This window comes from Symphalangus syndactylus, chromosome 12, assembly GCF_028878055.3.
Source record: "Symphalangus syndactylus isolate Jambi chromosome 12, NHGRI_mSymSyn1-v2.1_pri, whole genome shotgun sequence".
Taxonomy (NCBI): Eukaryota; Metazoa; Chordata; class Mammalia; order Primates; family Hylobatidae; genus Symphalangus; species Symphalangus syndactylus.
Window position 1 is genome coordinate 101,965,816 of NC_072441.2, and position 144,179 is coordinate 102,109,994.

At 40.2% G+C, this 144,179-nt stretch overlaps 1 protein-coding gene across 5 annotated transcripts; it reads right to left on the bottom strand.

Moving 5' to 3' along the window:
• Positions 1-4,855: 4,855 nt before the first annotated feature.
• Positions 4,856-98,260, bottom strand: RC3H1 (ring finger and CCCH-type domains 1). 5 transcript variants are annotated; one of them, XM_063627321.1, is made up of 21 exons: positions 97,961-98,241; positions 65,957-66,336; positions 58,010-58,130; positions 56,933-57,172; positions 56,239-56,414; positions 54,333-54,533; positions 52,042-52,174; positions 46,399-46,517; positions 44,408-44,520; positions 38,737-39,018; positions 37,877-38,091; positions 35,631-36,001; positions 34,984-35,151; positions 25,280-25,432; positions 20,680-20,893; positions 20,059-20,149; positions 19,789-19,921; positions 16,737-16,910; positions 14,871-14,986; positions 13,032-13,034; positions 4,856-12,489 (listed from the first exon to the last, which is right to left on the bottom strand). In XM_063627321.1, exons 2-21 carry the CDS (start codon positions 66,185-66,187, stop codon positions 12,339-12,341), a joined length of 3,405 nt encoding a protein of 1,134 aa, XP_063483391.1. In that variant the 5' UTR covers positions 66,188-66,336; positions 97,961-98,241; the 3' UTR covers positions 4,856-12,338. The 5 variants fall into 5 exon arrangements, with proteins under 5 accessions (XP_063483391.1, XP_063483389.1, XP_063483390.1 ...); XM_063627319.1 differs by lacking the exon at positions 13,032-13,034 and having other exon boundaries at positions 97,961-98,260; XM_063627320.1 differs by lacking the exon at positions 13,032-13,034 and having other exon boundaries at positions 16,737-16,883.
• Positions 98,261-144,179: the final 45,919 nt, after the last annotated feature.

A 144,179-nucleotide genomic window follows, 5' to 3' on the forward strand; every position in this document is an offset into this window, starting at 1 on the left:
AGGTGTGAGCCACCGCGCCCGGCCAGCCATAGCTACTTCTTAAGTCCAGGATTTTGAGGCTGCAGTGAGCTATGATCACATTACTGCATGCCAGCCTGGGCAATAGAGCAAGGCCCTGTCTCTAAAAAAGAAAGAAAAATAATTTTTCTTTAAATTAATATTTTCATGGAAATTTCTAATATTTCTAGAACTGGAAATATTAGAAAGAGATAGACATCTTAAGAACTTTTATCACAAAAAAATAGTTTTTGAAAAGGACTCCCTACTTCTGTGTGGCACTGTTTTTCTCAATTCTGAGTGAAAAGATTGGAAGGCTTGTGCTTTGCTGTGTTAGGAGTAGGTTTGAGGAACCATGAAGAGGAGAGAACATAGCATTTGATTACCCTCTCTTTTTTTAGTACTTCCTTCAAGATCAGTGATACAATTCCTCTTTCCCTAGCCCTGCTTCCAGTTCAGTAGTAACTTCTATGAGCAGGTAATTCAGCAGGTCCATGTCCATTGCCTCATATCCTGGGCTGTTCTGTTCTTTCCTCTGGACTCAAGAGTAAGACCTTGGCAGGGAAGAGATAGCACCCAGCTTCTTCTGTGGTTACTGAATAACTCAAAGCTTAACCCTTCCATGGAAATTTGGCAAAACATTTAGCACAAAAAGCAGTCTCCAACTCCCTTGGGTTCCCAGTTTACTAGGTGAACATGACATTTTAATTAAGGTGAAATTAAACGTACCAAAATAAATCCTACACTATCATTTGGCAGCATTTAGCTGAGGCTCTCAAGGCATCTCGTTGGAATTTGCCCAAATCCTCCTGTTAGAAAGTTGAGTTTTGGCTTCAGGGAAACCAAATCAAAACAGCAAATATTTATTGAACATGTCCTGTTCAATGTACCAGGTACTTGATAAACATTCATGTTTGAAAAAATCCAGGTCCAGAGTAGTTCTGCTAACTTAATAACAAGAAATACAGCACTTTAAATTCCTCCCAAATAGAAAGTTTAGATTATCAAGTAAAGTAAAAAATGCTTACTCATCCAGAAGAATTGACACCTTATATGAACAGAAACATTGGACAAGGGTATTCTTTGGAGGCTGAGCAAGAGAGAGTTGTGTGGGGTCAAAGCTTGTTGCTTTTATATTAGTTTGGGAAGCTGTAGGTGGTGAAAGAGAAACAGCAAAGGGAGGCTGGGTGCGGTGGCTCACGCCTGTAATCCCAGCGCTTTGGGAGGCCGAGGCAGTCGGATCACTTGAGCTCAGGAGTTCGAGACCAGCCTGGCCAACATGGCCAAACCCCGTCACTATGAACAAAAAAGTAGCCAGGCGTGGTGGCACATGCCTGTAGTCCCAGCTACTTCAGGAGGCTGAGGTAGGAAGATTACTTGAGCCTGGGAGGTTGAGGCTGCAGGAAATTAAGTATGGTTTAAGGAGATGCGTCGTTGGTGCCAGGCTGACAATAGGTAGACTTGTGGACTTAATTTAGGTATCACCTTGACTGGATAAAGGGATACCTAGAAACTTGATAAAGCATTATTTTGGGTGTGTCTGGGAGGGTGTTTCCCAAGGACATTTGTGTGTGAGTCTGAGTGGACTAGGTGGAGAAGTCTCTGAGAGCCGTGACAGACTTTTCTTCTGCTGCCTTGGACATTAGAACTTCAAGCTCGGCGGGCGCAGTGGCTCACGCCTGTAATCCCAGCACTTTGGGAGACCAAGGGGGGCGGATCACAATATCAAGAGATTGAGACTATCCTGGCCAACATGCTGAAACCCTATCTCTGCTAAAAAAGAAAAAAAAAAAAAAATATATATATATATATATATATATATACACACAAAAATTAGCTGGGCGTGGTGGTGTGCGCCTCTAGTCCCAGCTACTCAGAAGGCTGAAGCAGGAGAATTGCTTGAATCCAGGAGGCTGAGGTTGCAGTGAGCCGAGATCGCACTACTGCAGTCCAGCCTGGCAACAGAGTGAGACTCCGTCTCAAAAAATAAAAAAATAAAATAAATAAATAAATAAAGAACTTCAAGTTCACAGGCCTTTGGACTCCAGGACTTAAACCAGAGACTTGCCGGGTCTTGAGGCTGTCACTTCCTTGGTTCTCAATGTAAAAATGTTGAAACTTCTTCAATAAATGAAGAGGTTTTTTTGTATGTCTGTTTTTATGCAAGGTAAAATTTCTCGAGATCTCAGGTTTTGGGACGACTGTATATGCAGTGGTGACCCATTGTGTGTGTGTGTTTGAAGCAGGGTCTCACTCTGTCACCCAGACTGGAGTGCAGTGGCACAATCACGGCTCACTGTAGCCTCAACCTCCTGGGCTTAAGCAATCCTCCTGTGTCAGCCTCCCCAGTAGCTGGGACTATAGGCACAAATCATCATGACCAGCTAATTTTTCTATTTTTTATAGAGACGAGGTCTCCTTATGTTGCCCACACTGGTCTCTAACTCCTGGGCTCAAGTGATCCAGCTGCCTCAGCTTCCCAAAGTGCTGGAATTACTGATGTGAGCTACTGCACCCAGCTCATTGTAGTTTTTGATTGATTTCGTCAACTCTTGGAGTTGTCTGCCACTCTATTTCATATGACTGTGATTATAATGCTGGGTACAATAACCAACCACAGTGATATGCATTTATACATTTTGCTTTTTCACCTACTTATAAATATGGTTTGTCTGCTCTTAACCGTTACATCCATGTGACTGTTGTTATTATACCCATGTTTGTTAAATACAAATATATCATTGCCTATTTTATTATGTAAATTGGCCTATGAAGTATTGTCTTTTTTTTTCTTTTTGAGACAGGGTCTCAGTCTGTCGCCCAGGCTGGTGTGCAGTGGTGTGACGATGTGATCATAGCTCACTGCAGTTTCCATTTCCTGGGCTCAAGTGATCCTCTCGCCTCAGCCACCTGAGTGGCTGGGACTACAGGGATGCACCCCGCTATGTTTTAGTGAAGACAGGTCTTACTGTTGCCCAGGATATCGTGTTTTCCTGTTTCTCAAATAAATCTTTTTTTTTTGAGACGGAGTCTCGCTCTGTCGCCCAGTCTGGAGTGCAGTGGCGCGATCTCGGCTCACTGAAAGCTCCGCCTCGGGTTCACGCCATTCTCCTGCCTCAGCCTCCGGAGTAGCTGGGACTACAGGCGCCCACGACCGCGCCCGGCTAACTTTTTGCATTTTTAGTAGAGACGGGGTTTCACCGTGGTCTTGATCTCCTGACCTCGTGATCCACCCGCCTCGGCCTCCCAAAGTGCTGGGATTACAGGCGTGAGCCACCGCGCCCGGCCGTAAATCTTTTATTATTATTATTATTTTTTTGAGAGGGAGTCTCGCTCTGTCGCCCAGGCTGGAGTGCAATGGGAAGATCTCGGCTCACTGTGACCTCTGCCTCCCGAGTCAAGTGATTCTCCTGCCTCAGCCTCCTGAGTAGCCAGGACTACAGGAATATGCCACTATGCCCAGGTAATTTTGTATTTTTAGTAGAGATGGGGTTTCACCAAGTTGGCCAGGCTGGTCTCAAACTCCTGACCTCAGGTGATCCGCCTGCCTCAGCCTCCCAAAGTGCTGGGATTACAAGGCGTGAGCCACCGTGCGTGGCTGCATTATTTACTTTTTAAAAATATTTAGTTCCTACTTTAAATTGCAGTTTATCCATCTTTATTTTAAAAATTGATGCTTTCTTACATAATCATGTTTCACAATGAACAAAAATGTCATTCCTTGGTATCATCTAATGCCCAATACTTAATCAAATTTTCCTGTATACAAAAGTCTTTGTATATTTGGTTTGCTAAAATCACCTATGCTGCATTTGATTTTTGTATTTCTTACATTTCTTTTAATCTAGAATAATAGAGTCTTATTCCATTGCCTAGGCTGGTGTAGTGGTGCAATCAAGCATCACAGCTCATTGTAGCTTTGATCTCCTGGCTTCAAGCAATCCTCCAGCCTCAGCCTCCTGAGTAGCTGGGACTACACACACGAGCCACCACACCCAACCTCCTCCTTTTTCTTCTTCATGCCATTGAGGTGTTGACTAACGTATGGTCTCTATTAGACAATCTTACTTATATCCACTAACTGTGAGGAATGACTAATGGGTGGGGATTTCAGGACAATCAGAAGTCAGTAAGAATGAGAAGACAAGGCTGGGCATAGTGGCTCATACCTGTAATCCCAGCACTTTGGGAGGCCGAGGCGGGCAGATCACTTGACATCAGGAGTTTGAGACCAGCCTGGCCAACATGGTGAAACCCCATCTCTACTAAAAATATAAAAATTAGCTGGGCGTGGTGGCACAGGCCTATATTCTCAGCTACTTGGGAAGCTGAGGCAAGAGAATTGCTTGAACCCGGGAGGCAGAGGCTGCAGTGAGCTGAGATTGTGCCCCTGCACTCCAGCCTGGACAACAGAGCAAGACTCCATCTCAAAAAAAAAAAAAAAAAAAAAAGAATGGAAAGACAAAAAACATTTTGCATCAGGAAGTTACTATGACAAGTCCATTTCACTTAAGCATAAAGATGGTCCTAATTTTCAGAGAAGCCATAAAAACCAAGACATTGGATGTTAGCCATGGAATCTCACTGAATTGATGCTAGTATCTCAGAACCACTACCCTCACTCCTAATGTGCAATCACTGTCTGACAAATGAAGGAATCTGACTGTAGCTTAAGATTGGACTAATTCCTGTGATGTCCACACAAAATTGGCTACTCCAAGTATGTGTCTGCTCATGCGGATTAGCCATTTCTTTATTTTTCACCTAAAAAAGCCCCCTCCATTAAAAAGGTGTAAGAAAGTAATCTCAAGATTAGAATAAGATGGCACACACTCATTTACAAAAAAGAAAACACACGTTCCTCATTAATTTATCATTTAATATAAATGCTGACAGAAAGCAGATAAAGACCTTGTAGACACTTTCATATATTTACAATCCAAAAGGTGAACCACCTCCTTCTATTTGTTAAAATAAATCGTTTTATCTGCAACTCATGGGAGCCTTAAACACTAATTAGGAGCAACATGAGGCTGAGTCAGTTTCCAAGGTAATAAAGGAAATAGCATTTTAACAAAATGGGCATCTTTGATATAAACATGCACACAAATAATACAAAAATGAGAAAGATGGCCCTAGTACTCTCAAAAATCAGCAACAAGTGGGAACATGTACTTATTTAGACCCAGAGTTCTGCTGCCCTAAACATCTTCCTACTACTATTTCTTTTTTTCCACCACACTTGTTTTGAAAGCTGTTTAAAAATCAGAAATATTAAATAGATTAAAAACAAGAGAAAAACGGTCTATTTCAAATAGGGTTCTTTTTCCTACTCCAAAAGAACTCTCAGAAGATAAGGTCTTCAAATAAGACTTCACAGTTTGCCAGATGCTAAGGAATTATTCACAGCCCGTGAAATTCCAATCCATTTGTCTTCACCATTCCAACCTATTTGTCTTCACTTCTCTTTTTAAAGTTGGAAACACTTGGAGAAAGTAAAATTTCACAAAATTCAGCAATTAAAAAATCAGCTGTCACTTTAAGGCTCAATTTTTTTTTTCCTCAACAGGTGGGTGGCGGCAGGCAAGAAAGAATAGGGAGCTGTGGCAATAAAAAAAAACAAAAAATGCAAGAAAACTTTAAAAAATGGTATGTCTACCACTGATTTATAAGAACAGGAGATATAAATTCTATCCAAAAGTGTAAGTTGATTTCATAGTCACTTATAACCTGACTCAAATCTCATGGGCTCCTTTATTAACCAAGATTATTTTTGTCTTGTTAAATATACCTCTGCAGGGCACAATCACTTACAATCAATACGATTGGTAAATTACACAAGCTCTATCCCAAGCAAATATGCACCAATGTTAAAAAGTTATTTTTTTTAAAAAACAAAATAAAACAAAATAAAATACACCCAAAAAGGTGATAATGACTGCAGAATGTCTCGGGGAGACTGGTATGAGCCTAAAGACCAAATTAAAATAGTCAGAGAAAAAGGGCAGAAGGGGTAACAAGGGGAAGAGACCACACACACGAAGAGGAATCTCAAAACTGGAAAATGTTTAAGTGGGTGAAAGGTTTTGTTCATTACCTTAATTCACTTTTTCCATTGTTCTTGTACCAAAAAGTCATAGATTAATCATAAAGAAAGATAATGAGGCCTGTGGACTAATTAATTTAAAAAAAAAAAGTTCCTTTTATTCCCAGGAAGCAGGGAAGAGGAAAAAGGATGAACAGGGGAGAAGTGTGAAAATTTAGGCCAACGATCCATCTGGAAAAAATAATTCTCAGGACAGTGTCTTTGTTGAACAGAGGATGTAAAAACGATACGCAAAAGCTAAATGCCTTTAAATCAGAGAACTATTTTATGGGGTAGTTCAGATATTATAAGAATGACAGCCAATCAATGGAGAAAGATTACACAAATAAATGGTGATAAAAAAAACCAGGCTAATAATAATAATAATAGAGCAACCAATTATTCACCCAATAGTTTGTTTCCAATCTTTTTCCTGACCCTTCCATACACTCACTGGGGTGGGGAACCACCTGACAGTTTCCAGTTATAAGATGACTCTGAGTGTACAACCTAAAATGGATGCCAAAGACTTGTGAGCTCTGTCTGATTAGAATTAGAACAGAAACAAAAACAAATCTGAAACAGTAAGACCTCAATACAAGAAAACAAGTCACCTTATCTAGTATAAAATAAACATTAGGATAACAAACTCCACAGGATTTTATTTTTCTAAATACACATTTTTGGACACAATATTATCTTGAGGTTTAAGTTCTTCCCCCTTATTGTGCCTTATTTTCTTGTGAAAATAAAGTTTGTTCTCTAGGGATGTTTCAGGGATAAAGTTTAGGAGAAATTCAGTGTTTGGCTGAAAATCCAGAGGCTCGGAAAACAAGGATTCCAGTGGTGAGGTAAGTCCCTTTATTACAATAGGATTTCAAAGGGCTCTTTACCCACTTTGTTCAGTGCAGTATTGAAAACATACCTATTAGGAATAGATTTATTATTAAAAGGTGTTACTTATTCCTGGTGGTGATAGTCTTGTTCTTTATTAACACTATAGCTAGTATTACTTATCAATTATAATCTATTACTTCTGAAAAGATCTTTAGTGAACACAGAAATAAAATCTTAAAAATTCAAATCTTAAGATTTACTTGCTACAATTAATAGTACCTTTCGACAAAAACAGCTTTCTTTTTGAAGTGGCTCAGAAAAGCTAAATTGAGAAAATGTTTAATAGTAACTATAATCAACCTACAACTCCCAATAAGTCATTTCAGCAGGAAAATTTCATAAACCTGAGCTGAAGCAACAAATAAATACAAAAATCATAGCTGTCCAAGGTATAAAGGTATGAATGTGGATCAGCAAAATGGGCACTCAGGTAAAATGATGATAGTAGCAGACTGCTTGCTTGTTCAGGTGCTAATGATGAAAGTAAAATTTGCTTTAGTTTAGTAGGTCTAATTTTTCTTAAAAGGATAGGCAGATTTTTCAGGAGAAGAGATCACCTTGCAACACTGCAATCATATCATCAGTTAAAATTTTAACACACTTAGACTCTTACTAGGGGGAAAAAATCTAAGTAAACACTGTAGTTAATTTCCAGGTAGGTTATTAATCTCTCCTAAAAAGTAACTGGGCCGTTCCTTTCAATGACATATAAATCATTACAGGTGCTTTTTACAGATAGATTTTACAAATAAAACCTTTACTCAATTATTTAAAACGAGCAAAAAGAGAGTAGAAAAATGGTGAGACTGCTACCCACCACCATTTGTATATAAGTGACAGCAACTGAATACTTCTTTACTGAGACGAATCCTTTTTTTTAGTGAAAATATTTTGTCTTGAATTTTAACAATCTGTACATGTACTGACTATAGTTAGTTATTTCTCACCAGTCACATACTCAAGAATTCTTTTACTCAGACCCATGACTTGACCACAGTGATAGCAGAAGCTGGGGTGGGCACAAATGCTTATACACAATATTATAAAAGATGACATTCACTGGCTTAGAGAAACTGATCAATTTTCATTACTTTTACATTTTATAAGGCTAGCTAACTTTAACAGTTAACTTTAGATAAATCTACTTACACAGTACAATCAACTCACAAATACTAAAAGGTTTCATGATCAAAATGGCTACTACTTCCCCCAAAACCAAAACAGAGTAAAGCACAAGTCTTTGGCTCTCCTTTAAAGAAAACAGCAGGTTACCATTCTTAACCAGACCTTTGTTTGCCTACCAGTAGGGCAAATACCACATTTGTGCATCACTGAGTAATAACACCATTAGAAAAGGCAACTTCACAGAAGTTATTGGCTAAGCGAATTCATTTGAATGCTCTGTTTTGAGGCAGCAAACTGTCACTGTTGCAGATTGGGGAGGGCAGTGGGTAAGTCAAGGGGAAATTACAGGGTGGAAAAAGGTCAAGAAAAAAAAGACATTTATGGAAAAATGTAAACTTTGAGCTCCATCCCTGAAGAACTCTGGAAAGTCTGATGGAGTTATATACTCAAAGTAGCAAATGAGAATCATACCAATATTCTTTTAGGCAAAAGAAATACATGGTAAAGAATAGAAGGGAAGGGAAATAAGATGGGAGAAAGGAATCACCACATTAATGCTGTACCAAACAATTTTTTAAATACATTCTGAGTAGTTGAATATTTGTAGTTGGCATTAGGAATAATGTCTTATCAATATCTAGAATACTACTACTAGAAATCTAGCTAACTCTTCTTTTAATTAGAAAAGTAATAAGGAATGGATCTTTGGTCACTTCAGCCTCTGTAAGTTATCTAAGACAGGACAGTTACTGGACTTATCTTATGACAAAATTATATATAAGTTAGGCAAAAGAGCTACATATAAACCAGAAATGGAATCTAGATGTCTTATTCTCTGTTCTTCTACCCTTCCCTAGAGACTCCTTGAAAAAAGAGTAAGTCAAAATACTTTTATATTTCTCGCTATAAATAAAATTCCCTCACCTATATATGAGTGAACACAATGCTTATTACTCCTACCTTAACCCATTCAAAATTGTTCATCTCAGATATCCAATTTTTGCTTTTGAATTTAGTGAAATACAAATAAAGTAATATTTAGAAGAAACTAATATTTTAATAAGTAGAAAACATAGAAACTGTATTTCCTATCTGGTTTCATCTTTGTCTCTAAAAAAACAAAATTAAAAAGCCAGAAGAAATTAATATCTTTTAGATTTTGATTTTAAAAAAGTAGTTACAGAGTCAAGCAGTTATGCTCAAATATGCCATTTGTCCTTACAGGCTCATGATATCACACAGAAAAGGAAGGAAAAAAAACAAAAAACAAAAAACAAATTTTGGGGGTGTTAGTGAATTCCTACAACTGCTGATGAGCACTAGGAAAGTGCAAGAATTTCCATTAGGTAAGGTGGAATGACCAATTTAAAATACATTATAGGCACAATGGGACAATATACCATCCTTCTGCCTTTCTGCCCAACCAGATTAGTTCTAGAGTGTAGGACCATGGAGGGGTACAGCTTGAATTCAGGTTACAATTAAAGAGATTTTCTTCCCCCAAATGAAAACACATGAAAAGAGAACGATACTATTTTAAGTCATTTATACAGTGACTTTTCTGGTTTTGTTCAGAACAGGAATACTGTATAAATTAATCCCTGCTCCTGCCTACTTCACAGAATAAAAATGGTGAAAGCCAAGAACAAGTGTATTTAAAGGAAATAAGAACAAGAATAACAGAAATTGAGTTACTAAGGGGTTTCAACTGATATCCAAAATAAATCTTTACTTTCATTCTAAACTTAAACAAAAATTAATACCCACAAATTATCTTCTAATACAAGAATCATTCTGAATTCCAAAGTGAATCAACTGCTTGTAAAATTTGGGATGATCTGACATATCTAAAGGAGAAGATTGGTCCAAATCTGCCTATAAGAAGGTTGTAGTACAAAAATTAGCTGGACGTGGTGGTGCGTGCCTGTAGTCCCAGCTACTCAGGAGGCTGAGGCAGGAGAATTGTTTGAACCCGGGAGGTGGAGGTTGCAGTGAGCCGAGATCAACCCACTGCACTCCAGCCTGGGTGACAGAAGGAGACTCCTTCTCAAAAAAAAAAAAAAAAAAAGAAAAAGAAGGTTGGAGGCCAATAATGTTGCCTTTTACTGTTATGCAGAGAAATGAAAAACCTTGGGACTCTGTCAGACATACAAAAGTTTTTTTCCTTCTCCCAATAAACAATAGGCATTTAAAGTGGAAATGTAAAAGTGTTTTAAGTAAAAGTCAAAAAGCAAACAAAAGCAAAAAAAAAAAAAAAAAAAACAAAAGCATATATATATATATATATATATTTTTTTTTTTTTTTTAAAAGAAGAAAAATGTGTAAGAAAACTGGAAAAAAAAAAAAAAGCCTCACCTTCATTTAGTGCTTCTACCACCTCCCAATCGGTCAATTTATCGCAACAGCTGCGCTCATGCGAAAAAATCCTTAAAACATACCCAATATATATACAGATATAGCTATGTATATATGTATATATATAATATATATATAAATTTTTATTTAAATAAAAAAGAAAGCTCGAATCCCAAGCCAATATGTGTATATCAAATCCTTGACCAGCCAGGTCTGTAGGGCATAATCAAATTCAATGTGAAATAGTATATAAACACGGTGCCTTGACTGGGCAAATTAAATAATTGCTACTCAAAAGAGTGTTCTGTTTGGACTCTCCTACTGGTAGGCAATGGCAGGACTGTATTACCCTTCCCACCCCCACCACCCATTTGTTTAAGTTAACAGTATGATGGACACAGAGCTTAGACTGAGGTTGTTATGACCTCAGCAGGAGTTAAGGGTTAAGAAAATAAGAAACAAGAAAAATATAAACTCTTGTTTTTACCCAACCAAAGCAATGTAGTAACTTATTACATAACCAGTGCTTTCTAATTTAGTAGTAAAATCCAGAAAGGGAAACTGAAAAAATCAGGCAAACAGAGGAATGGAGAGGGCAACTATATCAAACAGTCCCCACTAAACACATTTTACAGGGTCTTAGTTAAGCACAGACACATGGCATCAGAATATGTGCAGCAGAATAATAAAAAAAAAAAGTCCTTACTCTTCTCAACATTTTCATGAAGAAACATTTTCAACATTGGACAGCTAAGTCTATGAAAAATGACTTCAAACTATTTCCTACCTACTTATACTAATGATTCTGAACAAGTGATCAATTCATAAACTATCCTTAAGACTCAATCAGTTTACAAGTAAAACAAAAACATCCATTAAAATAATGTGGCTCTATTCATTTTCAGTTCAAATCAAATGTTGCAGTTTTAAAACAGTTGATTGTCCTTGTTTTTGAGCATCCTATGATTTCAGCAAAAGTTTAATTTGAAAAGCACTGCTTCAAATTTCCAACCATGAGCTGAACACAGGCGAAACACCAAACATGTATTTTCAGTGCTAATAAGTTACAGTTAATTCTTGATCAACATTTAAATCTAATTAAACACTGAATCAGCTTTCTGATTATATTAAGAGAATGCAAATGATCCTTAATATGAAAATGAGGACCTCAAAATTTGGTGATTCTCTTTGAAAAATTGAAAATAAAAACAAGAAATAAAACCCTCCCAAACAAACAAAAAGCTTCAATGTCAAGAAAAACATATGTATCCAATGAAGCTAGTGATCTAGAAACGGATAAAGAATTCCAAATACCAGCTCTGGGAAAAGTTGGTTTGCTGCACATTTTCTAATAACTCAGTCTAGTACTGTCTGTTTCTCAAGCACCACAGAATTCTCCGAAAGCTGACGTTTTTGGTCTGTTTTAAGTTTATGGAGTGGTGAGAATTGATAAGGATTGGGGGTAAGGAATTATACAAATTATACACTGGGTATGTAATACCAAAATACAAGAAAACCTACTTCATTAAGATCATACAATTAATCAAACAGAGTGTATATATAATATCTTTTTTTTTTTAAAGCCCTGGATCCAAGGCGTCCAAAGTTATTAAAATAAAGTTCATTCACAGAACAAAAACAAATTTAATCTGAATTGCTTGCAGATACTGCTAATTTTCTTTCTCTTTAAATTAAAAAAATGCATTAATGTGAACTATGTGCAGGGTTTGTTTTTAGTAGTGGTGTTTGTGCACATTGCCTCTGGTGAATTTCCTGGATTTCTCTGACCGCTCTTAAGAGAAAAAGTTATGCATTCTCCTACCCCTATGCCCGACAAACTGATTAGGAGCAGAAGATAAAAGTAGGACTCCTCATATTTTAAGGAGCAGAACTGGGAGTAACTGCTGATCTCTGGGAGTCATTATTATCCCCTCCTCCCTCAGGGTCCTCTGATAGGTTCAGAGAGCTGGTCTTGTTTGATAGGAGGCTGATATTCTCTTGTGTCAAGGCTGATCCATTTGGTACATCACTGGTGACATTTTAAAATTTTGAAAAAGGAGAGACAGAAAAATGATTAGTACAATAAAATCAACAGGGAATATAATTTAGCATGATAAAAAATATATAAATGGCTTCCACATTTTAGTCTACAGCCCCTTATCCATGTTTTAGCACACAGTTGGCAAACTAAAGCTAGCCAGGTGCGTATTTTTCTTTTCAGGTGCGTATTTTTGTAACTAAAGTTTTATTGGAATATAGCCTGGTCATTTGTTTAACGTATTATCCACTGCTTTCAAACTACAGAGCAGAGTTGAGACTTGTGACAAAAACTGTAAGGCCCATATCTTAAAATACTACCTGGCCTTTAAGAAAAGTACTTATCCCTGATTTAGCAGGTTTGCTACTATAAGAAATAATTTTGAGCTCATGCCTATAATCCTAGCACTTTCAGAGGCCGAGGCAGGTGGATCACTTGAGCTCAGGAGTTGGAGACCAGCCTAGCCAACATGGTGAAATGCTGTCTCTACTAAAAATACAAAAATTAGCCTGGTGGTGCGTGCCTGTAAAAACCTGCTAGGGAGGCAGAGGCACAAGAATTGCTTGAACCTGAGAGGCAGAGGTTTCATTGAGCCAAGATCGCACCACTACACTCCAGCCTGGGTGATAGAATGAGATTTTATAAAAAAAAAAAAAAAAAAAAAAAAAAAAAAGCCAGGCATGGTGGCTCATGCCTGTAACCCCAGCACTTTGGGAGGCCGAGGCGGGTGGATCATGAGGTCAGGAGTTTGAGACCAGCCTGGCTAAGATACTGAAACCCATCTCTATTAAAAATGCAAAAACTAGCCAGGTGTGGTGGCACGCACCTGTAGTCCCAGCTACTCGGGAGGCTGAGGCAGGAGAATCACTTAAATCCAGGAGGCAGAAGCTGCAGTGAGCCGAGACCATGCCATTGCACTCCAGCCTGGGTGACAGAGTGAGACTCCGTCTCAAAAAAAAAAAAAAAAAAAGAATCCAAGATACTGCATGAATTTAAAATAGTCAAAATCCAAGCCTGAAAGCATTAGAAATTTTTGTTATATATCATCGGGGGGCAACTTAGGACTATGCATTCAAAAGCCTCAAAACAGCCTTAGAAAATAATTTAAGATATGCAAACAAAGCATTAATACTGTTTATTGTAGGGTTGTTCATGGTAGTTGATATGTATCTTTCCATATCTGCAGAATAATATTGGATGATACAGGATAGACTGAATTAAAAACCAGGGAGATGGAGTGCTGGGTTTGTAAAACTAGCAAGAGGCTAAATGCCTACACACTTAAAAAGACTGGAAAGAGCCAGGTGCGGTGGCTCATACCTGTAATCCCAGTGCTTTGGGAGGCTGAGGCAGATGGATCACCTGAGGTCGGGAGTTTGAGACCAGCCTGACCAACATGGAGAAACCCTATCTCTACTAAAAATACAAAATTAGCCAGGCATGGTGGTGCATGCCTGTAATCCCAGAGGCTGAGGCAGGAAAATTGCTTGAACCCGGGAGGCGGAGGTTGCGGTGAGCCGAGATCATGCCATTGCACTCCAGCCTGGGCAACAAGAGTAAAGCTCCGCCTCACAAAAAAAAAAAAAAAATACTGGAAAGATAATATAATACACCAAAATGTTAACAAGAGGTATCTCTGAATATTGGAACTACAGGCAATTTTAAAATTTGCCCTTTTCTAAAATTTTCCATTCCCTAAAGCTAGTTTTTTATAACATATTTAAGATGGGGGAGTGAGTTTTTGTTTTTTCTTTTTTTTTTATATTGAGCATATAGTACTTTTATAATGCAAAAATATAAGGCTGTATTCGAAATAAATTTAAAAACAAGGGGAAGATGGAAACATAACCAGAAATGTTCCTTTGTTAGGTATTAACAGATAATTCAACGTTGGATCGAAGTTTTGTAACTCCAGATTTATGCAAAAATATTCTTTTTTTTTTTTTTGAGACCGAGTCTCACTCTGTCGCCAGGCTGGAGTACAGTGGCACAATCTTGGCTCACTGCAACCTCCCCCTGCCAGGTTAAAGCAATCCTCCTGCCTCAGCCTCCCGAGTAGCTGGGACTACAGGCACGTGCCACCACGCCAAACTAATCTTTGTATTTTTAGTAGAGACGGGGTTTCACCATGCTGGCCAGGATGGTCTCAATCTCTTGACCTCGTGATCTGCCCGCCTCGGCTTCCCAAACTGCTGGGATTACAGGCGTGAGCCACTGCACCCGGCCACAAAAATATTCCTTATGTACACAAAATAGTGATATTTTAAGAATCAAATTATATTTATGAGGGTATTTCTGACATGACTGGATAATATAATAGTTTCTCTTTTGTGTGTAATTTAATATGGCTACGAAAATCTCCTTTTCTTTACCTGAATGTCAATGTAAGGTCCTCAGCCGGAACCTTGTTTTGTGGTTCTGGTTGTCCATTTTCTGCTTGCTTACTTGTATTCAGTTTGCTTTTCATGTCCAGAGAACACTGGTTTTCCTTTGAAAGAGAAGGAAATAAAATCAGTTATCGTCTATTTAATGGTGTTAATGGGAGAGACCAAATTACAGATAGTACAACGTGATGATCCAGAAATCATATTTGATTTTGTAAAATAACCAAAGAAACTGGCAGACTAAAAGAGTGACATACATAAAAACATAACAATACAACCCACTTGCTCACTAACCAAGCTGGACAATAAGAGAGACAATGCCTCAAGCTAACATGAAAAAAAATTTCTCAGAAAAAAACAATGACCTAGAAAGGCGGCCAGGCACAGTGGCTCACGCCTGTAATACCAGCAGTTTGGGAGGCTGAGGCAGGTGGACCGCCTGAGGTCAGTTTGAGACCAGCCTGGCCAACATGGCGAAACCCCATCTCTACTAAAAATACAAAAATCAGCTGGGCGTGGTGGCACACGCCTGTAATCCCAGCTACTCAGGAGGCTAAGGGGGAGAATCACTTGAACCCAGAAGACGGAGGTTGCAGTGAGCTGAGATTGCACCACTGCACTCCCAACCTGGGTGACAGAGTGAGACTCCCTCTCAAAAAAAGGAAGAAAAAAAAAAAAAAGGCTAGGTATGGTGGCTCACACCAGTAATCCCAGCACTTTGGGAGGCTGAGGTGGGCATATCACCTGAGGTCAGGAGTTTGAGATCAGCCTGGCCAACAAGGCGAAATCCCATCTCTACTAAAAATAAAAAAAAAATTAGCTGGGCGTGGTGGCAGGCGCCTGTAATCCTAGCTACTTGGGAGGCTGAGGCAGAAGAATCACTTGAACCCAGGAGGCAGAGGTTGCAGTGAGCTGAGATCGTGCCACTGCACACCAGCCTGGGCAACAGGGCGAGACTCCGTCTCAAAAAAAATAAATAAATAAAAAATAAAAATAAAAAACAAAAACTACCCTAGTGTGGTGGCAGGCACCTGTAATCCCAGCTACTCGGGAGACTGAGGCAGGAGAATCACTGGAACATGGGAGGTGGAGGTTCCAGTGAGCTGAGACTGCGCCACTGCCCTCCAGCCTGGGTGACAGAGACTCAGTCTCAAAAAAAAAAAAAAAAAGCAAACCAAAGTACAATAAATATCTTTAACATACTTGCTGAAAGCAAAAAAACCCTGCATACTCAACTTATTTGCTTAGAAAGATTATGAAAACTATGCAACAAAAAAAATCATATCATGCAACCTGAGGAATCCCCTAAGATTCAAAATTTACTAAAATGAATGTCCGTGCACTATGAAGCAAATCCTAAGCATATTAATGGATATAGTTATTCTTAAGCATATATAATGGATACAGGAAAGAATGTGCAGATTGCATATCACTCATAGCAAAAATAGGTCATCATTATAAAGGCTATGAAACTAGAATGTTATTTGGTGAATATATCTTTATATAACATGTTGTCATTGCAAAATAGTAAACACCATCCTATTTGCTTCCCTAATCAGTATGCTAAACAGAAATTTAAGAACTTCCATTAAGTTCTTAAATTAAAGGAACATTAAAACCTTGTTTTCCCTAAAAGTTAACGAAGAATTCCAAGACAAAGAACACACCCAAACCAAAAGAGAATGAGGAAGGGAATGATAAAATCGGAAGGTAGCCCACCGTATGAGAATTATTTTAAATATTAACCACTCATCAGAGTGCCTTGAAGTGATGATTCTGTACCTCTAGATAATTCTAGAGCCACATGAAAGATTTCATTTCACCTTCCCTCTCTTTCCCCACCATAACACTCACCATACTCAGTTCCCGTGTTCTCTTCCCGATTTCCCTTTCCACCTGGTGCAGTTCCAAGCTCAACTGCTCACTTGAGATCATCCCAGGCCATTTTGGAGGTGGCGGTGGTGGGGGCTGTGACTGGCCTGCCAGGGTGTTTGCCTCCCTCTGCAACACCAGCCTGTTACTAACAGCCTAGTGCATAAAGCCAAGCACACAGAGAACTCAACACACTTCACACCATGCACAGAATAACCAGGCTCAATTCCAGACCACAGCCTTGAGTAGCTTATCACCCAGCTATTTGCAACAAAAATAATGCAACTGTAAGGCACTGTTCTCTTTGAGTACCATTTGAACAAAAAAATTATAAAATAGGGACATTTAAATTTAGTAAACAGTAATTTCATCTTAAGTATAAATTGCTCCTTGTATTTTCTGATTCGAAAGAGAAGTTGGCTACGCATGGTGGCTCATGCCTTTAATTCTAGCACTTTGGGAGGCTGAGGTGGGAGGATCACTTGAGGCCAGGAATTTGAGATCCACCTGGACAATATATCAAGACCTCGCCTCTACAAAAAATAAAAAATAAAAAAACCAAAAAATCAGCCTGGGATGGTGGTGTGGGCCCGTAGTCCTAGCTACTAGGGAGGATCACTTCAGCCCAGGAGTTTAAGATTACAGCGAGCTGCTACGATCATGACACTGCACTCCATGCACTCCAGCCTGGGCAATAGAGTGGGACCTCGTCTCTCAAAAAAAAAAAAAAAAAAAAAAAAAAAGGAAATGGAAGAAAAACAAGTCAACTACAGATGTTCATCTTTCCCCCTCTGTTTTTAATGGTAATTTTCTCTGAAGTAAATCCTATAACTTATTTCAATGAAACCTCAGTAATGGCAAGGACTTTTAAATGTACTGAGTTAAATATGTGGCAAGTTTCTAAATAATACTGATAGTTTTTTTGGACAGAAAATGCTCCTGGAAACTTTAAAACAAAAAACCATGCATTTGGTGGGGGGAGAGGGGAGGGATAGCATTAGGAAATATACCTAATGTAAATGACGAGTTAATGGGTGCAGCACACCAACATGGCACATGTATACCATACGTAACAAACCTGCACGTTGTGCACATGTACCCTGGAACTTAAAATATATATATATATATATAACAAACAAACGAAAAACCATGCATTTGAAGATATGGAGTAATGCCTTATTGGGTTGAACGTCTGAATCTTTAAAAAGTTAATGAACGAAAGATTTCCATAAGCAAACATGGCATTCTGTTTCTATGACAGGAATCAGCAAGACGTTCTGAATCAATGTAAATAAGCAATGGCAAAAGCAGACAAAATCTAAATATTACATAGATTTTTTAAATTGCTAAATCTAATTGCATACATAGGGGCACAAGCCAGCTATATGTTCCAAAAACAATCTCCTACTGGTCTTCCTAAAAAGAAGGTCTACTAAGAAAGTCTGTCTTATAACTTTTCCCCCCCAAAGTGATGGCTTACTTATTATTAAAGATTATGGTAGAATGACAGACTAATGTTCTAACAGTACCATTTTTTCCTCCAGAAAGGACAATGTGTTTATCATTAGAATGTCTTCAGTTTTCCATATTCAAAGAATATGTTCCAATGTAAAGGATGATGTATAAACAAAACCTAGTCTTCCTTATGTGGCACTTAACAGATTTCTTAAATTCCTGTGGTTTTTTTTTTTGTTGTTGTGGTTGTTTTTTTTTTGAAGACAGGGTCTCACTCTGTCACTCAGGCTGGAGTGCAGTGACACCATCAGGGCTCACTGCAGCCTCGACCTCCCTGGGCTGAGGTGATCCTCCTGCCTTCAGCCTCCTGAGTAGCTGAGACTACCGGCGTGTACTACCATGCCTGGCAATTTTTGCACTTTTTGTAGTGAAGGGATTTTGCCATGTTGCCCAGGTCTGGCCTCAAACTCCTGAGCTCAAGCAATCCGTCTGCTTTGGCCTCCCAAAGTGCTTGGATTACAAGCATGAACCACCACGTCCAGCCAGATTTTAAAAATTCTTTAGTTTTGTTTTTCTAAGTGTCAGGCAGCATGATGGAAAGAACACTAAATCTGGAGTATGAAGACTTGGGTTCATGTTTCAACTTCTGAGAAACTCATATACTTCAATCAAAAAAGGAGGACAATACCACCTGCCTAACCTATCAGGGATATTGTAAGGGTCAAATAAGATAAGTGGTAGTGATTTTTAAATGGTACAGAATTACATAAATGAAAAGTGTTATTTTTCTTATTACACTGGAACTATGTTTTATTTTTTAAGTCAAAGTTCTCTTTTTTTTTGAGATGGAGTCTCACACTGCAGCCTGGGCTGGAGTGCAATGGCGTGATCTTGGCTCACTGCAACCTCTGCTTCCTGGGTTCACACGATTCTCCTGCCTCAGCCTCCCGAGTAGCTGGGATTACAGGCGCACACCACCATGCCCGGCTAATTTTTTGTATTTTTAGTAGACACGGGGTTTCACTATGTTGGCCAGACTGTTCTCAAACTCCTGACCTGGTGATCCGCTTGCCTCGGCCTCCCAAAGTGCTGGGATTACAGAGGTGAAACCCTATCTCTACCAAAAATACAAAAATTCGCTGAGTATGGTGGTGTACAACTATAATCCCAACTACTCAGGAAGCTGAGGCAGAAGAATTGCATGAACCCAGAAGGTGGAGGGTGCAGTGAGTCGAGATCACGCCACCTCACTCCAGCCTGGGCAACAGAGCAATACTGTCTCAAAAAAAGAAAACCAAAACAAACAAACAAACAAACCTTAAATGTGCCATCAGAGAATATAAGATCCTGTTGGGAAATTTTAGGTAATCTGTTTTCTATTCTTAGGTAGTAGAAATTTTACGTTTTCTCTTGTCCCAGAGCTAAATCCAGTATTGAATTCTTTGAAGAATGGAAACCTACACTAACTCCTAAGAAATAGACCTTAAAGTTTTTTGTTCACAGTGCCTCAAAAGTTCCTATTTAAAATCTCTGAGAACCCTTCAAAAATTGGAATAAAAATAGCTCTCTAGGCTGGTACCTCTAGTCCACGTAGCTGGGTCTGCTGGCTAATCTGATGGTTCAATTGCTGCAATTCTAGTCGTAGCTGTTCTCTCTCAGCAGATGGAAGGGGTTTTCCATGACTGGCCACTTCTGACATAGATATTCTCTCCCTTTGGTTAGAAAGAAAGTGTGAAGTAAATTTTAACGTTTCATTTTGTTAACATATTACTGACCAGAAAAACAAAAAGAAGTTGCCTAATTTTAAAGGTTTCTACATGTTTGTTCAAGTAAAAAGAATGACTCATACCTCTCACCGAAGTGTCCCTGAGAAGGTATGTTTTGATGAGGTGAATATGGAGAACCTCCCCAGCCACCATGGGTTCCATATGGACTATAATCTGTAAGAGAATGATTTATTATGGTATAATTCACAGATTTGATTCTTCTTTTAAGGTACTCATAATCTGAAAGACATCAGCATATTGCATACACAGATATCTGGTATCTACCCTAAATGGCCAGATTTTTAAAATTTTTTACTTTGTTTTTCTAAATGTCAGGCAGCATGATGCTGGGTGCTGGTATGTTTGTTTCTCCCCCAATGAACTTTCAGTCTTTGTAGTTTTTCTTCCAAATTACTGTATAATGAGAACGTTATTCCCCCAAATAACAATTAAGCTATTTTGGGTCAGGGGTGGAGTGGGGAAGAAACATTAGGAAAGCTTCACATATAGACATTTAATTTCAGTTTATATACCTAAAATTCTCTGGGTTATATTACCTTTCTTACAGGGATGATTCCATGGAAAGTTTGAAAATTACTGCCTTGCAAGATTACTAAAAACACTGATAATAAATGGGGAGCAGGGGTAATGCTGAAAGTCAAGATTATGAACCCTTTAGGTCAGCTTACCTGTGAGATTCTTACCTGAAATGTTAATAGATTTTGTAGGAGCTCCCTGAGGTGCCATAGCCTGCAATGGACCAGCACCCTGATATATAGTTTTGGAAGTTCGTGAGATGGCACCAAACCGAGACACTGTTGGTCGGTCTCCAAATGGGATGAGGTCATCATCACTGGTTTCTGCTGCTCTTCTCTGAAGATCTAATCGCTGGTCTCTCATTCCTTTACTCTCCACATTCTGATAAAAAAGCAAAATGAGAAATTACCCCACACTCAGATGGCTCTGTAACCTAATTTTTTCTAGATCTGTAATAAGGTTAAAGAAGAGTACAACACTCTTACTGGTAAGACTAAAATCATTAGTTACCTTTGGTTGTTTTTATGTAACACTGGTTTTTAAACTTCTGAGGTGAGGGGCAACAGGGTCTCACACTGTGGCCCAGGCTGGAATGTAGGGGCACTCTCATGGCTCACTGCATCCTCAACCTCCTGGGCTCCAGCGATCCTTCCACCACCTCAGCCTCCTAGGTAGCCAGGACTACAGGCATGTACCACCACACCCAGCTAATTTTTTTGATTATTTATAGAGATGAGGTCTCCCTATGTTGACCAGGCTGGTCTCAAACTCCTGCGCTCAAGCAATCTTCCTGCCTCAAGCTCAGCCTCCCAAAGTGCTAGGATTACAGGCATAAGCCGCTGCACCTGGCCTAAGAAATATATTTTTAAAATTTATGGGAGGCCACTGTTTTGGACTAAGCTCCCGCACTAAGCCCCATGACACCAGATCAAAGCAGAATGTAATCACTTGTGCTAGATGCCACAAAATCAAACTGAACTTGAAAATGGGCCAGTTTTCCAAAAAACAGGAGATTCACAGCAATCAATCATAAGAGGACCACTCAATTTGAACTGGTAAGTTCCTTCTGCTTTAGTCCTATAAGGAAAATAACTTTGAAACAACTAATCTGAGTTTTGTTACTTTTCCCTGTTTAGCTCATTAGAGCATCTCTCTATTTCACAGATGAAATGCTTCCTGATTAATCAATCACTAATAAAAGCCAATTCAATCTTTAAGAAATATATATAATGCTCTAGTATATATATGCATACAAATATATATTTATCCCTATATAATGTTACACATATATATAGACACACAAATATATAATTTGTATGCACATTAACATTTGAGAAATACTAGGTTAGACTTCTTTCACCTATTTGGGAGGTTTTCAATTACCTCTAGATTGGATTGCAACTTTTTGTTTGTTTTTGAGACAGGGTCTTGCTCTGTCACAAGGTTGGACTGCAGTGGTGTGTGAGCCTCAACCTCCTGGACTCAAGCGATCCTCCTGCCTCAGCTTCTCAAGTAGCTGGGACTGGCGTGCACCACCACACCTGGCTAATTAAAAAAATTTTTGAAGAGATGAGGTCTTGCCATGTTGCCCAGGCTAGTCTTGAACTCCTGGGCTCAAACAATCCTCCCACCTTGGCCTTCCAAAGTGCTGGGGTTACAGGTTTGAGTCACCATGCCTGGCCCAAACTTTTTAATTCTTTACTGATTTAAGAAAATGAGTTTTATTTTGCTAATACTCATGTTACTTTAATATGATAACCCTTTCTTTCTGAAAGCCAAGTTCAAGGCAAAGATTCTTGCCTAATTTCCACTTATTTCGTTCCAATAAGAGCCTTACTACAGCCTAAAAACAATGCTTCTGTAATCCAACTGCAAAAAAAAAAAAAAAAAAAGATTTATTTTGCTTTTTCTTCCTCTAAAACTCTCTATTTTTGGGGGTGGGGGTGGGGCTGGCATATAATCGTATTTATGCTATTAGATATCACTTCACTCATTTACAGTGGTTATCAGCATCCAAATCTTTTTTTATTGCAAATACTGGTCTTTTCTTAACCACCTGGAAAAGTATTTATCTATGAAAATCTATATAATAACCTAGGAAACTTCTGTTAGAGTTAATAAGGACAAATGGGTTAAGAATAATAGTCAAGGCATACCTTTCAGCAATACCATTTCTTTTTCTTTTTTTTTTCCTGAGATGGAGTCTTACTCTGTTGTCTAGGCTGGAGTGCAGTGGCGCAATCTCGGTTCACTGCAACCTCTGACTCCCAGGTTCAAGCAATTCTCCTGCCTCAACCTCCCAAGTACCTGGGATTACAGGCTCCTGCTACCATGCCCAGCTAATTTTTGTGTAGTTAGTAGAGACGAGGTTTCACCATGTTGCCCAGGCTGGTCTCAAACTCCTGACCTCAAGTGATCCACCTGCCTTGGCCTCCGAAAGTGCTGGGATTACAGGCATGAGCCACAGTGCCCAGCCAGCAATACCATTTCTAAGTGTAACTTTCACATACCTGAAGACATACATAAGAATGTTTGTTGGAGTACCATACATAATAGTGAAAGATCAGAAATAGCCTAAATGTCCACCAATACAAAAAGTAATCATTGTATGGTATCAGTTATACAGAATATCTCGTAAAAGCAGCTAAAATCAATAATCCTGAGCTACAGATATAAATACGGACTGGGCGTGGTGGCTCACACCTGTAATCCCAGCACTTTGGGAGGCCGAGGAGGGCAGAGCACCTGAGGTCAGGAGTTCGAGACAAGCCTGACCAATACGGTGAAACTCCGTCTCTACTAAAAATACAAAAAAATTAGCCGGGCATGGTGGTATGCGCCTGTAGTCCCAGCTCCTTGGGAGGCTGAGGCAGGAGAATCACTTGAATCCAGAAGGCAGAGGTTGTAGTGAGCTGAGATCACGCCACTGCACTCCAGCCTGGGTACAGAGTGGAACTCCGTCTCAAAAAAAAAAAAAAGTACACATCTTAAAAGCAATGCTAAGTGAAAACATGAACATGCAAGCTGAAGTGTATAATTTACATAAGGTCTATAAACATATAAAACAACATTGTTTAGGAACAGTGTAAAATTATCTATGGCCAGGCATACTGGCACACACCTGTAACTACAGCACTTTCAGAAGCAGTAGAATTGCTTGAGCCCAGGAGTTCAGGACCAGCCCGTCCTGCCCAGGCAACATAGCAAGACCTCATCTCTACTAAAAAAAAAAAAAAAAATTAGCTGAGCATAGTATCACACATCTGTGTCCCAGCTACTTGGGAGGGTGAGGTGGGAGGATCACTTGAGTCCAGGAGTGTGAGGCTGCAGTGAGCTGTGATTGTGACACTATACTCCAGCATGAGGGAGATCCTGTCTTAGGGGAAATAAAATTATCCATGAAAATGATAAATACTAAACTCAGGATAGAGATTACTTGGAGGGAATGAAAGAGGGGGAAAAATGAGACTTGGGAAATTTATACAGGGGGATATAACTACTTCTTGAAAATTTTATTTCTTTAAAAAATAAAAAGGGAATTAAGATACTATCCAGGTAGGGTAGCTCATGCCTGTAATCCCAGCACTTTGGGAGGGAGAGGCAGGAGGATCACTTGAGGCCAGGAGTTTAAGATCAGTCCGGGAAACATAGCAAGACCCCATCTCTACAAAATTTCTTTTAAAAAATTAGCTGGGTGTGGTGGCAAGCACCTGTAGTCCTAGGTACTCAGGAGGATCACCTGAGTTCAGGAGTTTGAGGTTACAGTGAACCATAATCATGTCACTGCACTACACCCTAGGTGACGAAGATCGATCCTATCTCTATAAAAAGAGAGAAGATGAAGCCAGGCACGGTGGATCACGCCTGTAATCTCAGCACTTTGGGAGGCCGAGGCGGGTGGATCACTTGAGGTCGGGAGAACTGACCAACATGGAGAAACCCCGTCTCTACTAAAAAATATAAAATTAGCTGGGCATGGTGGCGTATGCCTCTAACCCCAGCTATTCGGGAGGCTGAGGCAGGAGTATCACTTGAATCTGGGAGGCGGAAGTTGCAGTGAGCCGAGATCGTGCCATTGCACTCCAGCCTGGGCAACAAGAGTGAAACTCCGTCTCAAAAAAAAAAAAAAGATAAGATTTTGATAATATTTTAAACTTGGTTATTAGAAACACTGGTGTTACATGACTTTTCACTAAAGAATAAAATAACCCAAATATTAAATTTCAGCATCTCAGAGTTCACTTGAAGCTGAGCAGCTATAATTCTGACTCAAATACTACTCTTGTTCACTAGATTCAACTTTGTTATTTAAACTTCAGAGCTGTGAAAAATAATTTTTTTTTTTTTTGAGACTGAGTCTCACTTTGTCACCCAGGCTGGAGTGCAGTGGCACAATCTTGGCTCACTGCACGCTCTGCCTCCCGGGTTCATGCCATTCTCTGTGAAAAAGAATTTTAACTTATTTGGTGAAGTCCAAGATCTTAATTAATTATGTAAAATAATTTGATCTGGATTCTAAACAATTGTTGATAAATTGCTATTTGCACAGAAATATAATAAATGGTCTGTCTCCGTATTAAAATATTTTTATTTACATCTAAATGAATCAAAAACCTATACTGTTTAAAGATAACTCAACTGCAGAGTATAGAATACGGTCTGAAACTCTTAAGCAAAGCTGAATTATTTGTGCCTAAATGGTAATGGGTAAAAATTTATTTGGTTTATCTTAATTTGTATTAATTATTGCTTAGCTATTACACATACCATCATTTCCACACTCCCTGCTGCCACAACATCTTTGGGTTTTGCATCTTTGGTTCCAATGTAGGAGCCGATGGTGTCACATGACCAGGGAGAGTATTGGCTATAATCATTTCCTTTGTATTTCCCAGCTATCTTCAAGTCTTCATCCAAAAACTACAGATGGAGAAAGAAAAAAAAAAAAGAAAGAAACAAAGCAGGAAATGGGTCTATGAGTAACAAGACAGAGAAAGCAGGGAATTTCTTAGAACATCCTGCTGAAGCAACATGATGATTATTTGATTTTTAAGTGCCACAATAGAAGATTTTTGTAAACTATGAAAAATATAAAATAAGTGAAGAGTGATTTTTAGTTTTCAGGTTTTTTGTTGTTGTTGTTGTTTTACCTTAGCAGAAGGTAAAAAAAAAAAAAAAAAAAAAATGTATCTCAATATCCTTCCAGGAATCAAGCTAGGATTTTATGGGTTTGCTCATCCTTTTCTTCATTAGATCAGTAAACATTTAAGCATATATGTGCCAAGCCATAGTTTTGCTAGACCCGCCTCAATGTTTCTTTTAATAAAATCAAGGTAAACAAGAACATTAAAAATTTTGATTTTTATAGTACACGATGATGTAGTAACTTTTTACTGAAATCTCTTTAATAGCAATAATTCATATCTTGAATAAATTCTGTTCCTTAGGTTGATTCAATGAGATGAAAAGGATGTCTAATTTTTACCTTCTCAAGATAGTTCTCCAGTCTAATAACAGAATAGCTATTCTAAGGCTAATGTATTTTCACTAAAATTGCAACATTCACATTTATAAAATGTTTTACATTTTCAAAGTGTTTTCATGTATACTACCTAATAAGCTCCTAAATCCATGATAGACAACACAGGTGATATGACCAAGGCTATACCAGTATAGGGCAGTGCTAGGACTATAACTTTAACGTTTCTTGCATTTTATCACAAGACATATATACACTGATATATCTAGGGGTATCAGTGTTCATTTGTATTGGTTCATTTAAGTGGACCTATGCCTCCCGCTATACTAAAAACATCTCTTTTCTGAGTCATCATTATTGGCCTTCTGCATTGACATAGGATCTGCTGCTCACTAATATCACTCACAGTCAACCACTCTTCTGTTTCTATTATTCATAACCTCTTCCCTTTTCTTTGTCCTATTACTATTTAAAAAATTTTTATCCTTTTTTATTTTTCTTCTACTTACTAACTTTAGATAGAACAGTTAACTTTTAAAACACATGACCTACCAATTACAGTGCTCCTTTTTTGTGAGACGGTGTCTCTCTCTGTCACCCAGGCTGAAGTGCAGTGGCATGATCTCCGCTCACTGCAACCTCTGCCTCCCAGGTTCAAGCCATTCTCCTGACTCAGCCTCCCAAGTAGCTGGGATTACAGGTGCATACCTCTACACCCAGCTAGTTTTGTATTTTTAGTAGAGAAGGGGTTTCACCATGTTGGCCAGGCTGGTCTGGAACACCTGACCTCAGGTGATCCACCCACCTCAGCCTCCCAAAGTGCTGGGATTACTGGCGTGAGCTACCACGCCTGGCCAAGAGTGCTCCTTTTTAAAATCTCTGACTGTAGTGTATTATATGCAGCTATTTAAATGAATGAGATAAATTTATATACTGACATACAAAGACGGCCAGGAAAATGGATTAGGTAAAAACAAAAAGGCAAAACAGACATAAAACCAAAATGTATTTATTAAATGATCCTATTAAAAAAATAATAATAAGGCTGGGCAAGGTGGCTCACGCCTGTAATCCCAGCACTTTGGGAGGTCGAGGCGGGCGGACCACCTGAGGTCGGGAGCTCAAGATCAGCCTGGCCAAGGTGGTGAAACCCTATCTCTACTAAAAATACAAAAATTAGCTGGGCGTGGTGGTACATGCTTGTAGTCCCAACTACTTGAGAGGTTGAGGCAGGAAAATTGCTTGAACCTGGGAGGCGGAGGTTGCAGGGAGCCAAGTTTGTGCCACTGCACTCCAGCCTGGGCAACAGAGTGAGACTCCGTCTCAAAAAAAATAATAATAATAAAAATAATAAAGAGATCCAACAATCCCACTACTGGGCATTCATCCAAAGGAAAAGAAATCAGTATATGAAGGGGTATCTGCACCCTCATGTTTTATTCCCAATAGCCAAGATATGGAATCAACCTAGGTATCCAGCAACAGATGAACTGATAAAGAAAATGTGGTATGTATACAATGAAATACTATTCAGACATAAAAAAATAAATCCTGTCATTTGCAGCAACATAGATGAGCCTGGAGGACATCACATTAAGTGAAATTGGTCAGGCACAGAAAGATAAATATTTCATGTTCTCACTCATATGTGGGAGCTAAAAAGTTGAGTCACAGAAGTAGAGAGTGGAACTGTGGTTATGAGAGACTAGAAAGGGAATGGAGGGAGGGAAGGAGAGAGAGAGCTTGGTTAACAGATACAAAATTATAGCTACACAGGAGGAATTACTTTCTAGCATTCTATAGCACTGCAGGGTGAGTACAGTTAATAATTTACTATATATTTTCTAAAAGCTAGAAGAGAGGATTGTTTTTCCTGATTTGAAAAAATTATGTTTTTTTTGAAGAAAACTTTTAACATCATAAACTGATCTTTATATACAATTTTATTCATTATTTCTACAGACCAATTCAATCCAGGTGTATTTACTTATTTACAAATGACATAAAAAATTTGGACGGGGCATGGTGGGTGGATTGCTTGAGCCCACGAGTTTGAGACCACCAGCCTGGGCAACACAGCAAGACCCTGTCTCTTTTTTAAGAAAATAGAAACATTAAAAAAAAATTTTCTACTTAGGATCTTGAAAGTCAAAATAATGGAAAGTATCTAGGATAGATTGACAAAAGAAAGGAATATCAACAAAATGATTTTTGATTTGATGAAGAAAGAAACCACAATCTTAGGCTGGGCGTGGTGGCTCACACCTATAATCCCAGCACTTTGGGAGGCCGAGGCGGGCAGATTACGAGGTCAGGAGTTCGAGACCAGCCTGGCCAATATAGTGAAACGCCGTTCCTACTAAAAATACAAAAAATTAGCCAAGCATGGTGGCGGGCACCTGTAATCCCAGCTACTCAGGAGGCTGAGGTGGGAGAATCGCTTGAACCCAGGAGGCAGAGGTTGCAGTGAGCCAAGATCATGCCATTGCACTCTAGTCCAGGCGACAGTGTGACACTCTGTCTCCAAAAAAAAAAAAAAAAAAAAAAAAAAAAAAAAAAAAGAAACCACAATCTTCATACTACAACAACAACAACATCAGGTCTGCAGTAAGAGATGTTGGCTTTTTTTTTTTTTTTTTTTTTTTTTTTTTTTTTTTTTTGAGAAGGAGTCTCGCTCTGTCGCCCAGGTTGGAGTGCAGTGGCGCGATCTTGGCGCACTGTAAGCTCCGCCTCCCAGGTTCACGCCATTCTCCCATCTCAGCCTCCCAAGCAGCTGGGACCACAGGTGCCCACCACCACAGGTGCCCAGCTAGTTTTGTTTTTGTATTTTTCGTAGAGATGGGGTTTCACTGTGTTCGCCAGGATGGTCTTGATCTCCTGACCTCGTGATCTGCCCACTGTGGCCTCCCAAAGTGCTGGGATTACAGGTGTGAGCCACTGCGCCTGGCCAATTCATAAAGGAATCTTGAGATAAACACTATGTCAACAATCTTGTAGATACAAAAAGCAAGGACAACAGTAGATCTGCCCAGCATTTTTCCTTGAAATAAAATCTGAAAACCATAAGGAGATATTTATTTAGCCCACAGGAAGAATGTTATTTCTACAATGTTATATAATACAAAAATTTACAATTAAAATATAACACTGCTCTCTTCTTCAAAGAAAAGTTGGATGACTGGCCAGGCACAGTGGCTCATGCCTGTAATCACAGCACTTTGGGAGGCTGGGGTGGCTAGATCATTTGAGGTTAGGAGTTCGAGACCAGCCTGGCCAACATGGTGAAACCCCGCCCCTACTAAAAATACAAAAATTAGCCTGGCATGGTGGTGCATGCCTGTAATCCCAGCTACTCAGGAGGCTGAAGCAGGAGAATCGCTTGAACCCGGGAGGTGGAGGTTGCAATGAGCCGAGATCGTGCCACTGTACTCTAGCCTGGGCATCAGAGCAAGAGTCTGTCTCAAAAAAAAAAAAAAAGAAAGGAAAGGTTGGATGACTGTTCTGAATGACTTAAATGCTACCTGCCTACCAGTCAAAGGGTGATCTGAAACTCTCTGGAAGCATCCTGCATTTCTGTAACCTTGACCTTCCAGCAGCGAGTATCACATACACAATTGTCCAAGGAAGAGAGGATTTTGAATGTTCCAATATAAATAAAAGATAAATGTTTGAGATGATATGCTAATTACCCTGCTTTGATCATTGCATATTGTATATATGTATTGAAATATCACTTTGGGAGGCCAAGGTGGGTGGATCACCTGAGGTCAGGAGTTCGAGACCAGCCTGACCAACATGGAGAAACCCCGTCTCTACTAAAAATACAAAATTAGCTGGGCGTGGTGGTGCATGCCTATAATCCCAACTCCTCGGGTGGCTGAGGCAGAAGAATCGCTTGAACCCAAGAGGCGGAGGTTGCGGTGAGCCGAGTTTGCGCCATTGCACTCCAGCCTGGGCAACAAGAGCGAAACTCCACCTCAAAAAATTAAAAAAAAAAAAAAAGAAAAAAAAGAAAGAAATACCACTCTGTATCCCATAAACTTGTACAATTATAATGTGTCTACTAAAAAGATGTTAGTTCATGCACAGAAAGAAGGTGAAATATATATAAGAAGTTTAAATACATAATAAACAGTGGTTATAGAAAATGAGATTTTGGAGAAACTTCTCTTTCTATATCATGTATTTCTATAACGTATGAATTTAGTACAACTATACACAGGTTGTTTTATTTATTTATTTTTAAATTTTTGTTGAGAAGGAGTCTCGCTCTGTCGTCCAGGCTGGAGTGCACTGGTGCGATTTTGGCTCACTGCAACCTCTGCCTCCTGGGTTCAAGCAATTCTCCTGTCTCAGTCTCCTGAATAGCTGGGATTACAGGCGCCCACCATCATGCCCGGCTAATTTTTGTATTCAGGTTGTTTATAATCAGAACTGAGGTTTAAATATATATCTTTGCATCTCAGTAACTACAATGATTCTAGATAATGTTCCTTAATAGCCAGACATTATTATAATTTTTATGAGTAAAAATAACAATAATAAATATGAATTATTTACTGAATGCCTGCTACATACCAGATGCCTTATGTTTCATCTTCACCATACCACTATCAGGTAGGCTTTATTATGTTTGATTTATAAATGAAGAAACGTGCACCTCAGGGTTCAGGGAGGCTAAGTAATTTTAAAAAGATCACACAGTGAAGGACACAACTGAACCTCAAAGTTTAGAAAGTTTGATACCAAAAACTGCTCACTTTTTACAATGTCATATTGTTTTCCATATTTCTTATAAAACAGTATGGCATAACAAAGTTCCAGGGTGTACTCTGATAAAGCATTTTTGAAAAAATATCACACCTGTTTTTTTTTCCCCTAATTTTTCTGAGACAGGGTCTTTGTTACCCAGGCTGGAGTGCAGTAGCACAATCATAGCTCACTATAGCACGGACCTCCCAGGTTCAAGCGATCCTCCCGATCCTCCCACCTCAGCCTCCCAAGTAGCTGGGACCGTAGGCGTGTCCCGCCACACCTAGCTAATTTTTATTTTTAAATTTGTAGGGATGGGGTCTCACTATGTTGCTCAGACTGGTCTTGAACTCCTGGGCTCAAGCAATCTTCCCACCTCAGCCTCCCAAAGTGTGGGATTACGGGTGTGAGCTACTGCACACCTGGCTGTTTTTACTTTACAAATAAAACTACATTAATATGGCCGGGCGCAGTGGCTCACGCTTGTAATCCCAGCATTTAGGGAGGCCGAGGCGGGCGGATCACGAGGTCAGGAGATCGAGACCACGTTGAAACCCTGTCTCTACTAAAAATACAAAAAATTAGCCGGGTGTGGTGGTGGGCGCCTGTAGTCCCAGCTACTTGGAGAGGCTGAGGCAGGAGAATGGCGTGAACCCAGGAGGCAGAGCTTGCAGTGAGCCGAGATCGCGCCACTGCACTCCAGCCTGGGCGACAGAGCGAGACTCTGTCTCAAAAAAAAAAACAACAAAAAACTACATTTGTAGAAGATGTTGTGACTTTACTAATAACCTACATTTTTGTGGAAAACTCATCCAAAGTGTTTAGGTGGGAAAACTAGATATTGTGAACAACTTCTATTTAGTAGACTTCCTTCATACACCCAACAAGATACTATTTACTATGTGTGATGTACTTCTCAATTTTCATTTATTATTCATGATTTGTCAGTTAGCAATGTTTAGAATCATAATTCTATACATAAAGGATGCAAGACAAGTTCCTTACATAGTATCAACTGTAATCCTGAGAAACCTTACTTGATTATTTAAAAAAAAAATACAAACTATAAGCTAAAGCAGTATGTACAATCAACAAAACAAATAGGATCACTTTAAAGTTGGATTTTTTGGGCTGGGCACAGTAGCTCACGCCTGTAATCCCAGCACTTTGGAAGGCCAAGGCGGGCAGATCATTTGAGGTCAGGAGTTCGAGACCAGCCTGGCCAACATGGTGAAACCCCATCTTTACAAAAAATACAAAAAAATTAGCTAGGTGTGGTGGCACATGCCTGTAACCCCAGTTACTGGGGGAGGCTGAGGCAGGAGAATCGCTTGAACCCAGGAGGCAGAGGTTGCAGTGAGCCGAGATCACACCACTGCACTCCAGCCTGGGTGACAGAGCAAGACTCTGTCTCACAAAATAATAAAAAAAAAAAGTTGGCTTTTTGAAAAGATGAATAAAATTGATAAATCCCTAGCAGGACTGACAAAAAAAAAATTACCAATATAGAAATAGAAAAACAAACATCACTGTAGACCATATAGACATTAAGATAATAAGACAACACTTATTCACTATAACTACTAGCATTGTCATACAGAAATACAAAGAAGTTGACTCCCCAAATTATGGTTATTGCCCTGTGATACATTAACCAGTTTTTTTTTAAAGCAATCTTATTTGACTGTTTTTTTTTTTTTTTTGAGACGGAGTCTCGCTCTTTCGCCCAGGCTGGACTGCAGTGGCACTATCTCGGCTCACTGCAAGCTCCGCCTCCTGGGTTCACGCCATTCTCCTGCCTCAGCCTCCCGAGTAGCTTGGAGTACAGGCGCCCGCCACTGCGCCCAGCTAATTTTTTGTATTTTTAGTAGAGACGAGGTTTCACCGTGTTAGCCAGGATGGTCTCGATCTCCTGACCTCGTAATCCACCCGCCTCGGCCTCCCAAAGTGCTGGGATTACAGGCGTGAGCCACCGCGCCCAGCCTGTTTTTTTTTTTTTTTCTGATTTTCACTATCTATATTTACCTGCTCTTTCCTATTCATTAAACCAACTCTTCTGGCTGGTTTCCTCATTACTGAGTTAAATAAATCTTTGATATTCTTTCTTATTTAAAATAATTCTGAAACTAGGATTAGAGAAAAGCTTCATAAATATGACAAAGATTTTCTAACAAAAAGCCTACAGCAAACATCGTAATGGCAAATTATTATTAAAAGCTCCATTTACTCAAAGATTAGAAAGGAGTCAAGAATATGTGTTATCATCACTTCTATTCAGTATTATGCTGGAGTCCAAAATAATAAGACAAAGACAAAACAAAAGGATAAAAAAGGGGAAAAAAGATTATTCAGAAGACATAATAGTGTGCACAGAAAATTCAAAAGAATCTACTAATAGTATTATAATTAATAAAGAAATTTAGCAAGCCTGCTGAATAGAAGGGTCAATACATAAAAATCTGTTTAATTTCTCTATATTAATAATAGAAAATAAAAATTTCCAAACAATTCTATTTAAAATAGTTTCAAAAAACATTGGTTATCTAGGAATAAATTCAATGTAAGATGCGCAAGACACTGAAGTATGAAGTATAAAGAAAATCCAAATAAATGAAGGGGTATATCATGTTCATAGAGACTTGATATTAGAAAGATGTCACTTCTCAGCCGGGCGTGGTGGCTCATGCCTGTAATCCCAGCACTTCAGGAGGCCAAGGCGGGCAGATCACCTGAGGTCAAGAGATCAAGACCAACTTGGCCAACACTGTGAAACCCCGTCTCTACTAAAACACAAAAAATTAGCCGGGCATGGTGGCTTATGCCTGTAGTCCCAGCTACTTGGGAGGCTGAGACAGGAGAATGGCTTGAACCCGGGAGGTGGTGGTTGCAGTGAGCTGAGATCGCACCACTGCACTCCAGCCTGGCGAAAGAGCAAGACTCTGTATCAAAAAAAAGAAAGACGTCACTTCTCATCATATTGATCTAAGACAACACTGTCTAGGCCTGGCGTGGTGTCTCACGCCTGTAATCCCAGCACTTTGGGAAGCTGAGGTGGGAGGATCACCTGAGGTTAGCAGTTCGAGACCAGCCTGGCCAATATGGTGAAACCCTGTCTCTACAAAAATACAAAAATTATAGTTGGGCGTGGTGGTGCGTGCCTGTAATCTCAGTTACTTGGGAGGCTGGGGCAGGAGAATCACTTGAACCCAGGAGGTGGAGGTTGCAGTGAGCTGAGATTACACCACTGTACTCTGGCCTGGGTGACACAGTGAGACTCCGACTCAAAAAAAAAAAAAAAGATACAAAAATTAGCTAGGAGTGGTGGTGTGCACCTGCAGTCCCAGCTACTTGGGAGGCTGAGGCATGAGAATTGCTTGAACCTGGGAGACAGAGGCTGCAGTGAACCCAAAACTGCACCATTGCACTCCAGCCTGGGTGACAGAGTGAGACTCTGTTTCAAAAAAAAAAAAAATAAAGCCACACTGTCTAATAGAAATATAATGGGATCCACATATAAAATTAAAACATTTTAATGGCCACATTAAAAACAAAAACAGGTGAAATTAATTTTAATAATTTTATTTAATCCAATATATCAAAAATATTAATGAATTTTACATTTTTGGTATGAAATCCTTGAATTCAGTGTGTATTTGATGACTATACTACACCTGAACTTAAACTGGCCACATATTACATGTTCAACAGCCACATGTGCCTAGTGGCTACCATATTGGACAGCACAGATTTAGAGATCTGATGTAACCCTAATCAGAACTGGAGCAGATGTTTTTGTGGAAATCAACATGCTGATTCTTGAAAAATAACAATACTAGAAAATATAACCACCACATATTGAGACTTATAAAACTACATGAAGAGAATGTGGCATCGGTTCAAGGATAGAAATAGACTGATGGAAAAGAATAGGGTCAGGAAACACGTGTGTGGTCACCTGATTATGATGAAACAGGACACCAGGGAAAGCATGCCGATTTCATTAAATTGTGCTGAGTCAATGCCTTACAGGAACAACAAAAAAAGGGATCTTGACTCCTAATACATTACATTACATACATACAAAAATCAGTTCTAGATGGATTGTAGAGCTAAATGATAATAAACCTTTTAGAAGAAAACAGGAAAAAAATCTTCATACCACTGGGAATAGGCAAAGATGACTTAAACCGGACACACACACAAAAACACTGATAAATGAGACTAAAAATGATTTGCTTACTTCTTCCGGATGAAAGGTAGGAGGCAAGGTTGGTGAAGGTGCAAAAGGAGGTGGAGAGATAACCTTTCTTTCCTCTAGCTGGGCCATTATTTCCTTTCGTCGGCGATGTAGTTCATCTAGACTAGGATGAGGCTGGGGAGGAGGAGGAAGCCGGCTATAAGGAGGTTCCTAAAAATAGAAAGATTAGTTAAAATTGAAAGAAAATTTCAGGACAGATTAATTCATTTAATATACTCAGTGTATATTTTAAGTTATGAAACAGCTTGTATACCCTTCTTAGCATTTGGGAACACCAACACTTAATAAAACAAAGTAAAACAAAACCCCCCAAATTCTCAAGATCTTCCAAATAGCTAAATTTAGGTTTCTTTTATTTGGTCATAATTTCCAAGTAGATCTAGAATTGTTAATTAAACCATCTAAAGTTCAGAAACTAAGAAAGGTTAATTGAGGGGGAGGAGGCAGATTTTTTTCTCATTATATAGTTTAAAAAAAAAACCTACCCAAATTCTGAAAAGATTTAAAAAAAAAAAACCTCTCTTATAAAAAAGAAGTCATCAAAGGGTTATTGTCATTGCATAAAAAGTAAGGAATCACAGCAAGCAATAGTTAAATTAAGTCTATGTAATAAAAAAAATACAGCATACTCTGAGGTACGAAGGTCTGATCTGAGTTGGATGAGGAGCCACTGGATAGTAACTCTCAATCTGTTGGTATCTTTCTCTGGATTCTGGTACATACGATGGTACTGCTGCAGGTGGAATCTCAATGGGTATAGGGCTTTCTCGGAATATCTCTTCTCTTGTGTAAGACTGAGCAGGGTACACTCGACGGCCATCATAGTGAGATGGGTATATAGGTGGGTACTGCTGTGGCTGTGTGCCATACTGAGAGTTTACAACACGTTCTTGGAGGTAGGGTGGATAATGATCCAAGTAGGGAGGAGCAGGTTCAGGAGCAGATGGTGGAGGTCGGACAAAGCGGGACACACATTGTGGTGGTGGAGTATAATACATACCTGTATAATACAAAAGAGGACCCAAAGGCAATAATGAGCCAATTTAGTTTTCTATGTAAGATTTTACCTTTTAAAATACTGAAACACTAAAGTATTGGTAATCTACTTATTTCTTTAGAAGTTTTCCATCTGCTTATATAATCAGGTAAGCTTTTTAAAAAATAAGCAAAAATTATCTGTAAAAGTCACTGAAAAAACTACCCTACTTATAATCTGTAATAGTAGATTGGCTCTCATTGTTTGACCCTCTTTCTGGTGTGTCTTAATGCAATGAAGACATGGGAAAACAAAAAAAAACTACATTTCCCAGATATCCTTGAAGTCAGGTTCCACAAATCAATCACTTGCATGAGTTCTGAATTTGAAACTGAAATGACTGGGAGGACATGGAACACAAAAGGCCAGTTTTGCTGGTGCAGATTAGTAGCTACTGCTTGGCTCTACAGTTCTTGAGACAACAGTTGTGGCAATAGTTTCTCAATTTTCAGACTTTTGCCTCAAATGACATGATCTTGGAATTAAGTAGTTAGGACAGAAGTTTCTACTTCTACTGCTTCCTCATTGTAACAAGTTCTCTTGGCAGCTAGCTCTGGAGCATTGTTTGCTTCTTTAGTACCTCCACCAATATGGCAGGCACCTAACTCCTGCACTAAATCTCTTTCTGCTTAACATAGGTAAAATAATTTACCTAAAATTGAAACCAGGCTACAAAAAAATAGTTGCATTTTTCCTATAATGGATGGCCAAAAGGAAGATACAAATCACGTTTTATCATATTTTGCATGAATTAGTAATGCCATATCAATTAAAAAACATTCTCATGATTGAATGTAGAGAAGACAACATGATTCAAAATTAAATGACAGACTCGGAAAAAGAAGAGGGCACTTTTAATCTATTCCCGTTTTAAAAATTATAGTACTATACTGCTTCTGACAGAGAGATCCAACAGTTAAAATCATTCAGTGTTTATTTTACATATAAATTGTATATGTAAAACGTTAGTTTATTTTCTTTCCTTCATTCTCCATACCTGGTATTATCATTAAAGCTGGCTAATTTTCAAATTTGTCTATTTTTGAAATCCCTTCTCCTTTCCCATCACACTAATTCCTCAATACTCACAACAGGATTAACAGTCTCCTAACTCAACTTTCATTTTTCCAATCCATTCATAATTTTTTTTTCTACTCCAAATACCTCTATTTAGGGCATTTCTTCCATTAAGTCTTTTTGATTCCTCAAGTTCTCAATGATCTCCCTTGAGTCTTTCAGTCAATCTCTATCAAGCTAATATTAACCACAACAGATCACTTAATTTTTAACACATACATAAACACCACACACACGCATCTACTACTCACGCATATAAACAGTTTTCTGTTCTTTACCATTATTTATTCTATTCTGTAAACTCTCTAAAGGTGTGTTTGCTGCATTTTTTCATATATATTATAGGGCCCAGAAAAATAATAATTAAAAGGAAGAAAAATGTACTGTGGGTGTTTAATTTACACACACTATAATATTAATTCTTTTTTCATGCTTGAAGAAAATTTTGGTCAGGAGAATATATGCTGCCTTACTCAGCAAATTTCCATTGCCTATTTGTGTGACTTGTTATTTCCATAAATATTATATATGAACACATGTATTATGCAACTGCTTTTAGTAGATATGGTGGTTTTTTATTACTTTGTTTCATTTATTTCATAGTATTTAGCTAATCATAAAATCTCAATTTTTCCGAAGTATTAAAAAATGCATTTATACATTTACTTATCTTAAAGAGGCTACTGTGTAAATGATCACTCTGACCTGAACAGTTCTGATAATTCCTAAGAAAAGTGAGCAATGTAAATGAAAAATCGTTACCCTGCTGATAAGGTGCTGGTTCAAATGGTGGAGCTGTTCCTCGAGGATCCTGATAATAAACATCTGTCTGTTGTGCTGGATATAACTGAGAACCTCGAGGTACCATCTGAAGTGGTTTGGTAACAGGCATTGGAGGCAGATCTGCTGGCCCCCTTGGAGGTATAGGATGTGGATTCACAGGTAAGGCAGAAATACTCTTAGGAACAGATTCTAGCCTAAGGGAATAATATTATGGAAGTTGTTTAAAAAATACTTCTCATGTGCATAAATTGTTACAAGTAAAAAAGATTGCTACAATTTGGGAAACTCACTTATTCTAATAGTCCTCCCTTCTACAAAATTTCAATTTTTTAATCTTATTTCCCCTATGTTAATTGTTTCTTATTTTTTGAGACAGAGTCTCACTCTGTGGCTCTGTTGCCCAGGCTGGAGTGCAGTGATGCAATCTCGCCTCACTGCAACCTCCGCCTCCTAGGTTCAAGCGATTCTCATGCCTCAGCCTCCCAAGTAGCTGGGATTACAGGCATGTGCCACCATGCCTGGCTAATTTTTGTATTTTTAGTAGAAATGGGTTTCATCATGTTGGCCAGGCTGGCCTCGAACTCCTGGCCTCAAGTGACCCGTCCACCTCAGCCTCCCAAAGTGCTGGGATTATAGGCACGAGCCACCATGCCTGGCTATGCTAATTGTTTCTTAAAAAACACTAGCATGGGAAATAAAAAAGCAACAAAATAAAGGCCAAAAAAAAAAAAAAAATCATGTTTTTTTTTTTTTTTTTAATCCCAAACATTAATTATTCTATCTTCCTTCAACTTTATGAAGAAGAAATTTTGAAATAAGAGTTAGGAAAAATGACGTACAGGTCAGGAGGGGATCCAGGAGCACTACTGCTCAGATGATCTATTTTTCCTGGTTTCAGACTAGAATCATAGCTGGGGTCTGTTCCTCGTGGAATAAGCTGTGTTACTGTATTCCCTGTTGATACAATTCCATTTGGCAGAGCAGGAGGTTTTCTGCTAGGGAGATCCACTGCACCTTCATCTGGAAGGATAGCTGCTGAAGGCAGGCCCACCTCATTAAGTTGACCCAAAGAGGCACTCAAGGGTCTTCTCGGAACCAGGCGCTTGTTCATTTTACGAAATCTATATAAAAAGCATAGGCACATATCAAAAAGCAAATATAAAAGCAAAACCAAGAACTAAAATGTACTTAACATTATTTTTTAGAAATATTCTCTCTTGAAACATTAACTCTATCAGTGTGTATATTTTGCATAAAATCTCTAGCAGCAAGACATATTAAGTATAAAATTCCTCATAAAAATGTGTAACATAGGCCGGGTGCTGTGGCTCACGCCTGTAATCCCAGCACTTTGGGAGGCCGAGGCGGGCGGATCACAAGGTTAAGATTGAGACCGGTTTGGCCAACATGGTGAAGCCCCGTCTCTACTAAAAATACAAAAATTAGCTGGGTGTGGTGGCATGTGCCTGTGGTCCCAACTACTCGGGTGACTAAGGCAGGAGAATCGCTTGAGCCTGGGAAGCAGTGGTTGCAGTGAGCCGAGATCACACCACTGAACTCCAGCCTGGCGATAGAGCGAGATTCTGTCTCAAAAAAAAGAGTAACATTTGTCATATTATAAATTATGCTATTAATATTTTTGCTATAATATATTTCTGTGGACATTTGTATTTCTAAAACTTATTGGAGAAGCTAGTAGAAAAATCTTTAGAAGATAGCTTCTGAAATATTTTACTTCAGCTCTCCCTCAAATGCCTTGGGATACAATGAGCCAATGTTAAAAATTAGGAATAAAAGAAAAACAAAGCCAGTATGCACTGTGAAACATTTATCATTTATTCTGTTAAAAAATTTAAGCAGCCAGGCACTGTGGCTCACATCAGTAATCCCAGCACTCTGGGAGGCTGAAGTGGGCGAATCACTTGAGCTCAGGAGTTTGAGACCAGCCTGAGCAACATGGTGAAACCTTGTCTTTACCAAAAATATAAAAACTTAACCAGGTGTGGTGGTGCATGCCTGTGGTCCCAGCTACTCGGGAGGCTGAGGTGGGAGGATCACTTGAGCCTGAGGCAGAGGTTGCAGTGAGCCAAGTTTGCACCACTGTACTCCAGCCTGGGCAACACAGTGAGACCCTGTTTCAAAAAAAAATTTTAAGCAATTAAGGATAGTGACTTTTATTAGAACTGCTTCAGAGATGCTGATGTTATGTATGCCAATACAAAATTAAAGTTATTTTAAAAGTAGGTTAATGGAACCAATACAGAATAATTGCCTAAGTTTAAACAGATGCTGTGGTACAACAAGCACATTGATTCTGAAATCTAACCAAAGGAAAAAATATAAGCCATCAGACTCCAGGATCTTTGTTCCTCAACAATGAAAGCAAGTCCATTTACAACTGCTAATGCATTTTTATTTTCAAAAATAAAACCTCAGCTTGGCACGGTGGCTCACACCTGTAATCCCAGCACTTTGGGAGGATGAGGCGGGCAGACCACCTGAGGTCAGGAGTCGAGACCAGCCTGACCAATATGGTGAAACCCCATCTCTACTAAAAATACAAAAATTAGCCAGGTGTGGTGGCAGGCACTTGTAGTCCCAGCTACTCAGGAGGCTGAGACAGGAGAATTGCTTGAGCCCGGGAGGCGGAGGTTGCAGTGAGTGAGCAGAGATTGTGCCACTGCACTCCAGCCTGGGCGACAGAGCGAGACCCTGTCTCAAAAAACAAAAAAAAGTAAATAAAAAAATAAATAAAACCCCATCAGAGTAATAATGCTATTTTTCCACATTTCCCACAACTGACAAATTTCTGAGGTTGGGGAGAAAACTATCCCTCGGGGATAATTATTGTTGAAAGTCTGGTATATCATTATATGGAATTGTTCCTTTATACATTAGCTTTATATTCATATAAGATTATTATTTGCAGCAGTTGAGTCATATATTACTGCTAATTTTTCCCTCCACTTACTAATCTTAGATATCCCTTTATGTCAGTTCATTTTAGGCTGGTTGGGTTTTTTTTGGCTATTAAAATAATGTGCTGGGCACAGTGGCTCACGCCTGTAATCTCAGCACTTTGGGAGGCTGAGGTGGGTGGATCACTTGAGCTTAGGAGTTCAAGAATAGCCTGGGAAACATGAGAAAACTGTCTCTACCAAAAATACAAAAATTAGCTGGGCATGGTGGCATGCACCTGTGGTCCCAGCTTCTCAGGAGGCTGAGGTGAGAGGATCATTGGAGCCTGGAAGTCGAGACTGCAGTGGGCCATGATCGCATCACTGCACTCCAGCCTGGGAGACAGAGTGAGACCCTGTCTAAAAAAAAAAAAAAAAAAAAGTAACAGATATTTATGAACATGTACTTGCACCTTGTGTGAATAACCAAATAAGCAAAGGCAGAATGAGGTCAAAGAGCACACAAATTAGAAATTTTTGTCATACTGCTCTCTAAAACTATTTTAAGTCCTACTGATCATGAAGGAAAATGTCTTTCAAAACCTCATCAAATACTGGGTAGTATTGGTCTTGTTAATTTGGTAGTCCAAAAATACTAAGTTGCTTTAATTTGCATTTCTTTAACAACTAGTGAGACTGAACATAGTTTCACAGGATAATTGGCCATTAGTATTTCTTCTGTAAACTATGTTTATGATCCATAAATCTATTGGTTCCTCTCCTGCTTAGATTTGTAAGAGCTCATTTTATGTTAGGGTATCGGCCCTCTGTATGTCATTTCCTCATCAAGTTTTTCATAAAAAACTGTATTTGTACCATATCTTAGTTTTATAGTTTTTATGTAATCAAATGTATCAATCTTTTCCTTTATGGATGCTGGGTTGCAGTTCTTAAAAAAAACCTTTCCTTCTTTCCTTATTTAATAACTAAAAACAAACAAAAACCCTCTTACTACTCTGTAGTTTCTTGCCTTCCTAAATATTTAAATCTCTTATACATCTAGAGTTCATTTTAGTATAAAGATCGTGGTAAGAATCCAGTTCTATTTTTCAAATAGGTGAGTTATTTTCCATCATTCATTTGGTCACTGATGTGAAATGCCACCTTTTAGCACATATGCTAAGCTCCTATATGCATCTCAAACTCCTCCTAGATTCTCTATTGCATTTCATTAATCTATCTATTCCTACGCAAAAGGCTATAGTCTTTTATTCACTGTAGTCCATAATACAGGTTAATAGTTATTAGTCTAGTTCCAGTCGAAAACTTCTTTTTCAGAATTTTCCGAATTTTCCTGGCTATTTGTACCTATTTATTCTTTACAAGTGAATTTTTGATAGGATCTTAACATTATCATGGTGAGATTTAAATTAGGATTTCTTGGAATTTGTTGTTTATGGGAAAATGAAACTTTTATAGCGTCAAACCTTATCCAAGAACACAATATGTTTACTCAATATTTCTCTTATGTTCCTAGGTAATTTATTGGTTCAATTTATATATACCCTGGAAGAGATCCTTAATTTTAGCTTATTTTTAAATTGGTTATGTTTCTCTTTTTAGTTTACATGAGGGCAATTCATTTTTGTGATTTTTAAAATTTGCCATCTTACTAAATTCTCATTTCTTTTGTTTCTAGTACTAAAATTTTTCCCAATAATTTTATGGCTATTTTATTCTTTCTTACATACATTAGCTACTACTTCCACAATGTTAAATAACAGTGGTAGAAAATTTTACTACTAATTACTAGCAGAAAATTTTGCTTTATCCTTGACTTTAAAGAGAGTGAATTGAATATTTTACTAATTAAGCATCATACTATTATGTTGGCTTCTGATTTACAATATAATTTGTTACCATGCTGAGAAAGTATGATATTTCTGTTGTATTAAGGAATTTTGATTTTTTTTTTTTTTTTTGGAGACAGAGTCTCGCACTGTCATTCAGGCTGGAGTGCAATGGCGCAATCTCGGCTCACTGCAACCTCCACCTCGAGGGTTCAAGCGATTCTCCTGCCTCAGCCTCCCGAGTAGCTGGGTCTACAGGCGCATGCCACCACACCCAGCTAATTTTTGTATTTTTGTAGAGACGGGGTTTCACAGTGTTGGCCAGGATGGTCTCAATCTCTTGACCTTGTGATTCGCCCGCCTCAGCCTCCCAAAGTGCTGGGGTTACGGGTGTGAGCCACCGGCGCCTGGCTGGAATTTGATTTTTAATTGACATTCAATTTTATTCAAAAGTCTTTGGCATTTTTTGGATATTATCATGTTATTTTCTAAGTTGTGAGAAGTATATTGTACTACTTTTGCAGACTCATGGCATCTATTTTCTTTTCTTTAAAAAAAATTATATTATTTATATTAAAAAAAAAAAAAAACTACAGCACCCAATATTCCCAGGTAGTCTCCCATCCAAGTACTACTAACTGGGCCTGACCATGCTTAGCTTCCGAGATCAGTGAGCTCAGGTGGATTCAGGGTGTTATGCCCATAGACATGGCATCTATTGTAATGTATTACTGAATTATATTTAAATTTTAGAGATTTTTAATATTAACACGTGCAATAGATTTGCAGTTTTAATTGTGTTATCTTTGTCAAATTTAATGAAAGTGTTACATTGGATTTACAAATAAATTAAGAGGTGGTGGGTGTGGTGGCTCCTGCCTGTAATCTTAGCACTTTGGGAGGCCAAGGCAGGAGGCTCCCTTAAGCGCAGGAGTTTGAGACCAGCCTGGGCAACATAGGGAGACTCTGTCTCTATTTTTAAAAAATAAAAAAAAATAAAATATAAAAATAAAAAAATTAAGAGGCTTTTCCTTTCTTTCTTCAATGAGCTGAAAAATTTAACATCCCTGAAATTATCTTGTCCTTGAAGTTTAAAAGAATCTGTTAAACTGAGCCAAGGGCAAAATTTTCCACTGGAAATACATTATGCAATTAAATTAAAATTGATTAAAATTATTAGAATTTTAATTTTTTGTAGTGAAAATGACCCACTTTTAGATTTAGCTAATCATAAAATAGTTTCCTATCTATAGGCATGATGCAATAAAAACTGAAGAAACTGCTTTTCATTTTTAAAAATTATGTACGGGTTGAATATCTCTTACCTGAAATGCTTGAGACCAGAAGTGTTTCAAGTTTTGGATTTGTCTTGGATTTTGGAATATTTGCATATACATAAGGAGATGTCTTGGGAATAAGACCCAAATATATAACACAAAATTCATTTATATTTCATATACATCTTTTACACATAGTCTGAAAGTAATTTTATACATTTTAAATAATTTTGTGCATGAAGTTTTGACTGCTATCCATCACAAGGTCAGGTGTGGAATTTTCAACTTGTGGTGTCAAGTTGGCTTTCAAGCATTTTTGGATTTTGAAGCATTTCTGATTTTCAGAATAGGAATGTTCAAGCTGTGTTACATTCTAAAAATGTCCTATTTGTTTAAGATAAAGCAACTACTCTTTCTGTATTTCTGTATGTCAGCAAATTATTCCACTTATACCTTATTCCAAAGTCTCCTGACTTTCACACTTACTTTTCCAGTTCCTCCTGTGAGTGTGCAAATGTACAGCTGGCCCCACGAGGGCATCCTCCTCTCTGCTTCATATCTCGACACATGTATGTTTTGTATTTGCTATGCTGTGGAGGCTAAAACCAAAATCAAAACATTAGATGTGTAATAACCCCCACAAAAAAAAAACATAAATTTTGTGTTGTCATTTTAGGATCTTGATAATCTAGATAAGTAATTCACATATTTATTTAGATTACCAAGAGCAAAAGTGCCCTTCTGTCTGAAGTTTCAAAGTCCAAATATAAATAAAGCAAAAACAAAGAAGGTAGTCCTAATTTTTCTGATATGTTGATATTAATTCTCAAACAAGTAGCATCATATAAATTCTTTAATCTCATAGGCATTCTTATACTTGTTTTATACGGAAAAAGAAAGCTCATGGGGGCACTATGATCTCATTTCCACTTTTTTTTTTTTTTTTTTTTTTTTTGAGAAGGAGTCTTACTCTGTTGCCCAGGCTGGAGGGCAGTGGTGCAATCTTGGCTCATTGCAACTTCTGCCTCCCTGGCTCAAGCGATTCTCCTGCCTCAGCCTCCCAAATAGCTGGGATTACAGGTGTCCACCACTGCACCTGGCTAATTTTTGTATCTTTAGTGGAGACAGGGTTTCACCATGTTAGCCAGGCTGGTCTCAAACTCCTGACCCCAGATGATCCGCCTGCCTCAGCCTCCCAAAGTGCTTGGGATTACAGGTGTGAGCCACTGTGCCCAGCCCATTTCCACATTTTATAATGAAAAAACAAACCACTGTAGTTTAAGACTTTCAAATATATAATTATCTTCTAATATTTGTTTTGTACAATGTTCAATATAGCTATATGTATGTTTCTATACAACATACCACAAAAACTACAAAAGGCCCTATAATCAAAGAATATTCTGTAACTACTTCTTGACATGCAGAATAATATACGAAGAACTTAAAATAGTTCCGAAAGTACAAATGACACTTATTATTTACAACTCAAGGATAAGGCAGGAGGATGGATTGGAAAGTTAATGAAATATGAGACACAACACTAAATTGGACAAAATTTAGTGTATTTTATCACTATATGGCAGACTTTAAAGGTTAGTCTCATTACGTTTGTTATTTTCTTCAAGATGTCTAATGAAACAGAGAGTTAAAAACTGTAGGTTCTCCTTTATTTTATGCCTATTCATAAATAAAGCTTTGACCTGTGTTAGGTTAGGAAAATCATATCCAGATTATTTTACTTAGCAGGATAATTTTTATATTTCTTGCCTCTTAAGCAAAAAGGAATACTGAGTAATCTATTGATATTTACCTGAACCAGGTAAATTAAGAGTTTTACGTTCACAGGCTTACTACTGCAAAATAAAAGATCTAATGAACCTAATATAAATCCTGAGAGCAAAATAAAATTACTGGGAATAAAATTTAAAACTCTAGCTATAAGAAGTTATTATATTCTACAGTCATATTTCATCTAAAAACTTTGAGGGAAATTTGGCCCAATGGCATAACAGACATTATGAATGAAAAAAATCTTAAAATATTAATAAGAAAATATATAGAAATTTGAACAGCATTGGAAAGACACAGTATTAGCACTAAAAAGTGATACTTATTGTCAAACCAAAATGTTAAACAAACTAAAGAGAATAATAATCTTATATAAATGGAATAAACTTCAGCACTGAATCCATTTTCTCCATCAAATGCTGCCATATCCAATGTGAAGACTGACCCCAGCATGACACCAGATCAATAAGGATTACTTAATGTCAATATTGTCAGATAAAATTACCAGCCTAATGCAGTAAACTGTTAACCATGCCAAGGTAATTTATAGTTTCTATAGTCAGAGTCTCAAAATATTCATGTCATCTTTTTGGCTTTGTATCTGTAGGTATACCCACAGTGGTTTACCTATAGTTTTAAGGCATATCCACAGTGGGGTAACTCTAAGTTTTAAACAGCTTCCTTACCTGCTGCTGATCTGCTCCTTTTTTGCTGTGGTTCTGGATATAATCAACCAGCCCATGTACCACTGTACGCACAGCAACCAGCCCATTTTCCAGCTGTTCCCAAGTAGGAGGAGGAGCATCTATACAACCAATGATAATGTTTTAAACTCTAATGTTACTCAATATTTTCCCTAATATCAAATTAATAAAAGAGTTAGTTGACAACATTTCAGTGAAATCAAGCTTCACACCTTAGCTTTTTAGATAATAGGTTATTCACCTAACCATCATTTTAAAGGAATGGACATATTCTTTCAAAGCTGGGGTTGCAAACTGAAATAACCATAGGAACAAGAAAGGTAACATGAAAGAGGTAAATAGGCCACACAATAGTGGTAACTGTCATTAGACTCTTAGTGTTGAGGAGACAACAAGCGACAGGGACTGCTGAACTGGAGAGCATGTCCCTCATCTAAGAGTATGGTTATAACTCAGCTTTAGATGATTGTTGTTATGTGATGATACAAGGCTGGCACTGCCAGATACATTCACTGTTTCCCAGGGAAACCTGAAACTTGAGATTTTTAAATAAAAATTTCCCAGTTTTAAAATGTTGGCATCTAAGAAATTTAGACCATTGCTCAGACCAACACTGTGTGGACTAAACAAAACTGAGGACTGCCTATAGTTAGTCAATTTGCATGTTTATTTTTAACTTTTATATAAATCAAGTTTTGGTAAACAAAAAGCTTAAAAAGTTTAATAAGCTGGGCACAGTGGCTCAGGCCTGTAATCTCAGCACTTTTGGAGGCCGAGGTGGGCGGATCACAAGATCAAGAGATGGAGACCATCCTGGCCAGCATTGTGAAACCCCGTCTCTACTAAAAATACAAAAATTACCCAGGCACGGTGGCATGCGCCTATAGTCCCAGCTACTTGGGAGGCTGAGGCAGGAGAATCGCCTGAACCCGGGAGGCAGAGGTTGCAGTGAGCCGAGATCGCACCACTGCACTCCATTCTGGTGACAGAGTGAAAACTCCGTCTCAAAAAAAAAAAAAAAAAAAGTTTAATAGAAGAGCTATTATATAAAGCAACTCTGCTACATGTCTTCATTTAGTAGGTATTTGCCCAGTGCCAGCACTATGATTTATAAAAGAAAAATTAACTATAAGGCTAAATATATCCTTTAAAAGAAATAGATAAAATGAAACAAGAAGAGAGACGTAGAGATAACTTCTTGCTCAGACACCCTGAAAGAATTCTAGGGGATGGCATTTGAACCGGGATTTGAAGGACACATGGAATCTGAAAAGGAAAAAAGGTGAAGAAAACAAGGATTCAAAAAAGTAGTTTTTGGAACACTTGCTAAATGAGTTATTGTTCTAGTTGTTGGGTAAGCAATAGTGATTAAAACAAAAATCCCCATTATATTCAAGGAGAAGAGCCAGATAATAACCAAGACAAATAAGCAAAATATAGAGTAGTATTTAGATAATGTTGAATTGAAAAAACAGAGCTAAGAAGAGAAGTGGGGCCAATGTGTAAAATTTTAGACAGAGGCAATCTACCCGTCTTGGCCTTCCGAAGTGCTGGGATTACAGGCATGAGCCACTGCGCTCTACTACAAATACAAAAAAATTAGCTGGGCACGGTGGCACACACCTGTAGTCCCAGCTACTCGGGAAGCTGAGGTAGGAGAATCACTTCAACCTGGGAGGCGGAGGTTGCAGTGAGCTGAGATCGCACCACTGCACTCCAGCCTGGTCAACAGAGGGAGACTCTGTCTCAAAAAAAAAAAAAAATTTAGACAGAGGCCAGAAAAGTCCTCCTTGAGAAGGTTACATTTCATTAAAGACCTGAAAGAAGGGTTTAAGTGTGCCTACTGGAGACTTTCAAATATATAAATTATCTTCTAATATTTGTTTTGTACAATGTTCAATACAGCTATATGTATGTTTCCATACAACACACCACAAAAACTACAAAAGGCCCTATAATCAAAGAATATTCTGTAACTAATTCTTCTTGACATGCAGAATAATATACCAAGGGAAAAACATCCAAGTTAGAGGGAAGAGTAAGTGCAAAGTCCTTGATGTAAGAAGTGTGCCTGGCATGTTGCATGGAGGTGGAATCAGAGAGGAGGGAATTAAGTGAAAAAAAGGGTAGGAAATGAGGTTTGAGAGAGGTAATGAAAGACCAGATCACGAGGCCCTATAGATCATGGGAAAGATTTTGGCTTTTACTCTGAGTGATAGAAAGCCACAGGAGAATTTATGAGCAGAGGGTGACGGGGTCGCTCCAGCTCTTTTGTTAAAATCAGACAGACAACAGGAGGCTATTCCATAATCCCCTGAGAAATGGGGATGGCAGCAGTGAAGGTAGATGGATTCTGGATGGATTTTAAAGGTAGGGCCTACAGAATTTGCTAATGGGTCAGATATACATTATGAGAGAAAGAAGAGTTGAGGTTTTTGGACTAAGCAACTGGAATGATAGAGTTGTCACAAACAGGATGGCAGGGGAGAGCTCATTTTTAGACAGATTCAGTTTGAAATGCTTATCAGATATAAGATGATAGATGCTGAGAAAGCAGTTTTTTTTTTTTTTTTTTTTTTTTTTATGGAGTCTCGCTCTGTCATCAGGCTGGAGTGCAGTGGCATGATCTCTGCTCACTGCAGCCTCCACCTTCTGGGTTCAAGCGATTCTCCTGTCTCAGCCTCCCAAGTAGCTGGGACTAAAGGCGCCTGCCACCACGCCCAGCTAGTTTTTGTATTTTTAGTAGAGACAGGGTTTCACCATGTTGGCCAGGATGATCTCGATCTCTTGACCTTGTGATCCGCCCACCTTGGCCTCCCAAAGTGTTGGGATTACAGGCATGAGCCACTGCACCCGGCTGAGAAAACAGTTTTATATACAAGTTCAGGAAAAAGGCATGGGCTGGATATATATTTCAAACTCTAAAAGACTATCAATTGTAATACATATTACTTTATGTGCCAACAAAGAAAAAAAAGGTTGTTAATTATGTCTTCAAACAAATGCATTCCAATTTCAGAAATGCTAAGATCTGAAATAATTATGAACCTCAGAACTGATAAAAATACAGTAAATTTGTGAGTTACATAAATTATATTCGAAGCTATGGGATAGATAAGATTATCTAGGAAACAGGTATAGGATTAAACTCTAAGAACACTCCAAAGAGTACAGGATATGGAGATGAGAAAGCAGAGGACGCTGAGGAGAGTCCAATAAAGTAAGAAGAGAATTAGTAACCTAGAAGCCAAGAAAAAAGCATTTCAAGGAAGAGAGAGTACAGAACAATGGCCATGCATGGTGGCTCATGCCTGTAATCCTAGCACTTTGGAAGGTTGAGGCAGGCGGGTCACCTGAGTTCAGGAGTTTGAGAACAGCCTGGCCAACATGGTGAAACCCTGTTTCTACTAAAGATACTAAAAATAAATAATAATAATAAATTAGCTGGATGTGGTGGTGCATGCCTGTAATCCTAGCTACTCAGGACAAGAATTGCTTGAACCTGGGAGGCAGAGGTTGCAGTGAACCGAGATCTTGCCATTGCACTCCAGCCTGGGGGACAGAGTGAAAAAACTGTGTCTCCAAAAAAAAAAAAAAAAAAAAAAAAAAAGGTTAAATGCTGCTAAATCAAGTACAATAAGAACTGAGAACTGACTTTTGGAATTAGCTACATGGAAGTAATTTATGATCTTGACAAAGTAAGTTTGGATAGAGCAGTGGAGATAAATGCCTGACTGGAGTTGAGTTCAACAGAGTGCCAAAAAAAGAAATGAAGTGGTAGGTAGATAAGAAACGGGGTCAAAAATGGTTTAGGAACTTGTGGAAGTTCTCTTTTGACTGCTCAGGATGATCAAAGCACAGCAGTCAGGGAAAAAAATCACTATATATTCTGGTAACATTGATCTGGTTTACTAATCAATTTTGGGAGCAAATCTATAAAAGCAGGCTGATAAAAAACTAAGAGGGTTCTGAATGCCATAGTCAAGAGTGTCAAACCTTATTCCGTAAGCAATTCTACAAACAATGAAAGTTTATGAGTGTGGAAGCAAGATCAGGGATGTGATTTCTTTTTTTTTTTGAGACAGAGTCTCGCTCTGTCGCCCAGGCTGGAGTGCAGTGGCGCAGTGTTGGCTCACTGCAAGCTCTGCTGCCCGGGTTCACACCACTCTCCTGCCTCAGCCTCCCAAGTAGCTGGGACTACAGGCGCCCGCCACCATGCCCGGCTAATTTTTTTTGTATTTTTAGTAGAGACGGGGTTTCACCGCGTTAGCCAGGATGGTCTCAATCTCCTGACCTCGTGATCCACCCGCCTAGGCCTCCCAAAGTGCTGGGATTACAGGCGTAAGCCACTGTGCCCGGCCAGGGATGTGATTTCTTTTACAGCAGTAAGTAGACTGGATTGGAGGAACTCAGAGTAGAGGAACTTGGAAGACATTCAGTCTCAGGGAAAAGGAGGCTCTCAAAGGAAGTAATTATAAGCAGGGGATACAGGGATATTGTGAAAGAAGAACAGATAAATCGTATTGTATGAAACAGTATGTAGAACAAGTGAAAGGAAAAGATGAGGCAAGACAAAACATTAAGGTTTTAAACTTACATACCTCAGAGAATGAGGTCATTATCAGAAAGAGGAAACATTAAAGGAAGAGCAAGTATCAAGTAATGATGAGCTTGCTTTGAAGCACTCAGAGGAGATGATGGGGAATCTCAGCAAGCACTGGGAGATGTATCTGGAGTGATGCAGAGATAATAGTGATAGAGATATTTGGGAGTCTGTATTCTACACGAAGGTAATACCTGATGCTAAGAATGAATAACCACCATCAGAGCATGTAGAGGAAACAAAATTCCAAGAGCATAACCTGCCTACTCTTTAGTGGGCAGGAGGGGAAAGCATGGTACAAATAAGACAGAAGTAGCACTCAGGTCAGAAGAGAACTATGAGATCACAGAAAGATATCAAAAAAGTGCTCAACAACATTATCCAAATGCTGAAAACAAATGGGAGTGATTTAAAAACTAAGACAAAGCTTCTGGAATCAGAGACTGGGAATCTACTAGCGAATATTAAGAGAGCTTCAGATCAGCAGTAGGAATAAACACGGAGAAGCTAAAATAACTTAGATGTAAGTATAAGTTGAAAAATGAAGGTTGGGTATATTTTCAGGTTAAGGAGAAGGAGCAGAAAAAGCCTAAGTAAAGATATACAAGAGAGGATATTTGAAGGAACAAGATATCACAGAGACGGCAAAAACAGGATCAAGGAAATGCAACTAAGGATACATAATACAGAAAAAAATGAGAAAAACAAGATTTGGAAGAGGTAAGAATGGTGAAATACAACACAATTTTGTGACGGGAGAAAGAAGAAACATAAAGAAGCCCAGAGAAATCTATTTTCCTGATGAAATGAGCAACAGTGTAAAAAGTATTAAATAAATATTAAAGTGAACTAACCTGAGATAAAGAGTGAAAAGATTTAAAATGGAAACTTAAAATACTGTAAAAAAGATCTGGAGTAACTACTTTGGGAAACCCTAGAGGAATAACAAAAGATAATTAAAGAATCATTGAGTAGCACGAAAGGCACATATAAGATAGTCCATTAATTTCCCGTGGGTTTACCTGGACTAGGGTCAATGTTTGCTAACAGCTCCAAATGGGGTCTTAGTCGGTTCAAGTTTGCTGGGTCTCCAGTCCGCTGGAGAGCAATTGTTAGTTCCTGAACACTCTGTGCAAAAGAGGCTGGGGTCTGCAACTTAAAAAAGATAAATGTTAACTTTCCCAAAGGTCAGATAATCCTTTAATTATAAAGATTATTTATATCACAATCATTTTTGCGATTTATTAAATTTAATTTTTATCTTCCCATATACCCTACACTTCGGCCAGAGTAGATTACTTGCTACCCAAATAAATTCTGTACTTCTCTGCATCCAGAGCTTGGCACATTGTGTACTGTATTGCCTCTGCTGTCACATTCTTCAAATGTGAGACCTCTCTCAATTCAGCCTACCGTCAATTAGATATATTGATGAGTCATCTTTGTGAATTGTTAATTCCTGTTTCTCTCCCCATTAATTTACTAGAATTAGTGCTTTTCTCATCACTTTTAATAAATTCGCTTTTGTATTATCCAATATGGTAACCTTGGCAATATGTGGCTATTTAAATTTGTTAATTAAATGAAATAAAAATTTCAGTTCATCGGTTGCAAAAGTCACATTTCAAGTGCTTAATGGCCATGTGTGACTAGTGATCACCATATTGGACAGTGCATACACAGAACATTTTCATGATTACAGAAAGTTCTATTGCTCTATAAAATATCACACACACTGCAAAGTTTACCAGCTTGTTGTACAAAGGTCTCTGGATATTAAATTTAAAGCACTGCATGTGATGTGAGAAAATTATTGCAGGATATACACCTAGTTACACAGTTCAGTTCAGACAGGAAGATTAACCACCTTGTAGAATCTTTATAAAAAACAAGCCAGGCCAGGCATGGTGGCTCATGCCTGTAATCCTAGCACTTTGAGAGGCTGTGGTGGGCAGATCACGATGTTAGAAGTTCGAAACCAGCCTGGCCAACATGGTGAAACCCCGTCTCTACTAAAGATACAAAAAATTCGCTGGGCGTGGTAGCACGTGCCTGTAATCCCAGCTACTTGGGAGGCTGAGGCAGGAGAATCGCTTGAACCTGGGAGACAGAGATTGCAGTGAACTGAGATAATGCCATTGCACTCCAGCCTGGGTGACAGGGTGAGACTATCTCAAAAAAAAAAAAAGAAAGCCAAGTTTCTCTTCAGAGGTAGAAAGGTACTCCTCTAATAGATCATTACTAAGCATTAAGCGTTTCTGTAAATTATAAATCAGTTGCAAAACTTCCGATACAAGCTCCTGTCCAAACCTAAGAGTTGCAGGTAAAGTCTGGTTAAAGGTATCCAGGGAAGACTTACAGGGCAGAGCAAACAACCTACATTGTAACTGAAAATTATGTACCGCCTTTTTTCCCCCCTAAAGAGACAGGGTCTCACTCTGTTGCCGAGGTGCTAACATAGTTCACTGCACCCTCAAACTCCTGAGCTCAAGGGATTCTCCCACCATAGCCTCCCAGGTAGCTGAGACTATAGGCGCCTACCACCACATCTGGCTATTTTTTTTTTTTTTTTTTGGTAGAGATGAGTGTCCCAATGTTTCCCAGGCTGTGCCTGAACTCTTGGCCTCAAGCAATCCCCCCACCTTGCCCTGTCAAAGTGCTGAGATTACAGGCATGAGCCACTGTGCCCACCCTACACCAAGCATTTAAAAAACATATTTCCCAATTCTCACTGTATTACCCATTCAAGGAACTCTATCTTCAGAAATCGAAAAAAAAAAAAAAAGGTGGGGAGGAATAGTTTAGTAAAAGGTTAGTGTACTCTACAGTGAGAATGGCCAAGTTCAAATCCACTTCTGTCATTTATTATCTATGTGATGCTGGAAAACATATTAACTTCCCTTTGTCTTTGTCTAAAATGGATAATACGGGGCTGTTGAGAGGATTAAATGAATTATTTAAAACCACTAGATACATATTAAGATTTTAGTAAATTTTTTTTTTTTTAGGTTACTCTTACTATTTGACTCTTTCTCTAAATTAAATGTAGAGTGGTCTCTAGAGCTGGCCTTCATCTCTGTGATTCTAGTAAAAATAAAATAAAATAAAATATATAATACATAAAATAAAAAATACAAACTAATCAAATCTTTAAATGAACAAAGTGGTATTATAATGTGATTGGTTATGACATGACACTGGCTATAAATACAATTTACAAAAGCTATACAGTATTCACTTTAATATACATTTGTTAAATGAATTACCAAAATGCCAAGATTAGTCTAAGAATAAGGAACAAAAAAGGTCCTACCTTGTCAATAATGGACTGCATATGAGATTTGTGAGATTGGTCTCCATAAAGCAAAGAGGACCATTGGTCTGGTGCAATTCGTAAGCCTGCTTCCATAGCAATCTGCACTATCTGGGAGTCGTGCTCTCGCCGCAGGGCTTCATAGGTTCTAAATTCTTCTTTCAGCTGCATCAAAGAAGAGTCTTCATCACGTTTGGTGACCTAATAAGACACAAATAATCTCATAATGAAGTCAAAAAAATGAGTTTATGCTTTATACGAACATATAATTTTTAATGTAACAAATTTAGCAGCAACAGCAAGATTAAATGAATATACCATTTGCCTGCAAAATACTTTCTCCTCAACTTGCTGAGGTAGGTATATTGTTATCATCCCATTCTGAGTCAAGTTGGATGCAGGCCAACATTTTCTGGATAGGTCTTTCAGAAAGAATAAATACAGGCTGAGAATCTCTTAGTCAAAATGCTTGGGCCAGAAGTGTTATCAGATTTCAGATTTTTTCAAATTTTAGAATATCTGCATTAAACCACTTGAGCATCCTTACTCTGAAAATCTGAGATCCTCCAATGAGTGTGTGAGCATCATGTTGATGTTCAAAAAGTTTTGGATTTTGGATTTTTGTATAGTCAATCTGTATGTGCTGGAATGAAATCCAAAGATTTGACAGACTTTAACATATACATTCAGTTTAAGGTGTATGTGTGTGTATATGTATTTTTGAAAAGAAAAAAATACTAATACAATTCTATATTCTGAAAAACAATGTTTCTTCTCCATAAATGTGGATTATGACTCTTGAGATTGCCTGACAATGAGCTAGGTGGGACTGATGACTGTAGAGCTTCAGATGCTGTGTAATTCTAAAAATGATTTAATTTGTACCTGGCTTAATTCTCCATGGAGTTTTGTGGGATGGGCTACTACCAGAAAGTGTAAAGTGTGAGATGCTAGACTAGAATAATCATGATTATGATTAGAAGGCTGGAGGCAGGAGAATTGCTTGACCCAGAAGGCAGAGGATGCAGTGAGCCAAGACCATACCACTGCACTCCAGCCTGGGCGACAGAGCAAGACTGCATATCAAAAAAAAGTCAGAAAAATAATACTGGATGAACAATAAATGATACATAGTGAGAAGCAATGTTTGAGGCGGTGCTTATTCAATTTGGGGTAAGAGACTATGTCCAGCATTATCATATAAACTGAAATGGCAAATAGAACTTCATTACTGTATATGTGGAATTACACTAGGAGAAAATCTCTGAATAAAATTTATTTGGCTGGACGCGGTGGCTCACGCTTGTAATCCCAGCACTTTGGGAGGCTGAGGCGGGCAGATCACCTGAGGTCAGGAGTTCGAGACCAGCCTGGCCAACATGGCGAAACCCCGTCTCTACTAAAAATACAAAAAGTTGCCAGGCGCAGTGGCCCTGCCTATAACCCCAGCTACTCGGGAGGCTGAGACAGGAGAATCGCTTGAACCCAGGAGGTGGAAGTTGCAGTGAGCCGAGATCATGCACTGCACTCCAGCCTGGGCGACAGCAAGACTTTGTCTCAAAAAAATAAAAATAAATAAAATTTATTTGTGCTTCAATAACTCTCTCTTCAGACCAATTCTGCACAGTCTTGGTAAGAAATTGATATAGTTTCTTAGTCTCTTGAAATACAAAAATTGATAAACCTTGACTTGATCTATGTTATTCAATATCAAACATACAAAAATTCAATATAATAGGATGTAACTATAATAAGACACCATCTACATTCTTTAAAAGAATAAAGAAAAATTGCTGAAATTTTCTGAAGAGATACAGGCAACTTTATTAAACTCAAAGTTTTACTACTTAACTTTGGGGAAAGAACAATGTTTCCTTTCAAGCTAAGCTTTAATGTAGGTTCATACCTTGAAACAGGAGGCTCTATAAAGGAGCTGAACAACATGCCCAATGCTAGTTTTAGAGGCTTGAGGAAACCGTGGCTCCAATCTTTGCACCACAAACAGAACCAATACTTTTCTTGACAAAGCAGAACCATCTTCTAAGGCCAGCAGAACCAACTTTAAAGCTTCCTCCTGCATTGCTAGGGAAAGTTGGGCAAAACCAAAATTTATCAAGTACATAGATAAGATAAATCCATTTATTAGAAGGGGAATATTTAACCATTTCTGCAGCTATTCACTCAATTAACTGGCAATACAGTTAAGATTAACCAGCAACACGCTTTTACACCATTTTTGTGAGCAATTTTGTATTACATTCTATATATTTTATAAAGAAAACAGATAAGTGATTAACACATTTAAGAAAAACTTTTATCAAAATGAATGAACTTCCTGCTACAGGTGTGAAAAAAAGGAAAAATAAAAAAATTTAAAAAAGAAACAACTTTTGGCATTAAGAGAAAAGTTCTAAGTTCACTAAGTTCACCTAGTAAGTCCACTAAGTTACGTGGAATTGCCCAAGCCATGAACATCAAACAAGACATTACTCGGTAACAATAAAATACTGCAAAGAACTAGGCTTTGTACATCACTTATAATTCCTACATCACACTTTTAGAATTACCAGCAGAATAAATACCAAAAGTTAATTATGTACCTGGTCCAAGGAACTGGCATCCCCTAGCCCTTACTGCTGCCCAAAGATTGGAAGAGAGTTGCTGAGGATTCTGGTGCTGGAGAATGAGCTCTGTAACTGTTCGTTCACCTAAAGATCGAGCTGCCCTCATGGCACGAATCCTGCCTTCTTCTTCTACTAGTTGACAGTGGACTAGAGTCACAAGCTTCCTCTGCATTGGGCGACTCAGAACACTCTGAGTAGTGCTGTTCAGACCCACTCCTTTAAAAGAGTAAAGAAGTTATTCCTAGGTTCACAATGCAATTTTAAAGTCCAGGAGCAATTCTTCTGTTGGGTTAACTTGTGGGTATGTGACTAGTTCTGGGTCTTACTAGAGTATTTAAAATAAGCAACAAATAAAACCACACATGTAAAGCTTACTTAAGTATACATTTTTAAAGTATACAAATCTATACATGAGTTATCTCATGTGCACTTAGCATTCATTATGACATTAAATATACCATTACTCATTTTAATCACAGAGGAAGAAAGAAAAAAGGACTAGACAATGTTGATAATTAGTTTATAATGTAAATCTTGAGGTCCTAAGAGTTCTGGTATATTATTTCATAGTGGTTAACCTTATTTTCCTAATTAAATAGCAAGCCCTTTCTGTGCAGTAATGGCAACTTCCATATTTATTATACTGCCTATAGCATAGCATATAAAACTGGATAGAAGGCAAACCATTCAGAATAGTCAAATGATGGAAAGCACTTCTGAAGTAAGTAGCTATATTTGCTTTTATTATCATCAAATAATGTTTCCATCATCACGTAAACTCAAAATTCACGATTTGATGTGGTTGGTGTAATGATATTTAGCACAAAATGAGTTTAGTTTACAATAGGTAAATTTCATTAACATTTGCTTAATAGCTCACAATTTTTATGGTAACAAGTTTCTTTAGTAGACATTTACTTAGTATGGATAATTGCATCAAATTTACCTCTAGTTAGATTTTTTGGGAATTCCTCAGGACTTATAATATATAGGATTATGTACTGAGTATTTAAAAAAGCAATTTTACTCTTTAAATAAGAAACAAAAACTTACCTCTAGCACTGCTGAGCGGTTTTAAGTACAATGCTAATTCTTCTACACATTTCTTGGCTTCCTCATAATGCTTTGTGTCTTCAACCCCACTACACAAAGTAATAGGCTGCTGCTCAGGGACCTGGGGGCCAAAAGAAAAGATCTGTATGAGTGCTCAATTCATTAATTAAATGTTTTATTTAGTATAGTTTATGCACTCATAATGCTAACACTGGTAACATCAAAACGCCCACTAAATTTACTGAATTCTTTCAAAAGATCTTTCCTATTAACATGTATCTTTGCATTCCTTTGTTTTGTTTATCTAACAGCCTAATTAAGATATAATCCACATACCATACAACTGACTGGTTTAAAGTATATACAATTCCATGGTTTTCAGTATATTCACAGTTGTGCAAACATAACCACAATCAACTTTAGAACCTTTTCATCACCCCAAAAAGAAACACAGTACCCTTTTAACAATTACCCCTTATTTCTTCCCAACCATCCACCAACCTTTGGAAAGATGAATCTATTTTCTATGGATTTGCCTATTCTGGACATTTTATATAAGCAAAATCAATACTATAAATAGTCTTTTCTGACTTGCTTCTTTCACTTAACAATGTTTTCAAGGGTCTTCCAGGTTGTATCAGTACTTCATTTTCATCACTGAATAAAATTCCATTGTATAAATATATCACACTTTTGTTTATACAATCATCAGTTGACAGACATATGGGTTGTTTCTATTTTTGACGATTATGAATAATGCTGCTATGAACATCTGGGTACAAGTTTTTGTGTAGACAAAAGTTTTTGTTTCTCTTTGGTATATACCTAGGAGTCTGTATTTAACCTTTTGAAAAACTGCCAAACTATTTCCCAAAAGCAGAGTAGAATTTTATATATCTACCAGGAGTGTATAAGGGTTCCAATTCTTCTACATTTTATGTAGGAAGATAATTCTTCTACTTATTATCTATTTTATTATAGCTATCCTGTTGGGTGGAAAGTAGTAATTCATTGTGGTTTTTCTAAATTTTATTTAAATTAATAATAATTGCATATATTTATGGGGTACAATGTGACGATGTGAGATAACTAAATCAGGTTAATTAACAAATCCATCACCTCACTTTTTTTTTGTAGATTTTAAATAAAATCTACTCTTTTAGCAGTTTTGAAACATACAATGTATTACTATTTATAGTCACTATTCTGTGCAATAGATCACTAAAGGCATTCCTCCAGTCTAACTGAAGCTTTGTATTCTTTGATAATTATCTCTTCTTTCCATCTACCTTCCTCCCACTTCATTGTGGTTTTGATTTGTATTTCCTTGATAGCTAATGATGTTGACCATCCTTTCATATGCTAATTATCCATTTGTGTATCTTCTCTGGAAGAATATCTATTCAAATCCTTTGCTCATTTTGCCTGGTAAACTTTATTTCGTAGAACAGTTTTAGATTTACAGAAAAACGGCAAAGATAGTACACAGAATTCTCATTATCCTGTATTCGGTTTCCCTTATTATTATTATTATTTTTGAGATGGTGTCTCCCTCTGTCACCCAGGCTGGAGTGCAGTGGCACCATCTCGGCTCACTGCAACCTCTGCCTCCTGGGTTCAAGCAATTCTTCTGCCTCAGCCTCCCAAGTAGCTGGGACTACAGGAGCGAGCCACCACACCCGGCTAAGTTTCCCCTATTATTAACATCTTACACTGGTATGGTACCTTTGTTAAAATTAATGAGCCAATATCAACATATTCATAATTAACAACTAAAATCCATATGTTAATCAGATATCCTTAGTTTTCACCTAATGTTCTTTCTCAGTTTCAGGATCCCATCCAGGATACCATATTACACTTAGTCTTCAGAGACAGAGTCTCGCTCTGCCACTCAGGCTGGAGTGCAGTGGCAGCAGCTGGGCTCACTGCAACCTCTCTGCCTCCCAGGTTCAAGTGATCCTCCACCTCAGACTCCTGAGTAGCTAGGACTATAGGCACACGCCACCACACCCAGCTAATTTTGTATTTTCTTGTAGAGATGGAGGTCCCACTACATTGCCCAGACTGGCCTGGAATTCCTGGGCTCAAGCCATCCACCCACCTTGGCCTCCCTCTCTCCCTGCATGTCTCTCCCTTTTTTTTTTTTTTTTTTCAAAGTTGAGACAAAGTCTCACTCTGTCACCCAGGTTGGAGTACAGTGGCACAATCTTGGCTCACTGCAACTTCCACCTCCCAGGTTCAAGAGATTCTCATGCCTCAGCCTCCTGAGTAGCTGGGATTACAGGCATGCGCCACCACACCCGGCTGATTTTGTGTATTTTTAGTAGAGACGGGATTTCACTGTTGGCCAGGCTGGTCTCCAACTCCTGGCCTCAAGTGATCTGCCCACCTTGGCCTCTCAAAGCGCTGGGATTACAGGTGTGAGCCACTGTGCTGGCCCTGCAATATCTCTTTAAGCTCCTCTTGGCTTGGACACTTTCTCAGACTTTTCTTGTTTTAATGACCTTGACGGTTTTGAGGAGTACTGGTCTGGTATGTTGTAGAATGCCCCTAAACTGGGATCTGGGATCTGTCATTTTTCTCATGAGTATACTGGGGTTATGGATTTTTGGAAGATCATAGGGGGAAAGTGCCATTTTTATCACATCATATCAAAGCTACACACTACCAACACAACTTATTATTGCTGATGTTAAATTTGATCAGCTGGTTTAGTCAGTGTTTACCAGGTTTCTCCACTATAAAGTTACATAATCTCCCACCTTCCAAACTGTACTTTTTGGAAGGAGTCACTATGCGTAGCCCACACACATTCTACATCCTTGAGAGCAGAATATCTATGTAATTAATTTGGAATTCTGCATGGGAGATTTGTTTCTTTCTTCCATTTATTTATTCGATCATTTAATTTTATCATGTAGACTCAAGGATATTTATCTTATACCTGGGTTATAATCCAATTCCACTTATTTTGTTGTTCAAACTGTTCTAGCTTTGGCCATTGACAGCTCTTTCAGTTGGCTCCTGTGTGCCTCTGATATAGCCCCCATTACTCTGTGTGTCTGTGTGTGTTTTGAATACTTCTCTATACTTCCCAGTGCTACAAGCTACTCCAGACTCATTTTGTGTATTTCCTGTCCCAGTCTTAGAATTAGCCATTTCTCCAAGGAACTCCGGTTCCTTTTATTGGAGAATGGTATTAGAAACCAAGATATGAATGCTATGTATGCACATTACTATTGGGGTGTTGTTCCTTCTAGGCCATCTTAGATGACAGAGCAAGGAAATATGTCACTGTAATAACCCGAGATATACACATATCTATTTCTGTATATAACCATCTGTATCCATATCAAGCTAAAAATGAGTTCATACTGATGCCTCCAACTCCAATCCATTATCACATGAATCACTCTAACCTCTTCCTCCTTGTTTATCTGTTAACTGGCTCCAACCATTTCCCATTCATTTACTTTTCAATTTTATTATGTATTATACATACAGCAGTATCAGAATTAATTCGTACCCCCATGGGAAAAGACTGGAGTACACTGCTTATAGATAATATCTTTCCCTATCTTTAATCTTACACAATCTACCTTTCTCCTCCACCCCTTTAGTGAAATTGTTTCATATACTTCAGATTGTTTTCCATAATCTTTGTAAAGTTCTACAGTTTTTGACAAATTCAGAGTGTCATATAGCCACGACTACAGAATCATAAAGAACAGTTTTACTGCCCTAAGAAATACTGTTTCACCAATTCCATCCTCTCTCCCTACTCCTGAATCCATGGCAATCACTGATACTTTTATTGTTGCTATGGTTTACCTTTTACAGATATAATTGGAATCATACAGTATGTGGCCTTTTCATACTGGTATCTTTCACTTAGCAATGATATACATTGAGATGTGTCTATGTCTTTTTGTGACTTGACAGCTATGTCTTTTTATTATTTCATTTTATACAATGTGCCACTGTATAGATAGACCACTGTTTATCCATTCACCTATTAAAAGATATCCCAACTGCTTCCATTTTTTGGCAATCATGAATAAAGTTGTTATAAATAGTCATGTGAGGGTTTCTGTGTAGACATAAATTTTCAAGTTAACTGGGTAAATACCTACTATGTTAAGCTTATAAAGAAACTGCCAAACTGTCTTTCAAAGTAGCTATACCATTTTTCATTTCCAAAAAGATGAGAGTTTTTGTTGCTCCATATCCTCACCAGCATTTGGTGTTGCTAATGTTTTGGATTTTGGCCATTTTGTGTGTTTAATTTTTGTGTGTAGTGGTATCTCACTTGCTTTAATTTGCAATTACTTAAAGACAAACTGCTGAGCTATTTTTCATTTTGCCAATTTGCCATCTGTATAATCTATTTGACGAGGTGATTGTTCAGATCTTTGTCCATTTTAAAAACTGGGTTGTCTTTTTATCACTGAGTTGTAAGAGCTCCTTATATATTCTACATATAAGTCTTTATCAGAAATAGGATTTTACAATTGTTTTCCCACACTCTGTAGGTTGTTCTTTTTGCTTTCTTGTTGGTATCTTTGTTTTTTGTTGTTGCTGTTGTTTTTGAGATAGGGTCTCATTCTGTTGCCCAAGCTACAGCGTAGTGCTGCGATCGAGGCTCACTGCAGCCTCGATCAGGTGATCAGGCTCAGGTGATGCTGCCACCTCAGCCTCACAGACAGATGGGAATACAGGCATGTGCCACCACACCCAGTAATTTTTTTTTTTTTTTTTTATTTTCTGTAGAGATGGGGTTTTGCCATGTTGCCTAGGCTGGTCTCAAACGATCCACTCATCTTGGCCTCCTGGGCTCAGGTGATGCTCCCACCTCAGCCTCACAGACAGGTGGGACTAAGGCATGTGCCACCACACCCAGCAAAAAAAATTTTTTTTTGTATTTTCAGTAGAGATGGGGTTTTGCCATGTTGCCTAGGCTGGTCTCAAATGATCCATCCATCTTGGCCTCCCACAGTGCTGGGATTACAGACGTGAGCCACTGTGCCCAGCCAATTGTTCCTATCTTTGAAACATAGTTTTTAATTTTGATGAAGTTCAACTTATCTTTTTCTTTTGTTCCTTGTGCTTTTTGGTGTCACATCTTAAAAAAACCCACTGCCTACTCCATGGTCATAAAGACTTATGTTTATATTTTCTTCTAAGGGTTTCGTAGTTTTAGTTCTTATATTTAGCCTTTGATCCATTTTGAGTTAATAGTAAATGTTTATTCAAGTTTTAAGTTACTTTTAAACAACGATTTGTAGTCTTCAAAACATAGTTTTACATTTCTTTCTTTTTTTTTTTTTTTTTTGACAGAGTTGCTCTGTCACCCAGGTTGGAGTGCAGTGGTGTGATTTTAGCTCACTGCAACCTCCGCCTCCTGGGTTCAAGTGAGTCTCATGCCTCAGCCCCCTGAGTAGCCGGGATTACAGGTGGGCATCTTCACACCTGGCTAATTTTTGTATTTTTTTTGGTAGAGATGGGGTTTCACCATGTTGGCCAGGTTGGTCTTGGAACTCCTGGCCTCAAGAGATCTGCTAGCCTTGGCCTCCCAAACTGTTGGGATTACAGGCATGAGCCACTGCACTGGTCTAATTTTACATTTCTTTTGTTAAATATATTCTTAATTTTTTTTATGCTCTTGTAGATGAAATTGATCTATTTTCAGATTGTCCATTGCTAGCGTATAGAAATAAAACATATATATTACTTAACAAATCTTTATTAAGGGCCTACTATGTGCCAGACAGTCTTTCTTATGTGTGTAAGAAAACTATTATTATTATTATTTATTTTTTTTTTTTTTTGAGACAGAGTGTCGCTCTGTTGCCCAGGCTGGAGCGCAGTGGCGCAATCTCGGCTCACTGCAAGCTCTGCTTCCTGGGTTCATGCCATTCTCCTGCCTTGGCCTCCCAAGCAGCTGGGATTACAGGCACCTGCCACCACGCCTGGCTAACTTTTTGTATTTTTAGTAGAGATGGGGTTTCACTGTGTTAGCCAGGATGGTCTTGATCTCCTGACCTCGTGATCCACCCGCCTCGGCCTCCCAAAGTGCTGGGATTACAGGCGTGAGCCACTGCGCCCGGCCTAAGAAAACTATTATTAACATATTGTGGATGAAAGTACGCAACACTAGCTGGGTACGGTGGCTCATGCCTGTATTCCCAGTACTCTGGGAGGTCGAGACAGGTGGATCACTTGAGGTCAGGAGTTTGAGACCAGCATAGCCAACGTGGCGAAACACTGTCTCTACTAAAAATACAAAAATTAGCTGGGTATGGTAGTGCACACCTGTAATCCCAGCTACTTGGGAGGCTGAGGCATGAGAATCACTTGAACTTGAGAGGCAGAGATTGCAGTGAGCCAAGATCACACCACTGTACTCCAGCCTGGGTGACAGAGCAAGAAAAAAAGAAAGAAAGAAATTATGAAACATTGTAAACACATTTTTACAACTTAGAAAGACTTTTGCTTTTTCAGACAACTGATACTTATATACTCATCTTATATCCTGCAGCTCTGCCTAGTTTTTTGTTTCTAATAGCTTTTTCTTTGTAGATTCCTTAACATTTTCTATATATAAGACCATGTCATCTGTGAATGAGATTGTTTTTATTTTTTACTTCTTATCTGAATGTCACCGGTTTCATTTACTTGCCTAATTGCCCTGGCTAGAAAGTCCTGTATGATGTTGAACAGAAATAGTTAAGAGTGGAGATCCTTGACTTGTTCCTGATCTTAAAGAAAAAGCATCTAGTCTTTCACCATTCAGTATGTTAGCTGTGGGTTTTTCATCCATGTCCTTTGGGTTGAAGAAATTTTTTTCCTAGTTGTTTCAGTGCTTTCATTATGAAAAGGTATTGGATTTTGCCAAATGCTTTTTCTGTGTCTACTGAGATGATCATATGTGTGCAATTTTGAAACTTTTACTGATACAGTGAATTACATTAATTGATTTGTAGATGTTAAGTCAACCTTACATTCCTAGGAGAAATTGGTGATTATATATTTTAAAGTCTAATTTATTTTTTCTTTTTCCTTTAAGATGAAAGGAAAATTTGGGAAAATTTTATTTTTTTATTGTGATAATATATACATAACACAAAATTTACCATCTTAACCATTTTTAGGTCTATAAAGCATTAAGTGTGTTCTAATGGTTCCCAAACGTTGTGCTATAGTTTTTGTTACCTTTCTCATCTTTCATTTCAGTTAATGTCTACTGAGTAAAACTGCCTGAAGCAGCTGCACCTTCCCTACTGAGTAAAGTGCAGTGGTTTTACGAACAATAGTTTTCTCAATGTTAAAAAAGCTCCTTATGACTTACCTCTTAGGTTTCTTTTCTTTTTTTGAGACAGGATCTCACTCTGTCACCCAGGCTGCAGTGCAGCACAATATTGGCTCACTGCAACCTCCGCCTCCTAGGTTCAAGCAATTCTTGTGCCTCAGCCTCCCAAGTAGCTGGGATTACAGGCACACTTCACCACACCCAGCTCATTTTTTTGTATTTGTAGTAGAGACAGGGTTTCACCATGTTGGCCAGGCTGGTCTCGAACTCCTGACCTCAAATGATCCACCCGCCTTGGCCTCTCAAAGTGCTGGGATTATAGGCATGAGCCACCACACTCGGCCTTGGGTTTCTCTAGTGATCTGCATAGCTAGGTTTATTGAATATCTGACAAGATTAAATAGATGTTACTGTACTATGACTAAAAAGCACTGTACTACCACAATAAATCTAACATGATGAAATAAAGGATTTACAGTACCAAACAGAATTATACCTATTTAAATAGAGGGCAGTGTTACTCAATTTTAATTCAACAGGTTTCTCTCAGGAGAAAAACACGCACAACACACACACACACACACACAGAGAAAGAGAGAGAGAAAAATTTTAAAGTATTAAGTCACCCATCTTACCTGAGCACCCACAAGCTGCAGCAATGCTGAGTTCACAGGGAGGAGCTCAATGTCTGTATTGATAGTGGTCTGGTCAAATGGGCAAGCCTTGCGGTGGAGTTTATTCAGGCACATCTTGCAGACAGTATGGCCACAACCCAAACTGATGGGCTTTCGAATTGTTTCGTCGAAAGTCTGAGTGCAAATTGGGCAGGAGAGGAAATCCGTCCATTGTGGAGCTTGTACAGGCATTGCTTCTGGAGTTACAATTCACGAACACAAACACACACACAAATCTAAAGCAAAGATTCCACTGGAATCAAAATCTTTGAAAAAAAGTTTATCTTTTTTTTTTTAAATATCTTCTGTAGATACAGTCAGCACATAGTGTGAAATATAACCTGAAAACAAAGGAAAAGGAAAAAAATTGAGTCTTTCTTTTCAATTAAACTGTTGAAAAAGAACCACAAGTCCAGTCTTATTCCACAACTTTTTATACCACATTTATATCACTGTAATCCATCTTTTTATACTTTTACAGAATTAGAGCCATGATAAAACATCTATTTCCATTCCCTCATTTTAGAGATGGGAAGTAGTCCCCTGCCTGAGAGGAGACTTGAAGTTAGTAATAAAGTTCCATCCGGGACCCTAGTCTCTTAAGTTTATCTAAGTTTTTGTTTTTTTTTTTTTTTTGAGACGGAATTTCGCTCTTGTTGCCCAGGCTGCAGTGCAATGCTGCAACCTCTGTCTCCTGGGTTCAAGTGATTGTCCTGCCTCAGCCTCCCAAGTAGCTGGGATTACAGGCATGCACCACCACACCTGACTAATTTTGTATTTTTAGTAGAGACAGGGTTTCTCCATGTTGGTCAGGCTGGTCTTGAACTCCTGACCTCAGATGATCCTCCCGCCTTGGCATCCTAAAGTGCTGGGATTACAGGTGTGAGCCACCACGCCCAGCTAAATCTCTAATTTTTAAAAAATAAATATATCTAAAAAATAATCTTGGCTGGGTACGGTGGCTCACGCCTGTAATCCCAGCAATTTGGGAGGCCAAGGTGGGCAGATTCCTTGAGGTCAGGAGTTCGAGACCAGACTGGCCAACATGGTGAAACCCTATGTCCACTAAAAATACAAAAATTAGCCAGGCGTGGTGGTAGGTGCCTGTAATCCCAGCTACTCAGGAGGCTGAAGCAGGAGAATCGCTTGAACCCAGGAGGCAGAGGTTGTGGTGAGCCAAGATAGTGCCATTGCACTCGTCTGGGGAACAAGAGTGAAACTCCGTCTCAGAAAAAAAAAAAAAAAAAAAGCTTTGTTGGGGAAGAGGGTAGAGGGAGGGAAGAATTACTGAACAAGACACAAATAACTTTTGACAGCCAGGCGCGGTGTCTCAGGTTTGTAATCCCAGCACTTTGGGAAGCTGAGGCGGGAGGGAGGGTCACTTGAGGTTGGGAGTTCGAGACCAGACTGGCCAACACGGTGAAACCCCGTCTCTACCAAAAATATAAAAAATTAGCCAGGTGTGCTGGTGCGTGGCTGTAATCCCAGCTACTCGGGAAGCTGAGTAAGGAGAATTGCTTGAACCCAGGAGGTGGAGGTTGCGGTGAGCCAAGATCCGCCACTGCACTCCTGCCTGGGCGACACAGTGAGACTCCATCTCAAAACAAACAAACAAAGAAAACTTTTGACAACATAAGAATATTTTAAAAGTAGAAACAATATATATAAACATATGTTTCCTCTGTATTTATACCACAATCTCAACAGACTCACACAAATTTTTCAGGCTGGGTGTGATGGCTCATGCCTATAATTCCAGCACTTTGAGAGGCTGAGATGGGAGGACTGCTTGAGCCCAGGAGTTTGAGACCAGCCTAGGTAACATAGGGAGACCCTGTCTCTACAAAAATTAGCCAGGCATGGTGGCATGCACCTGTGGTCCCAGCGACCCAGGAAGCTAAGGGCTAAGGTAGGAGGATCGCTTGAGCCCAGGAGTTTGAGGCTGCAGTGAGCCACGAACACATGACTGCACTCCAGCCTGGGTGACAGAGCAAGACCCCATCTCAAAAAAAAAAAAAAAAAAAAAAAAGAAAAAAGGAAAAAAAAAGAAAGCTTATTCCATTCCCAGGAAAAATTAAATTTAGTTAGATGACAAAAAAATGTTTTATTGGTCTTTACTATGTGTTCAGTACTAGGGATAAAAAAATGATAAGTCATTCTAAGTCCACATGGAGCTTGCACTGTTTCTTTCACTAAACATATAAACAGCAATCACACAACTAAATATATGATTCCAAGTTATGGTAAGTGATATGTAGGTAAAGTACAGGGAGATACAAGCATATATAACAGAGGCAACCTGACCAAATTAGGGTGGAGCTGATGTACAGGTAAGTGATATTTATGGTAAGATTTTAAAGATGACTGCTGAATGAAAGTTAAGGGAAGAATAATGTTTAATATGTGTGGTATAGATTCTGGGTAAAGAAACGGCATTACCATAGATTCTGAGACTAGACAGAATATAGTACAGATGAGGCCGGGCATGGTGGCCCACACCCGTAATCCCAGCGCTTTGGGAGGCCGAGGCAGGTGGATCACCTGAGGTCAGGAGTTCGAGACTGGCCTGACCAACATGGAGAAACCCCACCTCTACTAAAAATACAAAATTAGCCAGGCATGGTGGCACAATGCATGTAATCTCAGCTACTTGGGAGGCTGAGGCAGGAGAATGGTGTGAACCTGGGAGGCAGAGCTTGAAGTGAGCCAAGATTGCACCACTGCATTCCAGCCTGGGTGACAGAGCAATACTCCATCTCAAAAAAAAAAAAAAGAAAAAGAAAAAAAGAATTAGCAAGGACCAAAGAACACAGGATCTTCTAACTTATATGACGGTATTTGGTTACTATATGAAGAGTAGTGTAAAGCCACTGAAGGGGCAGGAGGTGACTCACTTTATTGTTTTGAATGTTCTCCTGTGATATTATTCTCACCAATCACACACAGTCCACTATGATCTCCTTCAAGGCTCAACTAGGAAGGTAACAACTATATATGTCTTTTCTCACTCTTGGGCCCTAAAGCACTCATATGCTGCTACACCAGCATGATGCTTACTTTAAGAAAACCTGATATGTAAAAACTCTAATATGGAAAACAGACTGATTACAGTGATTGTCCATATTACAGAAAGATAATAAACTTTACCAAGTTAAAAGATTAGAAATCTATGTAATTGAAAAAATTGGGCTGGGTGTGGCGGCTCACACCTGTAATCCTAGCACTTTGGGAGGTCGAGTTGGGCAAACCACCTGAGGTCAGGAGTTTGAGACCAGCCTGGCCAACATGGTAAAACCCTATCTCTACTAAAAATACAAAAATTAGCCAGGCGTGGTGATGGGCGCCTGTAATCCCAGCTACTCGGGAGGCTGAGGCAGTTGGACTGCTTGAGCCTGAGAGGCAGAGGTTGCAGTGAGCCGAAATCACGCCGTTGCACTCTGGATAAACAGAGACATACCCCAGTGCTATGAAAATGTATGGAAAGAGACTCAAAATACATTAAGTAAAAAAAACAAGCCTTGCAGACCAATACATATGACATCATTTGTGCTGAGGGAAAAGAACACTTATATATTAGTCTACGTATTAATATATGTAAATGAATGGAAGAAAAAGGTCTGAAAAGACACTCAACAAGCTGTAAGCAGACAGCAAGGTCTTCATGGACTATAGGAATTAATCAGCTTGAACAATCAGCCTGTTTTATAGCCTCCTGCCTTCCAGCCTATTTTTGCCTAAACCCTGTGTAGAATGCAGTCACCTAGACAGCTAGAACCAGTTCCTCACAGACCCTGGCAACTCATAGATAAACCTGAGTGAACTTTCCTCATTACCATGATAAAGTCTCTATCCTGGGAGAAGCTATCGCTTCACTACCACAGCATGTGACCTACGTCCAGGCATAAAGACTCACTATATGTACACCACTGGGACCCCTCCTCTACATGCAGTGACATACCCTCCCTTCCCTCTCCATCGCCCCATAAAACCCTCCTCTCACTTTCCCTCAGAGAGCCACTGCTTTGGAGAATACTCCCAGTGCTCTCCTTACTTGTGGCAAGTAATAAAACTTCTATTGATCAAAATCTGTGTTCTTGTGGAGTCATTTGTTACTTGAAAGGCAAAGGAACTCTGTTTTTTTTTGGGTAACAAAACTTAACGGCACTGCCAGGCATGGTGGTTCACGCCTGTAATCCCAGCACTCTGGGAGGTGGAGACAGGTGGATCTCCTGAGCCCAGGAGTTTGAGACCAGCCTGGGCAATAAAGTGAGACCCTGTCTCTACAGAAAAATAAAAAATTTAGCTGGACATGGGCACCTGGAGTCCCAGCTATATGGGAGGCTGAGGCAAGAGGATTGCCTGAGTCCAGGAGGTCAGAGCTGTAGTGAGTCATGTTTGCTCCACTGCACTCCAGCCTGGGCAACGGAGCGAGACCCTGTCTAAAACGAAACAAAACAAAAAAACTTAATGGCAGTTACACAGTTGGGCAACTTACAAAAGTATGTAATCATGAATTACTTATATAAGTACAAATAAATTGAAAGAGTAACACAAAGCTAGAGTACACTTAGAGTACAATTTAAGCTTAAGATAATCACTCTAAAACGATTCAAAACATTTGTCCTTATTAATCTTCTTTTACACATTTGGATAGCCAAATATCAAAACTTATTAGTTCTTTTCAAAATTTAAGAACCTTAAAATAGTTTGTAACTTATCCCTTCAAAGAATTAGCATTCCTTTATTAATTTTGTTTATCACCTCCATCTCTATTAACTTTGTAAAGTAAGGTATGTAGTTGTTAATCTCTTAAATTTTCTAGTAAATTAGTTCTTTGACACAACTATAAACAACTTGATAGAATAAAAATACAAAAATCAGCAATCAGTTCTTCATTAAAAATAAAAGCATTATTTTGACCATAAATACAGGTTTGAGAGACCAAGGGGAAAATAATATTCTTAAAGCTTGACTTTTTTTGGGAAATTTGATGATTAATAACAGAAAGTCACTCTTAGATGACCCTATTTCAGGACTTAAAAAATCACAAGGCAAAGATTTTTTTTGATGCTCAAAGTGTCAGTTAATTGTAGATCGTAGATCTAAGAAGAATTTCCATTTCCTCATTCTTTAAGTATCTTTCTCTAAACGCATTCTTCCAAACATTCTCCAAGCTTCTCAAAGACAGTTTATATACTCTTCAACCACAACATGTATCTAAACCACAAAAGACATGATTTAGTAAATATAATAAGCATTCTTTCAGTCAAAAGTAAACATATGAAATAAGATTATTAATATACCAACATCCAGATGTTTTGAACTTCCCCAGAACAAGGTATGTCAGCAAACTAAAAAAGGCCACAAAACAAAAACAGCTGTAAATAATTCTACTAATCAAAGCACATGCATTCAAGGCCTGCAGATAAACTGCTGGGGGTCAAGTCAAATCTAGTTCATTAGGAGTATTTCTACTGGAACCTTCCTAATTGAAACAGAAGACAAATGATGAGCCCTCTTTATTTCCAAAAAGATTCAAAAGAGTGACACTGCTGCTCAAGTATGAAAGCAATGGTTTCCCCATCAGTTTAAATAAGGACTCCTCTCCTACAAAAATGACAGAGATTTTACTGTTGATAATTGCTAATACAGAATATACATGATAATTAAATAGCAATCAGTTCAAGGGTCTAAGACCCAAGTTCAAAAAGAACATATAATTTCCCCAATTATATATACATATTTTTACACCACTAAAGAGTGCTCATAGAAAACACTGAAAAGACTGCTTTATTCGGTTATATGCCTTGTTCATGGCACTGACTGAAGCTACAGTACAGAATATCACATCTGACATTTCACTATTAGTTTATCCCAATGTCTAAATTCTGGTTAAGAACCACCACTTTCTTAAATCTCTAAACTTTTATCACTAATATTACCATTTGACTTTACTCAGTTTTTTTTTCTTAACAAAGAAATAAAGATCTTATTATCAAAATAAAAAAATTATTTCGGCTGGGTGCTGTGGTTCACACCTGCAATCTCAGCACTTTTGGGTGGCTGAGGTGGGAGGATCACTTGAGACCAGGAGTTTGAGATCAACCTGGCCAACAAGGCAAGACCTTGTCTCTATAAGCAAAATAAAAAATGAGCAGAGTGTGGTGGCACGTACTTGTAGTCCCAGCTACTCAGGCGGCTGAGGTGGGAGGTATGCTTGATCCCAGGAGTTCAAGGTTTCAGTGAGGTATGACCACACCACTGCACTGCAGCCTGGGCAACACAGTGAAACTTCATCTCTAAAAAAAAAAAAAAAAGCCAGGCATGGTGGCTCACACCTGTAATCCCAGGACTTTGGGAGGCTGAGGATGGCAGATTACCTGAGGTCGGGAGTTTGAGACCAGCCTGACCAACATAGAGAAACCCTGTCTCTACTAAAAATACAAAAATTAGCAGGCACATGCCTGTAATCCCAGCTACTCGCGAGGCCAAGGCAGCAGAATCACTTGAACCTGGGAGGCAGAAGTTGCGGTGAGCCAAGATTGTGCCATTGCACTCCAGCCTGGGCAACGGGAGCAAAACTCCCTCAAAAAAAAAAAAAAAAGAAAGAGAAAGAAAGATATGAATTATAAACAACGAGGCTACTGCCTGGGTCCACCAGCTAAGTGACTAGTTTGTAGATATCAAACTCCAAGTCTTACAGCTCCCTTAGCTGTTAAACTCAAATGTACACCTCTGCAAAATAACAAATAACTACATATTGTGAGCATCGATGTTTAAGTATGATTAAAACATTGTCAATGAGCTACTACAGACAAAATTGTGATGACATGATGCATCTGGAAAGATGTAAAACAGCTTTGTTTTCTGAAAATCAATCATGTGTCAGTCATTGTGCTGTTTTCAGATGTTTCTCTTATTTAAATGTCCACAATGTGAACTACCACCAATAACCAACATTTGTGAAGCAAAAACTAGGACATTATACTTTTAGTGCTCTATATACAGTATCTAATTTATGTAGCTATTATGCCCACTTTAAAGATAAGGAAACCAAAGTACCCAAGTCACAAAGCTAGAAAGTGGCAGGACTAAGACTCAAACTCAGGCCAGCCAAACTCCCAAGCTGGTACTTTGAAACTCTATAATGTGTGCCACCACACGAATAAAAGTTTATAGTAATTATGGCAAGGGAGCTCTTGGGAGTGACAGAAATGTCTTAAAATTGTATCGTAGTAATAGTTGCACAACTCTGTAAATTTACTAAAATTCATTTGTGTATTTAAAATAAGTGAATTCTATGGCATGTAAATTATACTTCAATAAAGCTGCTAAAATAGTCATTAAGGGCTTTTTAATAGTCTTAGTTTTCAAAAATGTTAAGTAATTATGTAGAAACATAGAAACCATTCAAATCTGTTCTATAAGCACAGCAATAACCCTATTAAATAGCTAAATTACATTGCTGTGAAGATTTCATTTAAACGTATCACACATTTATTACCATCTCCTCTATTATAGGTTCCTTTTATATGTTCCTGATTTAGAGAGAGAAAAATGGAAATTAAAATTCAAGTATCTACTCTGAGCCAGGCACTCCTCTGAGGCATTATTATGCCCATTTTACAGACGATAACTCGAGGTTTGGTGGCATTAAGTAATGGCCCCAAATCAATAAACTGTTGAGCTGGGATTAACACCGGGTCTTACATATCTGAAGTATAAGTTGGCCTGTGAAAAATGTTTTATCAAACAAAACCACACTGTCTGTAAGAAGAAAATCTTGGCTCTCTTCCCACCATGCCCGATGAGATGAGATTTTAACTCATTATTCTTGACCTTAACTTAATTTTTCATTTCTCTGGAACATTTCCATAGCAACCAGCATGTAGGGCCACATCAGAGAAGAGAAAATGTTTCACTGTCTTGAAAAATGAAGCTAGAAGCAGGAGATAAAAACACAAGAAAACTAATGAAGGCCTATTATAACAATTTTTTAATCCTCAGCAGAGCATCAACTAATTTACAGTGGAAATAGAGTCTAAAATTTGAGGAGGCTCAAGGTTTTTCCAGCAATAATATCTTGTGAACAAAGACCCAGTTTTGATTGTAAAAATACCTCTTCCCAAAATGTATGGACTGAATTGTAACCCTATATACACAACATCCTGGATATAAATAATTTAATATGATCATGTTAGTACAAATGGATAAATACTTGGGACAGGCATAAAGAGAAGGGCTTCTGAGTTAGAGGGAAAAATAGCTTGTAACCCTACATACACAACATCCTGGATATAAATAATTTAATATGATTATGTTAGTACAAATGGATAAATACTTGGGACAGGCATAAAGAGAAGGGCTTCTGAGTTAGAGGGAAAAATAGCTTGAAAAATAGAACTTGATAAAGAAAGGTCGAGGAAAGTTCAAGGGGTTAATTCAGGTTGCTTACTTTTTCAGCGTTCAGAGGCAAAAAGAAAAATTTCTATCTCCAACCTAATGCCAGATTTAGGAGAAGTAGTAAGAAAGGACAAAATCATTCATGGAGAAGTCGCCTAACCTGAGTTTGAAACAGAGAGCCAGAGAAAGTAAGACAGTCTTTAACTTTACGTATGTAGTTAGAATCTCCAGGTTCAAGTTATGCATTACATATAAATGTGCTACACTAAAGAGGGCATTAGTCCTCATTAATTATCAAAGAGGTGGCAGAATGATGTGACCAGACTCAAAGGCATCATCTTTTGTTTTCATGTTTTTTTTGTTTGTTTGTTTGTTTTCTTCTTCAGACGGAGTCTCGCTCTGTCACCCAGGCTGGAGTGCAGTGGCGTGATCTCGGGTCACTGCAAGCTCCGCCTCCCGGGTTCACGCCATTCTCCTGCCTCAGCCTCTCCGAGTAGCTGGGACTATAGGCGCCCGCCACCACGCCCGGCCAATTTTTTTTTTGTATTTTTAGTAGAGACGGGGTTTCACCGTGGTCTCGATCTCCTGACCTCGTGATCCACCCGCCTCGGCCTCCCAAAGTGCTGGGATTACAAGCGTGAGCCACCGCGCCCGGCCTGTTTTTGTGTTTTTGAGACAGATTCTCATTCTGTTGCCCAGGCTGGATGGAGTACAGTGGCACGATTTTGGCTCACTGCAACCTCCACCTCCTAGGTTCAAGCCATTCTCATGCAGAGTAGCTGGGATTACAGATATGCACCACCACGCCTGGCTAATTTTTGTATTTTTAGTAGAGATGGGGTTTCGCCACGTTGGCCAGGTCTCAAACTCCTGGCCTCAAGTGAGCAGCCTCAGCCTCCCAAAGTGCAGGGATTATATAGGCGTGAGCCACCACGCCTGGCCAAAAGCATCATCTTTAAAGGTAGTAGCAAGGAAACTTTACCAATTAAGCAAAAAAGTAAAATGCTCTAATTTTTTCAGTTTTTGCATTAACACTGTTGAATATTACATATACTATACTATCAAGTAAATAAATATATAATCACCAATTTAGTGTTAGTACAAACATTAAGGATGTAATAAAAACTGGTTACTAAGATCAGGAGTATTTTTAGTATACATTGAGCATTTCAGTTTACTCACTGCCCTCAAAAAATTTTACAAAATAGTTTATTATCTTAACTGCTTTTCAATTAATCACAAATTTCTGAAACTGTTTTTTTGTTGGGAGCGGGGGAGGTAAAAGTTGATATCTCCTTCTTAATCAAGCTTCTTTTCTAAATCAGAAAGATATTTCAGTCCCAAAATGAAAGATTCATGAATACATTTTGAAGATGAGGCCAAATATTTTAAAAAGACTAAACAGTTTTCCAGGTCATCTTTTGAAATCAGTCCTCTTGCTGCAATAATGGTTCATTTTTATACAGGAAGTTTACTCCTCTTGTCCAGTTATTTTGAGACACACAAATCTGACTGGCAAATAATAATGTGGGATGCAGGGACAAATAATCAAAATGAAAAGAAAATCTAAACCTGTGCCTAATAAATTTATGTTTCAGGTTGTTAAATACTATCCTATAGAATTGTAAGGAATATGATGAAATTGAGACATTTTAGAGGATGGCACTAATATTCTGTTTCTTCAACTTGTCCTTCATTATTAGTTCTTTCCTCACTGGCATGCTTAAATCTTTGTTCAAGAGCTGAAAGAAATTTGTCTCCAACTTGTCTCATCTAAAAAAGTCATTCATGTCCTTTGCCCACTTTTTGATGGGGTTGTTTGTTTTTTTCTTGTAAATTTGTTTGAGTTCATTGTAGATTCTGGATATTAGCCCTTTGTCAGATGAGTAGGTTGCAAAAATTTTCTCCCATTCTGTAGGTTGCCTGTTCACTCTGATGGTAGTTTCTTTTGCTCTGCAGAAGCTCTTTAGTTTAATTAGATCCCATTTGTCAATTTTGGCTTTTGTTGCCATTGCTTTTGGTGTTTTAGACATGAAGTCCTTGCCCACGCCTATGTCCTGAATGGTATTGCCTAGGTTTTCTTGTAGGATTTTAATGGTTTTAGGTCTAACATTTAAGTCTTTAATGCATCTTGAATTAATTTTTGTATAAGGTGTAAGGAAGGGATCCAGTTTCAGCTTTCTACATATGGCTAGCCAGTTTTCCCAGCACCATTTATTAAATAGGGAATCCTTTCCCCATTTCTTGTTTTTGTCAGGTTTGTCAAAGATCAGATAGTTGTAGATATGCGGCATCATTTCTGAGGGCTCTGTCCTGTTCCATTGATCTGTCTCTGTTGTGGTACCAGTACCATGCTGTTTTGGTTACTGTAGCCTTGTGGTATAGTTTGAAGTCAGGTAGCGTGATGCCTCCAGCTTTGTTCTTTTGGCTTAGGATTGACTTGGAGATGCGGGCTCTTTTTTAGTTAAGAAGACATTTATGCAGCCAAAAAACACATGAAGAAATGCTCATCATCACTGGCCATCAGAGAAATGCAAATCAAAACCACAGTGAGATACCATCTCACACCAGTTAGAATGGCCATCATTAAAAAAGCAGGAAACAACAGGTGCTGGAGAGGATGTGGAGAAATAGGAACATTTTTACACTGTTGGTGGGACTGTAAACTAGTTCAACCACTGCGGAAGTCAGTGTGGCGATTCCTCAGGGATCTAGAACTAGAAATACCATTTGACCCAGCCATCCCATTACTGGGTATATACCCAAAGGACTCTAAATCATGCTGCTATAAAGACACATGCACATGTATGTTTATTGCGGCACTATTCACAATAGCAAAGCGTTGGAACCAACCCAAATGTCCAACAACAATAGACTGGATTAAGAAAATGTGGCACATATACACCATGGAATACTATGCAGCCATAAAAAATGATGAGTTCATGTCCTTTGTAGGGACATGGATGAAACTGGAAAACATCATTCTCAGTAAACTATCGCAAGGACAAAAAACCAAACACCGCATGTTCTCACTCACAGGTGAGAATTGAACAATGAGAACTCATGGACACAGGAAAGGGAACATCACACTCCGGGGACTGTTGTGGGGTGGGGGGAGGGGGGAGGGACAGCATTAGGAGAGATACCTAATGCTAAATTACAAGTTAATGGGTGCAGGAAATCAACATGGCACATGGATACATATGTCACAAACCTGCACATTGTGCACATGTACCCTAAAACCTAAAGTATAATAAAAAAAAATAAAAAAATAAAAAATAAATAAAATAAAAAAATAAAAATAAAAAAGTCATTCAATCCTTGTCCCTGTTTCCATCCACCACTATTGTGAAATAACTCTTGACAGGCACATTAAGAACCTTATGAAATTCAAGAGTCATATCTCAATTCTTATTTTACTTCTTTCTATATAGCGTTTAATAACATTAAACAGTTACTCCTACAAAAGCTGCCCTTTTCTGGTTTCTATATAACATACTGTCCAATGATTGGCAGGCCACTCCTTGCCCATATCTATTGAGGGCTTCTTCTTCTCTATTCATCCTTGGAATAGTGTTGGTTCTTAGAATTCCTTCCCCAGTTCTCTTCCCTAGAAAGTTTCCCTGAGTAATTTCATCTGTTTTTATGTTTTCAACTACCAACTAGATCCTGCTGACTTCCAAATCTCTCTCTCAAGTTCAGACTTTTCTTCTGAGTGCCAGGGCCATATAACCAGTTGACTACTAAGTCATTCATGTTCATCTCCTCCCCACCAAACCTTTTGTTCTCTTTGTCAGTGACTGAGTGACATACCAATTACTGTGATAAAAGCATGGGGAATTGCCAGGCGCGGTGGCTTATGCCTGTAATCCCAACACTTTGGGAGGCTGAAGTGGAGGATTACCTGAGGTCAGGAGTTTGAGACCAGCCTGGCCAACGTGGTGAAACCCCGTCTCTACTAAAAATGCAAAAATTAGCCAGACTTGGTGGTGGGTGCTTGTAATCCCAGCTACTCGGGAGGCTGAGGCAGGAGAATTGCTTGAACCCGGGAGGTGGAGGTTGCAGTGAGCCGAGATTGAGCCATTGCACTCCAGCCTGGGCAACAAGAGCAAGACTCCCATCACACACACACACACGCACACACGCACACACACACACACACACACACAAGTATGGGAATCATCCTTGACTACTCTCTTTTCTCACACCCCTACCCATCAACTCATCAATCACCATGTACATATTATTTCTTTAATGTTTCTTGAAACCTTCTCATCCATTCCCAATACCAACATCTCTGACCTGGATCACTGTGACAATTTCTTAACTGGTATCCCTGGTAACAAACATCCCCAATACAGCAAAGCTAGGCTATAATAACTAGACTGTAAATTCCTGAAAATCAGAGAATTTTTTTTTTTTGAGACAGAGTCTCTCTGTGTCCCCTAGGCTGGAGTGTAGTGGCACAATCTCAGCTCACTGCAAGCTCTACCTCCCAGGTTTCACGCCATTCTCCTGCCTCAGCCTCCCAAGTAGCTGGGACTACAGGCGCCCGCCACCACGCCCTACTAATTTTTTGTATTTTTAGTAGAGACGGGGTTTTACCGTGTTAGCCAGGATGGTCTCGATCTCCTGACCTTGTGATCCGCCCACCTCGGCCTCCCAAAGTGCTGAGATTACAGGCATAAGCCACTGTGCCCGGCAATTCCCCATGCTTCTATCACAGTAACTGGTATGTCACTCAGTCACTGAAGTTTTTTTAATCTTTCTTTTAAAATTATTTTATATATATGATATATTATTACATATCATATATATCATATATAATTATATTATTATTATATATTATTTATTTTTATTATTATTTTTGAGACAGGGTCTTGCTCTGTCATCCAGACTGGAGTCAGCAGCACAATCACTGCTCACCACAGCCTCAAGTCTCACCCTTCTGGGCTTAAGTGATCCTCTTACCTCAGCCTCCCAAGTAGCCAGGACTATAGGTGTGCACCAACACACCTGGTTAGTTTTTTAAAAATTTTTAGTAGAAATGAGATCTCACAACGTTGCCCAGGCTAGTCTCAAACTCCTGGGCTCAAGTGTTCTCCCATCTCAGCCTCCAAAATTGTTGAAGTTACAGGCGTGAACCACTGTGCCTGGCCCTATTTTCTCTATGGTTTTAATACACAAATACATATGTTATCCTATATAGGTTAGCAAATCAATCAAGCTGGAGTATTTATGTGTTCTTTAAGAGAATGTCACTTGGCAGGGCCAGGGGCAGTGGCTCACGCCTATAATCCAGGCACTCTGGGAGGCCGAGGCAGGTCGATCACCTGAGGTCAGGGGTTCGAGACCAGCCTGACTAACATGGTGGAACCCCATCTCTACTAAAAATACAAAAAAAAAAAATTAACTGGCCATAGTGGCAGGTGCCTATAATCCCAGCTACTAGGGAGGCTGAGGCAGGAGAATTGCTTGAACCTAGGAGGCAGAGGTCGCAGTGAGCCGAGATCACAAAAGAGAGAAAAGAAAAAAGTCTATCGGGCTAATGGGAAGCTGCCAGGGAAGATAGGGTCTTACCATTCAGAGTAACATGCAAAGGCCCTAGGTTTCTTCCCCAACAGTTTCCCACTAGCCCAAAAGCTTTTTTTTAGAGGGGAGTGGGCTGGGGGACAGGAGTCAGTTGACTTTCTATTAGAGAATACATGAATACTCCAGCTTGATAGATTTGCTAACATATATAGGACAGCTTCCTAAGTATTAAAAAACATAGAGAAAATAGTGACATGGGGTCTATTTCCCCCATCCTTCAACCTGGGTGGCCCTGACTTACTTTCAACAGTTGCATGCAACAGAAGTGATGCTGGGAGAGTTTCAGAGCCTAGGCCTCAAGAGACTTTGCAGGAAGCTTGAACTAGCTTGTCTGAGGACAAGAGTACACGAAACAAAGAAGAGCTGTTTTATAATAGCTCAGATCCCTAAAACCAGCCCTAATTTGAGCTGTCAGATGATTGCAGCTACACAAGTGGCCTCAGGGGAGACTAGCAGAACTACCAAACTAAACTCAATCCAAATTGCTGACTCACAGAATTGTAAGCGAATAAAATGGTTGTTTTAAGCAACTAAACTTTAGAGTGGTTTGTTATTTAATAATAGATTATCTGGTGATTATATAATTAAGACAGTTTTACATGTATAAATTTCATTATAGTTTTTTGAGAAAACATGTAATATTGATGTAGGAATTTGAAAGTTTCTCTCAATTGAATCATAACCTTTTTGACAGAACATATTTATCTTTTTTTAGGCTCCAAAAATCACTAAGATACTGACGGACCTTCACAAACACAACATGCCTAAATTTGGCTCCTCAATCCTGCATCATAAATTATCAGTAACAGAAAAGCAAAAGGATACATTTTCAAAGCACAACACGGGCAATGAACCCCTTTTGACTTAAAAATATGTACCATTTGTGCTTAATTTAAACCTATATAAAATGTATCATAATCCAGCTCAACATACTTAAGCTGTGATCCATGCAACAGTCCTCTATGTTGATGTGCCAAAGTAGCATTATTAACTCTTAATACTGATAATGTTTCATGTGTTTCCAAGTTAGATGTTGTCGGTCCTTACTGGTGACAATCTAAAGACCATTCCTGGCCGGGCACGGTGGCTCATGCCTGTAATCCCAGCACTTTGGAAGGCCAAGGCAGGTGGATCACCTGAGGTCAGAAGTTCGAGACCAACCTGGCCAACCTGACAAAACCCTGTCTCTACTAAAAATACAGTAAGTTAGCCAGACGTGGTGGTGGGTGCCTGTAATCCTTGCTACTTGGGAGGCTGAGGCAGGAGAATTGCTTGAACCTAGGAGGTGGAGGTTGCAGTGAGCTTAGATCACACCACTGCACTCCAGCCTGGGGAACAAGAGCAAAACTCCATCCCAAAATAAATAAATAAATAAATAAATAAATAAAGACTGTTCTTTACCATCATTAGCTAAGGCTGGTCATCTTCAGCAAGTTATACTTTTTACCTACCTACAACTATCTTCATATACTCCACAAATATTTTCTCTATCTTGAAACTGTTGGAGGAAAAGAAGAGCGTTTGGCTGCCAATCACTATCTCATTTAATCTTTCCAACAACCTTCTGACATAGGTATTATTACCTCTACTTTACTGATGAAGAAAGGAAAGAAAATTCAGTTACTCAGCTAACTTAGTGATTTAGTCATAATTTGAACCCACATCTATCTGACTCCAAAACCTGTATTTTTTCCACTATAACACCATGCCTTCCAACTTTGAGCACTTGTAACTTTTTATTATACTTTTTAATAATTATTATTGAGCCATAACCAAAGATATCAATTAAATGATGCCTGTTTTGGGTTTAATCTGAGCATGACTGGTTTTAAGTAGGAACTCTGGAACTGTTTAAATCTACTTGTTTATTAAAAAGAAAAAATTAGGTTGTAGCAGCAACTACTGTATTTCTTTTGGAGAGAACCAAAAGGATAACTTTGTCTTGAAGATTTTATTAAAATATTTCACTGAGAAATGAGAAGGGAACTAAAATAAAATGAACCATGTATCTTAAGACACCTTACTGATATTTTAAGATGAAGTATAACATACATACAGATCAAGAGTGTTCAGTTCAACGAATTATCACGTGAGCACACCTGCATACTTAAGACATACATTATCAGCATCTCAAAAGGCCCCCTCACCATCCCTCCCAATGATTACTCCTTTATTCTTCCCCAAATATCACTACTATCCTAACTCCTAACACAATAGGTTAGTTTTGCCTGGTTTAAAATTCTATATAACAGGCTGGGTGCAGTGGCTCATGCCTGTAATCCTAGCACTTTGGGAGGCCAAGGCGGGCAGATCACGAGGTCAGGAGATCGAGACCATCCTGGCTAACACGGGGAAACACCGTCTCTACTAAAAATACAAAAAAATTAGCCGGGCGTGGTGGCGGGCGCCTGTAGTCCCAGCTACTTGGGAGGCTGAGGCAGGAGAATGGCGTGAACCCGGGAGGTGGAGCTTGCAGTGAGCCAAGATCACGCCACTGCACTCCAGCCCGGGCGACAGAGTGAGACTCCATCTCAAAAAAAAAAAAAAAAATCTATATAACGGAATCATCAGTATGTATTCTTTTGTACTTGGCTTCTTTCACACAATGTTGTTGTTGTTGTTGTTGTTGTTATTATTATTATTTGAGTCAGGGTCTTGCTTTATCACCGAGGCTGAAGTGCAGTGGCATGATCATGGCTCACTGCAGCCTTGAACTCCTGGGTTCAAACGACCCTCCCACCTCAGCCTCCTGAGGAGCTGGGACTATGAGCATGGGCCACCATGCCTGGCTACTTTTTACAATTTTTGCAGACACGGGCTATATTGCCCAGGCAGTGATCCTCCTACCTCAGCCTCCCAGATCAGTAGGATGTCAGGTGTGAGCCACCGCGTCCGGCCCACACAATATTATTTTTGTTAGATTTCTTTTCCCAGCATTTACTACATTTTAAACTGTTACAAAGCACTCCAGTTAAAATGATCACAGTTAGGAAGCTACCCTTTATGAACTTATTTTTGGAGCAATGATGACTTGTAGATTTTGAATGCTGCAGATTTCTCATGTTGAACTGGGAGGAACAAAAATGGGTGTCAATAAAAAAAGTAGACAACAAAAATCTCTTTACTCAAGAAAACAGTGTATGCATCACACAGCATATGTGTCACACACTAATAGTCTCTTATTACTTGCTTCTTGCTCCTATTACTTGCTTCTATTTCTTTTTCCCAATGATCCTGTGCTTTAGGCTTCCTTGTGGCATTTGGTGGCTGCCATCATGTTCTGACTAATTCTAGAAACATATAGATGTATTCACAATAGGTACATATCTAATTATATATTCTGACTTAGAAATTTTATTTGCATTAAAAACCTAGTATATTTAATAATAATAATAGCAATAACATCAATGTTTTTAAAATGTATTTTCCCCATAATCTCTTAGGTCTTAAGGACATTTCATTACTTTGTTTTGTTTTGAAATATGCCTCCTAGAATTCAAACTATTTCCAGAAAACAATGTCACAGAGACTTTTAATTGCAGATACTTAAAAAACAGTGCTTAGAAAAGAAGAAAGAAGAAGAAAGAAAGAAGCAGAAGCAGCAGCAGAGGAAGAAGCAGAAGAGGGGAACGGAGGAGGAGGAAGAAGAGAAGGAGGAAGAGGAGGAGCTGATTCATTTTCCATTTTAGAATTATTTCTCAACTACTATTGCAAGCAAAATTCCATTTTTAAGGGTTTAAAAGAATGAAAAAATTGCTACATGAACTCCAAACACAGAATCCTATAGCCACAATGTATCTTGTTTATACTGTATTATTATTTTATCTTTATATAAAGTGGTTTGAAACAGGAAATAAATTGTAAAAGGGGATGTTCTGGCTGGGTACGGTGGCTCACACCTGTAATCCCAGCACTTTGGGAGGCCAAGGCTGGCAAATCACCTGAGGTCAGGAGTTCGAGACCAGCCTGGCCAACATGGCGAAACCCCATCTCTACTAAAAACATAAAAATCAGCCAGGTGTGGTGGCGGGCGCCTGTAATCCCAGCTACTTGGGAGGCTGAGGCAGGAGAATCACTCAAACCCAGGAGGTGGAGGTTGCAGTGAGTCAAGATTGCACCACTGCACTCCAGCCTAGGCAACAGAGTGAGACTTTGTCTGGAAAAAAAAAAAAAGATGTTTTGCTGATTCCCAAGTAGTTGCGAATGTTAGAGAACCTACTGACTGGCTGCTGCTGTATCAGAATCAAATATGACACTTCCTCCAAAATATGTAATGATGATCTTTCAGGGATTAAATTCATGCTTAGGTTTGTATAGTGTGCATGTTATAGGGAAGAGGAAACGAAAGGTTGAGACAAGTCTAACTACTGTGGATTGCACAATAAACAGATAAGTCTATTTATTACTTGTTAAAAACAGGGACCCTGGTTAAGAATATAGTTTGTCCTACTCTTCCTCCAACCCTGAACCTTCTCCCCATTTCTATATAGGCATTAATACATGAATTCCTTCAGAGAAGGCCTTCCCTGATCATCTTATTTCAAATAGATGTCCCAATCTCAATCCCTCCCCAGCCCTCTGCTATCCAACCACATGTTAAACTGCATGCTTCCCATCTCTTTCCTGATTAATTTTTCTCAATGATACTTCTCATCCAACATCTATGTTTTATATTTATTTTGTTACGGCATATACCCATCGCTACTGAAATATTAGCTCCTTAAAAGTGGGCCAGACATAGTGGCTCGTGTCTGTAATCCCAGCATTTTGGGAGGCCAAGGCAGGTAGATCACTTGAGGTTAGGAGTTCAAGACCAGCCCGGCCAACACGGTGAACCCATCTTTACTAAAAACACAAAAAATTAGCTGGGTATGGTGGCACATGTCTGTAGTCCCAGCTACTTGGAAGGCTGAGGCACAAGAATCACTTGAACCTGGGAGGCAGAGGTTGCAGTGAGCCGAGATCACGCCACTGCACTATAGCCTGGGCCACAGAGCAAGACTCAGTCTCAAAAACAAACAAACAGATTTTTGTTTCTATCTTTAACTATTTCTGAGTACACTCTATGTACCAGGAAGTCTTTTATGTGGATCACATGCATACACTTCATCCTCGCAATGAGCCTATTTGGTCTCATTATTAATTTTAGGGCTGAGAACACTGTAACAGAGATGTTAGGTAATATGCTGGTCACTTGGCAACTAAATTTATTCTTATTTTTGAGCTGGTGATTCCTTCTGTAATCTTTCTTTAGTGATACCACTAGACAATGTACATTTCTGGTAATCATGCCTGACATCCTCACTTTTTCCTTCCACTAAAAAAAAAACTTCCATAAATATACATACCTACTGTGTACCCACAAAAATTAAAAATAAGTAAAATGATAATAATAAATTACCTCTTGTATCTATAACTTCCTTTTCACCTCCACTTTCTTGATTGAGGCCCTTAGTCATTCATTCAAAAACTACTTATTTAGCATCTACTACATGCCAGTGTCCCAGAAAGTGATATAGTCCTGAATGAAATAAAGTCCTTGCTCTCATACAGAATACAGACTCATCACCTACATCACACAGCAACCTTTTTTTCTTTTTTCAATTTTTGAGACAAGGTCTCACTCTGTCACCCAGGCTAGAATGCAGTAGCATGATCAGAGCTCACTGCAGCCTCGACCTCCCAGGTTCAAGCAATCCTCCCACCTCAGTCTCCCCAGTAGCTGGACTACAGGCATGCACCACCATGCCTGGCTGTTTTTTTAGTTTTTTTTATAGACGGGGTCTTACAATACTGCCCAGGCTGGTTGCAAACTCCTAGACGCAAGTGATCCTCCTGCCTTGGCCTCCCAAAGTGCTGGTATTGTGAGCCATCACGCCTGACCACACAGCAACTGTTTAACTGATCTCTGTCCTCAGGATAGTTCTTGCCTTCCTCTACCTTCCTCACAGCTGATAGTCACTTACCTACATCAAATTCTTCCATGACAAGTCAATTTTTAAAAAGGATGATACACTTGAGCAGAAAAGGATATTCAAATGGCAATAAGCATATAATATGTTCACTGAGGAGCGATTACCCATGAGGGGAAGAAGGTACTTAAAGCTTTTCATCTTAAAACTCTGGGTACAATGGATTAATTAATGAATGTCAATCATGGGGGAATAGGTGCTACCACTTCATTATTTATGGATGCCTTTGTAAGAATATTATCTGTACCAGCCTTATGATATTCTAATTACTCATATGCATTTAAAGAGATTTACCATCCTATTTTCTATTCTAAGAATTTTCTTACTTCAAAACCCATCAAATTCTATTTTATAGTGATAGAATAAACTGGAAGAGTCTTTTGTGCCCTCATGAACAGGTTTTCATCAACCACAGACCTACAAAATAAGAAGACATTTCTGAAAAAACTAACCCAGATAATGAATAAATCCAAAAAATCCATAATTCAATTAAAAAAAAACACTATATGAAGAGTCTTACATTTACTTTTTAAAGTTTTTGATAAACTTAATGACAGGCTAGATTCAAGCAAAGAAGATTGACAGTTTTAACTAAAACCATTCAAAAACTGTTATCAATGGGGTAATTAATGTAAAAATTGACATATAAAATATGGGTTTTAAAAGTAGTAATTACAGGGAAAGCATTTCTAAATGAAAGCTGAAATCCAGGTTTTTTGTTTTTTTTTCAAGTACAGTACTTGAATGTGGAAGACTACTAGTCTTTAAAAGAGTCTCCACAAAAATGGACTTTTGAGCCAGTGTAACCAGTATACAGAAAAGTCAAATCAAGATCATAAGCAGTACGATTATTTTTAGTCAAGGACTAAGCACAGAGGGACAGCTTACCTCAAAAGAAAATCAAGAGACTGATACGAGGACCTCCATTTTTCAAGCTGTGAAAATTTTTAACATGATGAGTTTAGGAAGATGCAAGTTCATATAGTAACCAATTTGGGTTCTACAGATCAAAGTATAGTTTGAATAGAATCCAAAGGTAAATTATGGCCAATAGAGGATTTAGGATGCCAATAATGTTCAGTTTAATTCTATTCACCTTTAACAACCAATTCGTATTAGTATTGAAAATTAGTTTTTGTCATCTAAAATGGGTCACAGCCAGGCATGGTGCCTCATGCTAATCCCAGCAGTTTGGGAGACCAAGGCAGACAGCTTGAGCCCAGAAGTTCGAGACCAGCCTGGGCAACACAGCGAGACGCCGTCCCTACAAAAAAATACAAAAATTAGCGGGGTGTGCTGGCACGCACCTGTAGTCCCAGCTACCAGGTGGGGATGAGGTGGCAGGGGTGGCCTGAGGTAGGTGGATCACTTGAGCCTGGGAGGTCAAGGCTGCAGTGAGCCCTGATCCCTCTACTGCACTCTAGCCTGGGCAACAGAGACTGTCTCAAAAAATAAAATAGGTAACATATGAAGAGATAAATATTTTTCCATCGAGAGAACCAGCTATTTAGCTGATTAGGATAAATTTCCTCATTTTAGTTTCTAATTGTTTAAAGAATTATAAATAATATGTTTATGAAATCTATAGCTATAGCTTCTATAGATTTAACTTATAAAGATATTTTAAATCACATATTACATAATCAGTCTCCAATACCCTCTTCAAAATAACTTCTAAAAGTAGCCCCAACTAGTGGTGATCCCAAGAAAGAACTAGAGCCGGGCACGGTGGCTCACGCCTGTAATCCCAGCACTTTGGGAGGCCGAGGCGGGTGGATCACGAGGTCAGGAGATCAAGACCATCCTGGCTAACATGATGAAACACCGTCTCTACTAAAAACACAAAAAAATTAGCTGGGCGTGGTGGTGGGCGCCTGTAATCCCAGCTACTCGGGAGGCTGAGGCAGGAGAATGGCGTGGACCTGGGAGGCGGAGCTTGCAGTGAGCCAAGATCACGCCACTGCACTCCAGCCTGGGCGACAAGAGTGAGACTCTGTCTCAAAAAAAAGAAAAAAAGAAAAGAACTAGAATAAGGAGATCTAGATTCTAATACCAACTCTGCCATTTATTAGTGCTGAGATCTGCACACCTCTGCTAAATATTCAAAAGGTTTAGAGGAAAATAAAAAACAAAAAGATGACTCCAGATTTTAAGGACAAAAAGGATCAGACTTATAGAATGCTGCCACATAAAATAAATTTTTTTAAAAAATGAAGGCTCGAAAACAAAATAAAATTATAAAAAATTTAAAAAAAGAACAGCAGACTAAAAAGAGATGATGCTGTGATGGAAAACCTAGGAAACCATACTATAATGGACAACATTTGAAAAGGATGGTTCTTTGGGGGAGTAAAGGATTTTAAATATCCAATTGAGGGTTGCTGATAGTACAAGCAACAAAACAAAATAGACAATGCATTGAAAATGTAGGCTTGAGGAGAAATTGAGATCATATAAACAGGAAAGTTCTCTATGAGAGTGAATGGAAGTGGAGAATTGAACCTTGGGGGAATCATATATATCAGTGCTTTCCAATATCGTAGCCACTAGTTACATGTGGCTATTGAGCCTTTCAAATGTGCTGGTGAGACGGCGGAATTAAATTTCAAATTTTAAATAAAATTTAAATGTATTCATACAATGGAATAGTATTATTATTATTATATATATATATTTTTGAGAGACAGTCTCACTCTGTCGCCAGGCTGGAGTGTAGCGGCGCGATCTCAGCTCACTGCAACCTCCGCTGCCCGGGTTCAAGCGATTCTCCTGCCTCAGCCTCCCAAGCAGCTGGGACTACAGGCGCACACCACCAGGCGTGGCTAATTTTTGTATTTTTAGTACAGATGGGGTTTCACCATGTTGGCCAGAATGGTCTTGATCTCCTGACCTCGTGATCCTTGGCCTCCCAAAGTGCTGGGATTACAGGCGTGAGCCACTGTGCCCAGCCACGATGGAATATTATTAAGTGGTAAAAATAAACTGTGAAGCCATGAAAAGACATGAAGAGGGCCAGGCGTAGTGGCTCACACCTATAATCCCAGCACTTTTGGGAGGCCAAAGCAGGAGCACTGCCTGAGCCCAGCAGTTCAAGACCAGTCTCTATTTTAAACAAAAACAAAAACAAAAGAAGAAGGTATTCAAGAAGGGACCTAAATGCATATTGTTAAGTGAAGATGCCAGTCTGAAAGGACTATATACTATGATTCCAACCACATGACATTCTGGAAAGGTAAAACTATGACTGTAAAAAGATCAGTGGTAGCCAGGGGTTCAGAGGGATGAGGCAGAGATGAGTAAGTGGAACATGGGACATTTTTAGGTCAGTGAAACCATTCAGCACTATTCTAGAATAGTGGATATATAATGTTATGCATTCGGCAAAACCCATAGAACTGTCCAACACAAAGGGTGAATCCTAATGTGAACTATGGACTTTAGTTAATAATGTATCAACACTGGTTCATCAGTGATAACCAACACACCACACTAATGCAAGATACTAACAGAGGAAACTGTGGGGGAGAGTATAGATGGGAACTGTGTATTTTTTTGTACAATTTTTCTGTAAATCCAAAACTGTTCTAAAAAAATAAAATCTTTCAAAAAACTCAAATTTACATAGCCACATATAGTTAGTGGCCAGTATTGAACAGCATAGGCCCATATAAATAGACTGATGTGGGAAGAAAATGAGAATGGTATATGAAGAATTACTTCATTTCTGACTACCACTCCCAAAAGTACACTTACAGTAACCCTAAACTATATAAGGTTTTATATGCAGCTTCTATATTAACATTTTACAGTAGAACTTGATCAAAAATATTCTGGATGAATATCTTTCTAATTTTTGTTAAATAGAATTTAAGGAGGAAAATAACATTTATTAAAGGTGTCAGGTACTATACTAACGATATTATCATTTACATTTCCAAACAACCTTTAGAGAAAAGTATTACTATTTCTGTTTTTAGAGATGAGGAATTATAAAGCTTAAGTCATAAAAGATGAGAACCTAGATCTACTGGACTCCAAAGTCTATGTTCTATTTTTTTTTTTAGCAAAGTCTATATTCTAATATACACCACTCTACTGTATATATGTTTATGATTCCCAAAATTACAAACATAATTTTCCCACAGTGAATTTTCCATCAGGAGCAATACTTTATATATAGCACAATACAACAGTTAATGATATACTCAGAGTCTAATGAGGTGTTGTATAGGTAACTGCTGTCCCTATTTTAAACAGCCTCAGGCTAATGTGACTCTTTTCTTGCCACTCAGCTGGCCCTCCATCCTACCTAGATGGCTGTACTCCAACATCTACTTTGCACCTTTTAATCTGCTGTGGGACAAGAAAATAGATAATCAAATTCCTTGAATTATGTACAAAGCAAGAGAACTTCTAAACCAATGTGTTAGTGCAGATGATTTAGTTCATTAATTTTTCTGACAATTACAGGCCTTTTTTTTTTTTTTTTTTTTTTCTTTGCCTACTTCTTAATCTAAACTGAGACCTGGACAAATTAAATACTGTTCTATAATAAAGCTAAGCATTTACTGACTGTTTCATTCAAAAGTTTTCCACTCCACTTTTTTTTTTTTTTTTTTTTTTGAGACAAGTCTCGCTCTGTTGCCCAGGCTGGAGTGCAGTGGCATGATCTCAGCTCACTGCAACCTCCTCCGCCTCCTGGGTTCAAGCAATTCTCTGCCTCAGACTCATGAGTGGCTGGGATTACAGGTGCCCGCCACCATGCCCGGCTAATTTTTTTGTATTTTTAGTAGAGATTGGGTTTCACCATCTCGGCCAGGCTGGTCTTCGACTCCTGACCTCGTGATCTACCCGCCTCGGCCTCCCAGAGTTCTGGGATTACAGGCGTGAGCCACCACACCTGGCCTCATGTTTTTCATATATATATATGTTTTAATACAGATGGGGTCTCACTATGTTAGCCAGGCTGGTCTGGAACTCTTGGCCTCAAGTGATCCTGCCACCTCGGCCTCCCTAAGTGGTGGGATTACAGGTATGAGTCACCGCCTCCTAGCCTATCCCATATTTTTCATGGATATAGCTCTAAACATCACCTCATTTAAAGACATTATTTTTATTTTTGTATTTGTTGACATTATCTACTTCAAGACAAAAGTTCGGCCGGGTGCAGTGGCTCATGTCTGTAATCCCAGCACTCTGGAAGGCCATGGCGGGTAGATCACTTGAGATCAGGAGTTCAAGACCAGCCTGGCCAACATGGTGAAATCCCGTCTTTACTGAAAATACAAAATTTGGCCGGGCATGGTGGCGTGAGTCTGTAATCCCAGCTACTTGGGAGGCTGAGACACAAGAATTGCTTGAACCCAGGAGGCAGAGGTTGCAGTGAGCCGAGATCATGCCATTGCACTCCAGCCTGGGTGACAGAGCGAGACTCCGTCTCAAAAAAAAAAAGTTATTTTTATAACTTAAATGTATTAATTGAGTACATTAGCTTTCCACTAAATGTTACTCTAAAAAATTAACGAGGCATATATAAAAACACAGAAACATGTATTTACAAAAAGTTGACATTTTCCCGAAAAAAATTACAGAAAACCAGAAATTTTACTGCAGAGTTCTAAATATTTTGATATAATCCTTTTCCTTATCATTTTTTAAGTTTTCTTTTTTTCTTTTTCTTTTTTTTTTTTTTTTTTTGAGGTGGGGTTTCACTCTATTGCCCAGGCTGGTCTGGAACTCCTGGCTTCATGAGATCCTCCTGCCTTGGCCTCCCAAAGTGCTAGGATTACAGGCTTGAGCCACTGCACTCAACTTAAGTTGTTCTTATAACTAAATTATAATTATGTATATTAATAAAATTTTCCTTAAGGGAGATTAATAACAAAATTTTAAATTATTTTTTTCTACTTAGATCTCCTATAACCTCATTAGAAATCTTTACTAAGAACACAAAGTGACTTTTGTTTCTCATAAATTTTAAGATTTCAATTCAATTAGATAAAGTACCATTTTGAATTTAAGATAACGATATATTTCCAAAGCCCCAAATGGAAACGTCAATCTTAGCAGTAACTCTGAAGTCCAAGTTTATTACTCTTTATTCTAGAAAGAAAAAAAAAAAACAAAACTAATTTTGCCTCCCTCAGTCAGCCCATTAAAACAATCCAAAAAAGCTTACTAAACAACTGCCTTTATAACAATGTTCATGTTTTTAGAGGTGATCAGGTATAGGGCCAAGATCAAGGTTTCTAACACTTTCAACAAGGGATTAAAAGCAGAGTGTCAGACAAATCAAAACTCTAAATATTCTCAAAGATTAGCTGAATAAAAAAGTCATAAAGTTAGATTCACAGGGATCAAAGAGCTTCAACCTAATTCTAAAAATCGTTTCCCAGTGTAACTTCAAATAAATCCTTTGTGAATATTCCTAGTTTCTTCCATACATTAAGAAAATCTAAAAGGCAAACGAGTTCTAGATAGGAGACTAAGTATTAGTTGTTCACATTTGTATAGAACATTAAATTTTAGTTCTTATAACCCAATGAAGAAATACAAATGAGTCTAAGAGTTTGAGCAAAACCCTCTGGAGTGATCAAAACAAAACTGCAAACTTCTATGATTCTCAACTTTTCTTCCATAAAGAGTCCCTGGCAGCATGTCTACTGTACTTAGAGAAGCATGCAAAGAATTAGGTGGTTTTTTATTCCTAACAATCACATCCCAAAGTTTTTTCTGCAATTTCAATTGTACAGAGTACTCTTCCTCGATGTTGGCTCAAATTAGAGACAGAAAGAAGAATGGGTTTGCTAGGGATTAGGGAAGAGGGGAATACAGAGTAACTGCTTAAGGGGTACAGTGTTTCCTTTTGGGGTAATGAACATGTTTTGGAATTAGAGCTGGTGGTTGAACAACATTGTGAATGTACAAAGTGCCACCTAAACTGTTTACTTTAAAATGATTAATTTTATGTTATGTGACTTAACCTCAATAAAAAAAATTATGTTAATCTGTAGATAAAAATGACCCCTTTAGAACTCTTTTCTTCCTCAAAAAAAAAAAAAAAAAAACCTAGGCCGGGCGCGGTGGCTCACGCTTGTAATCCCAGCACTTTGGGAGGCCGAGGCGGGCGGATCACAAGGTCAGGAGATCGAGACCACGGTGAAACCCCGTCTCTACTAAAAATACAAAAAAATTAGCCGGGCGTGGTGGCGGGCGCCTGTAGTCCCAGCTACTCGGAGAGGCTGAGACAGGAGAATGGCGTGAACCCGGGAGGCGGAGCTTGCAGTGAGCCGAGACTGCGCCACTGCACTCCAGCCTGGGTGACAGAGCGAGACTCCGTCTCCAAAAAAAAAAAAAAAAAAAAAAAAAAAAAAACCTGCTACCATGTTCAAATGCTATTTAGATCTTGGAAAGTTTTTAGATAAAATGCAATTATAAGTTAAATTATTACCACATGTGCACAGTAATAATCAGTGAAGGTATACCAGTGTCAGTTTAAAACACTGCTATGCCTGTAATCTCAGCACTTTGGGAGGCGGAGGTGGATCACTTGCGCCCAGGAGTTTGAGACCACCCTGGGCAACATAGCAAAATGCTATCTCTATAAAAATAATAAAAATTTTAAAAAGTAGCCAGGTAAGGCGGGAATATCACTTAAACCAAGGAGTTTGAGGCTGAAGTGAGCTATGATAGTGCCACTGCACTCCAGCCTGGGTGATAGACCATGAGTGACTCTGTCATTCATTCATACATATATACATACAGCATTGCTAAAATGCTTGATAACTTTCAAAAGAATATTGCTCTGACATACATCTGTAAATAAGTAAGGTGACTTTAAATTTGAGGAAAATTCTTTCCCCAAGCCTCAATCAGGAAAACATCATAAACTAATAAGAAGTATCTAATAAACAAAAAGTAAACAAGATTATATAAGAAGTAAACAGGCAGAATCCTGACCAAAAATGGACAGACATAAATATGCTAAAGTTAACTGTCTTGGGGATGTAGGGCAACATTACTTCAGATTGGTAAACGTCACACTTCAAAAATAGAAGAAATCTACCTTAAGAAACCCTGTAGTAAGAAAAACTCCTCTGTATAAATGCCTGACAAAATTAATCTTTTATCATAACCTCTAAAGCTAGTCCAAATCCAGCCTAGATTCCAGAATTACACAAAAGAAAAAATCTTGGAGACGGTTCTGGGAAAAGGCTGACTGAAATCTGTGACTGTTTTGATACAGGCCAATCTGAGAATTTTAATCCCTCTGAACCCAATCCTGAAGAATACCTGAACCCTGAGCACAGACGAGGCCAAAGCTAAACCAGGTCAGAATACCCTGCCAAGGAACATCCTGATCCGAGGTGTTCACCAAACAGGGATCATTTATCAGTTTATTCTTCACTTTGTTGGATGCTGACCATTTTCAAGATATATACAAGAGTGGACTGATCAGACCCATCAAAATCTATTTCAAGCCCTAAGATCTGGAGATGAAAAATACTGCAGAATTCTAAATTATCTATGGCTTAAAGAAAAAAAATTATAAATTAAGAACTTCAAATATTAGCTGATCCAACTTTAACATCATTGAATATCTTTAATTATTTAAAAAAATTTATAAAGTATTTCAAAGGCACAATTTAGTAATTGCCTATGTAACAAATTAACCATGAAAACAATTATAGCAGTATGATAAATCTGGCCTATGTAAACAGTACGAGTTTTTATATTTTATAGCATTCAGATATGCTAAAAACAAAAATTTAAGTGTTTTTTTTTTTTTTTTTTTTTTTTTTTTTTTTTTTTGAGACGGAGTCTCGCTCTGTCGCCCAGGCTGGAGTGCAGCGGCGCAATCTCGGCTCACTGCAAGCTCCGCCTCCCGGGTTCACGCCATTCTCCTGCCTCAGCCTCTCCGAGTAGCTGGGACCACAGGCGCCCGCCACCACGCCCGGCTAATTTTTTTGTATTTTTAGTAGAGACGGGGTTTCACCGTGGTCTCGATCTCCTGACCTCGTGATCCGCCCGCCTCGGCCTCCCAAAGTGCTGGGATTACAAGCGTGAGCCACCGCGCCCGGCCTAAGTGTTTCTTTTGTGATTCACATGAACAAATACTTTCTTGGTCTTACAAGTAGATATCTGACAGGATACAAATAATGATAATAGCATAAGTTCACAGGCAAAAAAAGGAATCTGTCGACATAGAAGATGCTTCAAAGTTTAACTGTGACACATGTGGTAGTGGCAAAGAATCTAATTTGTGTCACAAGACCTGGGTCTGAGTAAGCTCTTTTACCTATTAATTATGTGATCTTTTTGCTGGTTACGTAGCTACTCTTAGCTTCAGATTCTTCATATGAAAAAATGAGGACAACAGAACTAATACTGCAGCATGAGGAAGCTTAAATATTTTTATTCATTCAACAAATATGTTCTGAAAAACTAAATTTTTATTATTGTGTACAAAATTACCCTTTTTAATTTCTTCAAATAAATCAAACATATATTAACTTTTAATATTACCAAGAAAATATAAATCTAATTCTTAAGCTCTGGTTCCAAAACTTCTTAGAAGTAAATTTTTATTACCTGAGAAAATATGAACTTAAGTAATAAGTATTGATACTGAAGACGGGACAGTTGAGGGATCATATCTTAAAACTGTTTTGACACAAAATAAATGAAAACAATTCCCTAAATTTTTTTCCTATTAAACAGAAATACAGACCCAGACTAAGCCCATAAATTGCTGGGTCAATAACCAATCTCAAATACAAAACCTTACCACTTAAAAATATTTATTTTCAGAAAAATGATATTAAATGAGGTAAATCTGCCCTTGACATAACACGGCGAGATTTTTTTCATAACACAGCACATGAACCACTTAAAACTTACAACCTATAAATTACTACAATTGTTCTAATAGGTTTAGGGCCACACATGAATTTAAATATCATTATAACACAGACTTTACTTGGAATCTGCGCTGACCTAACAAAATTTAGCACAGAAAAAAAAAAAATCACAGATTTGAGCACCTGAAAAACGGTGTCCTTTCTGAAATATCTGCAGAAAAGTCACAACATCAGGAGCCATAGAAAGTTGTTATTTCTCCATCATTCAAAAAATCAAAACATTTCCAACATTATTTATGCTAAGCATAAAATGAAGGTCAATATTGATATTCATTCACTATACTTCAAATCCTAAACAAGATAATTCAACCTTTATGTTTATTCAATTGCTAGTCTATTCAGTATCAATTGTTGTGGAAGAACTAAGAACTAGACTAGTGCTGCTTATAATGTTTTTAATTATAACAGACTTGGACCAATTCTACTTAGAAATTTGCCCTTAAAAGAGGTGAAAGATATTAACTGGCATCTTTTCAGCACAGGTCAGTGCTGAAAAGAACACAACCTATAATCCTAAGGCCTTGCAGTTGAATGTTAACAAGTGAAAAGCGATCTCCTTGGATGTATCCAAGCAATTTTAATATAAATTTCTGCATACCTAGGTAGAAAGTACTTTAGAAATAAATCTACCTTTTCCCTCACTTGTAAGAAAATGTGGTAGAAGCCTTGAGAAATTAAGTTTAAGGCTGAGCGAGGTGGCTCACACCTGTAATCTCAGCACTTTGGGAGGCCGAGGAGGGCAGATGACTTGAGGTCAGGAGTTCCAGACCAGCCTGGCCAACATGGTGAAACCCCGTCTCTACTAAAAATACAAAAATCAGCCAGGCGTGGTGGCGGGCGCCTGTAATCCCAGCTACTCTGGATGGTGAGGCAGGAGAATCGCTTAAATCCGGGAGGTGGAGGCTGCAGTGAGCCCAGATTGTGCCACTGCACTCCATCCTGGGTGACAGAGCAAGACTCCGTCGCAAAATAAAACAAGAACAAACAAAAACGAAATCAAATTTCAAACTCAGAGAAAAGACTGGTCTTGAACAGTTTCAGGAAAAATTACTGAAACACGAGACAAGGCACAAGAAGCTCTACGGCCGGAGACGAACCACCTCTGTCTCCTTTAGAAGTGCTTCCTGAGGTCCACTTTATGCTAGTTAAATGTTGCTTCTTATACTGCAAGTTATAATTCAAAACGCCTAGCTGGAATAAAAGTCCTCTTTAAACATTACAGTTTGTCTCCGCGTTGCCAGTAAGTGTTTGTTTCCAGTTTCATAGGCTATTCTGGTATGTCAAGAGTTGTATCATTACTGTTCCAAAAGAGCCCTTGTTTCAATCCACTCTCACCAGGGAGGCGGGCATAACTGATGTTTACAGAACTGATGCTTAGAGATGTTTAGAGAGGCGCGCATCCCTTACCACTCCATCCTTTATCGATAACCAGATTTTGTATGTTTTTGTTGCATTTAAGTTGTTTTTTTTTTTTTTTTTTTTTTTAAAGACACCTGCACACACACAATTTTCCCATCGCCAGCAGGGAGAAGACTACCAGGCTAGATCTCCAGGGGCTTCAGGGAAACAGACACCGTGAAATCTACTTGGCCAAAGAAGGGGAGCGCTTCAGGGGCTGGGGGTGGAAGCAGCCTTGAGGTGCTGGGAGGCCGAGGCGGCGCCTGTTTACAGACGCCTTCGCCCTCCCCCACCCTCACAGACGAGGGGTCCAAAAAGCAGTTCCCGTGCGCACTCTCCGCCTGGCCCAGGCCCTGTGAGTATCAGAGGAGCCAGGCAGCCCTTTCGCCCCCTCCCTCTGGTCCGAGCCTCCCTTCGCCCTCCTCTCGGCCTACCTATCCCGACAGGCCCTCCAGGCGGCAGGCAGAGGCCTGAGGCCTAAAGGACGCCGGCCACTGACAAGCCCCAGAGCAGCCAGCGGGGGCCCTGAGGAGCCTGGGGCCGGCCGGGCGGCCGCTGCCGCGGAGGAGCAGAGGGCGGGCGAGGACAAACCCTTCCAGACCACAGCTGCCTATTGTTCCCGACTGAGGCCTCGGCCGCTGCAGCCCCGCTCCCCAAGTTGCCGCCCGCCGCTCGCTCACCGCGCTGGTCCGAGCAGCAGCTCCTCTCAGCTCCGAGTCCCCGCGGCCGTCGCCACCGCCGCGGCAGCCGCCGCCGCCGCCGAGGCCACCGTTGACTCTGATTCTGTCCCAGGCCGCCGGGCCACGGCTGCCGCCGCCACCGCCAGCACCGCCTCCGGCCTCCCACCTGCTGCTGCTGAGGCTGCTCCTGCAGCAGGGGCCATCTTGTTGCTCGGCCTCCTCTTCCTCCTCCTCGTCCTCCGCCGCCCAGTCGCTCGTTGTCTTCGTCCCCTTCCTCTTCCTCAGGCTCCGGCCCGCCCCGGAGACTGGGGCGGAGACGAGGGCGAGGATCCTCCCTCAGGAGGCGGGGCGGGCGGAGGGGCGGGGCGGGCGCAGGAGCAAAGCTCTGAGTCACCCGCCACCAACGCCCGGAGGGAGACCGGCGACGCTCTCCGCCGCGACCCAAAGTCTCACACGCCCTGAGCAGAGGAACCGGTCCCTCCGTCCGGCCTGCCCTCCCGCACCGGCGCCTTTGGGCTCAGCGGGCCATTGGCCAGATGGCGAGAGTAAATTGGGGGAATTTCTGTCGTTTCCATCGAACCCCGCACTACGTCTACTCTTTGGCTTTCTCAGCCGTTGTCCCCCAACTCTTGTTTCTTTTTCACGTCTTGTCCCCCACCCCATTTTTCTTCTTCCATATTATCCAGGTTCTGGCTCTCATCAGCTTTGTCCTCGTCACCCCTCTCGGAGTTCAGCCTCCTAAGGCTGTGAAACAGCCCAAAGGCCCGGACACGCTACTCCAAAACGTCTCTCCTGGGCTGTGTGAACAATAAGAGCTATTTGGGGACGACAGAAAAAGATATGGCCCATAGAAGAGCTCCTGAAATCTAACCTTGAGACTCTTTAAAAGTTTCTTTTCCCTTGTGGAAAAGGTGCCGTTTTGGTTTTGGGGAATGGGTCCCTTCAGACAATTCATTTTAGCCAAACCCTCGCTTTTGAGAAGGGAAAGAAATAGGATTATTGTAACACCATACAGTACTAATTTCAAAATAAATCACCTAGAATAGAGGAGAGAGAGAGTCCCCAAATAAACAACCATTTAATACTCTCTACTCGGCGCTATCACCTTTTTTGCTTCAGGACTTGACCAAGAGAGCAGAGATTATGTTTTTCTGTCCTTTCTTCACCGTTTACATCACAGTACCCCAAGAGAAGCACTTCTGCCTTTAACTTGATACACTGGAATCGCTATCACAGATAGTGTTTTTGTATTATTTTTAAGAAATATCACACGCCTTCCTAAACTCATGGAAGAGAAGAATTCTTTTTAGTTGTTAACATCCTCCTGCTACTGAGATCCCAGCTTCTGTTTAGAAGACCTATTGATGTCTTTCTACTGATAGGAATTTGCTGCCTTTGAACTGGGTTTAATCTGTAATCGTCTTTTCAGCCTACTAAATAGTAACCCCAGTTCTACAGAGAGTGAATTTCTAACTACCACAGGGGGATTTAGGTTAGCATGTGCCAATCTAAAGGGATCTCTTAAAGCCTTTCCTTCCTCAGACCAGGCCTCTGTACCCTGCTAGGAAAAACAGATTAATCTGCTCCTCCTGCTTTTCCTCCTCCTCCCTTCTTCTCACTCCTAGGGAACCTTCCACAACAGAAGGTTTTAGCGACTGTTGCTAGGCAAACATGCCAACTTCCTTGTTTAGGTGAAGCAAGTAACTCAACTTCCATTACAAGTAACCTAGATAATGTAATTTCTTTGAACTATTAATAGTTGTACCACAGTTGGTAAGGCTCCTTAAAGGTTCCCTTAAGCAAAATGATTTTTAAGTTGTTTATTTTTATCTCGTCAATATTTCAATTAAAAATACGTTAAAGGCCAGATAGATGCAGTGGCTCATGCCTGTAATCCCAACATTTTAGGAGGCTGAGGGGGGCGGATCACCTGAGGTCGGGAGCCTGACCAACGTGGAGAAACCCCATCTCTACTAAAAATACAAAAATTAGCCAGGCGTGGTGGCATGCACCTATGGCCCTAGCTACTCGGGAGGCTGAGGCAGGAGAATCACTTGAACCTAGGAGGTGGAGGTTGTAGTGAGCCTAGATTGCGCCATTGCACTCCAGTCTGGGCAAAAAGAGCTGAACTCTGTCTCAAAAAAAAAAAGAAAGTTAAAAATGGAGGCGCTTCCCCAAACCCAAATTCATTTTAGTGATATAAAGACGCATTTGACAGAAAAAGAAGAACAGCTTTGAAGAAAACACTTATGCTTACAATAAAAAAATAAAAAACTAATCTGTGAGAAGTCATATGTTTTCAACTCCCCAGTCAGACTAGAAGTATAAGATACAGGGGATAAGGCCGGGAGCGGTGGCTCATGCCTTTAATCCCAGCACTTTGGTAGGCCCAGGCGGGCAGATCATGAGGTCAGGAGATGGAGACTATTCTGGCCAACATGGTGAAACCCCGTCTCTACCAAAAATACAAAAATTAGCCAGGCGTGGTGGCGCACGCCTATAGTCCCAGCTACTCGGGAGGCAGAGGCAGGAGAATCACTCGAACCCGGGAGGCAGAGGCTGCAGTGAGCCAAGATTGTACCACTGCACTCCAGCCTGGATGACAGCGAGACTCAGTCTTGGCCGGGCATTGTGGCCCACTCCTGTAATCCCAGCACTTTGGGAGGCTGAGGAGGGTGGCTCTCCTGAGGTCAGGAGTTCAAGACCAGCTTGGCCAACATGGTGAAACCCCGTCTCTACTAAAAATACAAAAAAATTAGCTGGGCGTGGTGGCAGGCACCTGTAATCCCATCTACTAGGGAGGCTGAGGCAGGAGAATCCTTTGAACCCGGGAGGCGGAGGTTGCAGCGAGCCGAGATCGTGCCATTGCACTCCAGCCTGGGCAACAAGAACGAAACTCCGTCTCAAAAATAACACCAAAAATTAGCTGGGCATGGTGGTGCACGCTTGTAATCCCAGCTACTTGGGAGGCTGAGACAGGAGAATCGCTTGAACCCAGTAGGTAGAGGTTACAGTGAGCCGAGATCACGCCACTGCACTCCAGCCTGGCGACAGAGCAAGACTCCATCTCAAAAAAAAAAAGATACAGAGGATAATTTATCTCTTGAAACTGAGTCTATTTAAGATAAAGATAATATGAATATTCAGCAAGGGGGAAAAAAGATATTCTGGGTTTTATTCCTAAATTAACAATTATTTGAAAATTTAGCTAGGGAAATAAGCTCTTTTAAAAAATTTTATTTAAAATGTTTTTACTCTTGTTAGAGTATTGAGATTTGTTGTGAATTAATACAAATAAGATTAAATGAGGCAGAGCATGGTGGCTCATGCCTGTAATCCTAGCATTTTAGGAGGCTGAGGCAGGAGGATTGCTTGAGGCCAAGAGTTCAAGACCAGGCCGGGCGCAGTGGCTCACACTTGTAATCCCAGCACTTTGGGAGGCCGAGGTGGGCGGATCATGAGGTCAGGAGATTGAGACCATGGTGAAACCTCGTCTCTACTAAAAATACAAAAAAATTAGCCGGGCGTGGTGGCGGGCACCTGTAGTCCCAGCTACTCGGAGAGGCTGAGGCAGGAGAATGGCGTGAACCTGGGAGACGGAGCTTGCAGTGAACCGAGATTGCACCACTGCACTCCAGCCTGGGCGACAGAGCAAGACTCTGTCTCAAAAAAAAAAAAAAAAAAAAAGAGTTCAAGACCACCTGGCCAACATAGCGAGACCTTGTCTCTATTTAATTTTTAAAAAAATTTATAAAAGATTAATGACGCCAGGCAAGGTGGCTCACGCCTGTAATCCCAGAACTTTGGGAGACCGAGGCAGGTGGATCACCTGAGGCCAGGAGTTCAAGACCAGCCTGGCCAACATGGCAAAGCCCCATCTCTACCAAAAATACAAAAATTGGCTTGATATGGTGGCACACGCCTGTAATCCCAGCTACTCAGGAGGCTGAGGCAGGAGAATTGCTTGAACCCGGGAGACAGAGGTTGCAGTGAGCCGAGATCACACCACTGCACTCCAGCTGGGGTAACAGAGGAAGACTCTGTCTCAAAAAAAAGATTAATGAGACATTATGTTGAAATTTAAATTATATATATTTAAACCTCAGAACTCTTAAAATTTGTTTTAATCCACTGAAACTCGTATTAATACACTGAAATAGTGTTTGAGAAGAGTCTTGAGCTTAGATCATATGTTAATTAAGAGTATATTACTTAAACAGCTTATATGTTTCATAGCCATTTGTGCTCAGAAATCACTATTTTGCTCACACCTGTAATCTCAGCACTTTGGGAGGCTGAGGTGGGCGGATTGCTTTGAGCTCGGTTGTTCCAGACCAGCCTGAGCAACATGGCAAAACCCCATCTCTACAAAAAGTACAAAAATTAGCTGGGTATTGGTGGCTCGTGCCTGTAGTCCCAGCTACTCAGCTACTCAGAAGGTTGAGGTAGAAAAATCAATTGAGCCTGGGAAGCAGAAGTTATAGTAAATGGAAATCATGCCACTGCGCTCCACCCTGTCTCACAAAAAAAAAAAAAAAAAAAAAAAAAAAATCACTATTTTGTAGCTTCAAGACAACTTAAACAAATTGTTTTATCTCATATTTTGTTAGTAATTCTGATGTGGAATACCCAGAAATTTAGACTCTGCTCTGGCTTCCACTACTGATATACTATGAAAATCAAATGAGCCATTTCATATAAAATATCAGCACATGGCATGTAGTAAGTACTGAATTTTTTTCAAATTCATTTTGTGCATATGTTATTATAGTCTTTTGTTTCTTAATCAGTCAGATAAGAATGACAAGTCATCAAATACATTTTTGCTCTTTGCATGAACCCTAAAAAAAGATTAATGCAACTTTTCAGATCATACACAAATCAGTTAAAATAATGCCTTATGTTTTCAATATATATTCTAATATACCTATACTGTATTTTCTGATATGCCTGTACTATATTATTTGTTCCTCTGATTTTTTTTTTTTTTTTTTGAGATGGAGTCTCTCTCTGTCACCAGGCTGGAGTGCAGTGGCACAATCTCAGCTAACTGCAACCTCCGCCTCCCGGGTTCAAGAGATTCCCCTGCCTCGGCCAGGCTCATGCCTGTAATCCCAGCATTTTGGGAGACCGAGGTGGGCAGTTCACAAGGTCAGGAGATCGACACCATCCTGGCTAACACGGTGAAACCCCACCTCTACTAAAAATACAAAAAATTAGCTGGGCGTGGTGGCGGGTGCATGTAGTCCCAGCTACTCGGGAGGCTGAGGCAGGAGAATGGCATGAACCTGGGAGGTGGAGCTCGCAGTGAGCCGAGATTGCGCCACTGCACTCCAGCCTGGGTGACAGAGAGAGACTCCGTCTCAAAAAAAAAAAAAAAAAAAGAGATTCTGTTGCCTCAGCCTCCTGAGTAGCTGGGACTACAGGTGCGCATCACCATGCCCAGCTAATTTTTTATATTTTAGTAGAGATGGGGTTTCACCATGTTGGCCAGGATGGTCTCAATCTCCTGATCTCATGATCCTCCCACCTCGGCCTCCCAAAGCGCTGTGATCACAAGTACGAGCCACCGTGCCTGGCCTCCTGTGATTTTTTTTTTTTTTTTAGAATAACTTAATGCTTTTTAGGTTATGCTGCATGACTTTTTAACCTATTACATGCTTTAAAATTGTTCTAGAATGTGTAAATGTCAGCCTAACACACTGTTTGTCATATTAAGGCTAGAAATGACCTTAGAAACTCATTTATTTCAACAGTCGAAGCTAAGAGTAAGAAAGACTGGATAGATCACTTACCTACCCAACTACTTCTTTATAGATAAACACCATGTAATTGAGGAGGGGGTTAGGGAGCAAAGAGGGCTGGGAAAAGAGGTGAAAAGATGAATGAGGTATGTATCCCTGCCTTAGAGAAATTGAATAACCTAGTAGGAACAATACAATAAGATATTCATGTAAACTAGAATATAAAGTACCTTAGTGATTAGTGCATAGAAAGTACAAAGTCAGGCCAGGTGCGTTGGCTCATGCCAGTAATCCCAGCACTTTGGGAGGCTGAGGCGGGTGGATCACTTGAGGTCAGGAGTTCGAGACCAGCCTGGCCAACATGGTGAAACCCTGTCTCTACTAAAAATACAAAAATTAGCGAGGCATTGTGTCTGGCGCCTATAATCCCAGCTACTCAGGAGGCTGAGGCAGGAGAATCGCCTGAACCCAGGAGGCAGAGGTTGCAGTGAGCCAAGATTGTGCCATTGCACTCCAGCCTGGGCAATAGGAGTGAAACTCCATCTCAAAAAAAGAAAGAAAGTAAGTACAAGGTCCTCTGAGAGTTAAAATCATTCTAATGTCATGGAACCTACCTTCTGACAGGTGGCAATTCTGTGGTATCAGATGCATACCTGGGGCATAGAAATCCAATCAGCTCTCAACTTGGGACACCAGGGGGATGAAGGAGGATAAGGAAGGAGAAATTGAAAGGTATGAGAGTAGAGTCTGGATTAACTAAAAAACCTGGTTTAAAGTACAGCTGGGACCTGAGACCTCTCCAGTCTAAATAATTTATGTAAGGGGAGGAAATGACATCCTCAAACACACACACACGAAATAGGGAGTACTGGAGCTGAGCCACTTGGGTTTTCTGAACTGCTTTAGGTAACGTAAGAGTGGGAAGTTAATTGTCTTCTCCATCCTTACTATCCTCTCTTACTCTTATACAAAGATTCTCCATGACCTCCTACTTCCTCCCCAGTCCACAATATTGTACCCCTCCTATTAAAATTTCATTAAAAATAAAACACTAAAAAATAAGAAGCACAGGAAGATGTCCCATGCAATACACTATAGAAATATGAGGAAACCGATGGTGTCTGACCTACCCTACACCTTTAGAGTCAAGTCCAAAATCAGACCCAAATCATCATCTGCAAATTAAGCCTAAGAAGTTGCTGTAGGTTCAGGGTGATAATCACATGGCAAACATAGCTCAATTTAGTTCTGAGATTTCAAGAGCTAGGTTCCTGTAGACTTGAGATTCCGAAAGAGCTAAGTAAAATGATGTTTCTGAGTCTTACATGAAATTGCTTCTAAATTGGCCTGCCTTCCATAAAGGCCTCCAGCCCAACATTGAGCTGTCTGAACTTCAGCTGACCCTCAGAGACTTATCTGAAGCCAATGATAAACAGAACGCCTTTACAAAAGAGACATCAAACAACTTTCAGCAAAGTGGTCCTTTCTAGGCAGTTGGGTTAAGAGAAAGCAGCTCCACTTTTCCAGTGGCAAAACTCACTGGAATATTGTTGTTTTCACTATTAGTTTGCTAGGGCTATCCCACCAAATGCCACAGTCTGGGTGGCTTTTTGTTTTTTAAACGTAATCCCACATGGCAGCATGTTAAGTTATTATTGGTGTAAAATGGATAAGTATAAGATTTTTGTTTTGTTTTTGAGATGGAGTCTCGCTCTGTTGCCCAGGCTGGAGTGCAGTGGCATGATCTTGGCTCACTGCAACCTCAACCTCTGCCTCCCCGGTTCAAGCAATTCTCCTACCTCAGCCCCCTGAGTAGCTGGGATTATAGGCATGAACTACCATGCCTGCCCGGGATAAGTATAAGATGTTTTATGTAAGCCTCAGGGTAACCATAAAGCAAAAGCCCATAATAGATATGCAGGCCAGGCACAGTGGCTCACGCCTGTAATCCCAGCACTTTGGGAGGCCGAGGCTGGTGGATCATGAGGTCAGGAGTTCAAGACCAGCCTGGACAACATAGTGAAACCCTGTCTCTACTGAAAATACAAAAAGTAGCCAGGCATGGTGGTACACGCCTGTAGTCCCAGCTACTCGGGAGGCTGAGGCTGGAGAATCACTTGAATCTGGGAGGTGGAGGTTGTGGTGAGCCAAGATCATGCCACTGCACTCCAGCCTGGGCAACAGAACGAGACTTAGTCTAAAAACAAACATATATATATATATATATATGCATGCAAAGGATAAGAAAAAATTTAAATCATACCATTATAGAAAATCATCAAACCACAAAGGAAGAAAACGAGAGAGGAAGAAAGGAACAAGAAACTACAAATCAACCAGAATAACAAAACAATAATTAAAAAAAAAACAGAAAACAATTTTTCAAATGGCACTTATAAGTCCTTACCTATATGTAATTACTTTGAATGTAAATGGATTAAATTATCTAATCAAAAGGCATAGAGTGGCTGAATAGATTTAAAAAAAAAACAAAAACAAGACCCTTAGAGGCCAGGTGTGTAATCCCAGCACTTTGGGAGGCCAAGGCATGCAGATCACCTGAGGTCAGGAGTTTGAGACCAGCCTGGTAAACTTGGCAAAACCTTGTCTGTACTAAAAATACAAAAATTAGCTGGGCATGGTGGCAGGCGCTTGTAATCCTAGCTACTGAGGAGGCTGAGACAGGAGAATTGCTTAAACCCAGGAGGCAGAGGTTACAGTGAGCCAAGATCACACCATTGCACTCCAGCCTGGGCAACAAGAGCGAAACTCCATCTCAAAAAAACACAAAAAACTTAGCTAGGCATGGTGGTGGGCGCCTGTAATCCCAGCTACTCAGAAGGCTGAGGCAGGAGAATGACTTGAATCCAGGTGGCAGAGGTTGTAGTGAGCCGAGATCGTGCATTGCACTTCAGCCTGGGTGACAAGAGTGAAACTTCATCTCAAAAAAAAAAAAAAATAAAAGACCCTTGGAGCTGGCACAGTGGCTCACCCCTGTAATCCCAGTGACTCAGGAAGCTGAGGTGGGAGGATCGCTTGAGCCCAGGAGTTGGAGGCTGCAGTGAGCTATGACTCTGCTGCCATACTCCAGCCTGGGCAACAGAATGAGACCCTATCTCTAAAAACAAAGAAAAAACAAGACCGAAGTATATGCTGCCTACATAAGACTCACTTCACCTTAAAGCAGGGGTCCCCAACGTCTGGGCCATGGACTAGTACCAGTCTGTGCCCTGTTAGGAACCTGGACACACAGCAGGAAATAAGCAGCTAGCAAGAGAGCATCACCGCCTCAGCTCTGCCTCCTTTCAGATCAGTGGCAGCATTAGATTCTCATATTCTCACATAGAACTCTATTGTGAAATGTACATGCAAGAATCTAATGCCTGATGATCTGAGGTGGAACAGTTTCATCCTGAAGCCATCCCCCACCCCTGGCCTGTCCGTGGAAAAATTGTCTTCAAAGAAACTGGTCCCTGGTGCCAAAAAGGTTGGGGATCATTGCCTTAAAGGACTCTTGTAGACTGAAAGTGAAGGGAAAGATGACTGTTTGTTTATATAACTAATTATTGGAAACTCGTGTGGGGCTCTGTCTGTCTAAGCATACAATTCTAGATATACTGAGTTCAATATACTTTGTAACCAAATGATGTCCTCTAGCACAAATGTATATTCAACATCTATCGGGCAATATTAGGTTTATCCGATCATGAATATCAGTTAAGAAAAAGTTGGACATTCATATGTATATCATTCAGGAAACTAGAATTTGAAACGTAATGCTTTAAGCAATATGGAGAAGAAACTTCCTTTTGCTCCATACTTTACTTTGTATGATCTGGACTTGGGGGAGTCTTTAGAGTTTTCTGTTTTTCTAGGAGGTTAGGGACCAAAGATTATCCCTATCACTTGGAAGCAGTTCATGAACCATGCAGTAAAATGTCTGTATAGTAGGCTCCTCATTGAAGAGGAATATTCAGCTTCATGTTACTCCATGAGTTTATTTTCTTCTTGTTATTTTCTACGTTTGAATAAAGTGTTTGAGTGCTGTAGTCTTTTCTCAGTGCTAATCTTCTATTAATGGGAGAGTTCTGCAACCATACTTGGGCCAGTATAGCACCAGTGATGGGAAATACCTAGAGCTCCACCAGAGGAAAAGCAAATCACTCGGGTTAAGAGTCAGAGTCCTGCCGGGCGCTGTGGCTCACGCCTGTAATCCCAGCACTTTGGGAGGCCAAGGCGGGTGGATCACGAGGTCAGGAGATCGAGACCATCCTGGCTAACACAGTGAAACCCCGTCTCTACTAAAAATACAAAAAAAATTAGCCCGGCGAGGTGGTGGGCGCCTGTAGTCCCAGCTACTCGGGAGGCTGAGGCAGGAGAATGGCGTGAACCCGGGAGGCGGAGCTTGCAGTGAGCCGAGATCACGCCACTGCACTCCAGCCTGGGCGACAGAGCAAGACCCCATCTCCAAAAAAAAAAAGAAAAAAGAGTCAGAGTCCTTCTCCATCTTGATATTTTTTTTCAGTTGTCAAACTGGGACAGGCAGAAAGATCTAGTTCAAGCCCTTGTTCCACTGCTTACTAGCTGTGTGATCTTGTACAAGTTAACCTTAGAAATGTTCACTTTCCTTTAGTATAAGATTTGTCAAACGTATCTAATGTAAAATACAAGGACTGTGAAATTTATTTTATGGAGATTAAAATGAGAAAATATATGTAGAACATCTAGTACAATGCCTGACATCTATTAGGTACTTGATGAATGAGAGTTATTAAAATTATACTAGGTACTGTACATTGCATTAGGCTGATGGTTCTCAATTTTGCTGTGAACTTTTAAAAACTATGGTCCAGGCATGGTGGCTCACACCTGTGATCCAGCCCTTTGGGAAGCTGAGGCAGGTGGATCACTTGAACTCAGGAGTTCAAGATCAGCTTGGGCAACATGGCAAAACCTCATTTCTACAAAAAATACAAAAATTCGCTAGGTGTGGTGGCACACACCTGTAGTCCCAACTATTTGGTGGGCTGAGGTGGGAGGTTTACTTGAGCCTGGGGAAGTCAAGGCTGCAGTGAGCTGTGTTTGCACCACTGCACTCCAGCCTGGGACAAAAAATGAGACCCTGTCACAAAAACAAAGCAACAACAACAAAAAACTGTGTATCTCCAGCTCTGACCCTAGAAATTCTGATTTGGAGTGTTGGTGTGGGGCCAGGCATCTTTATGTTTTTTGGATTTTACAGGTGATTTTATCCTGTCTTCTTGGGTGAGAACCACTGACATAGGGCAATGGTCAGCAAACCTTTTTGGTAAATGGCCAGATAGTAAATATTTTAGGCTTTACATGGCATATGGTCTCTGTCACAGCTATTTGACTCTGTTACTGCAGTGTTAGAGCAGCTATAGACAATACGTAAACAAATAAGAATGAGTGTTTCTAATACAACTTTATTTATAAAAACAGACAAAAGGAAGTGGCAGGCCAGATTTGGTCCCCAGACAATTGCTTGCCAACACTTTCTTATGTGGAGGGAGATTTTTTTTATTTGCTATAGCCAGAGAAAGTATATTATTATTATATTCAATGGCGGTATTAAAAGCCTTACAGTGTTTGGTGCAATACACAGTTAATTAAATAGACAACGCTCCTGCCCTCCAAGGAATTAGTCATTCAAAACAACAACAACACAGACTTAATATTTACAAGTAATCCTGCATGAGTAATTATCACATAAACAAATGACTATACAAGACTACATATGAAACTGAGTAGGCCGGGTGCAGTGGCTCACGCTTGTAATCCCAGCACTTTGGGAGGCCGAGGCGGGTGGATCACGAGGTCAGGAGATCGAGACCATGGTGAAACCCCGTCTCTACTAAAAATACAAAAAAATTAGCCGGGCGTGGTGGCGGGCGCCTGTAGTCCCAGCTACTCGGAGAGGCTGAGGCAGGAGAATGGAGTGAACCCGGGAGGCGGAGCTTGCAGTGAGCCGAGATTGTGCCACTGCACTCCAGCCTGGGCGACAGAGTGAGACTCCATCTCAAAAAAAAAAAAAAAAAAGAAACTGAGTTCAGGAATGGCCAGATTCTCCTAATGCTTCCATTTACAAATATCAGATAAAATAAAAGGAACATAAGGACTCATTCAGGAATCAATTTAAAGAGGAGAATGATGCCCCAGAGTAGCTCCCTTTTTTCAGCAATAGGCTGTAAGGGAGCATCTTTTAAAAAGGGATCCTTTAAATAGTACTTCATGGCTTTCCACATGGCTGAATTTACCTTCTCTCAACACTGATTTCTTCATCAAAATATATTATTGTCAGATTTATCTTCTGAGTTTAGGGGCTATATTATGGTTAAGTTTAATGATATCAGTGCTCATTACCTTTAACCTGGAACAAAGAAAAATATCTTCTGTCTCAATGGGAATAGTAAACTTAAAGGAAAAGTCAGTAAATCAGTTTGTGTGGATGTGTGTGCAAGTGTGTATAGGTATGTTTAAATAAAACTATTGGTAATTTAGTAACCTACTGCCTACAATGGTAGAAAGGATGCAGTAGTAGCTGTTGCATAGGGCAAGTTTCTTATATAGCCCTGAAGGGATGGGCAAGTGTTGTGAACATTAGTAATTGTGGCTGCCCAGCATCTGACTCTCTCCTCCCTCTCTTTGGGAATTCTCCATTTGGGAGTTTTAGTGGATGGCAGGGTCTCTTCTCCCACTATAAGGACTGGAAAGGTCAGATACTTGCCTAAATGCCCTCCCCCAATCTGCCAAACACAAAATACACACCCAACTAGGCTGAAGGAAAGTGATCTAAGCTTGGTCAACTATAGATGCTGTTAGTTGGGACTGTGAATCTGCAGTGAGTTACACAGAATTAGGTAGAATTCATCCCACTAGCAGCGCTGGTACCAAGAGTCTGGTGGGACATCAGAGTCTGATGGCAGCAATCCCTGAGGTGATGGCCAGCATCCACTGGCAGTGGCAATGGTACTCTTATCAGGGCATTTCAAGGCTGACATTAGCTGTGATTCTGGCTATCTAGGTTCTCTCAATTCCTGTTCCTCAAAACTGTGAACTGCCTGGGAGCGGTGGCTCAGGCCTGTAATCACAACACTTTGGGAGGCTTGAACTCAGGAGTTCAAGACCAGTCTGGGCAGCATGGCTAAACCCCTTCTCCATCAAAAATACAAAAAAAAAAAAAAAAAAAAGCTAGGCATGGTGGCACGTGCCTGTGGTCCCAGCTACTCAGGAGGCTGAGGTGGGAGGATCACGTGAGCCTGGGAGGTAGTGGCTACAGTGAGCCAAGATCATGCTACTACACTCCAACCTGGGTGACAGAGTGAGACCCCATCTCAAAAAAACAAAACAAAACAAAAAAACTTTGAGCTACTCAGTTTGCTCCTAGTAAATTCCTATTCTGCTTAAGTTAGCCACTGAGATAGTTTGACCTATAAGAGGAAGAGTGTAGAAATCAAGGGACTGCAGAAATAATCTATTTTTCTATTTCTAATACAGGCACCCTTTACTCAGTTTAAAGGACTTATCCATGCTTTTTCTTTTTCTGTGCCCTGATTTTTATGATTGCAGTTGTCAGAGTCTCAAAACTTCAAGGTACATCTATATCCATTTCACTTAAATTGAAGTGAAGGTATCCTAAATGACATGTTTCCTTCTGTTAACTCAGTTCATTTATTATTCCCAAATAATAAGCCCTCCTTTCAAGCTTTTGATTTGAACTTTTTACCCATCTGTCAAGAATGTTCAGTGTTTACTTTAAAACTAATATTGCACTTATTTCTCAAGGGGAAAGTCTCCATATCAATTTCTCTCTTAGTCGGGATTTATATCCTAGGGGAGAAAAAGAAGAATAAAATAATCTCTTTCTTGGCTAAAAACTATTACAAAAAATAAATGTTTTTTTCTTGAATTCCTAACAAGAATTTTTCTTTTTTTTTGAGATGGAGTCTCTCTCTGTCACCCAGGCTGGAGTGCAGTGGCGTGATCTCAGAAGAATTTTTCTAATCAAGCATTTCATCTGGGGCAATCAAGCAATCAAAGCCTTCCTTGCTAAAATTACATGGAAAAAGAAATATTTTCTACATTTTTGCAAAAATATTTTAACTACCAAAATTGAAATGTTCATTTATGTTTTTTTTTCTGCAAAGATACTTAACCTTGTTTCTGCAACATCTAATTGAGTCACAAATGTTCTCAAGTGATGATATAAAAGTCACAGAACAAAATTAATTTGCATTCACTTTATTACAATCACAACAAATATTTGGTAACCTCCTTTGTGCCACATAACACCACAGACACCGTGCTATGTTTTTTTGTTTTTTTGTTTTTTTTTTTCCTGTCACCCAGGCTGGAGTGCAGTGGCACCATCTTGGCTCACTGCAACCTCTGTCTCCCGAGTTCAAATGATTCTCATGCCTCAGCCTCCCAAGTAGCTGGGATTACAGGCGCCTGCCACCATACCTGGCTAATTTTTGTATTTTTAGTAGAGACAGGGTTTCACCATGTTGGCCAGGCTGGTCTTGAACTCCTGACCTTAGGTGATCCGCGCACCTCAACCTCCCAAAGTGTTGGGATTACAGGCATGAGCCACTGCGTCCAACCGTGCTATGCTGATATAACAGTAAACAAAACAGACAGGGTCTCTCCCTCAGAGGCTTATAGTTTAGTGTGGAAGACAGAAGACTTATAATTAAATAACCACAAGTATGTTAAGTGTCCTGAAGGCCAAAGTACATGGGATGTTTAGCAGTAAGAATTGACCTAGTCTGATGAACAGAGAAGGTTCCTCAAGAAAGTGATGTTTAAGCTGAAGTGAAAGGATGAGTAGAAATTAGCTAAGCAAATGAGGGATAAAATCTCTGAGGTAGGAAAAAGTGTGGTATATTCAAGGAACTAACAGAAATCCAGTTTGGCTGAAGAAAGTATACAGATTCAGAGGGAGGCTAGCAAACAAAGAAGATGCCACAGAGGCCAGCAGGTAGACCTTGGAAGCCAAAGTAGGAATTTTGAGCTTTATTTAATTTACTTTTTCAATATCTTCAAATCATTTGAGCTTTATTTTAAGATAAGTTTGCCAGATAGTGTACAGGATGTTAAACTAATTTATATTTTAAATAAACAATAGTATTTTAGTATATGTCTCAAATATTGCATGGAACATAAATTGAAAAAATCATCCATTATTTATATGCAATTTAAATTTAGGCCAAGGGCGGTGGCTCACACCTGTAATCCCAGCACTTTGGGAGGCTGAGGCAGGCAGATCACCTGAGGGCAGGAGTTTGAGACCAGCTTGGCCAACATGGTGAAACCCTATCTTTACTAAAAATATAAAAATTAGCTGGGCATGGTGGCAGGCGCCTGTAATCCCAGCTACTTGGGAGGCTGGGGCAGGAGAATTGCTTCGACCCGGGAGGTGGAGGTTGCCCTGAGCCAAGATGGCACCATTGCACTCTAGCCTGGGCAACAAGAGTGAAACTGTGTCTCAAAAATAAATAAATAAATAAATACATAAATACATAAATACATAAATAAATACATAAATGAATAATAAAAAACAAATTTAACTGGGCATCCCATATTTTAATTTGCTAAATCTGGCAACCCTACTCATTTATTTATTTATTTAGGAGATACAGGGTCTCACTCTGTCTCACTCCAGGCTGGAGTGCAGTGGCACTATCATAGCTCACTGTAACCTCAAACTCTTGGGCTTAAGTGATCCTCTTGTCTCAACCTCTTTAGTAGCTAGGACTACAGGCAAGCTCCACCTCACTGGGCTATTCTCTATTTTAAGAGCAAAGTCTGAAAGGCTGAAGAGGGACATGGCAAGATTTCCCTGTTGGCCAGGCACAGTGGCTCATGCCTGTAATCCTAGGACTTTGAGAGGCTGAGGAGGACAGATCTCTTGAGCCCAGGTATTTAAGACCACCATCATAAAAAGAAAGCATCCCCCACATCTAGAAGCTTTATACTCATTATATTGAATCTTTACAATACTGGAAGATGGATATTATTACTGCCGTTTTACAGAATAAGAAACTGAGGTTTGGGATGGTTCGATAACTCACTCCAGATAAAACAGAGTACATAGCAGAACTAGGATTCAAAGCCAGTTCTATTCATTCCAGTGTACTCAGTCTATATTATAACAGTGCTGACTCTCTTAGATATCTCAAGTAAATTTAGCTAATCTAAAGCTTGAATGGCTTTCTTTTTTTAATGATAGTAATAACCCATTTGACTCAGTTAATGATAAGATACAGGGCTGGTCCTGAGACTGTTTACCTCCAGATCCATTTCTTGCTTTACTTGATCCCTGAATCACAGTAAGGACTGGCCTTCCTGTGTCAGCTGCCTTCCTGGTGTGTTTGGCTAAGAAGGAGGAAAAAGAAGCCAAGTTACTTCTTGCTGATTCTCTTCCTCCTTCTTCAGGTGGAATCCTGGGCAACAGCTATTTCCTTCATGGCCCCAGCTGAGGCTGAGCAGGCTTCCACCAGGTAACCCTAGTCCCTGGGCCCCATAAAACGTTTTCCTCTCTTTGTCCCTTTAAACTAGTGGTGTTGGTGGCTAATCTCTGGATTGCCCCTCCTAACACCTATGTAACTAATTCTGTGCATCAAACTTTGTCTGTTTTAAATATTTAGAGTACCTTCCATAAGCCTGATAGGACCTTGGTATGGACATTGTCTTGGCCAGTGTCATGGATAGGATATTGCTAGTTTGGACTGAAGGACCTCTCTTCTCATTCTGATAATCTCTAATCTTACAGATGAGAGCCTAAAAATACTATTATTATTATTATTATTTTTAGCTTAAAGCTTTGAATTCTCTCATTGATAATACCACCAAACATTTTTACATGCTTCAAATATAATCAAAGAACAGGGCTGGGCATGGTAGCTCATGCCTATAATCCTAGCTCTTTGTAAGGCCGAGGAGGGCGGATTCCTTGAGCTCAGGAGTTCAAGACCAGTCTGAGCAACATGGTGAAACCCCATCTCTACAAAAAAAACACAAAAATTAGCCAGGCATGTTGGCGCACGCCTGTAGTACTAGCTACTTATGGGGCTGAGGCAGGAGGATTGCTTGAAATCTGGGAGGTCAAGACCGCAGTTAGCCAAGATGGTGCCACTGCACTCCAGCTTGGGTGATCAAGTGAGACCCAGTTTTGATATCTATACATATACGTATATTTATGTATATATATTCAAAGAACAGTCTATTTCACTGGAAGGGTAATTGTACCCACAGCCTCTTTCTAGGGAAATCTTTAACAATGCGATATCCTTGGGTATCAGAATAAGTGGATGTGTTTGTTCCTGTTGACTGGACCGGGTGAGTGCCATTGGCCCAAGAACAGCAAATGATTGACTGGCTGGCTTCCTATGAAAGAACTTGGAGTGAGAGCTTTGTCATCAGGTCCTTAGCAACAATCTATCTGGTGTTTGATCTATAGATTTAGGGGGTCAATTAGTTGGTATTAGGAGCAAGGGCAGAAAGTCACCCTGAGAGAAACAGAATCGTAGAGAAAAGATACGATGTCAATAGCTGAGCACTCAGGAAATGTTGGCAAGTTCTTGCAGCAGAGGGGATGCTTTATTTGTGCTGAATGCTGAAGAAGTTTTTAGTTCAGAAACCACAGTATTGACTCTGTCTAGTTCAGCTGTATTCAGATTCATATTATTCCTGTGTGATCCAGTGATCTTGCCATTTCCTATTTTCCTGGTTGGCTGAGATTTGTGGCTAAGATTCGTCTTTATTTTCTTTTTAAAATTTCCCTGAATATCTTTTTAGTAAACCGTCTACTACTTGATATAATCTGAGTGTGCTTATGTTTCCTGCAACTGATATAAAAACCTAAAACAGTTTTTAAGGCATCTTTAGATTTTTTTCCATCCTTTTTTTTCTTTTTTCTTTTTTTTTTTTTTTTTTTTTTTTTTGAGATGGAGTCTTGCTCGGTCACCCAGGCTGGAGTGTAGTGGCGTGATCTCAGCTCACTGCAACCTCCACCTAGGTTCCAGAGATTCTCCTGCCTCAGCTTCCTGAGTAGCTTTGATTACAGGTGAATGCCTCCACGCCCTGCTAATTTTTGCATTTTTAGTATAGATGGGGTTTCACCATGTTGGTTGGGCTGGTCTTGAACTCCTGACCTCGTGATCCACCTGCCTCAGCCTCCCACAGTGCTCAGGGATTAAAGGCGTGAGCCACTGCACCCAGCCACGACCGACTAACTTTTAGTAGAGATGGGGTTTCATCATGTTGGCCAGGCTGGTCTCGAACTCCTGACCTCAAGTGATATGCCCACCACAGCCTCCCAAAGTGTTAGGATCACTGGCGTGAGCCACAATGCCCAGCTATCAGCTAATCTTAATTGAGTGCTGAGGTTGTGTCAGGCATTGTTCTAAATGTACTAACTCATTTAAATTCTTACAACAGCTTTATAAATTGGTATTATTATTATTATCACCATTTTACAAATGAGGAAATGTAGGAAAGAGAAAGGTTAAGTTATCGCCCAGCAGTCACTCATCAAAACTGTGGTGGAGCTGGAAACTGAGCTTGGCAATCTGCTGCAGGATCTGGACTGTGAAGTCGTCCTGCTAAAGAGTAGGAGGAAAAATTACCCAATATTGTTGAATATGCAAAAACATATTTTCCAGTATACTCAGTGGAGATTTTGGAATCAATCCAAGAGATCAGTTTGGTTTTGACCTTCATAAGAGATTGAAGACTCAGAAATATTTACTGGGCTGGGTGCAGTGGCTCATGCCTATAATCCCAGCAATTTGAGAGGCTGAGGCCAGAGGATTGCTTGAGGCCAGGAGTTTGAGACCAGCTTGGACAACATAGTGAGATCCCTCACTCTACAAAAAATAAAAAAAAAATTAGCCAGGCATGGTGATGTATACCTGTAATCCTAGCTACTTGGGAGGCTAAGGCAAGAGGATCACTTGAACCCAGGAATTGAGGCTTCAGTGAGCTATGATCATGCCACTGCACTGCAGCCTAGGTGACAGAGTGAGACTCTGTCTCTAAAAACTAAATAAAATATAGAAATTTATTGAAGGTCAGAGCGAATTAAAAAATTCATCAGTGTTCTAAATCACCCAAAGAATATATGGGATACAATGTATTTCGATACCCTAGGAAAATAGCCACCAAAAAAAGCACATCCTTGGGTATTAACCAAGAGTTTACTTGTATTACAAACGACTTTATCTACTGAATTGGAGACTGTCTTTTTGTAGGCTGAGAGTAAGCATTGGGAAGCTTAAATCAGCTCTTGTTCATAAGGAGATCATGAAGGCTGGGCGTATGCTGGCTCACACCTGTAATCCCAACACTTTGAGAGACCAAGGTGGGAGGATCACTGGAGCCCAGGAGTTCAAGACCAGCCTGGGCAACGTGGCGAGATCCTGTCTCTAAAAAAAAAAAAAAACAGATCTTGAGATCCAGCAACACCTTTGGACACTTATTTCTTCCCTCAGGGGTTTATGTAATTTGTCCTGCATTCCTTTGTTCTACACAGTTGCCACCACACCATCTATGTTTCTCCTCACAAGGCTGTCTGAGAAACCATCTCTTCAGCCTTCTCTAACCATCCTCGATTACCTTAGAAGAAAAGCCCAGAGGCCCTTTTCCTTTTTAAGGAATCACTGTTTTTTTTTTTTTCCTGAAGACATGCCAGTTTTATTATTAATTTTTTTTGCACACAAAACAATAAACATTTTCTAAAAATACATACAAACAAAAAGATGCATATCAAACATATTAGGAAGGTTGCACATGGGAAGACGGGGAATAGAAATGGGGGGTAGGAATTAAAGAAAATAAATGAGAGAGGGACTTTGTATGGATCAATGATAATAACTCAATCCTCTATTTGACAAAGAAGAAGGAGAAGGAAGAGGAAGAAAAAGAAAGTGGGATAAAGGATCAGAAAGGGAAGAAAATAGAAAAAATTAGAGTATGACTCCAGGGTAGACCTGTTTTGTTGTTGCTGGGTTGGTTGGTTGGTTTGTCTGTTATATTTTTCATATGTTTTGCCATGTTGGCCAGGCTGGTCTCGAACTCCTAGCCTCAAGTGATCAACCCTCCTCGGCCTCCTAGAGTGCTGGGACTACAGGCATGAGCCACCACGTCCAGCACCCACATTGCGTCTGGCCTCCGGGGTAGACCTCCCAGACAGGGCGGCCGGGCAGAGGTGCTCCCCACTTCCCAGACGGGGCGGCCGGGCAGAGGCGCTCCTCACTTCCCAGACGGGGTGGCCGGGCAGAGGCGCTCCCCACATCCCAGACGATGGGCGGCCTGGCAGAGGCGCTCCCCACTTCCCAGACGGGGCGGCCGGGCAGAGGCGCTCCCCACATCCCAGACGATGGGCGGCCTGGCAGAGGCGCTCCTCACTTCTTCCCAGACGGGGCGGCCGGGCAGAGGCGCTCCTCACCTCGCAGACGGGGCGGCCGGGCAGAGGCGCTCCTCACCTCGCAAACGGGGCGGCCGGGCAGAGGCGCTCCTCACTTCCCAGACGGGACGGCCGGGCAGAGACGCTCCTCACTTCTTCTCAGACGGGGCGGCCGGGCAGAGGCGCTCCTCACCTCCCAGACGGAGCGGCGGCCCGGCAGAGGCTGCAATCCCAGCACCCTGGAAGGCCGAGGCGGAGACTGCAGCGAGCCAAGACCACGCCACCGCACTCCAGCCCGGGCAGCACGGAGCACCGAGTGAGCGAGACTCCGTCTGCAGTCACAGCACCTCGGGAGGCCGAGGGGGGCAGACCAGTCGAGGTCAGGAGCTGGAGAGCAGCGTGGCCAACATGGCGAAACCGCGCCTCCAGCTAAAGGACAAAAAGCAGGCAGGGGTGGTGGCGCGCGCCCGCAATCCCAGGAAGCCTGTAGACCGAGGCAGGAGAATCACGGGAGCCGGACGCAGGGAGTGTGCAGCAAGTTGAGTATACTCCAGCCTGGGCCACGGAGGGAAGAAAAAAAGAAAGAAAGAGGAAGGAGGGAGGGAGGGAGGGAGGGAAGGAGGGAGGGAAGGAAGGAAGGAAGGGAGGGAGGGAGGGAGGGAGGGAGGGAAGGAATCACTGTTAATTGCTATGGGGAAACAAATTTGCAGGCAAAAGAGACGAAAATGGGGAAGCAACAAATAATCACAAAATGTAAACAAGTTCTACAATTTTTTCCTAATATTTTACCAAAATGAGTTAATAGACTGGGGCTAAACTAGTTTTATCATAGTCCTACCCGGAACTTGCTTTTTGCATAATTGTTATTTTTTGAGCACTTACACGCTGGGCACTGTCTGAATCATTTTACTTATCCTAGCTCCTCATAACATCCTTGTGAGGTAGGCACAGTTAGCATCCTATTTCATATGAGGAAACAGGCACAGAAGGGCTGGCTACTTGCCCAAGGTGACAATGAATAATAACAGAGTCACGATTCAAACTGCAGCTGCCTAGCTCTGAAGTCTACTCTCTTGACTACTGCACTATATGGCTTCTCTAGTGTGGTCACATCAGGACAGATGGTTGTCAAGTGGAAGTGTGTAACAATTTGGGGCACTGAGTGGAAGTATGGCTTAAGGGTTGACTGTTCTGGCAGGCTCTCCTTAGCAGAATACTTGGCAAGATCACCACTGCTTGGTGACTGCTCCTCAGCTTTGGAGATTCGTAAGCTGGATTTTCTCCATTACCCAGATATGAATAGTGTCTTGGAGGCAATTCACACTGACCAAACTCAGGACACTTATATACTGGCCATAATGTCATAAGGCATTTCTCTTTCCAGCGTCTGGAAACTCTTACCGCTCTCTGGGGCTCTCTCTTCCTGCCATCAGGGGCCCTGGAAAACCAGAGAGTTTGCTAGTGAGAATGGAATTGTAGCAAGGGAAGTAGAAAATTTGAGAGGTAATACACGTTGAGCATCCCTAATCTGAAAATCCAAAATCGAAAATACTCCAAAATCTGAAACATTTTCAGTACTGACATGATGCCACAAGTGAACAATCCTACACCTGATCTCATGTAATGGGTTGTAGTCAAAATGCAGATGCACAACACAGTTTATTCAGCATCCTCAAAGGAAACAAGACCCTCCCACTTGTGTGTGAACTTACTTTTGTGTAAATAAGTGTCAGAAAATTATTGTTTATCAATAGCACATAAGTTTTGAGTCAGGAATGATGGTGATACCGAACAAACACATATTGTCCACATGGGTAACCAAGACAGTGACACATTTGCTTTCTGACAGTTCAATGTACACAAACTTTGTTTCATGCACAAAATTATTTAAAATGCTGTATAGAATTAACTTCAGGCTCTGTGTATAAAGTATGTATGAAACATAAATGAGCTGAGCACCATGGCTAGCTCCTATAATCCCAGTTACTCAGGAGGCAGAGATGGGAAAATCGCTCTAGGCCAGGAGTTCAAGATCAGCCTGGGTAATGTAGCAAGACCTCATCTGTAAAAAGTTTTTTAAATTAGCTAGGTGTGGCAGCTTGTACCTGTAGTCCTAGCTACTGGGAGGCTAAGGCAGAAGGATCATTTGAGCCCAAGAGCCTAATAATTTAATACTGCAGTGAGCTGTGATCATGCCACTGCACTCCAGCCTGGTTGACAGGTTTTTTTTTTTTCTCTAAAAAAAGAAGAAGAAAGAAAAGAAACATAAATGAATTTCATATTTAGTCTTAGGTCTATCCCTGAGAGATCTCATTATGCATACACAATTTTTTTTTTTTTTTTTGAGACAGAGTCTCACTCTGTCGCCAAGGCTGGAATGCAGTGGCACAATTTCGGCTCACTACAACCTCTGCCTCCCAGGTTCAAGCAATCCTCTGTCTCAGCCTCCCGAGTAGCTGAGATTACAGGCACCCACCACCATGCCTGGCTAATTTTTTGTATTTTTAGTAGAGACGGATTTCACTATCTTGGCCAAGTTGGTCTTGAACCCCTGACCTCGTGATACACCCACATCAGCCTCCCAAAGTGCTAGGATTACAAGTGTGAGGCACTATGCCTGACCTTAATTTTTTGTATTTTTAGTAGAGACGGGGTTTCACCATATTGGTCAGGCTGGTCTCAAACTCCTGACCTCAGGTGATCTGCCCGCCTCAGCCTCCCAAAGTGTTGGGATTAAAGGCATGAGCCACTGTGCCTGGCCCAAATATTTTAAAATCCAGAAAAAATCCAAAGTCTAATCTCAAGCATTTTGGTCTCCAGTTTTTTGTTTGTTTGTTTTTGAGACAGAGTCTTACTCTGTCGCCCAGGCTGGAGTGCAGTGGTGCAATCTCAGTTCACTGCAACCTCTGCCTCTTGGGTACAAGCGATTCTCCTGTCTCAGTCTCCTGAGTAGCTGGGATTACAGGCATGTGCCACCACGCCCAGCTAATTTTTTTGTATTTTTAGTAGAGATGGGGTTTCACCATGTTGGCCAGGCTGGTCTGGAACTCCTGACCTCAAGTGATTCATTCCCCTCAGTCTCCAAAGTGATGAGATCACAGGCATGAGCCACCGTGCTGGCCATGTTGACCCAATTCTCTCTTCCTCCCCTTTCATTGAACTGTCTTCCCCCAACTCGCATGTAAAACTTTGAGGAGTGAAATCAGATCAAATATTTCTTTTTTTTTTTTGAGGCAATGCCTCACTCTGTCACCCAGGCTGGAGTACAGTGGCATGATCATGGCTCACAGCAGCCTCCTGGGCTCCTGGGCTAAAATGATCCTCCTACCTAAGATGCCCAAGTAAGGACTACAGTAGCGTGCCACCACGCCTGGCTAAGTTTTTGTTTTTGTTTTTGTTTGTTTGTTTGAAACGGAGTTTTGCTCTTGTTGCCCAGGCTGGAGTGCAACTGTGCGATCTTGGCTCACTACAGCCTCCACTTCCCGGGTTCACGTGATTCTCCTGCCTCAGCCTCCTGAGTAGCTGGGATTACAGGCATGCACCACCATGCCTGGCTATTTTTATAATTGTAGTAGAGACAGAGTTTCTCCATGTTGGTCAGGCTGGTCTCGAACTCCTGACCTCAGGTGATCCACCCTACTTGGCCTCCCAAAGTTCTGGGATTACAGGCATGAGCCACCATGCCTGGTGTTAATTTTTTATTATTTGTAGAGAGGGGTCTTGCTATGTTGCCCAGGCTACTCTTGAACTCTTGGCCTCAAACAATCCTCCCACCTCAGCCTTCAAAGCACTGGGATTATAGACATTAGCCACTGTGTCTGGCTCAAATACTTCCTATAAACTCTTTTTGACTAGTTAATAAATGCATATCTCAATAGGAAAAAATATCAAGAATCAAGAATCTTCATTATTGTTTTTAGGCTGCATTCTTTGAACATTGAGCATATACTTTTTTTCACTTCTTTCTTTTTTTCTTTTTTATATTCAGGTGTCCAAAGGCAAAAAGGATGTATTTTATTAGTCTACAAGAGAATTATTGGATATTACCTTTTTTTTTTTCAGAGACCGGGTCTTGCTCTGTTGCCCAGGCTGGTGCTGGAGTGCAGTAGCACAATCATAGCTCACTGCAGTCTTGACCTCTTGAACTCCTGGGCTCAAACAATCCTTCCACCTCAGCTTCTGAAGTGGCTGATACTATAGGTGCACACCACCACACCTGGCTAATTAACAAATTTTTCTTCTTGGCTGGGTGCAGTGGCTCACATCTGTAATCCCAGCACTTTGGGAGGCCAAGGCGGGCGGATCACGAGGTCAGGAAATCGAGACCCTCCTGGCTAACATGGTGAAACCCAGTCTCTACTAAAAATACAAAAAAAATTAGCCAGGTGTGGTGGCGGGCTCCTGTAGTCCCAGGTACTTGGGAGGCTGAGGCAGGAGAATGGCGTGAACCCAGGAGGCGGAGCTTGCAGTGAGCTGAGATTGCGCCACTGCACTCCAGCCTGGGCAACAGAGCAAGACTCCGTCTCAAAAAATATATATATATGTGTGTATATATACATATAAGTGTGTGTGTATATATATATGCATATATATATATATACACATACATGTATATATATATTTTTTTCTTTTGTAGAGACAGGGTCTCACTGTGTTGACCAGGCTGGTTTTGAACTCTGGGCTTAAACAATACTCCAGCCTCCTAAAGTGCTGGGATTACAGGCATGAGCCACTGTGGATACTACTTTTTTTTTTTTTGCTAGTTACCAATACACCTGAAAATCTCTTGAGTTTCATTATATTCCTCCAAATATTGTTTGATTCTTCTGCAAACACTAACAAAGATAACTTTAGAATTATCTAGAGTTACTTAGATTTAATGCTCTACCTCTCAGAAAGATCCCAACATTCTCTATAATGTGTACTGGTCTTATTATTTTATGTAGACACACTGCACTTCCTTAGTGCCTTTCATCGAGGATCATAAAGTGCACAGCAAACATTAATTAATTCTTACAACAACTTTGTGAACTATAATTTTTATGTGCGTATAGTAAATGAATCACCCAAAGACCAGCAAAGCACAGCCTTTGTGAGGGAAGACTAGGCTTGGCACAACTTAATGTATAAACAACCTATTCAAATAGTTTAGGTCAGGAAAGAAGACATCATTTTTCATTTAACTGAAACCACCAATGGAGTTTCAATAAGAAAATGATTATTCAAATAATGACTTATCTAAGTGTCCACAAGCAAAACTTGGACTTTTGAAACAAACACTATCAGAAAAAGGAGGCGTTAGAGTCTATTAATAGCTACACCTTCAGTCTTATTGTCACTCCCAGAACAAGCACTTCGGCAAAAAGGAAGCAGGCCTAGTCATTAACTGCAGCTTTGATTTAGTATCAGTCAAAGAAAGTGTGCCACAGACTGACTCATCAACACTCTGCTTCCTACCTAGATTCCCCTGAGTTTCTCTCACTGAAAAGAGATGAAATCATTTATTGTGTTTTAGGCCACTCTCTTTAACAAAAACAAAATCAGAAATATAATTTATAAAGGAAAATATTTACAAGAAAACGGCTTCCTTCTTTTCTAAGTTGACTCACTGAAACATCAAGAATATGTACCAACAAATGCTTTGCTCAGGGAAACTGATTTAAGACCTTTTCTTGTATTGGGAGCTCATCTTTATTCTAGCTTTTTATTTAGAAATTTTCAAGTACACATAAAGTAGATAGAATTATATAATAAAAACCTCAGAGCTGGACACAGTGGCTCACGCCTGTAATCCCTGCACTTTGGGAGGCTGAGGCGGGCAGATCACCTGAAGTCAGGAGTTCAAGACCAGCCTGGTCAACATGGAGAAACCCCATCTCTACTAAATACAGAAAAATTAGACAGGTGTGGTGGCTCATGCCTGCAATCCCAGCTACTCAGGAGGCTGAGGCACGAGAATTGCTTGAACCGGAGAGGCAGAGGTTGCAGTGAGCTGATTTTGCACCACTACACTCTACCTGGGCAATAGAATAAGACTCTGTCTCAAAAAAAAAAAAAAAAGAATTAATAAAAACCTCAAGTACCCACCACTCACCTCTAGCAGGTATCTCTGCTCCTCTTACTCAAACATTGTCATGTAATGTACACTGCAGAAATTCCCAGTCCCTTGGTTTGACAACAGCACAGTTATCTCAAAGGGTCACATGGAATCCTGAAAGCTAAATTTTATTTTATTTTATTTTATTTTATTTTATTTTATTTTTTTTTGAGACGGAGTCTTGCTCTGTCGCCCAGGCTGGAGTGCAGTGGCGCGATCTCGGCTCACTGCAAGCTCCGCCTCCTGGGTTCACGCCGTTATCCTGCCTCAGCCTCCCCGAGTAGCTGGGACTACAGGCGCCCGCCACCACGCCTGGCTAATTTTTTGTATTTTTAGTAGAGATGGGGTTTCACCGTGGTCTCGATCTCCTGACCTCTTGATCTGCCTGCCTTGGCCTCCCAAAGTGCTGGGATTACAAGCATGAGCCACCGTGCCTGGCCTAAATTTTATTCTTATTTTTATTTATTATTATTTTTTGAGACAGAGTCTTGCTCTGTCACCCAGGCTGGAGTATAGTGGTGCAGTCTCAACTCACTGCAACCTCCGCCTCAGGAGTTCAAGTGATTCTTGTGCTTCAGCCACCCGAGTAGCTGGGATTACAGGTGTGCACCACCACACTGGCTAACTTTTGTATTTTTGGTAGAGATGGGGTTTTACCATGTTGGCCAGGCTGGTCTTGAACTTCTGACCTCGAGTGATCCACCTGCCTCAACTTCCCAAAGTACTGGGATTATTGGTGTGAGCCACCCCGCCTGGTCAACAAACAATAATTTGTTGACCTATTCCTCCAAATTACTTCCCAATATTTGACCTAGAAACAATCTCCCCTCTTTTTTTTTTTCCATTTTACCTGTTTCTTTATGATTTATGCCCATATTCTTGATAATATCTTTATAAAACTGCCTCTTGGTTTATCACTTTTAGAAATTATCAGTTGACTTCCTGGCATAGTGGAAAGAGTTTACTTGTTCAACAAATATTAATTGAACAACTACTATACGACAAATTCTGCTCTATGTGCTGGGGGTGCCAGAGGCACAAAACAGACAACGCCTTGAGTTTGTGGAACTTGCAGTCAAGTGGATTAGACCCTTTTACAATCCTTCCATCCATTTCCCATAGTTCTGTTATAATTACATAATAATTTTAGTTAATCATCTATGTTTGTCTATGTAGATATTGTTCACTGTGTTGCTCTAAACTGTACTATAATCATATTTCTTCTTTCTGCAACTCTTGAATACCTTAGACCATTTGTGCTGTTATAACAAAATACCACAGCCTGAGTAATTTATGAACAGTAGATATTTCTCTCTCACAGTTCTGGAGGCTGGAAGATCAAGATCAAGGCATTCAGCATCTTGTCAGGGCCTTCTTGCTGCATCCTCACATGGTAGAAGGAAGGCAGAAGGGCAAAAAGAGCTGAACTCTGTGTGAAACTTCTTTTTTATAAAGACCCTAATCCCATTCACAAAGGAGGTGCCTTCAAGTCCTAATTGCCTCCCAAAGGCCCCACCTCTTAATATTATCGCGTTGGAAATTAAGTTTCAACATGAATTTTGGGTGACACATTCAGACTATAGCAGGTTGTTAACAACCTAATTAGAATCTCAATCCATTTTTTCACTAGCTTACCCCCAAATGTTCATACACGTCAGAAAAGTAGTCTTTTTTTTTCTTTTTTCGAGATGGGTTCTTGCTATGTTGCCTAGGCTGGAGTGCACTGGCTATTATAGGAGCGTTCATAGCTCACTGCAGCCTCTAACTACCCCTATCCTTCTGCCTCCACCTCATTAATTGCTAAGACTATAGGCACATGCCACCGCACCTGGCTGCAGTCAATTTTCTTATTTTCCTAGAGCCTCATGTGGAAACTGCTGTTTTGTTTCTGTCTGTATTGATTGCTCTCTAGGCCTGCTTCTTTGCTATTGCATTGTACTATTTCCTAGATTCTATGTTTTTCTCTGTCTTGATCTATATCCCGTTTTTATTGAAGTGTATTCTTAATGAAAGTCAGAGAAAGATAGAAATAAATTTTCAGGGTCCTCGAATACATGAAAATGTCTCTAAATCTGTCTTCCAGTTTGAAAGATATTTTTTTTTCTCAGAATTCTGAAAGCATTGCTTCAATTATCTTCTAGCATTCAGTATTGACGACAGAATTCTGATACCGTTCTCTTTCTTGCTCTTTTGAATAGGATCCATTTTTCCTCTCTGGAAGCTTTAGAATCTTCTCTTTATCTATGGAGTTTTAAAATTTCACAATGACAAATCCTTGTGTGAATTACTTTTTTCAGTCGTTGCTCAAGGTATTTGGGTTTTTTTTTCCACTCGTAGACTACTGTCTTGTGGGTCAGGGCAATTTCTAGTATTATTTCTCTGACAGTTCCTCTCTACTCTTTAGTTTTTCAGAAATTTACAGCTTGGATGTTGGCCTTTCTACATTGATCCTTTATATCTCTTTTATTTTCTATTTTCTACTGTTTGTTTTCTGAGAGATTTCACTTTCTCTTTTAACCCTTCTAACCATATTATTCTTTACAAGGATCCCCAAGCCCCAGGTCATGGACTGGTACTGGTCTGTGGCCTGCTGGGAACCAGGCTGCACAGCAGGAGGTGAGTGGCTGGCAAGCGAGCATTACTGCCTGAGCTCAGATCAGTGGCAGCATTTGATTCTCATAGAAGCGTGAACCCTGTTGTGAACTGCACATGTGAGGGATCTAGGTTGTTTGCTCCTTATGAGAATCTAATGCCTGATGATCTGAGGTGGAACAGTTTCATCTCCAAACCATCCCCACAACCCCCCCACCACCGTCCATGGAAAAACTCTTCCACAAAACCAGTCCCTGGTGACCCCTACTTTAAGGGATCACATTTTTAATTTCTAAGATATCTTTTGTGCTCTCTGCTTATTTTTTAAACAGCATTCTGTTTTTGTTTTAAAATGGGTATCATATAATCTCTTCTCAGAAAATTTTAGAGTTTTAAAAAGGGTTTCTTCTTTTCTATGTTACCGCTGTCTTCCCTGGGTCCTTTTGTTCTGTTTATTTAGTTTAGGATGATTAGGTGGGAACCAGCCATTTCACTTGAGGGCCATCTTTTTTCAGGGGTTCTTCAGTTTTTGCTCTGTGGAATAAGTTGTCTTTTAATTTTAGTGGGGTCTTAGGTGGGAGAGGAGATAATTTCATGTATCAATCTGCCATCTTCAACCAGAATCTACGAGAGAAATAGAAAGGCTTTCACATATACAATCTTTAGATTCCTCTTGATGATCGCCATTAGTAGGAGTAGGAAGGTTTATAGAAATAATCGTCAAATTTCACTTTTTAATAAGCTTTTTATCTAAGCCTATTAGCCCAGTTGGACAGGCAAAATAATGTCAAGGTTATGAGTTTGCTCTCCATGGAGTTTAATTAAACTTACTTAATTTCATGGACTCCATCTTCTCCCCTAACTCACAGAGAAGGTCAAGAATGTTATTTTGGGTAGCTATCAGCAGCTGTTAAATGAAAGTTGGATTATTTCTTGTCAATTTTATAGGCAAACAATAATCCAGCTTTCATTTTATTGCTGCTGTTAGGACTCTATGTCCTAATGAAATTCTATATGCTACTACAGGAACATAAAAGGAACAAAAAATACTAGCAAATTAAAGGAAAATAGAGAGAAAAATAGTACAGACATATCACTATACATCAATTTACTTCTGATGGGGGAGAAAATCAGCCCATTTGTCTTACTTAGGTCATTTCCCCAGAACGTGGATTTTAGATGGAGATTGGTAAGAGAAAGTCTTTTTGTTGATGTTGTTGTTTTGAGACAGAGTCTCACTCTGTTGACCAGGCTGGAGTGCAGTGGCACAATCTTGGCTCACTGCAACCTCCACCTCCCAGGTTCAAGCAATTCTCTGCCTCAGCCTCCCTTGTAGCTGGGGCTACGCGTGTGCCACCACACCAGGATAATTTTTGTGTTTTTAGTAGAGACGGGTTTCACTATGTTGGCCAGGTTGGTCTTGAACTGCTGGCCTCAAATGATCTGCCCACCTCAGCCTCCCAAAGTACTTGGATTATAGGCATAAGTCACCACACCTGGTCTGTAAGAGAAAGGTTTATTGGGGAGTGCTCTGAAGGACAACACCTGCTAGGGAGTAAGGGCAGGGGGAGGAGTTGACCTGTGATACAATCACAACAGAGGCCTCAGCTGATCCCACAAGAAGCTCTGGAACTAGGAATTCCTTCAGAGTTGTCTCACTTTGAGGCAAGAGGCCAGAACTTTCTAACCTCACATTGACCAGTTGTTGGATAAGAGCTATCCCCAAGAAAGGACATGACCTTCTGGGGTCAGGACTTCAGTGAAGTTCCTCTCTTCAGCTGACAGCAGTCTCCAGAGTTTTGCAGCTGTGATCCAGCAATCAATAAACCTGGCAGCCGGGGTGCCAGACTACAGCATCCACTAGACCAGGGGTCCCCAACCCCTAGGCCACAGACTGGTACTGGTCAATGGCCTGTTAGGAACTGGGCCGCACAGCAGGAGGTGAGCAGTGGGCAAGCGAGCGAAGCTTCATCTGTATTTATAGCCACTCCCCATCACTCCAATTACTGCCTGAGCTCTGCCTCCTGTTAGATCAGTGGCAGCATTAGATTCTCTTAAGAGCGTGAACCCTATTGTGAACTGCACATGCGAGGGATCTAGCTTGTGTACTCCTTATGAGAATCTAATGCCTGATGATCTGTCACTGACCACTGATCATCACCCCCAGATGGGACCATTACCCCCAGATGGGACCACCCCCAGATGGGACTTCTCCCATCACCCTCAGATGGGAAAAGAGGCTCAGGGCTCCCACTGATCCTACATTATGGTGAGTTGTATAATCATTTCATTATATATTACAATGTAATACTAATAGAAATAAGGTGCACAATTAATATAATGTGCTTGAATCATCCCTGCTGCTACTGGTTCACAGAAAAATTGTCTTCATGAAACTGGTCCCTGGTGCCGGAAAGGTTGGGGCTGTAGCACTAGACTACATAAAGTAGTACCTGATCTCTTGAAAGTTCATGAGCTGAAATACTGTATTTTTCTTTTATTTCTTCTAGATACCTACAGGAGGAGAAAACAAACTATGTTTGAACTGAGAAGGTACAAAGGACCTGTTTAGTCTGTAAACTAGATAATTAGCATCCAAGAAACAGAATGAATGGAATAAACTTTTGAAGAGTTTAGCTATTTTATTTCATGCTATTTTTGCATCTTGGGCATATTTCCTTTGTTTAACAATCATTCTTAAGTTTTAAATATGAAGCCAAAGTCATTATGTTTAGGTTTATAGTACTAAGTTGGGGGAAGTTCAAATTTTTCTCAATATTTACAGGAGAAAGAAACACTCGGCATGTATTTTAACTTCAGTTAACAGGTACGGAAAAGTAATAGTCAAAAGTTCTAATTTTTTGCTTTGTATTTAGGGAGAAAGAGAAAAATAGTGACGTAAGTATACTAAAATAGTTAAGTCTTTAAAGATATAGAGAAGTTCGGGCATGAACTTCCTGTAATCCCAGCACTTTGGAAGGATTGCTTGAGTCCAGGAGTTCAATACCAGCCTGGGCAACATAATGAAACCCCTATCTCTAAGAAAAAAGAAAAAGAAAAAAATTAGCCAGGCATGGTGGCACATACCTGTAGTCCTAGCTATTCAGGGGGGTGAGCTGGGAGGATCACTTGAGCCTAGGAGATTGAGGCTGCAGTGAGCCAAGATCGTGCCACTGCACTCCAGCCTGAGAGATAGCAAGACCCTGTCTCAAAAATAAATAAATAAACGAACGTGGAGAACAAAACATTTTTTAGTATATTAAAGTGTTTCCACCTTCAACCTGACCCAGTTTTTTTTTCTCTCTCTCTTTGTTTTTTATTCTCCCCCTCTCTCCAACTTAGGGTTTATGTATGTTATTTTATCTCTAAAATTACATTGTATTTCTTGGAAAAGGTAGGGAAATTTAGTAACATCTTTTTTTTTTTTTTTTTGAGATGGGGTGTCTTGCTCTGTTGCCCAGGCTGGAGTGCAGTGGCACAATCTCAGCTCACTACAAACTCCACCTCCCAGGTTCAAACGATTCTCCTGCCTCAGCCTCCCAAGTAGCTGGGATTACAAGCATGCACCACCACACCCGCTACTTTTTTTGTGTGTATTTTTAGTAGAGACAAGGTTTCACCATGTTGGCCAGGCTGGTCTTGAACTCCTGACCTCAGGTGATCCGCCAGCCTCGGCCCCCTAAAGTGCTGAGATTACAGGCATGAGCCACTGCGCCTGGCAGTAACATCTTTTAATATCTTTTGTTGTTGCTAAAAAGTTAGCAATTTAATATTTTCTAAGCAAAGATATATAAAAGTCGTTCAAGACAAAAAGCTAAGGGAAACAATGATTTGAAACTTTAATTCTGCTCTCTTAAGCTTAAAATCTGTGGAAAACAGAAGGTAAAAGAAGAGAGAGGAACTTCACAGCCTAAGAATCAATTTTCCATTGTTGTTGGGAAACTGAAGAACATTAATCAAATAACCCAAGACGTTTAAAGAGGGAGGGAGCAAGTTTTCATTTGGTGGTGACTTAATTGGGTTCAGTATGACAAGACGCATTGTGAAGCCAAGCAGTGGCTGCGTCATGTATTGGAACAACTGAGCTTCACTTCCAACAGGCAGCTGGATTTAGTATCATATGGGAATTGAGAACAAAGGCAGCTGGTTTCTCTGTGTCATAATAAAGGCTCCGAAATGGTGTGGGGAGAGGGGTGGCTTCAGCATCATCTCAGAGAATCTTCAGAAAACTTTTCCTGGAGATTAGGCTCATTCGGTTGAATTCCGTTCCGTATGCTCAGTTGTTCCTGTCTTTGTGTCAAAGAGAGATCCATCAACTGTGAAATCTTGGACCGATAAAATTTACTTTCGGATAGGCAATGAAAAATAAGCCTTCCTCCAACTTCCCCGTTCCTTTCCCAAAGGCAAACGTTTTTTCCAGTTTCTAGAGTATTTATTTGCTGCTAAAATATTCTAACGTGTAGGTTTTTAAAATATACACTTTATATTTTTGCGGCCACAACCTCCTAAGTATCTATATATACATAATAGCTTTGTTTTAGAAAATGAATTTAGTCTTATGAGTTTATAATAAACCTCTGCTGATGCTTAACAATTGATTACTACTTCTTTTTAAAGTGATTCTAAACAATGTGTGTGTCCTCAAATTTCTCCTGGGACAGAATTCTGTAGTTTTTAGGGCTTACACATTGCAGTTTCTCTGAAGGCCAGGCAGAAAATTGAAACGTAAAATGTCTGGAAGAAAACCGGAAGTGGTGGGTCATATACAAACTGAAGTTCCTAGTCTAAAGGTATTTCAAACGCCAAGATTGTTATAGACATGGTACAACTAAACTACATAGTTGTATGGCCCCTTATTATACAGTTCATTCTTCTTAAAAATCACAAATACGTGTATCTATCACCAGCCTTCTACTACCTAGCCCATTTTTCCTAATTTTTAAAAAATTACAACGATCACTTCAATAATTTCAGGATCTGGTAGATAATTTGGTTTGGTCTCAAGAGATTTAAATCTAGTGTGGAAATATTGTTTTAATTTCATGAAGTGGCCAGGCACAGTGGCTCACCCCTGTAATCCCAGCACTTTGGTAGGCCAAGACAGGAGGATTGCTTGAGCCCAAGAGTTCAAGACCAGCCTGGGCAACATAGGGAGACCTTGTCTCTACCAAAAAAAAAAAAAAAATTAGCCAGGCGTGGTGTTGTGTACCTGTAGTTCGGCTACTCAGGAGGCTGAGGCAGGAGGATCACTTGAGCCTGGGCGGTCAAGCCTGCAATGAGCTGTGATTGAGCCACTGCACTTCAGCCTGGGCGGCAGAGCAAGACACTGTCTCAAAAAAAAAAAAAAAATTATGAGGTCAAATCACAGAGTGCTTAAGGATACAGGCCCTGAGTTCTGAGACCTGAATTTGAACTTCAGGTTAGACATTGGCCAGATTGGGCAAGTTCTCCAACTTTTTGGGAACTTAGCTTCTTTTTTTTACAAAATAGGGATTAATAATTGTTGTTTCAAATGTTACATTAGGTAAGTCAGGTTAAGTGCTTCACACAGTACCTGATACTTACTTCGTAACTCAATAAATGAGAGCAATGATTATTACTTAGAAAATCTTTATATATTATTATACTCCTTGGACTTGAATTCCCTGATAACTAGCTTTTTCCCACTTATTTTAATTTGAAGATCCTTAAAATTTTTTTCTATCACATTAAATATTTGTCTCTTCTTTATGCTAGAACCATTCCAATTCTTCTCTTCTATAGCCACCATACTAATCTATATAACAATAGGTCTTATTTCTTCTAGCAGAATGGTTGTTCGTACTCATTATTATCAACTTCTTTCTCTTCATTCCCTTTTCTCATTATCCTTCCCAGCCACTAGTAACGATGAATCTACTCTCTGTCTTTATGAGATCCACTTCTTTAGCTCTCACATGTAAGTGAGAACATGTGATATTTGTCTTTCTGTGCCTGGCTTATTTCACTTAACATAATGGCCTCTAGTTCCATCCATGTTGCTGCAAATGACAAGATTACATTCTTTTTATGGCTGAATAATATTCCATTGTGTGTGTGTGTATCTATCTATCTATCTATCTATCTAATCACATTTTCTTTATTCATCTATTGAAGGCACTTAGGTTGATTTCATACTACGGCTATTGTAAATAGTGCTGCAATAAACATGAGAGTGCGGATATCTTTTCTATATGTTGATTTCCTTTCTTTTGGATAGACATACCTAGTAGTGGAATTGCTGGATCTTATGGTAGTTCTAATTTAATTTTTTGGGGGGAAACTCCATGCTATTCTCCATAGTGACTATACTAATTTATATTCCCACCATCAGTGTATGATGGTTTCCTTATCTCCACATCCTCGCCAGCATCTGTTATTGCCTGTCTTTTTTTTTTTTTTGAAACTGAGTCTCACTCTGTCCCCCCAGGCTGTGGTGCAATGGCACAACCTCAGCTCACCACAACCTCCAACTCCCAGGTTCTAGCGATTCTCCTGCCTCAGCCTCCTGAGCAGCTGGGATTACACACACCTGCCACCACGTCTGGCTAATTTTTATATTTTTAGTAGAGACTGGGTTTCACTATGTTAGTCAGGCTGGTCTCGAACTCCTGACCTCAGGTGATCCACCCGCCTCAGCCTCCCAAAGTGCTGGGATTACAGGCATGAACCACCATGCCTGGCTGCCTTTTTGATAGAAACCATTTTAACTGGGGTGAGATGATATCTCATTGAAGTTTTGATTTGCATTTCTCTGATGGTTAGTGACATTGAGCATTTTTTCATATACCTGTTAGCTGTTTGTATGTCTTCTTTTGAGAAATGTCTATTTAGATTTTTTTTTTTCTTTTGAGACAAGGTCTCACTCTATTGCCCAGGCTGGAGTGCAGTGGCACGACCTCAGCTTACTGCAACCTCCACCTCCTGGATTCAAGTGATTTTCCCACTTCAGCCTCCTGAGAAGCTGGGACTGCAGGCGCACCACAATGCCTGGCTAATTTTTGTAATTTTTGGTAGAGACAGGGTTTTATCATGTTGGTCAGGCTGGTCTTGAACTCTTAACCTCAAGCGATCCGCCCACCTTGTCTTCCCAAAGTGCTGGGATTACAGGTGTAAGTCACTGTGCCCAACCTATTCAGATTTTTTTTTTTTTTTTTTTGAGATGGAGTTTCAATCTTGTTGCAATGGTGGATCTCGGCTCACTGCAACCTCTGCCTCCTGGGTTCAAGCAATTCTCCTGCCTCAGCCTCCAAAGTAGCTGAGATTACAGGCATGCACCAACATTCCTGGCTAATTTTGCATTTTTAGTAGAGACAGGATTTCTCCATGTTGGTCAGGCTGGTCTCCAACTCCTGATCTCAGGTTATCTGCTCGCCTCAGCCTCCCAAAGTGCTAGTGTGTCCAGAATTGGTGGGTTCTTGGTCTCACTGACTTCAAGAATGAAGCCGCGGATGCTCGCGGTGAGTGTTACAATTCTTAAAGGTGGCGTGTCTGGAGTTTGTTCCTTCTGATGTTCGGATGTGTTCGGAGTTTCTTCCCTCTGGTGGGTTCATGGTCTCGCTGGCTCAGGAGCGAAGCTGCAGACCTTCGCGGTGAGTGTTACAGCTCATAAAGGTAGTGCGTACCCAAAGAGTGAGCAGCAGCAAGATTTACTGCAAAGAGTGAAAGAACAAAGCTTCCACACTGTGCAAGGGGACTGGAGCGGGTTGCTACTGCTGGCTGGGGCAGCCTGCTTTTATTCTCTTATCTGGCCCCACCCACATCCTGCTGATTGGTCCATTTTACAGAGAGCCAAGTGGTCTGTTTTGATAGGGTGCTGATTGGTGCATTTACAATCCCTGAGCTAGACACAAAGGTTCTCCACCTCCCCACTAGATCAGCTAGATGCAGTGTCAACACAAACGTTCTCCAAGTCCCCACTGGAGTAGCTAGATACAGAGTGTCTATTGGTGCATTCACAAACCCTGAGCTAGACACAGGGTGCCGATTGGTGTGTTTACAAACCTTGAGCTAGATACAGAGTGCCAATTGGTGTATTTACAATCCCCTAGCTAGGCATAAAGGCTCTCCAAGTCCCCACCAGACTCAGGAGCCCAGCTGGCTTCACCCAGTGGATCCCGCACTGGGGCAGTAGGTGGAGCTGCCTGCCAGTCCTGCGCCCTGTGCCTGCACTCCTCAGCCCTTGGGTGGTCGATGGGACTGGGCGCCCTGGAGCAGGGGGCAGGGCTGTTGGGGAGGCTCCGGCTGCACAGGAGCAGGGGCCAGTGGGTGGGTGGGAGGCTCAGGCATGGTGGGCTGCAGGTCCCAAGCCCTGCCCCATGGGAAGGCAGCTAAGGCCCAGCGAGAAATTGAGCACAGCCACTGCTGGCCCAGGTGCTAAGCCCCTCACTGCCCGGGCCGGCGGGGCCAGCTGGGGGCTCTGAGTTAGCAGCCCGCCAAGCCCACGCCCACCCGGAACTTGTGCTGGCCTGCAAGCACTGCACGCAGCCACGGATCCCGCCGGCACCTCTCCCTCGGCACCTGTCCCTCTGCACTTCCCCGCAAGCTGAGGGAGCCAGCTCCGGCATCGGCCAGCCCAGGAAGGGGCTCCCACAGTGCAGCAGCGGGCTGAAGGGCTCCTCAAGTGCTGCCAAAGTGGGAGCCCAGGCAGAGGAGGCGCCGAGAGCAAGCGAGGGCTGTGAGGGCTGCCAGCACGCTGTCGCCTCTCACTAGGATTACAGGCCTGAGCCACCGAGCCCCGCCAACCTATTCAGGTCTTTTAACCACTTTTTAATCAGATTATTTCTTCTTTTGCTATTGAGTTATTAAAGCTCCTTATATATTCTGGTTACTAGACTGTTGTCAGATGGGTAGTTTGCAAATATTTTCTCCCATTCTGTAGAGTATCTTTCCACTTTATTGGTTGTTTCCTTTGCTGTACAGAAGCTTTTAAACTTGATGCAATCCCATTTATCTATTTTTGCTTTGGTTGCCTGTGCTTTTGAGGTCTTATCCTAAAAATCTTTGCCCTTGCCGGATGCAGTGGCTCATGCCTATAATCCCAGCACTTTGGGAGGCAGAGGCAGGCGGATCACCTGAGGTCAGGAGTTCAAGACCAGCCTGGCCAACATGGTGAAACCTTGTCTCTACTACAAACACAAAAACTAGCTGGGCATGGTGGCAAGCACCTGTAATCCCAGCTACTTGGGAGGCTGAGGCAGGAAGACTTACTTGAAACCTGGAGATGGAGGTCGCAGTGAGCCAAGATTGCGCCACCACACTCCAGCCTAGGCAACAGAGTGAGACTCCATCTCAAAAAAAAAAAAATCTTTGCCCATACCAATGTCCTGGAGTTTTTCCCCAATGTTTCCTTCTAGTAGCTTCATAGTTTCAGGTCTTACATTTAGGTCTTTGATTCATTTTGATTTGATTTTGTATATGGTACGAGGCAGGGGTCTAGTTTCAGTCTTTGCATATGATTATCTAGTTTTCCCAGCACCATTTATTGAAGAGACTGTCCTTCCCCCATTGTATATTCTTGGCACTTTTGTCAGAGTTGCCCGTAAATGCATGGATTTGTATCTGGGTTCTCTATACATTCCATTGGTCCATGTGTCTGTTTTTATGCCACTCCAGTGCTGATTTGGTTGCTATAGCTTTGTAGTAAATTTTGAAGTCAAGGTAATATGATGCCTGCACCTTTGTTCTTTTTGCTCAGGATTGCTTTGGCTATTCAGGGTCTTTTGTGGTTCCACATAAATTTTAAGATTTTTTTTCCTATTTCTGTGAAGAATGTTATTGATATTTTGATAGCAATTACATTTTTTTGTTTGTTTGTTTGTTTCAAGACAAGGTCTCACTCTGTCACCCAGGCTGGAGTGCCATGGTGCAGTCTCAGCTCACTGCAACCTCAGTTTCCTCAGCTCAAACGATCCTCCCACCTCCAGCCTCCTGAGTAGCTGGGGCTACAGGCACATGCCACCATGCCTGGCTAATTTTTGTATTTTCTGTAGACACGGGGTTTCACCATGTTGCCCAGTTTGGTCTCAAATTCCTGAGCTTAAGGAATGCGTCCACCTCAGCTCCCAAAGTGCTGGGATTACAGGCATGAGCCACCGTGCTCGGCCTGTTATTGTCTTTATTTGGAAATTGAATATATTTAAGGAGATTTGTATGGGTTCCAAGTTAACGAGGGTTGAACTTTTGGACTTGATTTTAGGTGTCAACTTGTCTAGATTAAAGAATACTTAGAAACCTGGTAATGTATTATTTTGGGTGTGTCTGGAAGGTTGTTTCCAGAGGAGACTGTAGTGTGAGTCGGAGTGGATTAGGTGGGAAAGATCTGCCTTCAGTGTTCGTGGGCACCACCCAATCCACTGACGGCCTGGAGAGAACAAACACAGAAGGTGAATTGGTCTCTCTCTTAGAACTGGGCTAAGCTTTTTTTTTTTTTCTGCTGCCTTGAACATCAGAACTCCAGGCTCACCAGCCTTTGGGCTCCAGATTTACATCATCAGGCCCCCAAGCCCTGAGGCCTTTGGCCTCAGACTGAGAGTTACACCCTTGGCTTCTCTGGTTCTGAGGCCTTCAGACTTGGTCTGAGCCATGCTAATGGCATCCCAGGGTCTCCAGCTTACAGATGTCGTGGGACTTCTCAGCCTCCATAATTGCATGAGTCAATTCCCCTAATATTCTCTCCTATATGTATACACATATCCTATTGGTTCTGTCTCTCTGGAAAACCCTGACTAATACAGACTCAGTATTGGGGAAGCTGAGTATGATTCCCCCTTACTGACTTTCTCACAACATAATGGAAAAGATCTGTGAAATTGTTTCCTTACAAAAAGGCTGTGATAATTGTGTGAGTTTTCTTAATGATGAAATATAAAAGTCTAAAAGCTAATTATTACTGATGCTGTGAAAGCAGAAAATCGCTTAATTGCAATGGCTGAGCAATAACCCGAGTTTCAAATGGACAGCATATACTTTAGAAATTTGCAGGCCGGGTGCGGTGGCTCACGCCTGTAATCCCAGCACTTTGGGAGGCTGAGGCAGGCGGATCGTTTGAGGTCAGGAGTTCGAGACCAGCCTGACCAATATGGCGAAACCCTGTCTCTACCAAAAATACAAAAAAATTAGCCAGGCATGGTGGTGCATGCTTGTAGTCCCAGCTACTCAGAAGGCTGAGGCAGGAGAATCACTTGAACTCAGGAGGTGGAGGTTGCAGTGAGCCCGAGGTGGTGCCACTGCACTCCAGCCTGGGTAACGGAGCAAGACTACCTCTCAAAAAAAAAAAAAAAAAATTTATACCACAACCACTCTTTAAATACAAGTGCAGTGAGTATTTTGAAGATTACAGAAGTGAAAACACAGGCAAAAAATCCACAAGTCTCCCCTGCCAAATTATTCAATCATGTACAACTTTTGCCCCTTCATACACAGCACCATTCTTACCTTTAAAAATGTCCTTTGTCAGAGAATAAAAATAATTCAACAAGCTCGGCAACCTTCTGAATCAAAGTTATTTGCTGATATTGAATGGCGAACTATCCTGAATTCAGGATTTGACTGTTGAAGCAGATAGACTTCTTATATTTTCCTGTAAATCTAACAGAAAAATCAGCACATGCTTACCTTTGGCTAATGGATGGCACTTTCAGAACTGTCCCCGCTGTTTTTTCTTTTTTAATGAATTATATGCAATTTATGCCCCTGTTAAATCCAAAAGTTCTAGAATTTATTTTCTTGTTTACGTATCAATGACTGAAAAAAGTGAGGCACTTTATAAAACCGTATTTGTAGATTTGGTGGACTTGGTAGAAGAAAATGGATTTCAACTGAATCCTCAAACCATAATGACAGGTTTGGAATTAGGACTAATCAAGCTTTCTAAAAGTGAATTTCAAGGTATTACTAATAACATTTGTTTTTCCATTCAGTCCAATGCATTTGGTGGAAAATTCGATGAGTGGATTAGCCAGGCAATAAGGGAACAATGAAAACCTCAGTTTAAAAACTGTGTCATTTGCCTGCATTGACATTCCTTCCAGATGATGACATACCAGGAGACTTTGATAAATTAAAGCCACATTTGCCTGAAGAAGCCAGTGAAGTTACTGACTAGTTAAAAAATAATTATGTACGTGGTAGGATGAGAAGACACTCAACGGTATTGCTGAGGTTTTTTTGTTTTTTGTTTTGAGACGGAGTCTTGCTCTGTTGCTCAGGCTGGAGCACAGTGGCGCGATCTCAGCTCACTGTGGTCTTTGGCTCCTGGGTTCAAGCAATTCTTGTTTCGCAGCCTCTCGAATTGCTGGGATTACAGGTGCATGCCACCATTCCTGGCTAATTTTTGTATTTTTAGTAGAGATGGGGTTTTACCATATTGGCCAGGCTGGTCTTGAACTCCTGACCTCAAGTGTTCCACCCGCCTCGGCCTCCCAAAGTGCTGGGATTATAGGTGTGAGCCATCTCGCTGGCCTGATATTGCTGTTTGATCACCAGTATTGTTTTCACCAAATCTGTGATCTGTATATGAGTGCATGTGAAATGGATTTCCACATGGCCAAAACAACATAGAAGCATGGCATGGGAAAAAATAATAGGGAATGCTGGTGTCTATGTATAGAGAATCATAGAAAAATTCCAAAAAGAGTAGCGTCACATAGAAAATGAATGTAAACGTATTTTTCAAGGAGACCCATGCCCTAAAAGAAAAAAAAGCAGGTATTCATTGAGATGTAAGACTTCAAAACATAGGCAATGATTGTTAAAGTTGTTCAGCTCTTATGGACTACCTCTGTGCAGTTACTCAGTCTATCTCTGTAATGCACTTTTTTGTATGTCAGATTTTTTTAGCTTTTGGTTTAGTTTAGTTTAGTTTTTTTTTTCCTGCTATTTTAAATTGCTGGCATTATTTTTTAGAAGTCTCTATGATACGTATCTCATCTTTGCATCATTTCCAATACTGGAGGTATAAATTGTGCAGACTTTCAGAGTTCTAATTCATTTTTTTTTTTTAATGGAGTTTTGCTCTGTCGCCCAGGCTGGAGTGCAATAGCGCAATCTCCGCTCACTGCAACCTCCACTTCCCAGGTTCAAGCGATTCTCCTGTCTCAGCCTCCTGAGTTTTTCATGCATTTTTTGCAAAGGTGCATTTGTGTATAAGCATGTGCATGTACCTAAAAACATTGAAATGTCCTCAAAAAATGAAGAGATGTTCATTTTGTGCATTTGCATTAGTGAAAGATAAAATTTCTCGAGAGTTCAGCTCTTTGGATGACTGCATCTGCAGTGGTGAACCATCATAGTTTTTGATCAACCTCATCAGAAGACTTATGTTGCCCATCACAAGATGTCAGATTACTGAAGTTATATAAGCTTGCTTGCTTTCTCTTTCCTTCCTTCCCTCCTTCCCTACTTCCTTCCTTCCTTTCTTTCTTTTCTTTCTCTTTCTTTCTTCCTTTTCTTTCTCTCTCTCTTTCTTTCTTTCTCTTTCTTTCTTTCTCTCTCTCTTTCCTTCTTTCTTTCTTCTTTTGAGATAGATTCTTGCTCCACCACAAGATATCAGATTATTGAAGTTATATAAGTTCTCTTTATTCTTTTTCCCTTCCTGCCTGCCCGCCTGCCCTCCCTCTTCCTTCCTTTCTCTCTCTTTCTTTCTCTTTCTTTCTTTCTTTCTTTCTTTCTTTCTTTCTTTCTTTCTTTCTTTCTTTCTCTTTCTTTCTTTCTTTCTTTCTTTCTTTCTTTCTTTCTTTCTTTCTTTCTTTCTTTCTTTCCTTTTCTTCTTTCGAGACAGGTTCTTGCTCCATCATCCAGGCTGGAGTGCAGTAGTGCAATCTCCACTTGCTGCAACCTCCGCCTCTTGGGCTCAAGCAATTCTCCTGCCTCAGCCTCCTGAGTAGCTGGGACTACAGGCATGTACCTAATTTTACCTCATGCACCTAAAATTAGCTCAGCTAATTTTTGTATTTTTAGTAGAGATGGGGTTTCTCCATGTTGGCCAGGCTGGTCTCAAACTCCTGACCTCAAATGATCTGCCTGCCTCAGCCTCCCAAAGTGCTGGGATTACAGGCATGAGCCACTGCACCTGGCCATAGTTCTTTATGAATATGGTTCATCTGCTCATAAATGTTACACCCAAGTGACTGTTTTTAGAATATCTGAGTGTTTATGCTTGCAAAAATATGTATCTTAATGCCTAATCTATTGTGTAAAGTGGTCTATAAAGTGTTCTGCTTGTTGTTGTTATTGTTTGAGTCAGGGCCTCACTCTGTGACCCAGGTTGGAGTGCAGTGGCATGAATGCTACAACTCCACCTCCCGGGGTCAGGCCTCCCGCTTCAGCCTCCCAGGTAGCTGGGACTATAGGTGCTACCACACCTGGCTAATTTTTCATATTTTTAATAGAGACGGGGTTTTGCTATGTTGCCCAGGCTGGTCTAGAACTTCTGGGCTCGAGCGATCCACTCACCTCAGCTGTAAATGCTGGGATGACTTGGGTGAGCCACCACGCCTGGCCTACTTCTGTTCTGTTTTTATGTTTCTCTAATAAGTCCCCATTTAAATATGTAAATAAATATCTTTAAAATTTTTAGAATTATGTTTCCAGAATTATATTTTCATTTTTGCTCTTTTGAGATTTCAACATTCAGGATTATGGTGTTCAGGATTGTGTCTTTCAGGGTTATAATCGGCTCCTACCACAGTGACCTCTTTGGGTGCTGTTCTGTTTTGGTCTTTGCCAGAGGCATTTGCAAATGTTTCCCTAACACTATGCTAGCTATACCTATAGTCATGTAGCCATCCTTCCCTGGATCATGTCGGACTTCTCCCTGTAAAAACCTCAAGACACAATTTATCTTTTTGTCACATTTCCCCTACCTCCCACCCACAACTCTGCTCCACAAAATACTGAGAAGAGCCAGTTTTTACTAAAGATTTTATGGAAAGAAAAAGGTGAAGAATTTACAAGGCACACCACACACAAATGACTTAAAGTTTCCAGTTGAACATTTTTTGTCCTCTCCCCAAAATGCCACCAGCCAGTCTCTCGCTCTCGCCTAATCCTTCATACACCCTCTCTTAGAGTAATTTAGCACTTTTTGATTTCTCTATCATTGCCAACCTTCCCATGACTTTTGAAGCCTAGTCTCTCTAAATGGGTTTAATCAAAGCAGGACTGTCCCCAGGGAAGGATTCTCCTGCTTCTTCTCCCCTCATCGTCTTACTCATATTGTTACATTCCTGATTCTCTCTTTCCAGGCCAAATCCCTTATGAACTTTTTCATATCTAGTTGCCACCTGTCTTCTCTGCCTGAATGTCGCATAGCTACTTTATTTGATGATGTCTCAAATCCAACTTGCATTCTTTCCTGTCTTTCCAATTCTATTTCTCTTATTTCAGAAAAGGGTACCGCAATCCACCCAAGTATTCCAAGGCAGGAACCTGGGAACCATCCTTGACTCTTCCCTCCTTCCTCACACCCATGTTATCACTCCTTCCATCCATCTAGCAATCAATCACCAGGTACTATTGAATCTGATATTTCAAAAGAATATTTTTAATCTACTCCCTTCCATACCCACTTGCCATAATGAATGAATCTCTTCTGCTCAGAAATTTATAACAGGCTGGGTGCAGTGGCTTATGCCTGCAACAGCAGCATTTTAGGAGGCTGAAGTAAGAGGATCGCTTGAGCCCCAGAGCTGGAGGCCAGCCTGGGCAACATAGTGAGACTCTGTCTCTATAAAAAATAGAAAAAAAGTAGCCAGGCATGATGGCATGCCCCTGTAGTCCCAGCTACTATGGAGGCTGAGGTGGGAAGATGGCTTGAGCTTAGGAGGTTGAGGCTGAAGTAAGCCATGATTGTGCTAGTCTTGGCAACAGAGCAAGACCTTGTCTCATTAAAAAATAATAATAATAAATTACAACAATGCTCCATTGTTTGACACATAAAATAAAAACCTCTCTGCCTTTTAAAATGGATACTAATATGAAAACACTTCATTATGATCATAGGGTTGTCTGTTTTCCTCCCAAGAAAGCTATTTGCATCTGATTAAATTGTAGAGGTCCCTTTCACTATCTCCCTTGTTTATTTATTTATTTATTTATTTATTTATTTATTTATTTATTGAAACTGAGTCTCCCTCTGTTGCCCAGGCTGGAGTGCAGTGGTGCAATTCAGCTCACTGCAACCTCTGCCTCCTGGGTTCAAGCAATTATCCAGCCTCAGCTTCCTGAGTGGCTGGGATTATAGGCGCCCACCACCATGCCTGGCTAATTTTTGTATTTGTAGTAGAGATGGGGTTTCACTATGTTGCCCAGGCTAGTCTCGAACTCCTGAGCTCAGGTGATCTGCCTGCCCCGGCCTCCCAAAGTGCTGGGATTACAGGCGTGAGCCACCACGCCTGGCCTCCTCACACTTCTATACAACATATTCCTCTTTCTTGTTTTATGTTTCCCCCTAATTTGGGTGAAGCACACACCAGTAGCTTCCTAAGAAAGAGTACATAAGAGGTAAATTTTTTGAGACCTTGTATGTCTGAAAATTTCCTTAATTTACTCTCACAGCTAATTGGTGGTTTGATCAGATATATAATTCTAGGTTAGAAATAACTTTTCTAAAAGAAAACATTGGGCAAACACTCTAGGACCTTGGACTGGGCAAAGATTTCTTGAGTAATACCCCCAAAGCACAGGCAACCAAAGCAAATTTGGACAAATGGGATCACATTAAGTTAAAAAGCTTCTGCGCAGCAAAGGAAACAACAAAGTAAAGAGACAACCCACAGAATGGGAGAAAACTACCCATCTGACAAGGTATTAATAACAAGAATATATAAGGAGCTCAACAACTCTATAGGAAAAATCTAATAATCTGATAAAAATGAGCAAAAGATTTGGATAGACATTTCTCAAAAGAAGACATACAAATGGGCTGGGTGTGGTGGCTCACGCCTGTTATCTCAGCACTTTGGAAAAAGGTTAAGGTGGGTAGATCACCTGAGGTCAGGAGTTTCAGACCAGCCTGGCCAACATGGCCAAACCCTGTCTCTACTAAAAATACAAAAATTAGCGGGTGTGGTGGCACCCACTTGTAATCCTAGCTACTCAGGAAGCTGAGGCACGAGAACTACTTGAACCTGGGAAGTGGAAGCTGCAGTGAGTCATCATCATGCCACTGCGCTCCAGGCTGGGTGACAGAGTGAGATTCTGTCTCAAAACAAAACAAAGAAACGAGTGAGAAAACCAGACATTATAAGCTGTCAGATGTTAGGCAGTATCAGGTATACAACATCATTATTTAAAAAAAAAAAAAAAAAAGAAGAAGAATAAGAAGAAGAAGGAGAAGAA

What these genes read in the sequence shown, in the direction of transcription:
- RC3H1 (XM_063627321.1), bottom strand. Translation starts at nt 66,187, where the DNA reads ATGCCTGTACAAGCTCCACAATGGACGGATTTCCTCTCCTGCCCAATT. An exon ending in ATGCCAGTTCCTTGGACCAG is followed by an intron (nt 56,415 to 56,932) that starts GTACATAATTAA and finishes AACTTTCCCTAG; the next exon opens with CAATGCAGGAGGAAGCTTTA. An exon ending in CAGGGAGTGTGGAAATGATG is followed by an intron (nt 20,894 to 25,279) that starts GTATGTGTAATA and finishes CTTTTTTATCAG; the next exon opens with AATGTGGAGAGTAAAGGAAT.